This window comes from Dermacentor andersoni, chromosome 2, assembly GCF_023375885.2.
Source record: "Dermacentor andersoni chromosome 2, qqDerAnde1_hic_scaffold, whole genome shotgun sequence".
NCBI lineage: Eukaryota > Metazoa > Arthropoda > Arachnida > Ixodida > Ixodidae > Dermacentor > Dermacentor andersoni.
In genome coordinates, this window is record NC_092815.1 from 136,754,562 (window position 1) to 136,868,273 (window position 113,712).

At 47.0% G+C, this 113,712-nt stretch overlaps 6 protein-coding genes across 6 annotated transcripts; 2 read left to right on the forward strand and 4 right to left on the reverse strand.

The window, feature by feature from the left end:
* Positions 1 to 3,565: 3,565 nt before the first annotated feature.
* On the reverse strand, positions 3,566 to 7,416 carry LOC126540040 (sulfotransferase 1C2-like). The gene is made up of 3 exons (XM_050186843.3): positions 7,060 to 7,416; positions 6,073 to 6,164; positions 3,566 to 4,533 (listed from the first exon to the last, which is right to left on the reverse strand). The coding sequence occupies exons 2-3, from the start codon at positions 6,085 to 6,087 to the stop codon at positions 3,577 to 3,579; spliced, it is 972 nt and encodes a 323-aa protein (XP_050042800.1). The 5' UTR covers positions 6,088 to 6,164; positions 7,060 to 7,416; the 3' UTR covers positions 3,566 to 3,576.
* Positions 7,417 to 19,897: 12,481 nt separating this feature from the next.
* On the reverse strand, positions 19,898 to 24,813 carry LOC126540039 (sulfotransferase ssu-1-like). Its single transcript, XM_050186842.3, has 2 exons — positions 23,910 to 24,813; positions 19,898 to 21,005 (listed from the first exon to the last, which is right to left on the reverse strand). Exons 1-2 carry the CDS (start codon positions 23,964 to 23,966, stop codon positions 20,046 to 20,048), a joined length of 1,017 nt encoding a protein of 338 aa, XP_050042799.1. The 5' UTR covers positions 23,967 to 24,813; the 3' UTR covers positions 19,898 to 20,045.
* Positions 24,814 to 38,193: 13,380 nt separating this feature from the next.
* Positions 38,194 to 46,533, reverse strand: LOC126540037 (sulfotransferase 1C2-like). The gene is made up of 3 exons (XM_050186841.2): positions 46,168 to 46,533; positions 42,267 to 42,354; positions 38,194 to 39,281 (listed from the first exon to the last, which is right to left on the reverse strand). The coding sequence occupies exons 2-3, from the start codon at positions 42,321 to 42,323 to the stop codon at positions 38,322 to 38,324; spliced, it is 1,017 nt and encodes a 338-aa protein (XP_050042798.1). The 5' UTR covers positions 42,324 to 42,354; positions 46,168 to 46,533; the 3' UTR covers positions 38,194 to 38,321.
* A 7,286-nt stretch (positions 46,534 to 53,819) lies between these two features.
* On the reverse strand, positions 53,820 to 73,998 carry LOC126540036 (sulfotransferase 1C2-like). Its single transcript, XM_050186840.3, has 3 exons — positions 73,800 to 73,998; positions 58,963 to 59,052; positions 53,820 to 55,270 (listed from the first exon to the last, which is right to left on the reverse strand). The coding sequence occupies exons 2-3, from the start codon at positions 59,017 to 59,019 to the stop codon at positions 54,311 to 54,313; spliced, it is 1,017 nt and encodes a 338-aa protein (XP_050042797.1). The 5' UTR covers positions 59,020 to 59,052; positions 73,800 to 73,998; the 3' UTR covers positions 53,820 to 54,310.
* Positions 73,999 to 88,374: 14,376 nt separating this feature from the next.
* LOC126540990 (solute carrier family 22 member 7-like) lies at positions 88,375 to 90,113 on the forward strand. The gene is made up of 2 exons (XM_050187802.1): positions 88,375 to 89,787; positions 89,829 to 90,113. The coding sequence occupies exons 1-2, from the start codon at positions 88,375 to 88,377 to the stop codon at positions 90,111 to 90,113; spliced, it is 1,698 nt and encodes a 565-aa protein (XP_050043759.1).
* Positions 90,114 to 109,791: 19,678 nt separating this feature from the next.
* On the forward strand, positions 109,792 to 111,534 carry LOC126540989 (solute carrier family 22 member 7-like). The gene has a single exon (XM_050187801.1). It carries the CDS (start codon positions 109,792 to 109,794, stop codon positions 111,532 to 111,534), a length of 1,743 nt encoding a protein of 580 aa, XP_050043758.1.
* The last annotated feature ends 2,178 nt before the right edge of the window (positions 111,535 to 113,712 follow it).

Genomic DNA, 113,712 nt, shown 5'->3' on the forward strand with positions numbered 1-113,712 from the left:
ACGCGGATGCATAAGGCGCTACAGGGCGATAACGGCTCATAGTGATCGGAAACTCAATGAGTGCACCTGGCCCCGCCACATGCAGTATAGTTTGCTTGCGTCATCGATTGACCTTGCGCCGCCGTCCGCAGCAGTGTGCGTCGTCGCAGCGCTGTCGTTTATGCTGGCTGGACCAATGTTAGTAACATTGATAACGACACCGGGATGCGTGAAGATGAGCAAGTAACACAGTGCTTGCGCACACTTAGACAACTCCCAGAGGAGTTTCTGCGTGACTTCTTTAAGAGTGCCCCCAAAGCACCGAGTTTCTGCAGCACGCTTTTACCAGTGCTTGCTTTATTATTTTTTCTACCAAGTTTTATTTCTGTATACGCGAGTGTTTTGAAACAACGCATTGTTGAAATCGCCAGAAAGCTTGAGCACCAACAAAATCGTTATCGGTAATAGCGTAAGGAAGTATATGTAGAGAATAACGATTTTTGGGGGGTTACAAGAAAGTTAATGCACGAACGTCGCACTCGAAGTAAAAAAAATCTTGGCGATGAAAAGGTAAATCGACGCAGAATATATATTGGCTAACCGTCTGACAATTTGCCGCATTCTTTTTACACTAAAAAGCGGTACATACACATTACAAACAGGATATCTTTGTGAAAAAAGTTCTCGTTTGTGGGAAAAAAAGAGCCACCTTGAGCAAACTCTGCTGCCACTTTGTTTAGTAGTGAACTTACGTTTCGATAAATTTACGCACTTTATTCGATCACCATATGGCAAAGACCAGCAACCAGTACCTGCCATTTTGTGAAATAGCTGCCGAGAAAATTAAAAAAAAGAAAAGAAGAAGAAAACTGTCATAAGGGAATGTCATAAGAAGAAACTGTCATAAGGCAACACAGCTGGCCAGGCAAGGGTGGCTGCAGTTCTGCAGCTCACTGAACGGCACGCTCAGCACAGCCAAGACGTGGCGCATACTAAAAGCCCTCATGAACCCAACCAAAACGAAAACAGAAAGCGGCAAAGCAATCCAGAAACTGGTTCACCAGCACGAAGGCTCCGACGAGGAACTATTGGAGGCAGTGCGTGTAAAATGTTACGGCAAAGACAATCCCAAAGGCTACGACGGGGAGTATCTGGGGACAGAGAACCCCCACATGGACAGACCGATTACAAGAGAGGAAGTTTACGCGGCAATTAGAGCGACAACCAAAAACACAGCCGCGGGCGCCGACAAGATCAGAAACTCCCTAATACGCAACCTCAGCGATGAGGCGATAGATCAGCTCACAGCATACCTCAACACACTGTGGGCAGAGGGCACGATACCGAAGGAATGGAAGCACGCTGTCGTGGTGATGATACCTAAACCCGGCAAAAAGCTTCAGATTGAAAACCTGAGGCCCATCTCCCTCACCTCGTGCCTCGGTAAACTCTACGAAAGGATAGTCACCAGAAGAATCCAACACCACCTGGAGGACAAGGAGCTATACCCGCACAGCATGTTTGGCTTCCGGGCGAACCTGTCAACACAGGACGTCCTGCTACAGATAAAAGAAGAAATCATAAACACGTCACCCAGAGCAGGCGAAAACGTTATCATGGCCCTAGATATCAAAGGGGCCTTCGACAACGTTAGCCACGAAGCCATCATGGAAGGACTGAACAACGCCAACTGCGGCAAGAGAATCCACGACTACGTGAGGGCCTTTCTGACCAAACGCACGGCAACGGTGGGATTGGGGGATCTGCGAAGTGACGTCTTTACCACCCCACGCAGAGGCACGCCGCAGGGCCCCGTGATCTCACCAATACTCTTCAACATCGCAATGATCGGACTGGCTCGAAGACTCAGCAAGATTGATGGCATCCAGCATGCAATATATGCTGACGACATCACGGTCTGGGTCAATCGAGGCTCCCTGGGACAGAAGCAAGAAAAATTGCAGGAAGCTGCCGAGTGCGTGGAAGAATACGTCAGAGAAAGGGGCCTGGCGTGCTCCACCGAAAAATCAGGAATCCTGAGAGTGGGAAGAAACCCCACCAAGGAAGAACTAATAGTAAAACTAGAGGGACAAAACATACCTGAAAGGAGCATGATACGCGTCCTAGGCATGTGGATTCAAGGAAGCAAGAAATGCAGCCACACAATCAGCTTACTAAAAAAATCGACAGAACAAGTAAGCCGAATGATAACGAGGGTATCTCAAAGAAGAAGCGGAATGAGAGAAGAAGACACAATCAAGTTGGTCAGAAGCCTAGTGGTCAGCAGAGTCACGTACTCGCTCCCGTACCACAACATGACCAAGCACGAAAAAGAACAGACGGAAACGCTACTAAGGAAAGCGTATAAGACGGCGCTACATCTGCCTAGAAACACGCCCAACGATAAACTGTTACAGATGGGCCTAAGCAACACCTTCGAAGAACTCGCGGAAGCGCAGCTCATTGCACAGATCGCCAGGCTCCAGCAGACTGCCACCGGCCGCAAGCTCCTAAAAAGAATAGGGCATAACACAGACGGAATAGAGAATCGGGCTGCTAGCATCCCAGACAGCGTTCGCCAGACACTGGAGGTTAGCCCCCTACCGAGAAACATGGACCCGAATCTCCACGCCGCCAGAAGGCAGGCACGAGCAGATTTCGTGGAACGAAACCTAGCCGCACTAGAAAACACAGTATACACAGACGCGGCCGTATACCCATGGGACCGCAACACTAGAATGTTTAGAGTCGCGGCAGCAGTGGTAAACCACACGGGAGAACCAATTAGCTGCGCGACCCTGAGAAACTGCACGGTAACGGAGGGGGAGGAAGTCGCCGTAGCTCTAGCGGCGGCTGAAGGTTACCGCAGGAACAAATCTCTGATAATTCTAACGGACTCCAAAGCAACATGCAGGAACTACACACAAGGCAGAGTTAGTAAGGAAGCACTGAGAATCCTCCTCAAAACAGAGCCTCCTAACAAAAAGATAAAACATAGGATCTTCTGGATACCGGCACACACCGGGATAGAGGGCAACTCAAGGGTGGACCGCCTGGTTCGCGAACTCACGCACCGAGCAGGGCAGTCGGAAACCCTAGAGGCCCCCTTAACGGTGGAGCCGACGTATGCAGAAATACTTAACCACTACAGAGGAAGGAGACTTAAATACCCCCCACCCCACACATCGCTCACACAACATGAGGCAGTAAGCTGGCGAAGACTGCAAGCAGGTACGTTCTTCAACCTGCACACATTACACAAAATGTTCCCTACCCAGTAAAGGGATACATGTCCGTGGTGCGGAACAACCCCCACGTTATAGCACATCACGTGGGAATGCAAGCGTAATTTCGCATTCCATAAAGTAAATAACCCAAGTGCGGAACAATGGGAGGGTCTGCTCACCAACAGCGAGCTCACAGCCCGACGGGCAATTGTGCAGCACGCCTGCGAGGCAGCAAGACTCAGCGGTGCCCTGGAATAGGGGCGCCGACCTTGTGAAGCGGCCAGGACTCAAAACATGAAGACACCGGCCCACCGCCAATCTCTCTGAGATATAGAGAAATAAAGTTTTTCCATTCCATTCCATTCCTTCTTCATCGGGGTAGGTCCGTGTCCTTCCAGAGATCCATGACGTCGCTACCGGCTGTCTTTGCAGCGATCAGCTCTTTCATTCTTGTGACCTGCTCCGACGAAAAGTGGTTTTTCCAGTCTCCCACAATGCCTTTCCTCACGAACTCTCCTTTGATCGGCTTCGAGAACATTTGTTTCATAGTTTCGACTGCCGACCTCATCGATTCGGGCAGTGCTTCTAACGGCGTGTTGATCATTTGTTTGGCCCATTCTCCCAATTGGGAATAAAGCTTTCTCATGGACTCGAGGCTAATCGTGTCGAGAACCTTGTCCAAAACTTCCGGGTGCTGTCTCAGCCTGTCACCGTACTGTTGCTTGTCGACGAAGTCGGCGATCTTCAGCACGCAGCCACGAGAGTCCTTCTTGAGCTCCTCGTACGTCAGGAACAGCACGTTGTCGTCGCCGCGGTGTTCGTACCAGGACAGAAGGTGGGCGAAGTAGTCACCGTAGTCGACTTTTCCTTCAACGAACATGTCAAAGTACTCGTCGAACGTGCCGCCGAAAAGCATCGCGTGGAAGCTCTTCACGTGGTAATAGGCCGACACGCAGCAGTCGTAAGGGTTACGGGTTATGTAGATGTACTTGGCCTGAGACGAGTAAGGGACCTTGTTGAACGGCAAGTGGGTCTTGATGGCCCCGGGCCGAGGCATAACGCGCGCAACGTCGGCTCCCATGAAGTCCAAGAACGGACTGCTGCTCAAGAATTCCATGATGTTCGCTGGGGCCGCGCCGTCGCGCAGTATGCTGTACACGATGTGCTGCATCCAAGTGGTGCCGCATTTCGGGTAACTCGCAACGAAGAGGTCGCCGTCTAGCGGTGTGTAGGATAACGCGGAGCGCACGTTTTCCTCCGGATACCCCACGTTGAGGTACACTCCCTCCACATCTCGGTAAAGGTCTTGAGAGCCGGGTTCGAATGCCTGCAACGAGAAATAAAATTGACCGACATCAGAGACCAATTGTGGCAGGTCGACCCCGCTAAGCGGAAGTGCGTTCGCTCAGTTTTCCGAAGACGAGTGTTGATGGGTGTTGATGAATAGCCGAGCTGCCTGCTTTGAGCATGGCCTCCGAGACCTGGCGGCGCGCACTGCACAGCTTTAACACTCATCGGTCCTCGTGAAAGTAGACAGTGCTTTGCATAATTCGCTCCCGCATACCACGTTGAAAAGAGCGCTGCGCTCCATGGCAGAATAATTTAATACTTGAATAGAATTAAATGAGGACTGCTTCCAATAATTATGACTGCAGATCTCTTCTCTACAGGTCTTGGAAGTGGTTCGTACAGTGCGCCGGTAACGGACACCGCCGGTATAAGACGGCCTTCATATTGAAAGCACGCGCTAAGCCAAATGGGCGGCCGTCTCCCTCTGTGTACGTGCCATTTCTCATCGACTCATCTTTATGCTTCCAAAAGGCTGTCACGCACAGGCCTATTGTCGATCACACATGGTGAACCATGGAGGCCCGAAAAATAATTTGAATTTGCATTTATTTACTTCAACTATATAAAATCTCATGATGATGCAAGGACAAAAGGCAATGCGAGCCTGACAGAGGTCCTTGATTCCGCCTAGTAGCGGCAGTACAGCGCACGTAAGAAATGCACATTTGCTACAAACAATTTTAGCGATTAAACAAAGAATCGCGCTTGATGTGTACAGCATGTCCATAGTTTAGGCAATAGTAATGTCGAGCTTACACGCAAGACAGCATATGTGGGCGACCGTGGAGAATCACAACCCAATTTCCAGCGAAGCTGTTTCTTTCGAACAGTTGCAATAAAAGTTTCAGATTCCTGTTATTATATCGCACACTTTAAAAAGTTGCCTGTATATGATTGTGCCGTTTGAAACCTTGCCCTCATGTAATGCTTTGGAGCATTTATTGTTGGGAACTTAGAAAAAACTAAACCAAGTAATTCGTCAGCACGCATGTTACTTCGCCATAACAGTTACCATGATGTCCTCCCTCCCTCCCTCCCTTTCTCCCTTTTTTTCCTGGATATGCAGCGATTTCGCGATACATGGGAAAGGGGCGTCGCTGCGCGCTTTAGGTCCAACAGAGTAATATGAATACGGCAAAAAGTTTTATATGTATACAAGCACAATATGAAACCGAATTAAAATAATTAAACATAAAACACATAAGAAACCAATTAGCACAACGTCAAACAGAAAGGGAAAGCAAATATTTTTTCATAGCACTTTTAAAGCAGTTTAATGATCTGAAGTTAAATAAACTGAACTAATTGGTTACCTATTGGCATTTAAAAAATAAATATGGTAGCTCATTCGAGGACTGCGAATTGTATGCCGTTCGTCTGCCGTTTGCTTTTAACTTGGTTCACGTTACGTGAAACATACGGTATAACTTGAAGTTACGGATGTCGTCTTCATTTATATCGCTCTTTACGCATACGAAAGAATAACATGCAACAAAATACAAAGACGCTTTTGAACCTGCGTAGTAGCCATTTTCTTGCCGCTTTTCTCCTCGCGTAAGTTTGGTGGAGACGCCACGGCAAGCCGATGTCAAGGGCTGTTCCTTCTACCTGTGACAGATGATAAGCGTACAAGAAGGCAAACATTTGAACAACGACCTGGTACAGACATCGACAGTACATACAGGGTGCCCCAGCCACCATGCACCAAGATTTAAGGATATGCAAATGTCACGTAGCTGTACATAACCAAGGCAACGTTATTTGCTGTCGCTTGGAGTACTCAGATTATTTTTGGATTACGTCCAATTCCATAATTATAGTCTTCTATAATTAATCAACTTCTCAAGTATCAAAATTAGCTGAAAAGTGACAATGGCAAATTGCAGAGCAACATGAAAAGCTCCCGATACAGCTTTCTGTTGGTCATTACGCGCTACATAAAAGTGCTTTTTCCGAGCGTGAAAGAAGCCCGAGAACACACGCAAAGTCCCTCGAGCGGTCCGTCGCACGGGTATTCGGGCGCAGCCGAAGGTGCCATCTCGTTCCTCTAGAGAAAACTGCTAATCGAAAAGGGTCAATAGGTTGCCGCAGATAATGAGATGACAGAAGAGAACGTGTCGAAAACTTATTAAGGCCAGTTACAATAGAAAAATCGGCGGAGTTGCTCTTTAAGTGCTGACGCATTTCTCTCGCATTTACCGCTAAATCGTCGCTGATTCTTTTTTCTCCGTTGAGCGTTTCATTGCGTAATATTTCATAATGATACCCCAAGGGACGGCGAACGGAGAAATGTATATTTGGTGGAGCGCTTTTTTAAGGGACCAATAGGTACACATCTCGCTCGGAACTGACCAAAAGAGAAAATGCGCATACCCAACGCAGTCGCCGGAAGAAACGCATAGTTTTTAAGAACAGTGAGTGAAAAAAAAAAAACAGAAAAAGAAAAAGAAAAACAAAAGAAACATGCTGTGGTGCCGATGCCGGAGAATGAGGCGAAACAAACCTTGCGGGAAGATGAGCCGAGCTGCCGCGTCAGCGCGCGTCCGGGTTCTGTTGGCCGGCAACGGGAGGGTACCAGAGCGCCGCAAGAGCTGCTGCTGGAGAGAGCCCGAGTGGACGTCACGCCCACAAGCCACCAAGCACTCCGCCAGATAGTTTAGCCAGTGTGCGTGTGCCTGATTGTGAAGAGGAAGAGGCGCTCGAAAGAGAGCAGCACTCAAAATGGGGGAGAGCGTAGTCTCCATGGTCGGGGCCTTCGAGATGGCACCACCGGTTCGCCGTGTAATCTCGGAGGCCACGTTCATTGCATTCTCTTTCCCGTGGCAACCGCTATAACTGCGTCACAAGCTTAGCGTCACTTCCTGCGCGTTCGCGGCCTGAGCGACGACGGCTCGCGTGCGATTCTGCGTTGCGGGGGGGGGGGGGGGGGGGGGGGGGTGGAAAAATAACTTCCTCCACGTTCGGAGTCAAGGACGCCGCGATTACCGCGTTTTCTCGAATACACTGACCACGTTCGGGCCGATGGTCGTGTTGTATATTAGAAAGCGAAGGTATTTAGATAACGTAATTCGAATTTCAGGATAAACTGGCCGATGCTTTGAATTTTAGGTAGCTGCAGATCGAAGGACGTGGCACGAAGGCGCCCGCGGGAACTCATGCCTTATACAAGTTATGCAGCACTCATGACGTGTGACTTCCCGGTGCATAGCGAGCTGCCGTTTAGACTATAGCAGCGAAGGAGTCCCTTCTTGTGCTTGATAAAGCTTTGAGCATATTCAACAAAGCATTCTTCAGAACGATACATATGTCGATATATTTACCAGCTTCTGGTGGATTCACCCGGCGGCATTTCGGCCGTCACTGGGGTGGAAAGGGGCGGGTGGCCGTGACTACAGAGTCGGCAGGAAGCGGCAGTGTGCCACGGCGTCATTTAATATGCCTTCTCCATTCAAAGAGGCAGCTGCACCTACACGGGCAATGGTTTGTACGGAAAACAAGATGAAGGAAAAAGAAGTGCCAGCAGGCCAGTTTCAAGTCGCTTGTGTGCTTATGGGGTCGCTCGTGCGCCGCATTAACGTGCGTGCAGCATGTCGCAAAAGCGTAGAAACAACCGCTCGATTTTGACGCCGGAGCGTGCAGTCATCTCCTGTAAGTGAATTTGCGCACGGCCGCTCGATGCAAACGCACGTGGCGCGTTTTCATCGAGTGGCCCTGACCGACGTGATGAAGCTTATATATATATATATATATATATATATATATATGTATATATATATATGAGCGGTAACACTTTCAATATTTGGTGACAGAGTGCCCAATAAGTCGCCTAATTTCTTCATTTCCTGGGTTGATTTTTCTTATTGTTGTGGTTTGTTTGTCAAACATTTAAATTAATTTCTGGGGTTTAACGTGCCGAGACAACGATAACATTATAAGGTAGGGGGGTACTCCGGATTAATTTTCACGACCTGGAGCTCCGATAACGTGCGACCAACGTAAAATGTGCAATGGACAATTCCGCCCCCATCATAATGCGACCGCCATATATAGACGGGGATCGAACTTCCGACCTCGTGCTTAGCAGCGCAACGCCAGCCACTGAGCCACCACGGCGGATTGTTTGTCTGTTTGTTTGTTTGTTTGTTTGTCTGTTAGCTGTTACAGTACGAGAAGCTTGGCTATTTGAAGTGCTCACTATAGCAAATCGTAGTTAAAGAAAGAAGACAAAAAACTAGATGGTAGACAAAGATATATAGAAATAATGAGCACTTTTCAACATCGCTCAGAGTAACGCAAACTCACACTATGCATACTAAGAACCTAACTTAAAGTTGTGTATATAGTATATATATCGTACGTAACGCATAGTCCAGGCATGACCTGTGAAGCATCTGATAAACACGAGGATAGACTCTATATAGTATCTCTACAGACTATATAGTCTCTAAACCGTCGGACATAGTCAAGCTGCTCATGCAACTTTTTCCCAGAAAACCCTCCAGTTGAACCTGGAAAATAAATTCATATCATATCATATCATCATACTAACGCTGAAGTAGTTCAGTTCACCACAACGCGCGTAAAAGGCCTATAACGTGGAAAAGCTGTTACGCGTGTTTTTGTTTATGGCGCCTGCGGTTGAGCGGTTCACGTGAGTTTCACACGACCGCGTCAATGCCCGTTCAGTGTGACATGGCCTTTGGAGGCCATGGCACACGCAAGTTCCGGCTGGAACTTGCAATGATTTCGAACTGTTGCTATTATACACGGATGCATTGAGGTAGCGTGCTGAAATATCGCACAGATACACTATATAGAGCGAGAGAAGGCTGAAGATGGGCTGAAAATGAAAAAGCAACTTGCCGCAGGTGGGGAACCCACCTGCGGCAAGTTGGTTTTTCATCCACTTTAATTTCCATTAATTTATCTTTTCTTTATTTCATTTATTAAGCACAAGTAATTTCCCCTATGTTGACCTTGGTGTCAGTGTTTGTTGGCTTCTTCTGATATGACTCACCTAAGATGTCATTCTTTCTGCATAGACGTCTACTTTCCATGGGCGGAGATCCAGGTCAAATAGTGCTCGCAGTTGTGCTCTTGGTGGCGATTCTCATCACTTTCGAACCGTGGAGGCGACAGATAGTCACCCAGCCTGCTCGAGCTAATCAGGTATCATCAGGTGGGCGGCCCCCGTGCAGACGCGCCCACCGTCGTCGTGAACGGCGCCTGTAGAGTTACCGGATCGCCTCTCTTTATATAGAGAGCCCTAAAGGGAGGCCATGCAGTAACTGTAGCCGCCTGTGCCAAGATAAATATACCTGGTAGCGAAGCTTCCACAGAAATCGATGAGGTATAGCTACGTGGTCGTGTTGGCATATGGCATCTTCTGCTTTGTTGTAGAGCAAGCCGAACGACAGGGACAGAGAAAAGCACATTCGACAAACACACAACGCTAACTTTCGACAACGCATTTATTTCCAGTTCTCCTTGCTACTTTATACGCTCAAGACGACATAAGACATATGTGCACATAGCTCGGTGAACATGAACAAAAACGGGGAACCAGCGCACACGCAGACATGTTTTTTAGCCGCACTCGTTGATACCGATCACCGCGAACACCGCGTTAACGATCACCGCGAACAAATATAATCGAGCTCTTCTGCAGACAAAAAAAATTGATGGCTTACTAACGCATGCGTCATCAAATGTTGATATGTTAAAATCTTGGTTGGCAGTTGCATCTTTGGCAATGGGGTCAAGAAAACCATCGGCAGCCACATTCTTTGCTTTGTCACTGTGCTCTCGTAGCCTATCACTTATACCTGTATATATATCAGTTCCACCGATGCAGGATTTTCCACACGAGAGAAGACTGCGGTACACAACACGCGCGATACATTGGTACAATCAACGAATTTGTTTTATGCTTCTTTTAGCATGCAGTACCGGTCATTCTTTCTGGCCTTATTGTGTTCCTGCACAGGCATACCAATTCATTAGGTGCCGAAAAAATAGCGTTTGTGTCCCTCCTTCCTGCAATTCTTTTTTTGAACTGTGGGAGAAACCGTGCGTGTAGGGGATGACAGCGAATTTTCTTTTGTTTGTGGTGGTTTTTGTGCCATCCACCTGCTCGGAACCTCTGTGCTGCAGGCTCAAACAATCCCGCGACTGACACGGCTAGGCTATCCAGCACCACTCAAACGTACTAATTGTCATCCGAAGCTATCGTGCATTAGGTGCTGGCGTGACTTCTTCAGCGGTTCACTAAGCCCATCTTCGCGATTCCTCTGCTCACAAGTTTAGCACTACACGCGAAATGAAGTGGTAAGAGTGGCTTACTTGCCCTAGGTTCCCAAGTTGCCCAATGTTGTTGAAGTTTAGCGCTGTCTGCTTGTCAAATGTGCCTTTTTGTGTCCCTTTCAACCACCACCACCACCACCACCACCACCAACACCACCACCACCATCATCATCAACATCATCATCGTCATCATCATCATCAACAACCTATTCTAAGTCCACTGCAAGACGAAGACCCCTCCCTCCGATCTCCAATTACCCGTGCTGCACCAACCGATTCTATCTTGTGCCTGCGAATTTCTTAATTTCACCGCCCCACCTAGTCTTTTGCCCTTCTCGACTGCGTTTCCCTTCTCTTGGCACCCATTATGTAACCCTAACGGTCTACCGGTTATCTAACCTACGCATTACATGACCTACCCAGCTCCATTTCTTTCTCTTTATGTCGATTCGAATATTGGCTATCTGTGTTTGCTCTCTGATCCACACCGCTCTCTTCCTGTCTCTTAACGTTACGCCAATCATTCTTCGTTCGATTGCTTTTTATGCGGTCCTTAAGTTGTTCTCGAGCTTCTTTGTCAGTCTCTAAGTTTCTGCCCCCCCCCCCCCCCCCCCCATGTTAGTACTGGTAAAATGCATTGATTGTACTCCTTTCTTTTTAGTGATAATGATAAGCTTTTGTAAGGATCTGAGTATTTCTGCCATATGCGCTCCAATCCAATTTTATACTGTAAATTTCCTTGTCATGATCAGGGTCCCCTGTGAGTAATTGTCCTAGGTAACCGAATTCCTTTGCATACTCTTGAGGCTGACTGGCGATCCCGAACTCTTGTTCCCTTACCAGGATATTGATAATTATCTTTGTTTTCGGCTTATTAATCTTCAACCACACTCTTACACTCTCTCTGTTAAGGTCTTCAATCATTTGTTGTAACTCGTCCCCAGTGTTGTTGAATAGGACAATGTCATCTGCAAACCGAAGGTTGCTGAGATATTCGCCGCTGATCCTTTCCCCTAAGGTGTCCCAATTTAATAGCTTGAATACTTCTTCCAAGCATGCAGGGAATAGCATTGGAGAGATTGTGTCTCCCTGTCTGACTCCTTTCTTTATAGGTATTTTCCTACTTTTCTTGTGGAGAATTAGGGTAGCTGTGGAATCTTTGTCGATATTTTCCAAGATATTTACCTAAGCCTCCTCTACTCCTTGATTACGTAGTGCCTCTATGACTGCTGGTATCTCTATTGAATCAATTTCCTTTTCGTAATTTATGAAAGCCATGTAGAGAGGTTGATTGTACTCTGCAGATTTCTCGATGACTTGATTAATTACATGGATGTGACACATTGTAAAGTATCCCTTCCTGAAGCCAGCCTGTTCCCTTGGTTGACTGAAGTCCACTGTCGCCCTTATTCTATTAGAAATTATCTTCGTGCATATCTTATACAATACTGGAAGTAAGGTAATGTGCCTATAATTTTTCAATTCTTTAACGTCTCCCTGTTTGAGGATTAGTATAATGTTGGCATTCTTCCAGTTCTCTGGCACCCTTGAAGTCGTGAGACATTTCGTTAAAGGGTCGCAAACTTTTCAAGCGTGATGTCTCGTCTATTTTTGATTAAATGGACTGTTATTCCACCTTCAACTGCCGCCTTTCCTCTTTTCATGTCTTCTTAGGCCCTTCTAACTTAATCGCAAGTTATAACCTGTTCATTACTACTTACAAAGGAGGTGTCCTGGCTGCTCTGGGTATTGTACAGGTCAGTATAGAATTCTTCCGCGGCTTTTGCTATATCTTCGAAATCGCTGATGATATTGCCCTGCTTATGTTTCAGTGCATACATGTTGGCTTGCCCAATGCCAAGTTTTATTCTCACTGATTTCATGCTGCGTCCATTTATTGCTACTTCATCAGTCTTCCATACGTTATAATTTAGAATATCCTTTATTTTCTGCTTGTTGATCAGTTTTGACAATTCCGCGAATTCTATCTGATCTCTCGAGTTGGACTGTTTCATTCTTTGTCGTTTCTTTATTAGGTCCTTCGTTGCTTGGGAGAGCTTATCTACTGGTTGCCTTGGTGCATTGCCTCCCACTTCAAGTGCTGCTTCTGAAGCCAGCCTAGTTACGGTTTCATCCACTGCCTCTACGTCATCTACATCTCGCGATGCCAAACTACTTTGTTGTAGCTTGCGCTACAACAAAGTAGAAGCTTCTATAGAAGCTTATAGGTCCAAAACATGGCGGTTCGTCGATGACTGCTGCGATGACGGTGATAGGGTGCCTCACAAAGCCCATTGACTTTAGTAAAGGCTCATGACGCTAAACGCCATCTGTGTGACGAGTAAAACCTTTGGCGGAACGAAAATTAACCTGTCGACATATCCGTCAAAACCAGGGGTGACGTCATTTTTGTCGTCAAAGTCGCGAAACTTGTCTTGTTGACCTGCCATCAGAGCTGGACTTTCAATTGCCGCGCAGTTCGAATCGATGGGCGTTTACAGCTTTTAGCCTGGAAAGCGATTAAGCAAAACGACAGCCGCATGGATGTTGAAATCGCACCCATGCACAGAACGTCGTTTCTTGGCAGGCCAAAAGAAGCTTTGGGCGTCCAGGCGTTGTCGCACCGTCAGACGCCAAACGCAAGGTAAATGTAACTGGTAGCGAAGCTTCCATAGAAGCCCACACATTCTAAACTGGCGGTTTATCGGCGGCTCACAGGGCTTAGCGTCATCTGTTTGACGAGGGAACACTGTCGGCGGAAGAAAAAAATAATGCGACGCCATATCCGTTAAAAAAAGAAGGGACGTCATTGTGTTCTAAAGGCGCGAAAATTGTTTTGGTGGCCTGCCATTAGAGCTGTACTTTCAAATGTTCCGCCATTACACTTGGTGGGCATGTCGAGCTTCCAGTGCGGAAAGCGATGCAGCAACAGCTCTGTCGTACTGGCGTCCAGACCACACTCCCTGCACAGAACATGCAATTTTTGGAGGACGCGTCGAAAGCTTTGGGTGTACAGTGATGGTCCCATCATCGGATGCCAAGCCCGTCGGCAAGCGTAGCCGCAAGAAAATAGCTGAACCAAACAATTATCTGGCGGTCGTAAGTACCTACTTTTGACTGAACAGGTTAAGAAACGATGAAAGTGCCCGCGCCACCAAATTCAGACAAACATCGACAAGCAAAACAACACAACTTGTGCGGGGGCGTATTGCAAAAGGTGAACTTTACGAGCACGCCTTTCTGCAGAATTCAAGAGCTGCATTGTAGACGTAGTGGCATTGCATTGCAATTAAGTGATAGCGGCGTCTTATAGTGGGCGCTGAAAAGAAGTATTTATTGATAATGATAAAGTAAAATAATATGGTAGGCGACCTAAATATTTGGCTCAGGTGTCTCTTAGTGGCACTCGCACCTCGGCGTTGGTGTTATTTAGCTTAAGCGAGCGAACGTCTTTCCCCTGGCATGATATGCAGGCGAGGAGGAAGCGCAGCGCGCGACACCTGGTGGGGCGTAGCCCCCTAGCGGGCGGCGCACGAAGAGCACCTTACGCGCCCTCTCCGGTGCTGACGTCGGAGCATGTAACCAGCGCGCGCGTGCAGCGAGCGAGCGAGGGAGCAGGCGAGCGCCGGGAGAGAAGTGAGAAAGGAGGGAGTGACGTCACGTCCACTCTGCCAGAAAGATGTTGTCTATGTCAGGCAACTGTTTGCCATTAATTAGGCGGTTAGATATTATGCCACTTTCTTGTGTGCATCGATCGCTGCTCACATATCCAACGTTACTAGATTGCACATAACCACCCTTGCTGATGTTGGTGACAATTGGTAATAGACCGCTTTACGCCGGGAGCTTCGCGACCCATTTGGATTGTCCTTATCTGTGCCACTCAGCGGCGAACGCGTCCAAGCGGCGGGTTCGGCTTTCGGCGACGTCGTTCTTTCTTTTCGTTTTTTTTTTTTTTTTGTGCGGCAACAGTCCGTCTCAGCGCGTGCACTTAAGCTTGTCGCCTTTTACGTTGTGGTGAGCACCGCACACACACGGGGCTTTCTACCGCAGAAGCCAGTTTTTCTCGAGGTCTCCCACAAACTTCTGTTTCACGGAAACTACGTCATCGTCCGGTACACGGCCAAATCAACTAGAATGGTTCTGAGGTGTTAGCTCAGCACAGGACAGCACACATACATCGAGTTGGCATCTACGTATAGCCACCTGTGCCCCTGCCAGTGTGCCGTTTGCCGGCTCTGTTCTCATACGGAGATAAAATAAAAATTAAATTCTGGGGTTTTATGCGCCAAAAGCGCGATCTGATTATTAGGCATGCAGTCCGTAGTGGGGGACTCATTCAGACCGCCCGGGGTTCTTGAACCTGCAGCCAGTGCGCGGTATACCCCCACGGGCGTTTTTGCATTTCGCCTCTATCGAAATGCGGCCGCCATGACTGGGTTTTTAGCAGCGACGACAAAGCCACTACCCCACCATGGCGGGTATACCGGGTGTTTCAGCGAACACTTTCAAATTTTTTTTTTTTAAAGGTGGCCAGTGGCAGATAGCACAACTCTATAGAGGTGCTATCTAGAGATGGTCTACTTGAAGAGACGGACATGAGTTGCACCAAAAAACTGAAATGCATAATCGACTAATTAACAAACATTCCAAAATTAAGTTTTGCAAATGATCAACTTCTATACCGTGGTGCGACTTACAAAATCTAGCGGTGAAGTTCGCGAGGCGGATCCACTTGGAACGAATTCTCAGGTTGACACCAGTTTCGAGACATCAATTTCCTAAATTTGCTACGAAATGCATTGGCGTTCCACTTACTTTCTCAAAGAAAACAATCGTTTTATGCATTCAAGCGCAGGAGAAATTACGCGCGAGAAGGCCGCGTCCTCGTTGCTGTTCCGCGTCTATCGGTGCAGTCCCAGTATGATGAAACACGAGAAGGCACGTCAAGAATACACACACGCAGCGCTTCTAGTGCTCGTCCGTGCTACACCTCGCTCGTTTCAAGGTGAACAGCCAACAAGTCCACAGCCGCCATGCTCTTAAAACACAAAGTGAGATAGTATGCGGCGTCGACTGCAGCTGGAACACTAGTGCCACTTTCCACAGGTAAAAAAAAGAAAGAAAAAAGCACGCTCAGCCCCAAAGAGCTGCCGACCATGCCCAAGAAGGTTGCCGCGTTCATCTTTTCGCAACGACAGCTGTCGCGGGCTTGCCAAGAACGACTGACGACAGGACTCTCGCGGTGCGAGGACGTGTCACACGGTACGGGCCCGTTGTTTGTGCCAGGTTTGCGCACTCAGACTGCGACGCACGTTGACAGGCACGATATGACGTCATTGACGGGCTCGCGCGTTCCCGGCTCTGGTGAACCGGACGCGGATTGTGGGGGAACCTCTTACCCCTTCTCAAAATGCATCCTTCTACAGGGGCTCCGGAAGCGCGCTTTGAGTGTCGGGGTACGAGCCACGGCTCAATTCACCTACGTTTTCTTGTTATTATGAAACTAATAAAGCCTAATTGATTATTTGATTAATAATTAGTTATATAATTTAATAATTTAAGTACCTCAAATACCACTATTCTTGGGTTTTGCATGAAGAATGGTCAAGCGTATACGCAGAAACAAATCAACAATGGGGATGAAATGGGAAGTACAGGAAGTGCAAGAATTGCAACAATTGCAACAGGAAGTGCAACAATGAATGCAAATGCGCAGCAAATGCAAGAAGAATATAGAAAAGAAAAAGATAAACTTGAACACCTTTAAGAATTAGCGCGACAAAAGAAAAGTACGTAAAAATGCGAGAATTCGACACGGCAAGTATAGGCGGTGTCGGCGAAAACATACGAGAAGTACAAGTTGTGTAGTACATACTAAAGGAAGTCAGTTCACTTGACAAAGTTCTATCATATAGGTATAATGATATCAAAATACCGAGTTACAACCTGAAAAAAAAAAAAAAAAGACGAGCGAAGCATAAACTATGCGATTAAAATGTCCACCAAAACCGCTTTAAATGTATCAGGTGCGGTGATGTTCACAGCATTGGCTGCCAAGTTTTTCCACTTTTTTGCCGTCTGATTGAAAAAGAAATGATGCTAGATGCGCAGAAGTACGGTCGTGTGGAAGATGGGCTTTTGGTGACTTATACGAAGCGATAGTAGATGAGCGAGGGTGATCACGGGGTGATTAATGGATAAGTGATAAAAAGTTGTGAAAAACGGCAAGTGTGAAGTTTTCGCGGGGGCGTTCAGGACAGGGAAGGTCGGCCCGGAATTTCAGTGCCGCGACGCTTGTTACACATGTAGTAACTGGAATAAATTTACATCGAAACGCGATTTTGCACTGATCCAATTCGTTCGAAAGGTTAAACTGGTGGGGACCACAAATCGGTGCAAGTGCACATACTCGAGCTTCTGCCGCACGAGCGTTTGATAAGCCAGCATTCTTTCTTTTCTGAGGACGAGGCGTGACACAAGTATATGACGTGAATAAGCAAGGACGCGGTTAGAATCATTGACGATGCTAATGTTGTGGGATGACCGTGCTAGATCATGAGATATGCAGGCGCTCAGCTATTTATATGAGGGCGAAAAGAAAGATATATTCGGGAACCGTAAAAGGTGTAACGTGGTGTGGAACACGCGGACCCACGGTGGAAGGAAATGAGCAGAGTTTCCGTTATTTTGAGGGACGTGAACCACGTGTCGCACTGTTCTTCTATGCGACGCAGATCCCTCTGAAGTTTATCAGTGATGGTTGCTATTGATGCAGCAGTAAATAACATAATTAATAAGAAGAATAACAATTATATATATATATATATATATATATATATATATATATATATACGCAAGCGCACCCTGTGTGCTTCGTATTTCTACGGTGTTTTCATACACAGGCAACCGTTCAAACCTCGAAACTGGATTTGCTGCGTTCGTCCTTTCCGTGATACCATATTGTGCCTCACTTCATGTCTCGGAAAGCTACTCACTCACCACCACGGATGGAGCTATACCGTCACTGGGCGGTTAGGAGCTGGCCACGCTAACCAGTGAGCTGTCGCGCGCATCTTCGCCCTCTTCGTTAACTAGAACCAGAGTCCTCCATTCCAAGGACTCTGCTAGAACGCAACAAGGGATCACAGAAGCGCGCGCATATGCGCTCATTGGTTCGTGGCTTCAGCAGAAATAGCGCGAAAGAACAGATATAGGACGTGAGAAAGCGGACGTACAAGGATGATGAAATGTCAGCGCCGTTACCTGTCGCTGTCTCACGGCATGGTTCTTGGGCCATGTAGCTCTGTTCCTGCTCAAGAAACGGTCACACGCCGCCTCGAAAGCGACACGACCTTTGCACCATTGCGCAAGGGCTTGTGCTTTGGAGATTCTGAAGGGGATTCTTTCAGCAAGCGATGAGCAACACCGCAAACTTCGCAACACCACATAAACTAACGCCGAACGCAAAACAATGAGTGCTTTCTCGTACCTCTCCATAGATGTAAAAGCAGGGGGCCCGGTGCCGCTTGTTGGCAGGTTTAACATTTTTTTTTTCTTTTTCGATAACGAATCGAAGGATCATTCGCAGACAGCGCGATTGCAGGGCAAATAGGCTGTAAAGAAAGCAGTGAATTTGGGCGCCTCCTTTTCTTTGCATTTCTTGCCCTCTTTGTTCCGCCTTCGCGCTGCGTGACTAGCCTAAGTGAACACAATCCTGAACCAAAATATGTTTTTCATTTTGTAGGCAGCAGCGCTCGGCTGCCATTGCAAACTTACCATTGCATATACTGGGTGCGTTGGACGTGACCATTAAAGACTGGTGAGGAATAAGATTCAGGGTCTCGTCAAAGCCACCTTTATACTTTCATCATACACAGGTCAGGTTTCGTGAACTCCCTCTTTGATCTTTGTATACTGAGTAAGAAACAATATTTCCATCTTGTCGCCGCCTCGCTGTTGCAAAAAAAAAAAAAAGGATATTTGAGCTGTCTTTGAAAAGACTTGCTCTGGCCTTGACAGATGATGTTATTCCTTCCTTTGGGGCCTCGACCTTTGGATTAAGCGTGCACAGGGATGTTCGCTCCGCCGCACAGGAATTCGACCTTACTTAGCCCAGCGGACCAATCGCCTAGATATATTTGTATTTCTTTTCTTATTTAGCACTTTTAAAGTAATGATTATTCATTCCTAATGTTATTAATATAAGTTTAACATTTATTTTCGCATCTTCACATATTTTACCCTATATCAGTACTGAAAATTTATTTACGATTGTCGTTGGAATAATCCATCCATTTCTTGGCCAATATCCCATTATGGCTATAAGTAACATTTTCCTTTTCTGGATAACAACAAGGCTATCAGTCCTTTCATAGCTTGTTATGACATAAGGTCTCCTTAACTGCTTCAGCAACAGGCGCTATAATGGCGCATGCTCGTGTCGTTAGAACGCCATACTTTTCAGGCAGCTATGCATCCTTTGTACGAGATTGACAATGATAAAAATAAAAATGAGGAGTTAATAAAATAGAAAATACAGTGACCTTATTCAGTAAAAAAATAAGGTGAGAGCACAAGTTGGCAGAAAATCGAGTCGATTGGTTTGCGGAACGAAACATCCGGGACAATGAGCATAGGCAAATCATATAGCGCTACTTGCCAGCGCTTTCTAGCGAATAGCCTTATTTCTTCAAGGACGTTAAAAGAAAATGCGACCACACGGCGATGAACTTTGCGTATGCAGGTATGCATACATATAAACACAGTAAAACGAGCTTAACAGAATAAAGTTAGCCGTGTGCTTTTAACTTGGTTCCCAAAAAGATGTCAATCATAAAATCTGACGAGGCCGCAATCGTGTTCACTGTACCTGCTTCGCTGTGGTTGCAAATACTCCCATCCGTCACCACAGGAGTAATTTGCTCTCTTGCGCACTATATCGCTGACAGCATAAGCAACCGTGATATAGTACGTGGAATGTGGGCACAAAGTCTACACAACTACTTCGCGTTGTGCCAGTAACCTTATAACTTAGATTAAGAACTCGCAAATGCGGAAGATTAGGTTTCTTTAATAGCCAGCTACTGCATGCTCTATCGAGGAAAGAAGGCATAGATGACCAATCTCGTCGTGCTGCAGAGGTTTCGTCCCCCAGAAGGCAAAATCGCCAACTTGTACTTATATTTAGGGCAGGCCCACGTCTTTCCACAGCTCCATGACATCACTGCCGGCGGTCTTGAGTGCGATTCGTTCTTTCATTCTCGCGACCTGCCCCGGGGAAAGGTGGTTCTGCCAGTCCCCCACGATGCCTTTCCTCACGAACTCTCCCTTGAATGGCTTCTCCAGCATATTCCCCATGGCTTCCACAAAAGACTTCACCCCTTCAGGCAGCGTCTCCAGGGGAACGCTGGCCAAATCCTTGCTCCAGTCGTTCATCTCGGCGTTAATCTTCTTCATGGAGTCGACGCTAGTCGAAGCCATAATCCTCTCGAAGATATCTGGGCTCTGCCTCAACTTGTCTCCGTACTCCTTACCAAGGAAGTCGGCTATCTTGAGCACCCAACCGCGAGTGTCCTTCTTGAGGTCTTCGTAAGTGACAAAAAGCACGTTGCTGTCCCCTCGATGTTCGTACCAGGACAAGAGGTGGTCGAAGTAGTCGCCGAACTCCACTTTCCCTTCGACGAACATGTCGAAGAACTGGTCGAACGTGCCGTCCTCGAAGCGGTACATTGGAATGTCCCTCGTGTGATAGTAGTACGACACGCAGCAGTCGTAAGGGTTGCGGGTAATGTAGACGTACTTGGCCTTGGCCGAGTAAGGCTGCTTGTTGAACGGCAGGTGAGTCTTGATGGCATTTGGTCGTGGCATAGCCTGTGCGCTCTCGGCTCCCACAAGCTCCAAGAACGGAGACATGCTCATGAACTCCGTGAGGTTCGCAGGGGGCACACCGTCGCGGAATATGCCGTAAACAATGTATTGCATCCATGTTGTACCACACTTCGGGTAGCTCACTACAAAGACGTCCCCATCGAGTGGTTTGTAGGACAGAGCAGAGCGCATGTTTCGATCCGTGAAACTATAGCAGAGGTACAGACCTTCGAAATCTCTGTAGACATTCGTGTACGCAGGTCCGGGCTTGCACGTCTGCAGTGAAAGCACATGAACGCATAACGTAAGAAAGTGCTATAGAGTACAAGGTGGGTGCTTTTTAGCTGTAGCAAAGTAAAAAAATATATATAATGCCTATGGCAGATAGCACAATTCTTACCCTTGATCTGAATTATTACCTCTACGAGAAATCAAAACACCTACTTCAATAAGTAACACAATTACGCTAATGAACTTCTTAATTATTTACGTTACGGTACATATTTCAATCTACCAATTGTAACTTGTGAGTACGCAAGTCACATCGACTTAGAACAAACTATCACGACTGCGCCAGTTTTGAGCTATTATATTTCAACAAAGTGTCCGACGAAATGCATTGGCGTTCCAGTTACTTCTGTGCTTCAAGGCGCAAAGCAGCGTTTTCTTAGAAAAGTGGAAGAACTGAAGCGGCGCGACTGTCGCCTCAAAAGTAGACGAAGAAGAAGACGGGCTCCCACGCAGGTAGCGCGAGAATGGAACTCGTTAGCGCGCTCGACCTGAGCGGCCGCAGCCGCTCCCGAGATCCTGCTGCACCATGGCTGGCCGGCCTAAGTAGACCGTGGTTATAAGGCGGCTACCGCTTTGCGCCGCCTCCCACAAATTGGTGGAGCGGAAGACCGAGCCAAGCCATGCCAGCGTCAACCCAAACAACATTGCATTTTTCCCGCAAGTTTGACGGCGAATATTCCGAAACCTGTGCCATCCTCAGAATTCATTCGAAGTCGATATGCCTTGCATACCTATTAGGTACAATTCGTTGACTGCTAATATGTGCTGTCAAGTAATTAATTAAAACGGTAATTTGTGTGATTACGTTTATTGTTCAACTAACCATTTCTGATCCCTCGTAGGAGTAATCGCCGCCTCACCAAGTAGTTTAGATCAAGGGTTAGAACTGTGGTAGCAGCCACATTTTTGTGGAGCTAGAAAACACCCTGCATGTGGTTAGAAGTATTGGGGGCTTAATGAATGCGCATGAAGTGAAGTATACCATGAAATGCGCTAATATATTAACTTTACCTCTGCATACGCGTTTGATCAGAACGAGCTTGAAGTGTTAAAAAATAACAATAAGCGCGTGTGATTAGTACGTGATGCCAGCGGTGTACAGCCACATAATCGTGGTATCCACTCTACTGCAAGTTGAATACACTATTGCACCATTCACAGTCTCTTCAGACCCTGTGTCCATTCCCGTGGACAATAGCTTTGATCAAAGTTAAACCAAAACTGATAACCTAAAATCTTCTGTTGCAACTTTAAGCAATATATGCGGGCGATAATATACGTCAAGCGCGCAATAATTATTTTGCCCCTCGTTCTCGAGAAAATTGATGACTTGTGTGAGACGTAGTGTTGCATTGCAACCGACGACTCAAAATGTTTTTGCACACTTCAAGTGCCACCAGATGACGCGGCAATTCCGGATGAAAGGGGAAGGTGAGGAACTGCCATGCATGAGACGTTAAACCTGTATACCTGTACGTTTGCACTAAAACGAAAGACGCTTTTATCTGAACGAACCAGAGAAACGAACTCTCTATCCACACGTATATGCATCATATACTGATGCAAGCAGCTGCACGTGTAATATTATTAAGCAGGTACTTTTTCCGAATCGTATAAGACCGGTTTACGAGAAGAACTAACTTTAAGATGTGTTTGACTAGGAGTTTGTTTTGGTTTTAATTAAATTATGGGGTTTTACGTGCCAAAACGACTATCTGAATATGAGGCGCACCGTAATGGGGAACTCCGGAAATCTGGACCGCCTGGGTCCCTTAACGTGCACCTAAATCTAAGTACACGGGTGTATTCTCATTTCGCCCCCATCTTAATGCGGCCGCCGTGGCCCGGATTCGATCTCGCGACCTCGTGCTTAGCAGCTCAACACCATAACCACTAAGCAACCAGGGCGGGTTGTTTTCATTTCTGAGAAAGGTAGCAGCCGTACTACATTTACCACTTCATCCAATTATTCTGACATAACTCTGTTTCTATGATCTTATATAATACTTTCCCGGAGGAGCTGAGGTAGGAAACATCACCAAAATTTGTAGTTTTGCCCTACAGAACCACTGCACGCAAATTATCACGCAAAATTAAAATAACTGAGGGCGACTGCTGTTCGCGAATCCATAGCAGTGAAGTGATGTTTATCGAACAAGAATAATGCGAATGTGTCGTATGTCGAAGTGACAGATCAGTAGCGCTACCATGACTGGTTCAAGAAGTTCATGAAGCTATATGCAGTGCAGCGAAGACAACTGCTATCGTACCACAGAATGCCCACCTCTGTTTTACAATATTATTAACGCGTGATTTTGTCACCATTCAATAATTTGGAGATGAAACATTCATATGTCCGAGATTCATAAGCTAGAGGGCAACCAAACCCAATACATAAGTTAACGGCGGGTTCTGCATCTTTATGCAAGCAACTGCAATTGTTCTCACTATATTTGTTGACTGATGCCCGTTTTGTTTGTGATAATATACACGCGCAAACTACCTCCTAATTCTGTTTTTATTCCACATTCTACTCTCACCATTCTTGCCGCTGGGTCGGGTCAATTGACACCGGTATCGTTGAAATAAAGCAGGCAGAAAAACAAGAAAAAAAAAAAAAAACGTCCAGAGTGTTTGATCTCGAGTGTGACCAGATTTTCATAGACGTGCCTTTTTCAGAGCGAAATAAGTCCAACGTATGCTTGCATATTACACTATTTTGGAGGCTATTGTGCGATATACTCGGAAGCACTTGGATATATCTACCAAGCAAATTGTGCATAATGGCGTTCACATCAGAGGGAATGACTGCTGTCTTAAGGCGGATTGTGCTTTTGTGCCTCCTTCTAATTTTGATCTGCGAGACACATTAGAACGTGTGAAACATACCTCTTCTAGGTCTTTGTTGCCCGTTTCTTCTTCTGTGGGCTTCTTCGATGAAGGCATGGCAGACTGATTTCGATTTCGTCACCGATAGCTGCGTGAAACACCGACAGGAAGAGATCATGCATGCTATCGTCTGAAGTAATGTATTTGTGAGAACAGCACTCGAGCCACGAAGGAATGTCCGGTCCAGTAAAAACAGTCTTAAAGAAAGAAATCGCGGGCTTCATGAATTTCTCGATCACTGAACTCGATTACTGCGACAACAGCGGGCATTCACCGCGCACGCCGACTTATTCTCAAGTTCTTTGAGGCGCAAGCATCGTGAAGGCATTGTTGCAAAAATAAAAGCTAAAAAAAAGAAAAACTATCGGACACGGTGGATGCTGATTTCTTGTTTTAATGTGCTGGAATTCTTAGGGTACTTCACGCACTTTCCGAGAGCTATGTATCTAGCTATGCATGTTTGTATCAATGTATCTAACCGTTTTCCCACCTATGTGCGTCACTGGCTAGTTCGTGGTCGAATGGCTAACGCATCGGGCTTCTGTGCCGAGCTGACAGGGTTCGAAACCAAGCACCGGACCAACTTCGGTCACTGAGTATACGCCATTGCGTACATACGTGCCGCACTTCAACGAATATATTTCATGCCGACATGGGTGACTGTAGATGCGGGACTGGTTGGCACCGCTGTACTACGGTAGCTGTTCGAATAAACACTTTAACGCCACTTGGCGCAATGGGTATGTGCCGCTCAGTCTGTTCTAGTCTCCAATGTACCTCTTTGACGATAACTTGGCTAACTATGGGAACGTACCACTTTACAGTAAGAAAAATGTACCTTAGCCGATGCTGAACGGAATCGAACCCACGTCACAAGTGTTCTTCAAGGACAGCAACATGAGGTTGCGTCATGAGCGCACTGGGAATGTGCCGCTCTTCAATTAACTTCTCGCCAGCTTGGGTCACTGAGTACGTGCCGCTGAGTGTGCGGCAAGCGAGGGAACAATTCTCAGCGTCCGCAGGAACCGGCGAGCCACGCTTCTCGGCGGTGCCTCTAGATGGCGCGGCGTGTCCAGAAAGAAGCGCGAGAGAGAATCCCAGTTGCAGCATAACGCGTTTCTCAGCGGTCGAACGCAATGGCGCACCATTCATTTCGGAGGCCAAGCGCAGGCTTCGCGGCGGCGGCGCTAGATGGCGACGGGTGTTCTCAGGGAAGCACGAATAAGGAATCCCGCTGCAGTAGACACCTCATACATAACTCGTTTCGGCGGTGGCAATACGTTGTGTCACTGTATAGTTCAATGCCATTACCATCGACAGTCATCGTCAGATGTGTTCCGCCGCATTTTTGTGTTTTTGCACTATTAGCGTTTTAAGAGCTACAATTATAAACAAATTACTTAAGAAAAAGTTTGTTGCTGTTGTTGCTGCTGCTGCTTGTTGTTCTGTGGAACAAGCTATTCTGAGTGCACATACTATTGCACTCCACATACCTTGCACTGGAACATATTATTGCATATACTATTTGTGACCGCCTCAAGTCTAATTACTTCCTTCTTTTAATCAACATGCGTTCTCATCATCTTTGTTATCTGATACGCAGTTACGGGAATTTACCACTAACTTTCACTGGATTATATCCTTCAAGGTGACCGCCTTTTTCCTTGACTACTCCAATGCATTGGATCGTGTCGTTAACTGCTGTATCTACTCTTTGACCAGGCCCACTAGTGCCATCTTGCCTTGACAACCTTTTAGCTTTCCGCACAATTCACAGTCATAAATGATATTGCTTCTTTTAATGGGATCAACTGTTTTTGGGAACTTCACGCACCTTGTAATGGTTGGGGTCGGGCATGAAATAGATGGTAGCTGCCCATGCCGTCGTCCAACTTATCCACGCTGAGGACGTTGTTGAAGGGAGAGACTTGTTCTCATTGAGAACGAGGAATATTGGATTTATTTACAGTATCTACATGAGAACGTTGCAGCCCATCAGTCTAACATGACAAAGAGGAAGCCACACTGAGGAGCCGCCAACGGCTCCTTAAATACACTATGTCCTCCCTAGATCCCTAAGTCAGGGAAAACGGCCGTTCAACCTGCTACCATTTCTCAGCGTTCGAAGTCTGCGCCATTGAGTTATAGGCGCCGTTAGCCTAACCCATGACGCGTTTCGCCGGTGGCAGCAGGGTGTGTCGCTAGTTTGCTTCAATGCTAATCGCATTAACGTCGACATTCATTGTGAGAGGAGTTACACCGAAGTTGTTTTAAAGGGTGCGTAACCGAATGCCATCCCGATAGCAACTCGAGAACCATTGCATACGTCCGGGCGCATTCATAATCGCCTCAGCATCAAACGTATATTGTTAGGATTGGAGGCTCAATCCCATCGCTCGTAACCCGTTGTCAAGATTGGAGTCCGGCATGAATTAGAAGGTAGCTGGCCCGTGCCGTCGTCCAACTTATCCACGCTGAGGACGTTGATGAAGGGAAGGACTGCTTTTCATCGAGAACGAAGAATACGGGTTTATTTACAGTATCTACATCAGTCTAGCATGACTGCGAGAGAAAGTACATCAGTCTAACATGATTGCTTGAGAAAGTACATCAGTCTAACATGACTGCTTGAGAGAGTACATCAGTCTAACATGACTGCTTCAGAGAGTGTCCTGAGCAGCCGCACAACTGCTGTTTATAAACACTCGGTCCTCAATCGATCCCAAGGTGACGGAAACGTTCGACCAGGCACCGTAGACAAGTTGACCAGGCACCGTAGGCGAGACGACCAGGCACCGTAGGTGAGACGACCAGGCACCGTAGGGGCATTTTATTCCCCGAGCTGACCCCCGCAGCGCGCGCGCCGGCTGCCCATTGTCTTGCGTTTTGGTCGGCGCGTGGGAAGGGGTCTCCGTAGACGTTCCCGCGGCAACTCCCCCACTCATGGTAGATCAGATCCGCGGTGGCGGGTTCAGGCACAAAGCCTGATTCGTAAAAACTCGGCTCCAGCGACGGGGAGACCAGGACGCGCGTATTGTTGTCCGCACACAGTCGACCTAGGGACGCCGTGGCTAGAGGTTTGCGGCGGCGCTCCAGGAAAAATTGACGCCCGCTGTCGCAACTGGCAGGCAAAACTTGCACGTCATCGGGCCGTTCTTAACAATATTCGGTAGAAATGACGGCTTATTCACTTGTTCAGCTTTGTTACGAGCTACCGCACTTCGGAATTATCTTTCAGATAATTTAGTACATTTCTTGTACTAAATATGAATATGATGCAATTTTTCGCTAGTAGTAGTTACTTGTGTTAGTTCTTATTCATGCTGGTTATGTTGTTGTTTTATGCCACTATCACTCAATGTTCCGATAAATAAATAAATAAATAAATAAATAAATAAATAAATAAATAAATAAATAAATGTTTACAAGAAGACGCTGGTGGCGAACGCTATGCACGAAGGCAACCTTTCTAATAGAAACGCGGCCTCTTGCGTGGACTGATCCCGGAGGTAGCGCAAAGCCGCGCCGAAAAAATTGCATCATTTTAAGGTTGCTGTTATCGCTTCGCACTTTTAGTATTTCAGTCTGAGAAGATTTAACGTAAAGGGAATGCACTGTCGGTGTTTTCTTTCATGACATTTGTTTGTGGGCTGTGCTTCTCAATATTTCCGAAGAATAACTTTGTCAAGGATGTAAGACGAGGTATGAGCCACTTTAGCGATTTAATGTGTGGCAATATAACCCGCATATATCGCATATGTCATATAGCAATGCGTGGCATACACATATACCTAAATATACTCGACAGTTTTCGCTCACGAACAACCCCGCCGACACCGGATTTTCTGCGACACGGCCGGGGCCCTTAACGCTATCGCAGAAACAAATAAACATCGTTGTCGACTGCTACAGTGGTGCCTGCTGTGACCTCTGAAATACACGCACGATTGCCACCACTCTCAGAGTCTGCGTCGTCACACACACACACACACACACACACACACACACACACACACACACGCACACGCACACGCACACGCACACACACACACACACACACACACACACACACACACACAAATTTACAAGCGCGAATCTTGTATGATATACCTTAGTGGTTAGGAACCTCTGGTTCTAAAGTGCACGTTCCCACATAGTGGAATGAGTTATAAGTCACTGGTGGCAATGGGTTAGCAGGTTTCGTTTTTATTTGCCACATGGCGAGGGCCAAGTTGATTGCGATGAGGTGATTTCACACACCACGACGGCATGGCGGATAATTCCAACGGACAGAGTACCGAGCTCCTTAACAAATAACGCGCAATAAGATATAACCAGGGGGGTCGCCACAAGGAATATCTTTCAATTCTAAGAAAAGGGCAATCACAACAGAGATATAGATATTAGTGCGTATACCTGAAGCGTTGGGGAGGCGGCAATCTCCATTGCAGGCCCTTTGCGTGCTTTCGTGCTCTTTTTTGTACGCCAGACGGTTTGCGTCCCCCAACGCTGGGCACACTCATCTAAAACTCTCGGATATTTCCTAGGTCGTGCAAACCAAGAAAAACTTTGTGCCAAAATGACAAAGGAACAAACCTTAGTCGAAGACGATGAACCACGGCCGTGTCAATAGGCTACCGTGTTCTTTTGGCCGGCGAAACCTGCAGCACCGTACTTCAATACATATAGAAGCTACGGACAAGATGGACAGCTCGAGTGAACGTCACGCCCCCAGAAGCTGGCCGAGATAAAGATACCTGAAAGCAAAGTGTACGAAGAAAAAAAAAAGGAAAAGGCTATAGGCGGAGTGCATTATCTTCCGTGAATCGAAATCAAGGGCCCCGCAATGCGGCATGCGGCGCAAGAACACCCGCATTGTCTCGAATGTAACCACGGCGCAACCTAAGCACCCATTAACCTCACTACAATCACCACCACTAATGCAATGCAAGACGTGAAAGTCCCCAAGAAAGAAATAAAAGTTTGTGCTTGCATCCATGTATGCGCAAGCTCACACTGTGGGTCTCTTTTGTGCAGCGCTTTGACGTGAAACGTCTTTCAGTTCGGTCAGCATAAGGGCTCGCTTGCGAAAACCACATGTGACGAAAACATGTATGCTATTATCGTTCGCATCTTTGCAACTGCACTAGGTCGCACGAGGTCGGGGGACTGCCGCGGCCGGATTTCGATGGGGGCGAAATGCGAAGGCGCCCGCGTCCCATGTATTGTACCATTACTGTACCAACGGGACCGCTACAAATAGGAAGCGAGCACGATTAAAAAATTACAGTAATACCCCCACTAGCTTTAACGTAAGCCTGTAAGCTTTCTAATGTGTGTAACTGATGCATTTGGTTACGTTATTTCTGTACACGATAGGCCTACAGCACCCTCTGCAGCACGCACAAGGCGTATCACGCTCACCACATGCGGCTGCATTCCTTGTACAACCTACCGTTACTACTACACCATTACTATTACAGCGAAGCTGCTGATGCGACTATATAAGCGCTCACAAAAGTTATGTGTTTCACGGTTTTCTAAAAAAACTGAAATTTACCAAATTGATATTTTAAGGAACTATAGGACTATTAGGGGGCAATAAGCAGGTAACTTTCTAAGTGTGTGCGTGTCAATTAGTGATTAAATGAAAATTGCTAAACCCGCTTTTTTGGCCAATTTAGAGGCGTTATAAGAAACTGAAAGAGTTACTCCATATTCATGAGAATATCATGAACGGCAGAAATATTATATTTGCAAGAAATTGGAGTGGATATATGTGTGACGTGTACCGAAAGTGTGTACCTTAATTACGGAGCTTTAAATATAATTACTGAACAGTGGTCCTGATTCAATTTTTATGCCCTACATGAGGCATGTAGTTGCTTTTCCTCGGGTTTCTCAGAGAAATGTGCGAGGCACAGTGTTTATATTTTGTTGAAAGAGGAAACACGTTGCTAGCGACGAACGAGAAATGTTTAAAAAGAGTAGGGTAATTTCATACTTTGCAAAAAAGTTACTTATTCAAGCGTTTCACAGTGTCCTACCACTGGTATCCGCAATGTTTCCCAAATTCGTAAAACAACTGTGCAAGACACCAACTTCAGTGAAAATAAAGCAAATATTAAGTTTAGTATGTGGCCAAAGTGTAATTAGAACTAGAACTTGGCACAATTAGGAGCGTTGCAAATACTTAACGAAGACTCATTTTCCCCATATATTCATGCGTCATGAAGGGTTCGTAGTTGGTTTCTCCAATGTCCTTGGCGAACTAAACTACATTACTTGTTTATATTTAACGAAAGTAAGGAACACGTTATGGTTCATTCGTAGGAATATTGACTTGTTTGGGTTCATTACGGCCTTCCAAAGAAATCACGTCTGCAAGTGCTCTGGGGCCGCTATCAACGTATTTTGCGAACGGCGCAAAATTGAGCTCGCGCTGCCCTGTTGCACGAAGATTGCGTTCATCGAACGTGGAGAGAACACTACGTAAAATTTGTGTGCAACGTTAAATGCATGTTAACTGAATATAGCCTTCGTAAAAAAAAATCGTTTAGGAAGTGATCAAAAGGATGTAATTATTATTTTACGCCACGTTTCTCGGTGTCACGAAAGGACTATGTTACACAAGCTTCACATTTGGCAAAAATAAGAGGCACGTTTTGGGTAGTGCGTAGGCGAAATTCAAAGCCTTGGGGTTAATTGCAGCACGCACATTAAATCACGTATTTAGGTGCTCCTAAGCGTATACATATATATGTAATCGTGTTTTACGAGCGCGCGGAATATTGCACGCAACCCTGGCAAAGCTACAAATGCCTCCAAGATCACATGTGGCGAAAACTGGGGGAGGGGGAGGGGGGGGGGGGGAGACATCTATGGCAAATTTCAGTGCGCAGTTAAATGTGGTTAGACCAAACACGGCGTTTTTTTTTTATACAAGAAATCTGAATAAATTGCTTCAAGGTGTCATACTGCCGTAACGCGCAATATCTTGCGGAGTCCTTACATAACTATACGAGGTACGAACTTCAAATTCAAGGAACGTATGAAGAATGTCATGTTCAACGTGTTCCATAACTTTCATGTTCCTGGCTTAATTTCGTATGTTGCAAATAATTACTGAAATCTCGTTTCTTCCTTATTTTTATGCGTCATAAGGGTTTCGCAATTGGTTTTCCCTGTGTCCTCGGTGAAATAAACAACAAACTTCATTTAAATACATAAAGATAATAAGGGGCATAGCTTGAAAAACATGCAGGCAAAGTTCTATGTGTGTGGATTAATTGAGGGTTTTTCAATAAAATGCGCATGCAGTGGTATATACGGAGTGCTAGGAGTATATATTTTACGATCGGCGCCATATTGAGCCCGCTGCTCTGGTATAGTTACAAACACTACAAAGCTCAAACGAAGGAAAATGGGAAATCTATGTTTTATGTTAGATGCCATTTGATCAAATACAGCGTTCGCGAAACATTTCTTAAGCAAGTTTTAGAATGTGCCACGCAGCTGTTATAAGCTACATTTCCCAACGCCCACAGAAAACTGTTACAGGAAATTTATATTCAGTTGAAATTGGGGCCATATTAGGTACAATGTGTAGCGAAGTGTTAACGTTTCTGGCTAAATTTGGAGTGTGGCAAATATTTATTGAGCGCTTGTTTTTTTTTTCGGTTTTTCTATGTTACATGAGCTTCTTCCGGCACCCTCGGTGAAATAAACGAGGCTTCTTGTTCACGTTCGGCGAATGCAAGGCTAAGGTAATGGTCAATCTATAGGCAAAATTTGAAGCGTGTGGTTTGATTGAGCCATTTGTAATAAATTACATTGAAAGCGCTCCGAAGTTTTATGAGTGTGTCTTACGAGCGGCACAGAATTTACCTCGTTGCCCTGGCAGAACGGCGAATGCCACGGAGTTGAAATTTAGCGGAAATCTCGGTGGGGGGGGCGGGGGGGGGGGAGGGAGGAGGATGTTAGTGCAAATAAATGTCTGTACGAAGTGAAGTGCGTGTACATCAACTGCAGATCTGGAAAAAAAAAGAAAAGAAATATGCATCATGTGTTCGAAGGTGTCCGCCGTTTTCAGCTATGCTTGGCGATGTCCCGAGAAAACTATGTGGTACACCAACTCTATATTTTGTCGAAATGGAGTTCACGTTACATAGATTGTGTGGCAAAACTTCAGTGTTCTTTGCCTATATAATTAGGAGCGTTGCAAGTAATTACTGAGCCCTCGTTTCTTTTCCTTTCTTTATCCGTGGTATATTAGGCTTCTTGGTGTCCTCGGTGAACTAACCAAGGTACCTTGCCTACATATATGTTTAATTACAGGCACGTTATGGGTAACGCGTAGACGATTAGGTCCGACATGTGTGGTATATTTACGGCATTAGCAGTCAATTACGTGTGCAAGCGATCCAGAGCTTTGCAGTTGTGTCTTACGAACAAGAAGTACTTGTGCCGCTGCCCTGGTAGAACTGTGAACGCAACTGAGATCAAATTTAGCGAGGAAAAAAAGAAAAAGGAAAGGGAGAAGACGTGGACCCTATAGCCGATGCTCTGGCGAAGCAAATGTGTATAGATTAATTACTACCTTTGTGAAAATTCCTCAAGTGCTCGAAAGCGTTATATCCGGCCAAGCTTCCCAACAGGCCCGTCATATAAGGGCAACATATTAAAGTACGGGATTTACTTACAGGCAACTGAAATTTCATTACGATCCACAAGGAAAACGAGGCTCGTGCAAAAAATCGAAGCTCCGTTATACTAGTGCTGTTCGTCGAAGCTGACAAAGATTCATGCACGCAATTGATGAGCACTGTAGTTTCTCCGTTAGCGCTGGATTTTCGCATCGATCGTGTGAGCCGAAATTGCGCGAATCAGGTCGCACATACACGTCCCGTGAGGGCGGAGGACAAACGTGATCTTCAAGTTCAGGGTCAGGTGTTAATCTGTTCTGTGCGCTGCTTTCCGCCGTTCGCGGCCGCAAGGCAAGTATCGAGTCTCCGCAAGGCAGGGCGTTGCTCGCGTTCTCTCTCACTCGCGTTCCCCGCACCGCTTAATTCTCCCACTGCTTTTACTGTACTGCAATCGCTCGTAAGCATTGAGGGCGCGCTGTTTACAGCTCCTCCGGCTTCAAGCGCAGCGTAATAACATGAGCAACCCTGCGAACGCCGTGGTTGGGCGTCACTACTAGACCCGAAAACGAAGAAACGCACCGTAATCAAATGCCAAACGGCACGGAAAACGAACGCGCGCGCGACTTAACAGCACGCTGCGTGCTGGAGCCGTGGCAGCTTGCGGATAGATCGCGCGGGTCTCGTCTATCTCTTATGTCGTTGGTGAACTGCTGCGAATATGCGTAGTGCAATGTGCACTGCCATCGCACCCGCTCTAGCATTTTTTTTCTCTTATCTGAGCTGTCTAGACTTATCAGTGAATGAATGAATGAATGAATGAATGAATGAATGAATGAATGAATGAATGAATGAATGTTCTTTAGTGGCGCAAGGGCCAGGTATGGCCAAAGAGCACCATATCAGTGAATGAATAAATACTTATCTGTACGCTTGTTCCAACGCGTCACATCATTTCTATGATCCCCGCGCTGTGTACTTTGAAGTTTCCGCAATCTTTCTTTTTTGTCTGCAAAATATTTAGAGCAAAATGTATGCCGCAACCACCCGTGAGATGTTTTCATTCCGGTCGCGAAAGTATTTGTAGTTTACTATATCTTTCGAGTCCACTAGCGCGCTGGAAGCTACGCGTACAGGAAGGATGGCAAGGGGCCCGGGCACTGCCCCGGCCAGAAAGTGGACATTTTCGTAACGTAACTTTTTTTTTACGACGATACATCCGGTTCAGGCATGTGTGGCGCTCTCTCGATGCGGGATGGGAGAGCTCGGGCGCCTGGAGCTACGTTGCTTACACATGCCAGTCGACGCACGTGGTTTGATCATCTCGAAGACGAGAGGGCTGGTCGCGGCACCTCGTGGCGCGACCATGGAATGCAATGCAACTAGCATCGTATTCCATGCCACCAAGTTTTGAGCATGGCTCTGTACGCGCTAGAGATTGTGGTTTGGCTCACTCACACTGAAGTTTGAAGCAGCAGGAAAAAAAAAAGGAAACGTTATATTCTTGTGAACACGAATATGTGAAGCATGCCCCGAGGTCAGAAATAATTTTAAAAAAAGACGTGTTATATTGTGCAAATGTAGTAGCTAGCGCACCGTTGAACAAAGGACGAACAATGAGCGCCTTTTCCGAAGTGATGTGGCTTAGAAACAAAAACGCCATTAACTTCTAAATGCGACCCAATGATGTGTTCTACGCAGTATCTACGACGATGCGATCTCGGAGGTCACACTCAGCCGACGCAGCTACGCGCACATGGCGTGTGTGTAGACCAGAAGGGCAAAGATGAAATACGTTTTTTTAAAGATTGCAGACTTGCATAGTAAATTATTTAACAGAGAATTAGCAAATCTAGTATTAATGACGCTGTTCTCGATATCACGAACTCAGCCAAAATCCGTTGGTTGGCTTGGTAGCTTGCGACGTAGGTGCATGACGACATTGCGAAGGAGAGAGCGAGCGCTTGCTGGCGGTTTTTGACACGAGGTTGTAAATTTCTGTAAGGAAATTAAATTATGGGGTTTTACGTGAAAAAAACACTTTCTGATTATGAGGCACGCCGTAGTGGAGGGCTCCGGAAATTTCGACCATCTGGGGTTCTTTATCGTGCGCCTAAATCTAAGTACACGGGTGTTTTCGCATTTCGCCCCTATCGAAATGCGGCCGCAGTGGCCGGGATTCGATCCCGCGACCGCGTGCTCAGCAACCCAACATCATAGCCACTAAGAGAGAGAGAGAGAGAAAAAACATTTATTCGAACCATCGAGGTAGTTGAGCTTGAGGTCGAGTGGGTGGTGTCCTCATTCCAGGACTCCAGTGGCCATGGCTGCTCGACGTACTTGCTGGACGAGAGCTTCTTGTCCCGCCAGGGTATCGCCGGTCAGCTGTACCTCCCACCGCTCAAATGACGTGCTAGGCGTCTTTAAGTGTTGAGGTTTGCCCCCGCACCCCCCCGAGATGTGAAAGAGTGTAGGGCGTGTGTCGCCGCACCAGGGGCAGATGCCGCGATATGTATGTGGGAACATTTTACTGTATCTGTGTAGGTTTGGAAATGTGTTTGTCTGAATAAGTCGGAGAGCTACGGCATCTTCAGTGCTGAGCTTTCTGTGAGGCGGAGGATAAATCCTGCGGTTGAGTCGCTGGATCTCGAGTCGGTCGCAGTAATTGGACGGCAGGGGCATGAAGGTAAAGGGTGGGGATTGATGAGACGATTCGTCTTGCCCCGCTCGGTTGATTAGCGCTCGAGCTAGGGCGTTCGCCCTTTCGTTCCCCTCCAGACCCGCGTGGCCCGGCGTCCACGTGATTTGATGGTATTCTTGCAGCCTCGGGCCTAGAATCTGAGCCGCCAGCAGCTGTGTTCGTCCGTTGGTAAAGTTACAGCAGGCCTGTTGCGAGTCGGTAACGACATGGACTTCTCTGCCTACCCTGTCTTCTTGCTTTATTACCAGCGCCGCGGCTATGGTCTCAGCCGCAGCTGGGGTCTCTGCCCTTACGGAGGCCGCGAGGGTCAAGGAGTTGTCTCTCCCGTTCACGGCGGCTACCGTGAAGAGGCCCCCTACAAGGTACGCCGCCACGTCCACGTACGTTACGTACGGGTCACCCTTGAATTGTCGGCGCTGTCTGTCGACGCGAGCCTTGCGTCGTCCTTCATGGAGTTCATGACTCATGTGCTTCGGTATCGGGTTCGCCTTGATCTTGCCTCTGACCTCAGGCGGGAGTGATCGTTGCCCATCGAGGGCACGGAGCTCCGTTGCCGTTCCGGTCCGGTGGAGGATGGCTCTGCCCGCCGCCGTCTTCTGTAGTCTGGTCTTTTGCGAAGCCATAACCACGTCCGACAGCTCAGCGAAGGTGTTGTGGATCCCAAGGGCCGCTAACTTCTCGTTTGAGGTGGTGACAGGGAGACCCAGGGCCGTTTTGTACGCGCCTCTGATGATGGCATCGAGTTGTTCTTGGTCGCGTTTGTTTAGCGAGTGATAGTGATACGGCATGCTATACGTTATTCTGCTGATCACCAGAGCCTGGACGAGGCGAAGCGTGTCCTCTCCTCGCATGCCCTTGCGGCTTCTTGTGATTCGTTTTATAATCCGCGAGATCTGGTTGGTGGCAGACCTTAGGGTTTGGATAGTTCTCAGTGTCAGTTTATTTCTTTAATAAGGAGGAGACATACATGTTTACATAAGTATACAGAAGGAGGTCCCAGAGCATGTGGCTGAAAGGGGACCTCCTGTCAGAAAATATATACATTAAAGGAAATACAAGGCATAAAACAGCAATACAGTAGTCACTATGAGGAAGATTATTCAAAGTATATGTACCAACTGTAAAGTAATATAAAGTCAATAGCTAATCGTACAATTAAAACTGTAGTTTAAGGCATTCGCAACAGAACAAACCAAAATACTTATAAAGGCTATAAATGAGAGGAAAAAAAACTAAAGAAAAAAAGAGAAAAAAACGGCAAGGAAATGAGCAGGAGTGAAGTGAATAGCTTAGATATGTGGATTATTTTGGCTGTCTAGTAGAAAAGTGAATAATGTTTTCTTGAAGAAACTCAAAGACGAAGAGTGCTTGACATTTAATGGGAGGCTGTTCCAAGTGGATAATGCTGCGAAATATCCAGATTGTTTTCCATAATTAGTATGTATTAGTGGCAATAAGAAATTGTTGTTAGCTGCAAACCTTGTGCGGTTCAAGTTAACCAATGTAGCCGCAGAAAATATATTTACTGGAGAAGGATTACGTATTACCTTAAATAACGTTATGGCTAATTTATATTTAACAATATTTTTTACTGAAAGTATTCTGTGGGAGGCTTTCAGGTTGCTCTGGATCCAAAAACCCAGAATCCTAGTCTTATTGCCTTCCGTGATCTCCTGGCCCTCAAGATAGAGGTCGATAGGGCCGGGGGACTTGTAGATTCCTCCTCCGTAGAGCCGGATCACCTCGGACTTTTCGGGCGCACAACGCATCCCGCTCGCTGCCGCAAATCTCTCCACGGCCGTCGCGGCCTCTTGAAGGGTCGCCTCTTTTCGCGCTAGGGAGCCCTTGGTGGCCCAGAGCGTGATGTCTGCGTACAGGGCGTAACCTAGGTCGGGGATCTTCCGCAGCTCTTTGGTCTGCGCGAGCATCGCGACGTTGAATAGAATCGGGGAGATTATCGCCCCTTGCGGTGTTCCTTTGTTCGGCACGTCGATCGTATCCGATCGAGTCTGGCCTATTCCGATGGTTGCCGTCCGGCCCGTCAAGAACGATTTAACGTAATTAAAGCCACTAAACAACCACGGCGGGTTGTAAATTTCTTGCTGCATGCAGTGTAGTAATATTTGGCTCACATGTTCAAAGCAGCCTCGTCTACAAATGGGCAACGTTTTGCTATTATGCTCAAAAAGTGTTTCAGGGACCGGAGGAACCTTTCACTGCTTCAGTAATTCGTGAATACTGGACCAGCGTACTTCTCATGTAGCTATGTCTCCTTTGTAAAGAGTGACAATACGGAAAACTGAGATAATTGGAAACTAAAGAAGACAGTGGCATTATTCAGGAAAGAAAAAGGTGAGAACGCACGTTGGCGGAAGACTGAGTCAGCCGGTTTGCGCAACGAAACATCCGCGACAGTAAGCATAGACAAATCTTGTAGTGCTACTACTGCTGCTGGGAGGCTGCTCAAAAGTTCGGAGCTGGAAGACCAGCTCTGGGCCGTCCGGCAAGCCGAAGATGCCGCCCGAGTTGAAGGACTTCGAGACGCCACCTTATGCCACCACAATCAAAACTGCCAGACCATTCTTTTAATAAAGTTTATTTTCTTCTTCAAAGACGTTAACTAACTTTGCGCACGAATACACAGACACACTGTAAAGATAGCTTAACAGAAGAAACTTAAGTTAGCCGTGTGGTGCGAACTTAGTTACCGCACAGATGCCACTCACAAAATCTGATGAAGCCGCAATCATGTTGACTGTACTTGCTTCACTGGATTGCAAATGCTCCCATGCGCGTCACCTCAGAAGTAATTTGCCCTCTAGCTTACTATATCCGTGATCGTATAAGCAGTCGTGATATAGTACGTGGAATGCGAGCACAAAGTCCACACAACGGCTTCGCGTTGCACCAGTAACCTTAGCCTATGTTAAAAATTCGTGAGTGCTGAAGCATCCATTTCTTTATTCACTAGCTACGGCTCATCGAAGAAAGAACGCATAAATGACCCGTCCACTCGTGCTGCATAGGTTTCGTCAGCCAGAACGCAAAATCACCAATTTGCGCTCATACTCAGGGCAAGCCCGCGTCTTTCCACAGCTCCATGACATCGCTGCCGGCGGTCTTGAGTGCAATTCGTTCTTTCATCCTGGAGACCTGCTCCGGTGAGAAGTGGTTCCGCCAGTCCCCCACGATGCCTTTCCTCACGAAGTCTCCCTTGATTGGCTTGTCCAGCAGGTTCCCCATGGCTTCTACTAAAGACTTCATCCCTTCAGGCAGCGTCTCCAGGGGAACGCTGGCCAAATCTTTGATCCAGTTGTTCATCTCGGCGTTAATCTTCTTCATGGAGTCGACGCTAGTCGTAGCCATAATCCTCTCGAAGATATCTGGGCTCTGCCTTAACTTGTCTCCGTACTCTTTACCCAGGAAGTCGGCGATCTTGAGCACCCAACCACGAGTGTCCTTCTTGAGGTCTTCGTAAGTGATGAAAAGCACGTTGCTGTCCCCTCGATGTTCGTACCAGGACAAGAGGTGGTCGAAGTAGTCGCCGTAGTCCACTTTTCCTTCGACGAACATGTCAAAGAACTGGTCGAACGTGCCGTCCTCGAAGAGGTACATTGGAATGTTCCTCGTGTGGTAGTAGAACGACACGCAGCAGTCGTAAGGGTTGCGGGTGATGTAGACGTACTTGGCGTTCGCCGAGTAAGGCTGCTTGTTGAACGGCAGGTGAGTCTTGACGGCATTTGGTCGTGGCATAGTCTGTGCGACCTCGGCTCCTACAAGCTCCAAGAACGGAGCCATGTTCATGAACTCCATGAGGTTCGCAGGGGGCACACCATTGCGGAATATGCCATACACAATGTATTGCATCCATGTTGTGCCACACTTCGGGTAGCTCACGACAAAGACGTCTCCATCGAGCGGTTTGTAGGACAGAGCAGAGCGCATGTTTCTATCCGTGAAAGTATTGCTGAGGTACAGACCTTCGAAATCTCTGTAGGCATTCATGTATGCAGGTCCGGGCTTGCACGCCTGTAGGGAAAGCACATGATCGCATAATGTAAGAAAAGGCTATAGAATAGAAGGTGTGTGTTTTAGCTGCAGCGAAGTAAAAAAACATATAATGCCTATGGCAGATAGCGCCAATTCTTACCCTTGATCTAAATTATTACTACAACGAGAAATCAAAACACCTACTTGAATAATTAACATAAGTACGCTAATGAACGTCTTAATTATTTACGTTACGGTACATATTTCAATCTACCAATTGTAACTTGTGAGTACGCAAGTGACATCGACTTAGAACAAACAATCACGACTGCGCCAGTTTTGAGCTATTATATTTCAACAAAGTGTCCGACGAAATGCATTGGCGTTCCAGTTACTTCTGTGCTTCAATGCGCAAAGCAGCGTTTTCTTAGAAAAGTGGAAGAACTGAAGCGGTGCGACTGTCGCCTCAAAAGTAGGCGAAGAAGATGGGCTCCCACGCGCAGGTTGGGCGAGAATAGAACTCGTTAGCGCCCTCGACCTGAGCGGCCACAGCCGCTCCCGAGATCCTGCTGCGCCATGGCTCGCCGGCCTACCGTGGTTATAAGGCGGCTACCGCTTTGCGCCGCCTCCCACAAATTGGTGGCGCGGAAGACCGAGCCCAGCCATGCCAGCGTCAAACCACACAACATTGCATTTTTACCGCAAGTTTGACGGCGAATATTCCGAAACCTGTGCCATCCTCAGAATTCATTCGAAGTCGATATGCCTTGCACACTCATTAGGTGCAATTCGTTGGTTGAAATATGTCCCGTAAAGTAAATAACTGAAGCGGTAAGTAACATGATTACGTTTAATATTCAAGTAACCATTGTTATTCCTCGTAGGAGTGATCGCCGCCTCATCGAGTAAGTTAGATCAAGGGTTAGAATTGTGCTCGCAGCCACAGGCAGTTCTTTAAAATTCTGTGCAGCTAAACACCCTGCATGAGATTACAACTATTGGGAGCTTCATTAATGCGCATAAAGTGAAGTAAGTATCTCATAAAATGCACTGATATTTGAACTTTGCCTCCGCATACGCGTTAGACCAGAACGATCTGGAAGTGTTCAAAAAATAAGTAAACGCGTGTGATTACTGATGTAAGCGATGTACAGCCACACAACCGTGGTACCCGATCTACTGCAAGCTGAAAACACTGTTGTATACCATTCAGTCTCTTCAGGCCCTGTGTCCATTCCCGTGAACAATAGCTTTGATCAAAGTTAACTCAAAACTTTTGATCAAAACTGATAAGCTAAAATATTTTGTTGCAACATTAAGAAATAGATGCGGGCGATACCAAACGTCAAGCGTTTAATGATTATTTTGCCAATCGTTCTCGAGAAAAACGACGATTTGTGTGAGAAGTGTAGGGCTACATTGCAAACGACGACTCAAAAATCAATGTTTTGTGCATTTCAACTGCCACCAGATGACGCGGCAATCCCAGATGAAAAGGGAAGGTGAAGAACTGCCATGAGGCGCTAAACCTGTATACTTGTGAGATTGCAGTAAAACAAAAGACGCTTTTATCTGAACGAACCGGAGAAATGGACTCTCTATCCACACGTATGCAAGATATACCGATGCGAGCAGGTGCCCGTGCAATGTGATTAAGAAGGTACTTTTTTCGGAATCGTATAAGACCGGTTTACTATAAGAAATGATTTTAAAATGTGTTTGACTAGGAGTTTGTTTTGGTTTTAATTAAATTATGGGGTATTACGCGCCAAAACGACGATATGATTATGAGGCACACCGTAGTGGGCGACTCAGGGAACTTGTATCATCTGAGGTGCTTTAACGTGCACCTAAATCTAAGTACACGGGTGTTCTCGCATTTTACGCCCATCGAAATGCGGCCGCCGTGGCCCGGATTCGATCTCGCGACCTCGTGCTTAGCAGCTCAACACCATAACCACTAAGCAACCATGGCGGGTTGTTTTGGTTTCTGAGAAGGGTAGCAGCCGTACTACATTTATCACTTCATCCAATTATTCTGACATAACTCTGTTTCGATGGTCTTATGTAATACTTCCCCGGAGGAGCCGCGGTAGGAAACATCACCAAAATTTGCAGTGTTGCGGAAACGAAAAAAAAAAAAAAAGCTATGACATAAAAAGAGGTTTAATTAGTGCTTTTTTTTTTTTTGCTCTACAGAACCGCAGCACGCAAATTCTCACCCGAAATTAAAATCAGTGAGGGCGACTGCTGTTCGCGTATGCATAGCAGTGAAGTGATGTTCATCGAACAAGAATAACGGGAATGTGTCGTGAGTCGAATTGACAGATCAGTAGCGCTACCCCGACTGGTTCACGAAGTTCATGAAGCTACTTCCAGTGCAGGCGAAGCAACTGCTATCGTACCACAGAATGCCCACCTCTGTTTTACAAAATTATTAACGCGTGATTTTGTCGCCCTTCAATAATTTGGAAATTAAACATTCATATGGCCGAGATTCATAAGGTAGAGGGCAACCAAACCAAATACATACTTTAACGGCGGGTTCCACATCTTTATGCGAATAACTGCAGTTCTCACTGTATTTGTTGACTGATGCCCGTTTTGTTTGTGACAATACACACGTTTAATTTACGTTCTAATGATGTATTTATTTCACATTCTTCTCTCGTCATTCTCCCCGTTGGGCCGGGTCAATTTACACCAGTATCGTTGAAATGAAGCTGGCAGAAAAAAAAAAAAAAGAAAGGAAAAAAAAGTCTAGAGGGCTTGATTTCAAGTGTGAACAGATTGTCATAGACATGCCTTTTTCAAAGCGAAATAAGTCCAACGTATGCTTGTATATCGTACTGTTTTGGAGGCTATTGTGCGATATACTCGGAAGAACTTGGAAATATCTACCAAACAAATTGTGCGTAATGGCGTTCACATCAGAGGGAACGACTGCTGTTTTAAGGCAGATTGTGCCTTTGTGCCTCCTTCTAATTTTGATCTGCGAGACACATTAGAACGTGTGAAACATACCTCTTCTAGGTCTTTATTCTTCGTTTCATCTTCTGTGGGCTTCTTCGATGACGGCATGGCAGGCTGATTTCGATTTCGTCACCGATAACTGCGTGAAACAGCGACAGGAAGCGATCGTGCATGCTATCGTCTGAAGTAGGGTATTTGTGAGAACAGCACTCGCGCCACGAAGGAATGTCCGGTCCAGTAAAAACAGCCTTAAAGAAAGAAATCGCGGACTTCATAAATTTCTCGATCACTGAACTCGATTACTGTGACAACAGCGGGCATATTCACAGCGCACGCCGAAATCTTCTCCATTTCACGCAAACATTGTGAAGGTATTATTGCGAAAATAAAAGCTAAAAAAAGGGGGAAAAATCAGACACGATGGATGCTGATTTCCTGTTTTAATGCGCTGGCATTCTTAGGGTACTTCACGCACTTTCCGAGAGCTATGTATCTATCTATGCATGTTTGTATCAATGTATCCAACCGTTTTCCGACCTATGTGCGTCACTGAGTAGTTCGTGGTCGAATCGCTAGCGCATCGGGCTTCTGTGCCGAGCTGACAGGGTTCGAAACCAAGCACCGGACCAACTTCGGTCGCTGAGTATACGCCATTGCGTACATACGTGCCGCACTTCAACGAATATATTTCATGCCGAAATGGGTGACTGTAGATGCGGGACTGGTTGGCACCGCTGTACTACGGTAGGTGTTCGAATAAACACTTTAACGCCACTTGGCGCAATGGCTATGTGCCGCTCAGTCTGTGCTAGTCTTCAATGAACCTCTCTGACGATAACTTGGCTAACCGTGGGAACCTACCACTTTACAGTAACAAAAAATATACCTTAGTCGATGCTGAACGGAATCGAGCCCACGTCACAAGGGTTCTTCAAGGACAGCAACCTGACGCAATAGCAAGTTGCGCCATGAATGCACTGGGTATGTGCCACTCTTCAATTAACTTCTCGCCAACTTGGGTCACTGAGAATGTGCCACTGAGGAACAATTCTCAGCGTCCGCAGGAACCGGCGAGCCACGCCTCTCGTCTCGGGGGTCGCACGCGGACTTCTCGGCGGTGCCTCTAGATGGCGCAGCGTGTCCAGAAAGAAGCGCGAGAGAGAAGCCCAGTTGCAGCATAACGCGTTTCTCAGCGTTCGCACGCACGGGCGCACCATTGGTTTCGGAGGCCAAGCGCAGGCTTCGCGGCGGCGGCGCTAGATGGCGCCGAGTGTTGTCAGGAAAACGCGAAAGCGCAATCCCGCTGCAGTAGACGCCTCATACATAACTCGTTTCGGCGGTGGCAGTACGTTGTGTCGCTGTGTAATTAAATGCAATTACCATCGACAGTCATCGTTAGATGTGTTCCGCCGCAATTTTATGTTTCTGCTTTTTAGCGTTTCAAGGGCTACAATTATAAACCAAATTGCCTAAGGAAAAAGTTTACTGCTGCTGCTGCTGCTGCTGCTGCTGCTGCTGCTGCCGCTGCCGCCGCCGCGTGTTATTGTTCTGTGGAACAAGCTAGTCTGAGTGCACATATTATTGCACTCCATATAACTTGCAATGGAACATATAATTGCATATACTATTTATGACCACCTCAAGTCTAACTATACTTCCTTCTTTTTAATCAACATGCGTTCCGCTCATCTTTCTTATCTGATACGCAGTTACGAGAATTTACCACTAACTTGCACTGGATCATAACCTTCAAAGTGACTGCATTTTTTCTTGACTACTCCAGTGCATTGGATCGCGTCGCTAACTGCTTTATCTGCTCTTCGACTAGGCCTACTAGCGCCATCTTGTCTGGACAACTCTCTAGCTTTTCGCATAATTCACAGTCAAATGATATTGGTTTTTTTAATGCGATCAACATTTTCGGGAACTTCACGTACATTTAGGGGATTGTCTATCCCACGTGCGGACTTTGTCTGCCATGGCTCCATCTTTAACCATTTTCTGTCAACTGGTCCCTGGGTATGTGCTACTCTTCAATGAACTTCCCTGACGACAACTGGATATGTGCCGCACTGCGGCTCTTTAATGGCATAAAAAAACAACACAAAAGAACAGATTTTTTTTAGTTCTGGATGGAATCGAAACCGCATCACATATGTTCACATAATCTTGTGTGAATATATGTTCACACAACCCATGCGCGGACATGGCGGCGGCGTCGTTAGGTTATAGGCGCCGTTAGCCATACGCATGACATGTTTGGCCGGTGGCAATTCATGACAGTAGTTAGCTTCAGTGCTGATCGCATTAACGTCGACATCCATTGTGAGAGGAGTTACGCCTAATTTGGTTTAAATGGTGTGTAATCTCATGCCGTCCCGATAGCAACTCGAGAACCATTGCATACGTCCAGGCGCATTCATATTCATCTCAGTATCAAACGTGTATGGCTTATTCACTTCTTCAGTTTTGCTACAAGCTATCGCACTTTGGAACTATCTTCCAGATACCACTGTTTCAATTTACTAAGCGATAATTTTTCCGCGAACATATTGTATGCACATTTATTGTACTAAATATGAATAATGGTGAAATTTTTTTGCTGGTAGTAGTTACTTGTGTTAGTTCTTTTTCATGCTGATTATGTATTCTGTTGTTTTATGCCCCTATCACTCAATGCTCCGAGCAGAGCCTGCGATAAAAAATAAATAAATAAATACTTTGAGAGCGCTTAAGCTTCGCCTTTAAGAGTGGAACGCGATAGCATACAAAGATGCCCGACTGCTTCTCACGCTTCCTTGCAATCGCATCTTACATAACCGTAATGTTTACCAGAAGACGCTGGCGGTGAACGTATGCACGAAAGCGACCTTTCTGGTAGAAACGCGGCCTCTTGCGTAGGCCGATCCCAGAGGTAGCGCACAGCCGCGCCAAAAAATTGCATAATTTTCAGGTTACCGTTATTGTTTCGCACTTTTAGTATTTAAGTCTGAGAAGATTTAACGTCAAAGGAATGCACTGTCGCTGTGTTGTTTCATGACATTTGTTTGTGGGCTGTGCTTCTCAAAATTCCGAAGAATAACATTGTCAAGAATGTAAGACACAGTATGAGCAACTTTAATGATAAAATGGTGTGGCAATATAACCCGCATATGCCGCATATGTCATATAGCAACGCGTAGCATATACATATAGCTAAATATACGCGGCAATTTTCGCTCACCGACAACCGCGCGCCGCCGCCGGCACCAGATTTTCTGCGACGCGGCCGCGGTTCTTAACGCTATCGCGTTAATAAATAAACAGCGTTGTCGGCTGCTACAGTGATGCCTGCTGTGGTCTCAAATACACGCACGGTTGCCACCACTCTCAGAGTCTGCGTGGTTGCACACACACATAAAAAAACGCACAAATTTACAAGCGCGAATTTTGTACGATATACCTTAGTGGTAAGGCACCTCTGGTTCTCATATCTGCTTTCCCACATAGTGGAATGAGTTATAAATAAGTCACCGGTGGCAATGAGTTAGCAGGTTTCGTTTTTATTTGCCACATGGCGACGGCCAAGTTGATTGCGAGGAGGTGGTTTCACACACCACGACGGCATGGCGGGAAGGTCCACAGGTCAGAGTCCCGAGCTCTTTAACAACTGCCGCGCAGCAAAATGGAACCAGTGAGGTGGCCACAAAAAAACCCTTTGAGTTCAAAGAAAAGGGCAACCACAATAGAGAGACAGATATTAGTACGTATACCTGAAGCGTTGGGGAGGCGGCAATCTCCATTGTAGGCCCTTTGCGTGCTTTCGTGCTCTTTTTTGTACGCCAGACGGTTTGCGTCCCCCAACGCTGGGCACACTCATCTAAATCTCTCGCATACTTCCTAGGTCGTGCAAACCAAGAAAACCTTAGCTCTTAGAAATTAAAGGACCACGCAGAACGACAAAAGAACATACCTTAGGCGAAGACGACGAACCACTGCGGTGTCAGTAAGCGACCGTGTTCTATCGGCCGGCGAAACCTGCAGCCCCGTACTTCAATACATATAGAAGCTACGGATAAGACGGACAGCTCGAGTGAACGTCACGCCCCCAGAGGCTGGCAGAGATAAAGATACCTGAAAGCAAAATCTACGAAGAAAAAAAAATAAAAAGGACTATAGGCGGCGTGCATTATCTTCCGTGAATCGTAGTCAAGGACCGCGCGATGCGGCATGCGGCGCAAGAACGCCCGAATTTTCTCGAATGTAACCACGGCGCAACATAAGCACCCATTAACCTCGCTGCAATCACTACCGCTAATGCAACGCAAGACGTCAAAGTCCCCAAAACAGAAATAAAAGTTTGTGCTTGTATCTATGTATATGCAAGCTCACCCTGTGTGTCTCTGTCGCGCAGTTTTTTGACGCGAAAGTTATTTCAGTTCGGTCAGCATAGGGTATCGCTTGCTAAAAACCAGATGTGACGAAAACATGTACGCTGCATATCGCTTGCATCTTTGCAACCGCACTACCAGCGCGCCAGCCCGCCGCAGTGGCTTAGCGGCTATCGGTGTCGCGCTGCTAAGCTCGAAGTCGCGGGACCGCCGCGACCGGGTTTCGATGGGGGCGAAATGCGAAGACGCCCGCGACCCATGCACTGTACCAGTAGTGCCAACGGGACCGCTACAAATAGGAAGCGAGCACGATTAAAAAATTAGACCGTAGGACCCCCACTGGCTTTAACGTAATCCTGTAAGCTTTCTAATGTGTGTAACTAATGTATTTGGTTACGTCATTTCTGTATACGATAGGCCTGTACGGTACCCTCTGCAGCACACACAAGGCGTTTCACGCTCACAACTGCGGCTGCACTCCTTATACAGCATGCCCGAAAGTACAGCGAAGCTGTTGATGCGACTATAGAAGCGTTCACCGAAGTTATGTGCTTCACGGTTTTCTCACAAAACTATGAAATTTACCAATTTCATATTTTAAGGAATTACAGCACTATCAGAGGGCAGTAAGCAGGTAAATTTCGAAGTGTGTGTCGGTTATTCATTAAATGAAAATTGCTAAACCGTCTTTTTTGGCCAAGTGCGTTGTAAGAAACTCTGAAAGAGTTACTCCATATTCATGAGAATATCATAAACGACAGAAACATATTTGCAAGAAATGATGGTTGATCTATGTGTTACGTGTACCGAAAGTGTGTACCTTAATTACGGGGCTTTCAATATAGTTACTGAACAGTGGTCTCCATCCAACTTTTATGCCTTATATGAGGCGTGTAGTTGCTTTTCCTCGGGTTTTTCAGTGAAATGTGTGAGGCACAGTGCTTATATTTCGTTGAAAGAGGAAACACGTTGCTAGCGACGAACGAGAAATGTTTACGAAGAGTAGCTTAATTTCATACTCTGTAAAAAAGTTACTTATTCAAGCGTTTCAAAGTGTCGCACCGCTGGTATCCGCAATGTTTTCCAGATTCGTAAAACAAATGTGCAAGACATCAACTTCAGTGAAAATAAAACAAATATTAAGTTTAATATGTGGCGAAAGTGTAATTAGAACTAGAACTTTGCACTATTAGGAGCGTTGCACATAATTAACGAAGACTCGCTTTCCCCACATATTCATGCGTTATGAAGGGTTCGTAGATTGCTTATCCAATGTCCTCGGCGAATTAAACTAGATTACTTGTTTATGTTTAACGAAAGTAAGGGACACGTTATGGTTCATTCGTAGGAATACTGACTTGTTTGGGTTCATTACGGCCTTCCAAAGAAATCACGTCTGCAAGGGCTGTGGAGTCGCTATCAATGTATATTGCGAACGGCACAACATTGAGCACGCTGCCCTGGCGTAACCATAAGTTGTATTAAGATCACATCCATCGCACACGGAGGGAACGCTATGGAAAATTTGTGAGCAACATTAAATGCGTGTTAACTGAATACAGCCTTCGCATACAATTCGTTTAGGATGTGCTCAAAAGGATTTAATTATTAACTTACGATATGTTTCTCGGTGTCACAAAAGAACTCTATGTTACGCAAACTTCATATTTGGCAAAAATAAGAGGCACGTCATAGGTAGTGCGTAGGCGAAATTCAAAGTTTTCGGGGTAATTGCAGCCTGTACAAAATATTACATATTTAGGTGCTCCTAAGCGTATATAATTCAGTTTTACGAGGTTCTCAGTATCTTGCACGCAGCCCTGGCATAACTACAATTACCTGCAAGATCACATATGGCGAAAACGGGGGAATATCTAAGTCATATCTCAGTGCTCAGTGACATGTGCCTACATTAAACACGGCTTTCTTTTTTTAATTTTTAATCAATTGCTTCAAGGTGTCATGCTGCCGTTACGCGCAATATTTTGTGGAGTCCTTACATAACTACAAGATACGAACTTCAAATTCAAGAGAGAGATAAAACTTTATTATGTCCTTGATGGGGTCCAGGGGTGCCGGGGGTAGAGAGACTAACCATCAGTCCCCACCTTCCTCAGACGGCGGCCAGTCCTTGCTTTCTACCGGCGTCTTCGGCCATCCGGACGGCCCAGAGCTGCTTCTCTGGATCCAAGCTGAGCAGCAAAGTCTCTCACTGCTCGGCCGTAGTTATGATGCGTGTAGTGTTAGTGCGGTAGGTGTAGGTGGGTGAGGTTTTGGGGCATTGCCAGATAATGTGATCGAGGTCAGCGCGGGCCTCGCACGCTTTGCAAAGTGGGGAGTATTCACCGGGGTAAATGCGGTTGTATAGCGCAGGGTTCGGGAAAGTTCGCGTCTGAAGTAGCCGCCAAGTGGCGGATTGAGATTTATTCAGTGTTATGTGTGCTAGGGGGTAGCGTAACCGCTCTCTGCGGTAGTGGAGGAGAATTTCTCTGAACGTGACCATTCGGTCCCGCGCGCGACCGCGATACAGAACAGAGGGCTGGTCAGGATCGGAAGAGGCAGGAGACGGATGATGCGCCCGGTGTGCGAGAGCTCGGGCGGCATCGTGGGCGGCCTCGTTTACAGCCAGGCCCGAGTGACCAGGCACCCAGATGATCTGGACGCGGCGTTGCCTTGAGGGAGGAATGCCAGAGAGTATCTTCTGCGCTTGGGGGCGCTATCAGTCCTCTTGTATAGTTGCGAATGCACACCCATCATCAGCGATTCAAAAGCTTCAAATTCAAGGAACATATGAAGAATGTCAAGTTTAACGCGTTGCAAATAATAACTGAACCCTCGTTTTGTTCCTATTTTTATGCGTCATAAGGATTTCGCAGTTGGTTTTTCCTGTGTCCTCGGTGAACTAAACAACAAACTTCATTTAAACATTTAAACACTGAAAGGAAATAAGTACTATGGCTTTAAAAACATGCAGGCAAAGTTCAAAGTGTGTGGATTAATTGAGGGTTTCGCAATAAAATGCGCATGCAAGTGGTATATACGGAGTGCTAGGAGTGCATTTTACGAGCGGCGCGAAATTGAGTTCGCTGCCTTGGTATCAATACAAACATCAAAAAGATCAAACGAAGAAAAATTTGAAATCTGTCAAAATGTCAGATGTCATCTGATCAAATACAACGTTCACGAAACATTTCTTAAGCAAGTGTTAGCATGTGTCTCGCATCTGTTATAAGCTACATTTCCCAACATCCCCAGAAAACTGCGCTGCAGAAAATTTATGTACAGTTGAAAGTGACGCCATCTTACGTGCAATGTGCAATGTGCAAAATTTTAACGTTTCTGGCTCGATTAGGAATGTTACAAACATATAATAAACCCTTGTTCTTTCATTCTTTTTCTATGTGTTATATGAGCTCCGTCCAGTACCCTCGGTGAAATAAACGAGGCTTCTTGTTTACGTTCGGTGAATGTAACGATAAGGTGATGGGTAATCTATAGGCAAAATTTGAAGCGTGCGGTTTAAATAATTCATTTGTAATAAATTACATTGCAAGCTCTCCGAAGTGTTCTGAGTATGTCTTACCAGCGGCGCAGAATTTATCTCGTTGCCCTGGCAGAACGGCGAATGCCACCGAGATCAAATTTAGCAGAAATCGCGCGAGGAGAATGTTATTGCAAATATCTGTACGAAATGAAGTGCGTGAAGATCAACTACGTACAGGTTCTCGAAAAAAAAGAAAGATATATGCATCAAGTATTCGAAAGTGTCATACCGCTGCTTTCAGCTAAGCTTGGTGATGTCCCGAGATAATTCTACGTTACATGAAGTTTGTTTCGTCAAAATGGGGGTCACGTTACGTACATTGCGTGGCACAACTTCAGTGTTCTTGGTCTAATTAGGAGCGTTGCAAGTAATTACTGGACCCTCGTTTCTTTTCCTTTCTTATACATAGTATATTAGATTTCTCCTCGGTGAACTAAACAAGGTACTTTGTCTACATATATTATAAATTGCAGGCAAGTTATGGGTAATGTGTTGACGATAAGGTTCAATATGTGTAGTATATTTACGGCATTACCAGCCACCTACGTGTGCAAGCGATCTAGAGCTTTGCAGTTGTGTTTTACGGACAAGCAGTATGCTTGTCCCTCTGCTCTCGTAGAACTGTGAACGCAACCGAGATCAAATTTAGCGAGAAAGAAAAAGAGAGAGAGAGAGAGAGAGAGAAGACGTGGACCCTACAGCCGATATGCTGGCGAAGTAAAATGTGTACAGATTAATTACTATCTTTGTAAAAATTTCTCAAGTGCTCGAAAGCGTTATATCTGGCCAAGCTCACCAACAGGCCAGTCATATGCGGGCAACATATTAAAGTACGTGACTTAATTACAGGCAACTGAAATTTCATTACAATCCCCCAGATTCGTTTGGTCGATACGCAAGAAAAACGCGGCTTGTGCGAAAAATCGAAGCTCCGTTATACTAGTGCTGTTCGTCGAAGCTGACAAAGATTCATGCACGCAACTGATGAGCACTGCGGTTTCTCCGTTCGCGTTAGATTTTCGCTTCTGGCGTGTGAACCGAAATTGTGCGAATCAGGTCGCACGTACACGTCCCGTGAGAACGGATGAAAAACATATGAAAGTTGAAGGTCAGGTGCTAATCGGTTCTGTGCGCTGTTTTCTGCCGCTCGCGGCCGCAAAGCAAGCATGAAGCTTCCGCAAGGTAGCGCGTTGCGCGTGTTCTCTTTCACTCGCGTTGCCCGCGCCGCTTAATTCTAGCACCGCTTTTACTGTACTGCAGGCGCTCGTAAGTATTGAGTGTGCGCTGTTTACAGCTGCTCCGGCTTCAAGCACAGCGTAATAACAAGAGCTACCCTGCGAACGCCGTGGTTAGGCGTCACTACTAGGGCCGAAAACGAAGAAACGTACCGTAATCAAATGCCAAACGGCACGGAAAACGAACGCGCGCGCGATTTAACAGCACGCTGCGTGGTGGAGCAGTGACAGCTTGCGGACAGATCGCGCGGGTCTCGTCTATCTCCTATGTCGTTAGTGAACAGCTGCGAATATGCATAGTGCGATGTGCACTGCCATCGTATACCCGCTCTACGATTTTTTTCTCTTACCTGAGCTGTCTAGATTTATCAGTGAATGAGTGAATGAACGTGTGTTGTTTAGTGGCGCAAGGGCCAGGCATGGCCAAAGAGAGCCATATCAGTGTATAAATAAACACTCCATCTGTACGCTTGTGCGAACGTGTCACGTCATTTCAGTGATCACCGCGCTGTTTTCTTTGAAGTTTTCTTTTTTTTTTGTCTGGAAAATACTTAGAGCAAAACGTATACCGCAACCACCCGTGAGGTGTTTTCATTCCGGTCGCGAAATTATTTTTAGTTGATTATCTTTTTCGAGTCCACTAGCACGCTGGAAGCTACACGTACAGGGAGGATGGAAAGATGGCAATGCCCCGGCCAGAAATCAAACATTTTCGTAAGTTTTCTTTTTTTTCGATGATACATCCGGTTCAGGCCTGTGCGGCACTCTCTCGATGCGGGATGGACGCGCTCGGGCGCCTGGAGCTACGTCACTTACACATGCCAGTGAGCGCACGTGGTTGTTTGATCGTCTCGAAGACGAGAGGGCTGGTCGCGGCACTTCGTGACGCGACTATGGAATGGAATACAACTAGCGTCGTATTTCATGCCACCAAGTTTTCAGCATGGCTCTGTACGCGGCAGCGATTGTGGTTAAGCTCGCTCTCACTGTAGTTTGAAGCAGCAGAAAAAAGAACGTTACGTTTTTGTCGTGAGCACAAATATAATGTGAGGTATGTTCTGAGGTCGGAAATTTTGGGGATAAAAAAGACGTGTTATATTGTGCAAATGTGTTATTCACCGATTTTCACAAGAGAACCGGTTTCAGAAGCCATGGCAGTGTAGCGCACCGTTGACGAGCAATGAGCGCTTTTTCTGAAGTGATGTTGCTTAGAAAGGAAAAGGCCGTTAACTTCTGAATGCGATGCGATGATGTGTTCTACTCGGTATCTACGACGGTGCGATCTCGAAGGTCACACTCAGACGACGCAGCTACGCGCAAATGGAGTGTGTAGAACGGAAGGGCAAAGATGAAATACCTTTTTTTAAAGATTGCAGACTTGTATTATATATTTATAGAGACTTTATTATTTCTTCAAACACGTATATACTATTAACAGCAAAGGGAAAGCGAGGAGCAAGCAAGTACTTCCGAAGTACATATACTAAAATTGGAACGATACAGAGAAAATTAGAATAGAGAATTAAGCAAATGTAGCATTACTGATAGTGTTGTCGTGATCACGAACTCGGCCAACTGTTGGTTGGCTCGGCTACTTGCGACGTAGCTACATGGGATTGCGATGGAGAGCGAGCGTTTCGCGACGGATTTTGACAAGCTTGTCAGTTCCTTGCTGCATGCAGTGCAGTAAAATTTGGCTCACATGTTCAAAGCAGCCTGGTCTACGAATGGGCAACATTTTCCTATTATGCTCAAAAAGTGTATCAGGGGCCAAAGGACCCTTTCGCTGCTTCAAAAAAAAATCAAATTATTGGGTTTTACGTGCCAAAACCACTTTCTGATTATGAGGCACGCCGTAGTGGAGGACTCCGGAAATTTTGACCACCTGGGGTTCTTTAACGTGCACCTAAATCTAAGTACACGGGTGTTTTCGCATTTCGCCCCCATCGAAATGCGGCCGCCGTGGCCGGGATTCGATCCCGCGACCTCGTGCTCAGCAGCCTAACACCATAGCCACTGAGCAACCACGGCGGGTTTCGCTGCTTCAGCAACGTGCGTTATCATAGCGAGCGTTCTTCAATGCTGGACCAGCGTATACTTCTCATGTAACTATGTCTCCTTTGTACCGAGTGACAATTCAGAAAAAGGAGATAATTGGAAAATAGAGAAGACAGCGCTCTTAATTAGGAAAGAAAAAGGTGAGAACACACGTTGGCGGAAGATTGAGTCATCCGGTTTGCGGAACGAAACATCTGCGACAGTAAGCATAGACAAATCATTTAGTGCTACTTGCCGCCGGGAACCTTCTCCGCCGGCGTCGCAGCCGCTGGTAGGCGGATCTCAAAAGTTCCGAGCTGGAAGACCAACTCTGGGCCGTCCGGCAAGCCGAAGATGCCGCCCGAAATCAAGGACTTCGAGCCGCCACCTGATGCCACCACAATCAAAACTGCCGGACCATTCTTTTAATAAAGTTTACTTTCTTCTTCAAGGACGTTGACTAACTTTGCGCATGAATACACAGAAACGCTGTAAAGATAGCTTAACAGAAGAAACTTAAGTTAGCCGTGTGTTGCGAACTTAGTTACCGCAAAGGTGCCACTCACAAAATCTGATGAAGCCGCAATCATGTTGACTGTACTTACTTCACTGGATTGCAAATACTCCCATGCGCGTCACCTCAGAAGTAATTTGCCCTCTAGCTTACTATATCCGTGTTCGTATAAGCAGTCGTGATATAGTACGTGGAATGTGAGCACAAAGTCCACACAACTGCTTCGCGTTGCATCAGTATCCTTAGCCTATGTTAAAGATTCGTGAGTGCTGAAGCATCCGTTTCTTTATTCACTACCTACGGCTCATCGGAGAAAGAACGCATAAATGACCCGTCCACTCGTGCTGCATAGGTTTCGTCAGCCAGAACGCAAAATCACCAATTTGCGCTCATACTCAGGGCAAGCCCTCGTCTTTCCACAGCTCCATGACATCGCTGCCGGCGGTCTTGAGTGCAATTCGTTCTTTCATCCTGGCGACCTGCTCCGGTGAGAAGTGGTTCCGCCAGTCCCCCACGATGCCTTTCCTCACGAAGTCTCCCTTGATGGGCTTGTCCAGCAGGTTCCCCATGGCTTCCACTAAAGACTTCATCCCTTCAGGCAGCGTCTCCAAGGGAGCGCTGGCCAAATCCTTGGTCCAGTTGTTCATCTCGGCGTTAATCTTCTTCATGGAGTCGACGCTAATCATAGCCATAATCCTCTCGAAGATATGTGAGCTCTGCCTCAACTTGTCTCCGTACTCTTTACCCAGGAAGTCGGCGATCTTGAGCACCCAACCGCGAGTGTCCTTCTTGAGGTCTTCGTAAGTGATGAAAAGCACGTTGCTGTCCCCTCGATGTTCGTACCAGGACAAGAGGTGGTCGAAGTAGTCGCCGAAGTCCACTTTTCCTTCGACGAACATGTCAAAGAACTGGTCGAACGTGCCGTCCTCGAAGAGGTACATCGGCATGTTCCTCGTGTGGTAGTAGAACGACACGCAGCAGTCGTAAGGGTTGCGGGTGATGTAGACGTACTTGGCGTTCGCCGAGTAAGGCTGCTTGTTGAACGGCAGGTGAGTCTTGATGGCATTTGGTCGTGGCATAGCCTGTGCGACCTCGGCTCCTACAAGCTCCAAGAACGGAGCCATGTTCATGAACTCCATAAGGTTCGCAGGGGGCACACCGTTGCGGAATATGCCATACACAATGTATTGCATCCATGTTGTGCCACACTTCGGGTAGCTCACGACAAAGACGTCTCCATCGAGCGGTTTGTAGGACAGAGCAGAGCGCATGTTTCTATCCGTGAAAGTATTGCTGAGGTACAGACCTTCGAAATCTCTGTAGGCATTCTTGTACGCAGGTCCGGGCTTGCACGCCTGCAGCGAAAGCACATGAACGCATAACGTAAGAAATAAGAATACAAGGTGCGCTTTTTAGCTGCAGCAAAGTAAAAAAATATATATAATGCCTATGGCAGATAGCACGATTTTTACTTTTGATGTAAATTACTCGATGAGGCATCCATTACTACTACGAGGAATCAGAATACCTACTTGAATGCTCAGAATACAATAATTCCTCATCTGTTTATATGCGCATCGCAATCTACATCCCATCCGTTTATGCGGGTTTGTGACTTTGTTTACAAACTCATTGTGGTGCAACTTGCATTGACTTCTATATTGTTAAGATCATAGGTGTATAGAACTCTGCTGTGGATTTGTGACCGCATGATGTGATGTCTTCTCATTTTCGTAGATATTTTTTTTATTTATAGTGTTGTTTCCGCTATGAGAAAAGGAGTAGCCATCGCCATTATAAGGTGACCACGTCTCTTTCTTTTATATTTCATTTCAATAAAAAAAGAATGCGAGGGCGAATCAGAAAGTCTTTGACCCTATTTTTTGTTAGCCGAATTAGGTTTATACAGGTAACTACAAATGTACGTACTATTTTACGTACCTTACACTATTCTTAAATATAGTCCCCAAACCAGTTCAGACATTTGCCCCGTCGCAGCACTAAAATTGACATGACCCTGTGGTAGAATTCTTCCGGCTGACTGTGGAACCAAGCTCATTGCCATGCAAGTCTTCACGGCCTTTTGCGAACTCATAACACCACCACCCCCACCTCACACTTCTCAAAGCTACAGCTTTCCCCACACGTGGGCTGCATTTCCCTGTGGAATTTCTATGGGCGTTCGTTCCTTGTTCCATAGAAAACCATTCACCCTTCGTTACTTGTACGCCCTGAAAGTGTGAAGCACAACTGCCATCTTCAGCAACTGACAGCAGTGCCGTACCGCGGAGCTACCGGCAGATAAGGCCGGGCCAATCCAATAAAGGTCCACCACTGGGGATGGACATGTTGACTTCGCATTTACAGCCGTAATTAGGCTAAATAAAAAAAAGTAGGGGCAAAGACTTACTGATTCGCCCTCGTAATCACGCCAATGAACATGAACTTTTTAATGATTTACTTTAATGATTTACTAATAATATTTCAATCTTCAAATTGTAACTTGCGAGTATGCAAGTAAAATATCGACTTAGAACCAATTATCAAAACTCTGCCAATTCTGAGCGGCTATATTTCAAAGTATCCGAAGAAATGTATTGGCGTTCCAGTTACTTTTGTATTTCAATGCATGAAGCAGCGTTTTCTTTAAAATGTGGAACAGTGAATTTTTACCGCAAGTTTGACGGCGCATATCTCAAAACCTGCGCCATCCTCAGAATTGATTCTAAGCCGATATTACTTGCATACTCACTAGGTAAAATTCGTTTATCGAAATATGTGCCGTAATGTAATTAGTTGAAATGTTACTTAGCATGATAACGTTTGTTGTTCAACGAACCATTTTTGATTCGTCGTAGGAGTGATCGCCGTCCCACTGAGTAATTTAGATCAAGGGTTAGAATTGTGCTAGCAGCCACTGGCATTTTCTTTAAATTTCGTGCAGCTAAAAAACACCCTGCATGTGATTGTATTACAAGTACTGGGAGCTTCCCCCCCCCCCCCCTCCCATGAATGTGCATGGAGTAAAGAAAGTATCTCATGAAATGCGTTATTATTTATACTTTGCCTATGCATACGCGTTAGACAAGAACGAGCTCGAAGTTTTAAAATACACGCGTGTAATTAGTGATGTCAGCTGCGTGCAGCCACACAACCGCTCTATTGGAAAATGATAACACTATTGTACCATTCACAGTCTCTTCGGGCCCTGTGTCTGTTCCCCTGGACAATAGCTTTAATCACTTAGAAAGTTAAACCAAACTGATAAGCTAAAATATTTTGTTGTAACATTAAGCAATAAATGCAGGCGATACCATATGTCAAGCGTGTAATAATTATGATGCCACTCGTTTTTGTGAAAATTATGCTTTGTGTGAGACGAGTTGCTGCATTGCAACCAACGACTCAAAATAAATGTGTTGTACATTTCGACTTCCACCAGAGGTCGTGGCGATCCCGGATGGAAAAGGGAAGGTGAAGAACTGCCATGTTAAAGCTGTGTGGTTGTGTTTAGGAAAACAGAAGACGTTTTTAGCTGAACAAACTGGTGGAATCGACTTTTTATCCACACATATGCATGAGATCCTGATGCGAGGAGGTGCGCGAGCAATGTGATCAGGCAAGGACCTTCACAGAATCATAACAAACAGGTTGACAACAAGAACAGGCTTTAAGAGGTGTTTCACTGGGATTTTTCTAGTTCTGAGGAGGATACTAGCCTTACTGCTTCTCGCACTTCGTCCAGTTATGCCAATATTAATTACTCTGTTTCAATCGTCTTGTTTATGCTTTCCCGGAAGATCCACGGTCGGAAACGTCACTGAAAATTGCCGTTTTACGCAAGGGAATAAGTGATAACATGAATAAACAATTGAACGTGGGTTTCTTGACTCTAAACTGTCACACGCCGACTATCACGCAAAATTGCAATCATTGACAGCGACTGCCTTTAGCGTATCCACAATAATGAAATGATATTCACCATGCAAACATATACTATAATGCAGATATGTCGTTTATCGAAACGGCAGATCACCAGCGCTTCCACAACTGGTTTAATAAGTTCATGAAGCTACACGTAGAGCAGCCAAAACAACTGCTATCTTACCGCAAAATACCAACTTACGTTTTAGTAATCTAGAATGCGTGACTATGTCGCACTTCAGTATTTAGGAGAACAAAATGGGAGGTGGCAGAGACTTTTAAACTAGAAGAAAAAGAAACCGAATATGCAAGTTAATCGCGGGTTTTGCATGCTTAATCGAATAACTACAGGTTTTTGCATGTTTACTAATGCCAATTTTGTTCGTAACAATATACACGCACAAATTACTCCCTAATCCTGTTTTCATTTCACGTTCTTCTCTCGTAATTCTTCCTATTTGGTCTGGGCATTTCTCTGCGCTATTTCCTGCGGGAACAAATTTTCACAGACATTCCTAGCTCAGATACAAATAACTCCAGTCTATGTGTGCGTATCGTACAATTTTGGAGGCTGTTGTGAGATAATACAGGAAGCGCTTGGCAAACGTACCTCACAAATTGTGATTGATTGATCGATCGATCGATCGATTGATTGCGAGATTTTATTGGCGCCAAGACATGTGCCATGATTCTGCAGAATTGTTAGTTTAAAACAATGATTTAAAATGAAAGCTGTGTAGAGGCATACGCGTGAAGTAGATCGATATATTTTAGTGCACCGATAATAAAAGAAGAATAAACAGGACCTTAAATGCGTTCGCTACAATCACATATGGTAAATCATTGCGGAAAGTTCGAATCAACCTCCTCACAAAGTGTGCATAATGGCAGTAAAGCTCTTGTTTGGGCTAGTTGGTGCATTCTTGAACACATAACAGGGCAGCGCTAAAAAGAAGGACAACAACAACAAAAAAAAAAAACGTACACAGGACGGGCGCTTGCGCCCGTCCTGTCTTACGTTAACATTATGGTGTTCACCTCAGAGGTGCGCGACTGCTTTCTTAGGCGGATTGCTCCGCCTTCGAAGTTTGTTCTGTGAGACATGATAAGGTGTGAAACGAACCTCTTCGAGGGCTTTTTTGCTGGTTTCCTCTTCTGCCGGGTTCCACGACGACGGCATGGCAGGACGATTTCACTTGAGTCACCTGTGTACCTGCGTCGAGAACCAAGACGAAGAGATCGTTGATGTCATAGTCTGATAAACCGGGCAATCGCGAGAAAAACACCACCACCACAAGAATGTCCCAACGCTCACTAAAATTCAATTCATCTAGATCTGAATTCGTCTACTGTTGACAACAGCAGGTATTCACAGCCGGACACCGCCATCTTTCCAAGAAGATCTTTGCGACGTGCACATATTTGAACCCATGGTAGTGCAAATAAATAGGAATGAAATGTGCACTGGTCGGCCGGAGAGGCTAGTCTCTGACTTGCTACCCCTCAACTGAGCTAAAGGATCAGATAAAGACAGGGAAGGAAGAGGGGCAACTTAATAAGGTGGTCATGCAATACTACGGTGAATGTACGCGATCATTTCCATGAACGGTATTATACGCACTGCGTACAGTACTTACAAATGCTCGACACACACCGTCTTCAGCAAATTGCAAGTTAACAGCAAGTTATACGCTGTTTGTATGGCCGTATGCGAATGTACCTTGTTCAGATTATACATATACTCGGTAGCCCGACAAAATACCCAAGCGCTTTGCATATAGGAACGTGTCACACGAGTTATCGAGAGCAAAAAAAAAAGAAAGAAACGCATTTGCTCGCTTTTATATAAAGAAACTGAAAAAATTGGCAAGTGCGATTGTTGCCCGATATATCGCCCCAGGTTCCCAAGTGAGCATTCCCATACAGAAGCATGAGGTAAGTCTCCTGTGGAAGGGGCATACAAAGTTTTGTATTCATTTGCCCTATGTGGCGAGGATCAAGTTCAGCAAGTGGCATGATGACGACGGCGTAATGAAAAGGACGCCACCCCGAGATGTTTTAACTGCTGTCGGACGCAGTAAAATGTGGCCAGTGAGGTCGACACACACACAAAAAAAAAAAATATTCGGTGCCAAAAAAAATGGCGATCACAATATATCTTAGGTCATGCGGACTGAGAACACCCGGAGCACTCTCGAAGTCAGGTTGCGGTGATTTGTATATTCTTCGGAGGTCCGCGCTTTGTCAGTAATTTCTTGTGGTTAAGGAGGATTCAGTGTAACTAGCAGAAATACAATAATGTGACCTGCATTGCGTTTAATAAGAAGCACATTTACTATGGCAATCTTTCCACAAAAGAAACATGTATTATGGCAGCATATTCGGCGCGTCCTTCTTGTGCATCCAACTGGGGGAAAAATCAGCATAAGAAACTGCCATTCATCGTGGCGCTATATATGCTTTATGGCAGCACATTCGGCGTGTCATTCTCATTTATTTCATTGGAAAAGCGATATTGAGAAACTGCTCTTACCCATCGTGCGAAACATGACTGCATATTCTGCATGTCATTCTCGTGTACTTCACTGGAAAAATGGTTATCACTGACTCCTTTCGTTGTGGCGAAAAAACATGTTTTATGACAGCACATTCAGCGTGTCATTCTCATTTATTACAGTGAAGCTGTCTATGACTGGGATCCCAGGGTTTCCTTGTGGTGAAACATCGACCGAAAGAAACGGTAGGCCGATCCCGGCGGCTGTACATGGCAGAGCAATGGCTCAAACCCCCGTAATGCAGAGGCTACTCCCGTCACGTCAGTATGTACAACGGCGCCGTGCTCAGGCTAGGCAGAACGTAGTATTGGTTCCTGTGATGATTGACGAAGAACGACATCGTTCAGATAAGTGCGGTGACCGAGCACAAGTCACAGGAGGGCAACGTACTCGGAGGTGATCTACGATTACGAAAAGACACACCCACGAAAGTTGGTGTACGTAGCTGTGAGTCGGTGCACGGATCTCGACCTACTACATCTTACCAACGTAAAGGACGACTTCATGTTCTGCCATGGCAAAGAAAACACTGATCGGGCAATGAAAGACTAGTTTAGAGGGTTGGAAAAGCACCATACCTCACAACCATTACCAAGACGTGCAGGGCAATGCTCAAACGACCACACACAATTGCACTTGCCACCTTGAGTGTTTGATCCCTCAGACTGCACTCGAGAGATCTGTCTCACGACTAGGTTCTCAACGAGATAGCCGTGCTATGTCTTTCCGAGACATGGTTCGACACGTTTCAAGTGTTCAAAGGATGGACCTGTATAGTGCGTGAAAATCGAACGAAGATTCGCGCCGCAGGCGTTGCCATCTGCGCAAAGGTCGAAACACGTGTTCATGCACACGCGCTTCAATCGGAAATACCTCAGCCGGAAAACAACAACTGTGGACATGTGTGTGGCGTGAAGACTGAAGACGAAATCCTCATCTTCACGGTATACATACCACCCAGCAGATTGAAAGCAGACATTAAGCGTTTCATCTGTACACATTCATCTTGGGTCACATAACAGAATGCCGATGGTCTTCGTCAGAGATTTCAACGTAGACATCTATAAACGGGAAACAAAGCAGTGGTTCGTCCACATTGTGGAAGTTTTTTGCCTCGGTTACTCCAACGATGCCATTCAAACAACTACCGTACAAGGGTTAAGCATCGATCTAACTTTGGACAAAGACATTTCTCAAATAGGAACGTAAACCACTAGTGTGTATCATAGCGATCACGAAGAAGTTATAGCAGTCACTTCAAAGTAAAATAAAGGTGGTTGTAAACCCCATTCAAACGTGTGTATCACATATCAGTCTTGGATGACGTTTGAAGAGCAATGTGAGTTAATGGGCCCACACCATGGCATAGTTGTTTGACAAGGTTGCCCTTAATTACCCGCAACATATCTGCAGCTTCGCTGACCACCTTCACATGAGTAGATTGGCAGTGTTCTTTTTTTACTGCAAAAGTGGTAATGACAAACTGCTGTTGACCGTTGTGCTAAACATGTTTAAATGACTGCATATTCTGCATGTAATTCTCGCGTATTTCACTTATAAAATTGATTATGAAAAACTGCTTTCATTGTGGTGCAAAACATGTTTTATGGTTGCATAGTCAGCATGGCATTCTTGTGTATTTCACCGGAAAAAATGATCATGAGAAACTGCTGTTCTGTGCGGCATAAAATATGTTTTATGGCAGCATATTCGGCTTGTAATTCTCCTGTAATTAAATGGAAAAATGATCATGAAAAACTACTGTTCACTGGTGCTAAATAGGTTTTATGGCAGTATATTCGTCGCGTCATTCTCGTGTATTTAACTGGAAAATGATAAGAAACTCCTTTTTATTGTGCCGCTAAACATATGTTCTATAGGAGCATATTAGACGTGTCATAAACAAGGCGCTGAAAAACTTCGACCCCAGATCTGTGACAGCAATCAGATTTTATGAAGACGTGCTGGAAGAAACGACGAACACCCCCGGAGTGGAAACCCGTGAGCGTTACCTTCAACCCCAAACCCAATAAAACTCTCCATATGGAGAACCTATGCCAGATATCACTTACATCCTGCCTCAGAAAACTCATGGAGTACGTGGTAATAAAGAAGCTGCGAAATTTTGCAGAGGACCAAACCTTCTACCAGACACCATGCTAGGGTTCCGAGCACACTTCTAAACACGATATGTCCTAATACAAATGTATAATACCCTACAACACCCGGAAAGTGGCACGCACACAAAAGCCGTACTTAGCCTTAACAACAACAAGGCCTTTGATAACGTGGTACGCACGACTATCCTTGAGAATCTAGCCAAACCTAAACCTAGGCAAGCTCATCTACAACTGCATCAAGTGCATTCTTTCCGAAAGAACAGTAGAACTCACCGTTCGTGAACTCAAACCCAACCCCTTCAAGATGGGTGACAGAGGTATTCCACAAGGAACTGTACTATCACACTTCTTATGTATCCTTGCGCTCATCACATTACCACCCAAACTAGCCAACATCACATGGGTAGAGCCCACCCTATATTCGGATGATATTGCGCTGCGGGCGTGCGAAGGATCGGAAGCAGAGATTGAAGAAATACTCCAATAAGCCACCGAGTTAACAGAAAAACACGTAAGCCCTGCTGGTCTGGAATGCTCACAGAGCAAATCAAAACTTCTGATACTCACAAACACGGGAAGGGTCAAAAGTGACCCCCCCCCAAACAATCGAAGTCATCAAGGGGCAGTGAGTCATGGAAGTGGATGCGACGAGCATATTAGGCATGCTGATACAAAACAACCGAATAAATGGACACGCCATTGAAAAACTGCTACACACCGTGGTCAGCCAAACCACACGGCTCCTGCGGAGAATAAGCGCACGCGCACAAGGCATGACAGAAAAAGATATGGGTCGACTCATCTATGTGTTAATCATTATAGCCTCCTCGCATACACTCTGCCACACCTACATCTACAAACGAGCGAAAAAGTAAAACTGGACTGCCTAATCTATCAAGCATACAAAATAGCGCTCGGGCTACCACGCAACACAGCCACCAAGAAACTCACGCTACTCGGACTCCACAGCACCATTGACGAAGTAACTGAAGTACATACAAAGGCACAAGTCCACCGACTAAACATAGCGAAATAGGACGGTGGATATTGGAAAAAATGGGATGCCACGTCAGCTGGGACGTGGACAGATCCACAATAATACCGCATGAAATAAGGAAAATGATCATCATGAAACCAACTGCCCAAGAACATAATTTCGGGCCACCACGGAGGCAGAAAAAGTGCAAGAGCAAAAGCGCTTCCGAAAACCTACGGGTAAAACCCGTCGGCCATCGACACAAAAGCAGCACAATAACCAACACACGGGAAGGATGTGCCATCCGCGCCACAACAGGCCCAACCTTGGTCAACGATGCCAAAATCGTCGCGGCAGGGAAGATACGAACCAAAAGGGCAGGAGTGGCAGAGGCAGCTAAAGCCCTAGCTATTTTCTCAACAAGCTCTCGGATCATCTTCAGTGACTCCAAAGCGGCTATAAGCAACTTCGCAAAAGGCCGAATAGCGACACAAGTCATGCGAGTCCTCCAAGGAAAACACTCCCACACGGAAGGAAGAACAATAGGGTTGGTATGTGCCCCGGCACACGCGGAGAAACCCGGGAACTAAGCGAAACATCAACACGCTCGAGGATCCGTCAGCCGAGCGATGAGCCCGTCAGACATGCGTCATACAACCCATGACAACCCAGTGAAGGCCTATACCACGACATCACACTATATTATCGCCGAAATAGACCGCCTCCACTCTCATGTATTTCAATTGGAAAACGATAATGAGAAACTGCTGTTCAGTGTGGATAAAAGATTATGGCAGCACATCCGGCGTATCATTCTCGCGTATTTCAATTGAAAAATGATAATGAGGAACTGCTGTTCACGGTGGTGGTAAACATAGCTTTATTACTGAATATTCTGCATGTCATTCTCGTGTACTTCACTGGAAAAAATATGACGAACTGCTATTTACTGTGATGCTGAACATGATATATGGCAGTATATTCGGCATGTAATTCTCATGTATTTCACAGGAAAAAATGATAATCAGAAACTGCTTTCATTTAGGTGCTAAATATGTTTTTATGGCAGCATATTTGGTGTGCAGTTCTCGTGTATTTCACTGAAGAAATGATCACGAGAAACAGCTGTTCATTTTGGCACTAAACATGTCTTATGACAGCATATTTGGCGTGCCACTCTCGTGTGTTTCTTTGGGAGAATTATAATGAGAAACTGCTGTTCCGTGTGGCACAACAGATATTTTATGGCAGCATATTCGGCGTGCCACTCTCGGGTGCTTGAATGCGAAAATGATAATGAGAAACTGCTTTTCATTGTTGCGTTAAAAATGTTTTATAGCGACATATTCGGCGTGTAATTCTCGTGTATTTACTGGAAAATGATCATGAGAAACTACTGTTCACTGTGGTGCCAAATATGTTTCTATGACTGCATATTCCGCATGCCATTCTCGCATATCACACTGGAAAAAATGACCATGAGAAACCGCTTTTCACTCTTACGCTAGCACTGTTGTGTAATACGAGTCCCGTTCAAGGGGGCCATTTTGCTCTGTTTCGGGCCCCGAAATTTAGCTGACGGTTCCACCGGGCGAGGCTTTTATATCGCTGGGGAGATTTGTTGAGAAGCAGAGATGTTCGTGCGAATTCTACGTCACAAGTACGTCAATGATGTTTGTATGAAAAAGTTAAATAGGTATAAAAGGCGTGCGCTTCCGAAGACGGTGCCCAGTGAAAAACAATGGCGCGAGGTATACATATAAGTACTCTGTTAGATCAGTCACAAGGACCTATGCTCACGTAACTTGGAGTGCCTTTCGTTGGAGTCATGCGTGTCGGCGCATATGGTCATATCACATCATGTATCGTGCGAACGTTATCAATGCGTTTTTCGCGACTAGAGTTCATAGACAATTGCGTGTTTTACCCTGTCGCTCAGTTTGACATGGCACCGCTCTAAATCCGTTGAGCTAAGCCTGCCAACATTCCTGCAAGGCAAGAAATGCCGGTAGCATAACCTGGCTGAAAACCTCTCAGATGGCACGTGCGCATTCGGAAGGCCCGCAGCGAGACAGCATTGTTGTCATCGTCATTAGCTACAGCATTGATTACGCTAATCTAGAACAGCATGAAGCAGTCGGTCTGTATACATGTAGCCTTTAGCGCACACAGTGTTGCGCCGTAATATGGAAACAAAGTGCGAAAGAAAGCGTTTTGCAGAAGGGTTGAAATCCGGGCCAGTTGGTGCATAGTTGAAGGAAAAAAAAAACAGTCAAAAGACGCAATGGACAAGAGGAGAGCTTAACACCACAACGACTGTCGTTGTCGTTGTGGTGCGAACCTCTCCTCTTGTCCATTGTGTTTTTTGACTGGTTTTCTTCCTCCGTCAAAGAAAGTGCGTGTTTAAATTAGTTTAACGGCTACAGTATTACGATGGGCACTGCGGTGACTGAACTTGTATATTCAATGCGATTTCGTTATTGCATTAGTCAAGTATCTTTGACGGCGTCTATAATAATGGAGTGCAGCGTCACAGCAGCAGCATTCAGGTCTGGGTGAACCTTTTCACTACCGAGCACACTCTGCAAACACGGCCGAAACAGACCCCCCCCCCCCCCCCCCCACCCCACCTTCCCCGATTGCTTTTGTTGGTTTAAACTAACACATTCGCAAAGAAAGAGCCAGAAATTACATTCAAAATATTTATTTCAGAAGAACGCGTTTAAAAAAACTATTCTGAAAGAAAAACAAAGTTTGCTTAACCGCAGTAGTAGTAAATGTTTCACTTCAGAGCTTCCGAATTCCAAGGTTAGCTGAGAGTGTGTGTATCACGTTTGCCACCGCCCGTTTAACCCGGCCCCTCTAAAGCTTAGCCACTGAGTATTACACTTTAAAACAAGGAATATTGCACAGCGCCAAGCCGCAGCCTTCGCGCCAGGTCCTGGTTTCCTTCGGCTGCTTCTCTTTCGATCACCTGAGGATCGTTTCGAGCACACGAAGCATCTCCTTAGTAGCTTGATTTCAGCAGTTGGCAGAACGTACTTGGGGAAGTGGCGAGCGACAAGCCGTGACATTTGAATAGCTGAGGATTTGCATCCTTTGTTGTGAGGTTGAAGTCGGGAATCCTCGTCAATCAGAGCCTCTACGAGACCTCGGTACAACTCTAGATGAGTGTCGTGCTTACCAGTCGCCTTCTTATAGACAACAAAGGCAGTGAAAACAGCCATACTTAATATGTGCCTGCCATTTTGTTAAAAAAATTGCTGGCTCTCCGAATCGAGAGTAGATGTAGGCATGAAACGGCAACCGGCAAAGCAGATTGGTTGGAGATGATTCTGCATGTACAGATGTTGCCGCATATACAGTGCTAAGGCACACGCGTCTTTTATATTGCCATCGTTGTGTCTGAAACTTCTATGCAGTGGCCTTTGCTTTTTAGAGTTTTGGCTACATCAGAAGTGGCATTACTCTTCTTGTGTGAAATGTACCAAAAATATCAATTTCTCTAATGAACAAATCACCCACTGATTCTGGTGAGCAGTAGAAATTGTGCAGTGTCAGGCAGTAGCCACGATCCAGGTGCTTGCTTGTAATTTCTAACTTTAGAATGGCGCCCATGCACATTTAATTTTCGATGCCAACAGTTTCATTTGTAGTGTAAATAACCATGTTTTAAACATAGCCGCTTTCGGACTCGCAAAGCAGAAATAAGTTTACCTCAAACCATGCTCTCTTCACAGGGTTATGATGCTTCCAGCTTAACCGTCCCTTGTACAGGAGCATGCTTTCATCTACGCTTTCATCCCGTTCTGCGCACAGAAAGAAAACGCTCTTTAATTTCTTTGATCACAGGCCAGCCTTTCCACAGCCTAGGTTGAGGATGATAGTTTATGTCGACGCCAGCTTCATTGTCCACAAAACGGAGGAAACTCATTATTTGAGAACGGTTACTGCCCCGGATCTTTCCGGGGATCGGTGTCTAGAGGACAGCTTACCTGGACCAGCACATGGAAATTTTGAATTCTGGGTAACTCCATGCCAAATAATTATTACGAGAAATACACGAAGCTCTTTCACATCCAGCTCCTTCCACGGGGCACGGTTCTGATTTCTGTGCCGGAAATACTGCGCTGCGTAACGACTCGTCTCTCGAAGAACCATGCCACAAATTTCCTGCGTCAAAAAGGCGCTGTCACCTGTTGCATCGATACTGAGGCCTGCCTTGAACGGAAATCGTACACGTACAAGGGGCGTGTTCGCCAACTTGATACTCGCCCATTGCCGTCATGCATGCTCTCCCACGGTAACCTTCGGAATCCGAGGTGTCTGAACACAGGGAGACAGATCGGTGAGCTTGCTGTCACTTCGTGCAGTCAAGTGCACTTGTTCTTCTGAATCCTAATATAGCTCCTATGAAGCACTGCATCGTTTAAACCCCTCACTGCAACTCCGACCTCCACTCGAACTTTTTCAACGTGAAGGTACGCTTCTCTATCGTCTTTGGTTAGGAGTTGCCTTCGCCAAGGCATACTCTACATTAATTGGAGTGACCGACAGTGCAGCATGCGAGGTCTGCAGCACCGAAGAAAATATCGACCACCTGCTGTGCCACTGTCCACGATATGCCCGAGAAAGACAAGACCTTGCTAACGCTCTCCAAAAACTGGACAATCGGCCGCTTTCTGTGCAGGTGCTGCTGGAACACCGCCCCCATCGCTCGTCGGCCCATAAAGCGGTGAAGCCGATTTTGTGCTTCTTGAGGACGACAGGCTTGTGTGAACGTCTGCGACTATTAATGCAAGTTCGATTAGACCACACGCGTCAGCGAACTCCATTGCTAATTTCCTTCTTTCCTTCCCTCCTCTCTCTCCATATCGTCTTTGTTTTCCCGTTTCCCATTCCCTGGTGTAGATAGCCAACCGGACGTTATTCTGGTTAACCTCCCTGTCTTCTGCTTTTCTCTTGCCTCCTCCTCCTCCTCCTAATATAACTTTCAAGAAAATTACGTTTCTGGCTTCTTTCACGACTAGAATTATCAATAGAAAAACGACCGCAAGACTACGACGTCATTTTGCAAAGCTGGTTTCGAGTACAAGAACATGCTGCTCTCAGAATTAGGTGTACTCGTCGACGTATAATTTTTCTGTGGCTTCACCTGTCGCACATAGAAAAAAAAATTGTATGGAATGAAGCCGAACTATCTTATGCGCCGTGAATCCGAACTTGTGTTTACATATCGAGCTATACGAGCCTAGCTTGTACTCACCAGAGTTGTACAAATTTCAACGATTGGCTTGGCTCGTCCTCGGTAGGAAAAGGGTTAATGGCAAGAGCTGTGACGGCGGCTCACGCACACAAAAAAAAGCCCTATATGTTGACGGAGTGAGATGACCTCACTCATTCGGGCACTGCCAGCGAATTGATTATTCGTGAATCAACTCGACGCCAGAGCCAGTGTTCGGGGCGCTGCGCAGTATAGCAGCATTAGTGATACCTGATTGAAGTTCGTCGCCCGTTTCTGGCAAAACCTTTATTCCTTGCTTCCGCTCAGACTATACCAAACTGGAAGAGAACGTCGAGTAAGGCCAAGGTTCCTATCTTTGCCGAGTGTATTCTTTGGTTTTCGTATCATTTTAACAAAAGTAAACAAACAGGCTCTATTGATGGTGCCTCGTCGTCGTCTGTCATGATGTGCTGGGTGGCTTTCGCGAGTCTCTCCCTCTAACAGCCACACACACACACGCATATATATATATATATATATATATATATATATATATATATATATATAATGGGCGCGTGTCTGTCTGTGTGCGTGTGCGTTACAAGGATTTCTTCAGCCGGAGCGCATCAAACCGGTTTCGTGGCGCGCTAGCGCACTTCGGAGGCAATTTTTCCCTCCTCCAAACTGCACCGTGATTTGTCGTGCCAGTGACATCATTTTGCCTCAGCACGCGGCGAACGCGAGTGCACCGGCGGCCTTCCCTGAAGACGTTTCCCCCGGCAATTCTGCCTATCACCGCGTTTTTCCTGCACGGCAAGCCTATGCTCGGTACGTCGAGGTCGTCGCGATTTCAGGGCGTTGCGGGAGCTGCGGCATTCCGCCTCCAACCTGAAGCAATGTTAAACGCGAACCCCGCAAGTGCAACGCGGGGACGAAAACGACACGGGACCTGTTGTATATATATATTGCCGCTTGCGCTGTACATGTTTGAGGTGGCCGACCAGTTGGTAATCCATACGATGCATCCGCAACGGTCGATGATACGTCTAACGCACCGTCGTGCATCTGCTTTCACTAAATTTATTAACGCGAATTGAACAAGAATGGAACGCGGACCGACGGACATGTTTCATTAGCGCTAAAGATACCTTAAATTATGAATACCTAACTACACTCTTAAGCAAAATTACACCCTTGGGGTCGTATCTTGCCACACAACGATAATCGTCATCTGTCTTGCCCGCATTTCCTTCCTTTAACGCTGTGAGTCCGGTACTTCCAAGTCACGAACGGCATGCGCGTTATCAACGCGACAGAGTATTCTCGACAGGAAAGTAGCGAGCGCAGCGTTTTCACGAAAGGAAACGCAAGCAAGACGGATGACGATTATCGTTGTGTGGCAGGATACGACCCAAAGGGTTGTACATTTGTTTAAGAGTCTAGCTGGAAGGAACACGTGCTTGGCAGTCGTGCCGCAGCTCCCGCTTCGCGTGACTGTAAACATGACGTAGAAGAATAGAGCAGATTTAAGATAGATTACAAGACCGGCGCATAAACGAAAATACACGAAATGTGCGCACGACACACAACGCTGATCCGTAGTCCACTTGCAATTGAAGAAGTCGATGCGCCCGCTGTCTTCAGGCGAGTGTAAGTATGGCTGTGTCAAAATTTGAAAACATATCATGAGGATCAGACTGCGGCGTACGGTTACCTAACGCAAGCTTCTTTAGCAGCAAAAAATAAACTAGACAGCTGTAGAGTCAATACAAAAATATGCAAAAGTAGTTTAGCACATACAAAATACAGGCAGGAAGGGCAAATGTTTAAGCCTGGTGTAAATCAGCCTCGGAATCGCCCTTAACACACACGCACATGCGAGTGAATTACATATTCACGCAAAGCACATTGCAGTTGCAGTGCAGATTATACTTGCGGATGTGGTGCGCTACATGATGTTGCATTGTTTGTAGCCACCTATAGGCGGGTCTCAAACACAAAATTGGAAATGATGAGGTAAGCTCTTCACGCGCTTAATTGGGCTTCATTGAACTGCTTCTCCAAGTTTAGACTTGGGGCTTCCTCAGTGCACAAGTAGTCCTAGCGCATGTATTGCTGTTTTGCACTCACGAATAAAGCGATTAACTACTACACAGTGTACAATGACTACGTGTCTACGAGAAACGCCGCATTTAAGAGTTCCGGATGAATTCCAGCTTGAGGTCTCGCGTCCTGCACCACCCCTTAAGATGAAGCTTTGCTCGGGTATATGGGAAAGGAGAAATCGCTTTTCGCGGCAATTACTACACCGAATTTAATCAGCTTTGCCATTAAAAAGTTAAAGTATATAGTGACTGTAGCAAGCAGATTTTTGATTTAGGCCGTTGATTATTATTTTGCAAATATTCTTTAAATATGATAATATTAAAAAACAAGGCTATAAAGTTTACAACTCTGACTCAGCCACGAAACGTGATATCGTAATTCTGTAAACTGCACCTAATAGTACATCCGATCCGGAAGAAAGATGCAGTTAAACCTCGATATAACGAACTTCAGTATAACGAAATTCTCGATATAACGAAGTATTTAACTTTTCATAACGTCTTGTCCATAGAGCACCATGTATTTAGAACCTAATTATAACGCATTGTGTTTCTATGTGATTTCATGATAACAATATTTCACTGCCACCGCAAATGAATTTCGAGACACTAATTGGGAACTTCCGCGGGCGCCCCAGATGGAGAAATGACTTAATTACAAGCGGCTGCTTGCAAAAACACCTCATATCGCGCGCCGCGCGACAAGGGCGACTGCCGAAGTGGAGCCGCACCACGCACCGAATAAAGTCCAAGTGCGATAAGATCCTATCGCGCCCCGCACTCTGTGTGCTTTAGGTGCGGGTGAAAGTGTGCAAGGGTGAGACATCGAAGATGGTGGCTTCACGAGTGCCACCTTCCTGCGCGAGCAAAGGGAAAGACGGGGAGGGGGACCAGCAAGCGATAACGCGATCAAGCGCGCGCGACGGGGCCCCGGGGGTAAGTTGCCGCGAGTCTCGATACCCGGCATGTGTCTCAGCCGTATACCTGCGCATGGCTGTAAGCGCGGCTGAGCGCATATGCAGCCGCGCACCCTGATTTAGAGGTAACCTGACGCGTGGCACGCCGGCGTGGTACCTCGTAATCTGTCTTCCCGCGCGTTTAGTATTGGAGGTTGCGTAATGTCGAGTTTCGGTGGCCCGTTGTAGCGAGAGGCAGACGAAGCATTCGCTCCCCCCTGCCGGCGCTTTTTCCCGATAGCGTCGTCCCAGTGCGGGCGACGCTGTCAGCCGCGAGGGCGGAGTGCACGCGAAAGTGTGGCTGGCTTCGCTTAGTGCCACCGAGAGGATATCGTCGATGTGCGTGGCATGAAACCGTATTATTCGTCACCGACTCCCGAATTTGTCAAAATGAAATGTTTTCTTATTCAAATTTGGTGTTTCCGATTGCCCGATAATTCGGAAAATTAGGCGGCTTTTTTCTCTGTAAGAAAAATCGATCGGCGACTGTACTTATTTGCATAAAAGGTCAAATTTCAATGGAACGAAATTAGGGACATAAGGAAGCAAATTGCTGATTTTACCGACTTTGTTATATCGAGGTTTAACTGTATTATATGTGGCTCTCAAGTACTGCCGTTAGCAATATGAGCGGAAACGCGCGAGCGTGTGCCAAATAACCTCGAAACCGAGTTAGAGAGATACGCGGATGGCGCTGTCGAAAACAGGGGGCAAAGGGGGACGCTCTTCCGCTAACTGTTGGCACTCCCACCGCGCCTGTCGATCGAAAACGGCAGCTTACGGCGCTTCACTGTCCGCCGATAGCCGATAAGATGGTTATGTGCGCGGTAACTTACAGCGAGTCATTTTCTTTTTCAGTCATGCTTTTTTTTTTTTGAGAGCGCAGCTCTTAGGCGCCGGTCCCTGCGTTTAGCGTAAGGTATTTTCAGATATACCCCCATAGGACCTGACGTATGTCTTATGGAGCACATCATGTCACGCGTTCCAGACGGACGGACAGATTTCCAAGACAAGTATCTCTCGAATGTTTACGCTTCAAAACAGTGCTTCCATTGACCAAGCTTCGCTGCACAAAGTTATCAGTAACCGCAATATCAAACAGCTTTATCGACGTGCGCTGGTGATGCGAAGTTCCGCACTTTATACAAAGAGACGCATGGTGGCAGCGCAAACAGTTCTTAGACCAGCGTCCTCCTTTCCACTTTTCTTTCGACAGCGACCGCCACGTATCGCCCATGGCAGGGTTCGAGGCTATCTGGTACGCGCTCCTGTGTTCCCGCCCATATTGCTCACGATAGTACACCACTAATATGCAAGTACGACTTTCCTAAACCCTCGTAAATCTTGTAACAAACTCACGCGAAATAAAAATGAACAGATTTCAAATTTGCCCGATTTAATGTTCTAACACAGGAAACTTAAAGAACTGTCATATCTGTCCTTGGTGCAGAGTCACGGATTTGCAAATTTCGTATTTCTAATCTTTACAGCTTGTCAACTTTCGTCAATCTAATAAAATATTCTAGGCATAAACCAAATTCAGCTTCCAACAGTCACTAGAATGTAACTTTCTAAAACGCAACGAACTTCGATCATTAAAAATCAGTCCAAAGTTTATATCCGAAAATCATCATTCCGTTTCACATGCATTAGAATAGGTGGAATCGGAGTTAGGCACGAGATAAAGCTTCCTCCTAGGGTTAATATAAACAGGCTAACGCAGACGAGACCGTCGAGGTTACTGCTTGTTCTTGGAACTGCGGATCGGCGATTGCGCGGACACCCGACTCTGGTGGTGTCCCTCAGTTTTCCGAGCGTACAGTCGGCGTCGAAAGTTTACGGGGTGCGGGACCCCGGAAGTGTATGAAAATTTTCGTAGCTTCACCTAGCATACGATACCAACGCAATGTTGTGCTGCATACTTTACTGGGCCGCAGGCAAAACACTGAGCGGGAACACATACTTTCCTGTAAAGCGCGCCGTCTGATATACACCAAGCGGGAGAAATGTAAAATGCAACAAACCTTGGTCGGAGGCAGGCAAGCAAACAGCGCGGTTTGAGCGCTGTCACGCGGGCTTTGTCGGCTGGCGCGTGTTGCACGCTGGCGGAGCGAGGTACGTACACGTTACGGATCCAAAACACTCGAGGTGGAGCTCGCGTTCTCTACGCTCTTCACGGCTGCACGCGTCACTGCTTACTGACACGCCCCTTGGGACAACTTTCTGGCGATTGGGAGTCAAGGCCACCGAGCTGGCGGCCGACGCGTGCACTTGTCGCTTTGTTGACTCAGCGGCTGGAGAGAGCGAGAGCAAGGGGAGCAGAGAGAAGGAAAGAAGAGAGGAGGAACGTGAAGGAAGAGCGACTGCCCCCCTTACCGTTTCAGCAGCGGAATTTGCTCAAAGTGGCTGGGGAACCTTTTGGAAAAGCTGCACTTAGCTCCCTCGGTAGTTGTTAGTTCAAGGCATTGTCGTTACGCTTCAGAGCCCGAGGTGACTGATCATCGCTTCTCAGCCTCGGCGGCAGTATTCCGACTTAAAGGAGGCCGCTACAACGGATTCCACTAAGAGTCCAATTATGGCTTTGTCAACTGAAGCTACACCGTGCATTAGCTGGCGCGCGAGGCCACGGCCTCGTGGTCTAGCTGGAGGCGACCACAAGGCGGAAGGCAGAATCAGAAACTTTCTTTTTTCCTCCGAGGTTTGAAATCTACAGGGGGAAATGGGCGCAATCAACGTTCATTGTACTATATGGGACAGACTGGCGATTTCTGAGCGAAACGACGAGACTGAGTTCAAGGAGAATCAGGATCGGCGCCAAGATAACGGCGGTGACGAGAGAAGCAAAAATTGGGTGTACAATTGCGGCGCACTGTTGCCAGTGTGCATGTGCATACGCCTTCATTAGAACAGACCGATGTTGCACATCGCGGCCTCAACAAGACAACGCACGGAATCTTTGAATTCCGCATGAAGAAAGATAAAGGAATGTCCGTCTACTTTAGCCAACCGTTTCGGGCTCTTATTGAAAAAGAAATTTGTTTTTTTTTTTTTTTGCACACCAAACATGTTCTCTATAATGCAGTGCACTATAACCTTTCGCACTATTATATTTTTAATACGATTGACATTCCTTGGGAACTTACCCAGTTTTCGATTTGTATGTCCGCGCCTAACCTATTCGACGCCTACTTGGGTCACCGGGTGCATGCGCTGGCTATGCGTTAATGTGTCGCTTTTAATAATAATCATTCAACTGACCGCGAAATCGAGCCGAGCCGCCACCTGGCGGGTACTGACTGAACCACGGATTGTGTGGATTGCGTCGCAGGGTAAATAGCGAAGTTTCTGTAGAAGCATGGCGGTTCATCGGCAGTTCATGGGGCTTTTCGCCATCTGTGTGACGAAGGAACACTTCCGGCGAAAAAAAAAAAATAATGTGACGCCATATCCGTTAAGAACAGAAGCGACATCATTTTTTTCTCAAAGGCGCGAAATTTGCCTTCGTGGCCTGCCATTGGAGCTGTATATTAAAGTGCCCGGCCATTCGACTTGATGGGCGTTTCGAGCTTTCAGCGCGGAAAGCGATGCAGGAAAAGGCCAGCCATGCGGGTGTCGAAATCGCACTCCTGCACAGAACATACTTTCTTTGGAGGCCGACGAAAGTTTTAGGTGTAGAGTGCTGGTCGTATCGTCGGACGCCAAGCCCGTCGGCCAGTGCAAATCACGAAAACAACTAAAGTAAACAAATCCATGATCCGACAAATGTGCGGATTAATAAAAAGAATCGCATCAAGGCACGCAGACATGGAGGAGGCAGACCTATATCGGCTGATTCAGGCCTTTCTGATCAGTCGCATAGTGTACTCCCTCCCTTATGCCACCTACGGCAAGCGGATAGGGACAAAATTAACGCCTTAATCCGTCTAGCATACAGAACAGCGTTGGGCCTATCCAAGTACACCAATTCGGACAAACTGTTGAGATTAGGAATACATAACACTATAGAATAACTGATCAAGACGCACAAAACAGCGCAGATTTTTCGTCTATCCGGTACACTGGCCGGCAGGTACATTCTGGAGAAGCTGGGCCTAAGTCCCACAATCTCCTCGGTGGGACAAACCCCCATTGCCACAAGTAGCAAGGCGACAAGTAATCATTAAACTTATTCCTAAAAACATGGTCCCAGGAAGGCACGACAGTCGTCGTACGGCCAGGACAAAGCAGTTGTGGGATAAGTATAAGGACGACCACTCTGTTGCCTATTGTTAGGAATGGCCGTACGGGGTGGCAACGTGCCAGCTATTTCAGCCCGCTGCACGTGTTCCAATCCAGCCAGACTGGGCGCACTTCAGAGAACTGCGGATAACCGGCAGCCACGTGGCGCGGGGTCAGCTCAGGAATGTGGTACCCGGCCGCGCCACCCGGGACGGAGCAGAGTTCTACGAAGCCCCTCTGACGTCGGCTCCGGACCTTTACACCTGTGTGTGTGTGCAAAACGAGTATGTGATCCCGCCTCCTCCAAAAGGGCGGGTCACCTTTGGTGACGTCGAACGGTGACGTCGAACGATGACTGGACGAACGTTTCCGTTCGCTTGGAATCAAGGGGGGGACAAGTGCTTATAAGCAGCGTTTGCCGGCTGCAAGGGTGTGCTTGTCGTCGGAGCTGTGTGCTCGTGTCGTGCTCGTCGTCGTGAGCTGAGTGCTCGTTGTCATGCTGGAAATGTACTAGTGAGCTGTGTGCTCGTAAGCTGTTTGCTGTATGCGTCGTCTTGCGGGCTCCATTTGGGAGTCACGCTGGACTGTCGATGTATGTCCTGTTTTAGATGTAAATATTGTAAATAAATCCTGTTCACCGAGTTCCTCTCTACGACCTTCAACTCCTTCAAATGGTGGCAGCGGCGAGATCGTCCGACGACTCCTATGTCTGGTTGACAGCGGTGGGATCGTCCGACAACTCTAATACTATGTGGATACGGCGGCGCAGGTTAAACGAAAATACGTGGTGAGCGTATTGACTGAGAGCGGCCGCATTTTAAACGCGGCCACAGTCGAGGCCTTCTCCGCCCTTGAGGCGGAGGTGACTGCGATCGCTCAAGCCATCACGAATGACTTCGTTCATACAATCATGAGCGATTCAAAAAGCGCGATCTTAAATTACAGCAAAGGCACTGTTAACAAAACTACGCAGCAAATCTTAAAGAATTATTACCACACTTTCTATCAAGCGGACAGACTTATCAATCTAGTATGAGTCCCCGCCCACTCCGGAAATCCTGGGAACGAGGAAGCGCACCGCATCGTCCGAGGGTTAACAAGCCGGGAGGCGCGCCACTCCGACTCGGATTCTCCGGGTGCGGCGGTGACCACTTGTGCAAAGAAATAAGGCGCACTTATCCGGCGCCTCATCGGGACCTTACCGGAGCGGAGGCCACCGTCCTTTGCCAGCTTCAGACAAACTCTTTTCTCAGCCCGCATAGACTGGCGATTATCACCGATGGGGAATTTAACCCCATATGTCAAAATTGTAACCTGAACGAATTGGCAACACAAGACCACATTCTCTGGGGATGTAGAGATTCAGCTCGCCCAAAAAGCCTCTGGCCAGCCCCCTCTAAATTTACCTGGGAGGCCTTAGCTAGGACTGCCACCGAGCTCGGGGAACAACTGAAAATTATCACATGGGCCGAAGGAGTCGCTCCCAACAGGGGCCACCCTGGGATCCCGCCATGATTTTTTAAATAAAGACATTGTAACCACCACCACTATCTGGCAGTCGTAACTTGCTACTTTTGACTTGACAGGTTAAGCGACGATGAAGCTACCCGCGTCACCAAATTCAGAAAAACGTCGACAAGGAAAACAGCACATGCAACGTGTTAGGGAGGGGGGGGGGGGGGGCGTATTGTAACAAGTGTAAGTGCGCGCCTTTCAGCACACTGCAAGAGCTGCATTACATTCCAAGTGATAGCGGCGTCAACGGATCGTTCTTACAATGGGCGCAGGGGGAAAATGCATTTATTGATAATAATGAAATAAAATAAACTTGTCTTTTCTTTACTCGCCACGCATATATAAAATTGACCAGGAATGTTATTTTCGCTGAATGATTCTAACTGTGTCTCGCTTTAATTAAAAAACGCCTTTTTCTTTCCCACTGTTTGTTCCCTCCAAACGTAATCGCTCTTCAGTCGCTGCTCCCATAACCACCCTTGCTGATGTCGGTGAGAATTTGTTCTGAACCGCTTTTCGCCCGAAGCTTCGCGACCTATTTGGACCAACCTTGTGCGCCGCGCGCCGTCCACTACACGCTACGCGTTTACGTGTGAAGCGTATGTATATGCATATGCACACGCAAGTGTATGCAATCTTCAAAGACCATTTCTTCTGTGGCTGTAGCACGGCCGTAAATTGTCAAATTGAACTGTCTCCCACTATGAGGGCTCGTAAATACTCCTATAAGGCCGTCAATTCAGTGAACAATTCTTCAAGATCCCACGAAGTTTCTTCATGTGCAACTGGTATGAAAGATAATATATGTGACGTTCGCGGAGCTGGTCGGGCCCTAGCACCCTCCACCTCCCGAAAAAGCAAAACTTTCGTTCGAAAAGCGGACGTTTGGTTTCGCCTCACGCGAGTGTCTACGCCGCACATATTGGGGGCGAGCTCCACCACTGGTGGAGCTCTCCACCGGTGGCGAGCTCCACCACTGGGTGAGCTCCACCACCATCGGCGTGACGTGACATGAGGGATCACGTGGACACAGCGGCCGCGTCGGCAGCTTCGGAAGCGCCGAAGCAAGCTGAAAACGAAAGTTTGAAGTCCCACCTGCGCTGCGGTTCTGATTAAGTGGTGAGGCTCTCCCGCCTTGGGTGTCTGCTTGACAACATTTGAAAGCACTGTAATAGGTAGTGGCTGCCCTTGGAGGCGTGGAGCACGGTAGGCTACTGCTCGGTGCCGCAGTGCCGGACGTACACAACGGAGCCCTGTGTCAGCCTTATTCACACGTAGCCGCAGGACAAGAAGCTGCGTGAAGCTTGGCCCGCGAAACTTAGAACCGGCATGCAGTCATCGGCTACAACTCGGGTATGCAGCAAGCACAGCCGCGAGGAAGATTTCTGCTGCGGCGTCGGCACTGCCATGTTCGGCGAGTAGCAGAAAACGCGCACTGAGACGCTCGCCCGCGCTCGCTGCACGGCTAATGCCGCGATGGTTTGGCCTATGAACTTGTTGATGCTTTATGGTATATAAGGTATATGGTATATACCATATACTGGTATTGTTGGGCGAGTTGGCCCACATTAGCAAACATCTTTATAACTGCGCGAATAAACGATCACAGAGAGAGCACACAAGGTCAGGCGCAGACTTGCAACCAATCTTCATTCCACAAACACCATATACATATACATCCCTTAAATACACCACTGCGCGTGCGCGGCAAAAATATAATCACCAAAAAAACTTTCTCTTCATGCAATACGCAACCTAACTACGCTCATCAATAAACCTCATCTCACTGTTGTGCAGATAAACCGAGGTGTCGCTGATACAATCATGTCCCTTCTTTCTTGCACGATACGCCTGGCATAGCTCGGCAGAGCTCGCATGCTTGGCTATCTCGTCACGGACACAAAATCTTCACTTCTTTCGAGACCAGCTTACACGGGCAGGCCAAGCAGTGGGTAGGAAGGTGCCCACTCGCTGTGTTCCCAACTGACAGTTCATGCACACGCAAGCGTACATTCACGCACCTTCTTGTTTGGCCTACGCAAACTTTGACACATGGTAGAGGAATCTGATAGACAACCCCAACGCTGCAATCTACGTAAGGATCGATGTGCCTTATTCCGCATCCTTGGGATCCGTTCGTGCTTCTTCCTATGTGCGAGCATATTTCGGCAAGCTTGCCGGGAGCCGGAAACGCCCCCTCAACTCCATATCGTTTCACAACATTTCTTAAATTGTGGGAAGTCTTGTGAACATAAGGCACAACTTTACGTTTTTTTATCGTTGCATGCCCTTGCAGTTTCACTAATATTGTTTTCCGTTTTTTATCTTCTTAAGCACTGCCTCCGCTACTGCCGAAATGACTGATTGCGGGAAACCAGCTTCTTCTAGCCTTGCAATCTGCTTGTCAAATAATTCCTGCATTTTATGTGTACATGACTTCTTTATGGCTGACTTGATACACTGGGTGGCTATTGCCCGCTTCACCGTTTTCGAACGAGCCGACTCGTAGGGCAACGATTTCTTTTGGGAACTTGGGTTATATTCCCAGCACACATGGTTGTCACAGAAGGTTGTCTAAAACTGGATATTATTATCCTTTGTTAGTTCAGGAGTAAAGGTCAACCCTTCCCCAAGGCGCTGAAAGATGTGTAGTACATCTGCGATGGCGTCGTCATACGTGGAACTGGTTAGCTTCTATAAAATTACTAGAAAAGAGTCAACATAACGAAAAACAGTAACAACCTGGTTACGGTCGATACCTTCGTTCACCGCTCTGCCAAATTCCGATAAGAATATATTTCACAAGATAGGAGCAACACAAGAACCTATGCATATGCTCTGTTTCTGTACGTAAAACTCTTCAAATTAGACGAAGGTAGAGTTGAGGTAAAACTCAGCAACGCTAAAAACCTACCAAAAGTAAACTCGGCAGAATTCTGAAAAGACGCTTTGCCATTAACTTCAATACATTTTCGAACAGCCTGAAACAATGAAACGGGAAGTATAGAATAAACAAATCTTCTATGTCAATGGAAATAGCATGACCAATGTCCTCGTTCGACTGTATGAACTTAGTAACAGCGTCCGAGTTTTTTGTTTCAAACGAGTCGTTCACTCCTGGGTGCGACAAACACTTGTGCAAAAACCTGGTTGCGTCATTCTGCCAAGTTCCTTTTTCACTCAGGATAGACCGGACGCGAATATCCTCTTTGTGCGCCTTGGCAGTAAAAGGCGAACAAGATATGACAGGATACTGAACCCGGTATGTGGCTTCATGGATAAGATTTCTGAATGTTTGTCATCAGAATTTTGAACTTAGTTTCACCGTTGTGCATCCCTCTTTCTGTGTCATCATCATCCCTCATCACACCTTTATGTCCCCGTTCCCCCTCCCCCCGTGCAGATTAGCAGGCTAGAACGCGTTAGCTCAGGCCGACCTCTCTGTCTTATTTCAAATAAATTCTCTCTCTCTTGGCAGTAAAAACCACGATGAATCCATAACCTTTGCTTTTGTTGACTGAGTAGCCAGTTTCTGCAGTTACATCTCCCTGAACGTGGAAACAGACTTTCCCTTTATCTTTGCGGCTTTCACTGGCATAGGTTTGAAGTTCTCTTTGACAGCGGCTATCGCCTTGTCAACGTCGAAGGTGAACTGCCGGCCACGATCACTTATCACCACAGGAGGAGTTCCATGAGAGGAAATAATCGAATGCAGAAGAAGCCACGAAACATCGATGCTGTGGCGGATGGATGGATGGATGGATGGATGTATGCAAAACTTTAATGAAGGTCCTGAGGTACGCGACTCAGCGCGCTGCGGGCCGCTCCCACGTTGGGACAGTCAGGCCATGCCCGACCGCCGCATCGTGGGCCCTCTGGACAGCCCATAGTTGCGCCCCGGCATCGCGGCTCTTGATAGCGGAGAGCCACTTGTCCTCATCGATTTGTTCTGTGCCTCGTAACGAGGGGCAACGCCAGAGCATATGGTCTAGGCTAGCGATGTCATTGCAGTGCCTGCAAGAACCAGTGGCATAGGTGTCGGGATAAAGGTTGTGGAATAAAGCTGGGCTGGGATACGAGCCTGTTTGCAATAATCTGAGGGTCAATGCCTGCGCTCTATTTAACTTCTTGTGTGGAAAGGGAAAGTCTCTCCTGCCGAGATAAAAGTGCGGCGCAATTTCATTGTATGTGGTCGGTTGATCTCTGTTCTCCACCGCTGCGGGCCGGCGTTGGAGTTCTCCATGGTCGCGGAAAGCGAGACCTCGCGCCTTGGAGTGGGTCACCTCGTTGGGGTTTGTGGGGCCTCCCATGATGGATCCCATGTGAGCGGGGAACCACGTGAGGGTGTGGGTGGCGATGCTTTTGCCGTCGAGGATGCGACAGGCTTCCTTACACACAGCGCCAACGCTGAAGGCGCGGATGGCTGCCCTGGAGTCGCTGAAGATATGGGCATGTTTGTCGTCCAGGAGGGCCAAGGCAATGGCCACTTGCTCGGCCGCACGCGACGACGTGCTTCGTACCGAAGCGGCGTTAACGGTCGAACCCCTGTGGTTAATCGACACTACCGTGAAATTGTTGATGTTGCCATACTGGGCCGCGTCAACGAAGCAGCTGCTGCCAGGGAGTTCTGTCGCGCGGTGTAGGAGCGCCACCGCCCTGGCCTTCCTTCTTTCTACGTTGCGCTGGGGATGCATATTGCGCGGGGCAGGCTGCTCTTTCTGCTCTTTCGGAAGGCCATGATAGGCGTTTTCGACAGTGGCCGGGGGGACGCGCATCTCTGTTAGGAGTCGTCTGCCTGCCCTGGTGCCGGAGAGCATGAGAATCTGTGCCCTTTCTTGTGTTTCTGCAATTTCTTCCAGGGTATTATGAATACCCAACTGCAGGAGTCGGTCGGTGCGTGTGTAGTTTGGTAGTCCGAGCGCGCTCTTGATTCCCCTCCTTATCACGGCATTTAGCTTGTCTCGCTCGGCCCTCTTCCAGACGTGCATGGCCGCCACGTACGCGAAATGGCATAACAAGAAAGCGTGGACTAGCCTTATTAGATTCTCTTCGCTCAGGCCTCTCCTTCTGTTAGCTACCCGCCTGATTAGACCGATGACGCTATCCGTCTTCTTTGCTGGTTTGTGAATGGTGATGCTATTCGAGCCCGCCCCTTCGAGTGTCATTCCCAAGATTCGAATGGACGCGACTTTGGGAATGGGATCTCCGCAATTGGTGTAGAGATTTATGTAAATTTCAGTGGGGGGTTTCCAGTTATGTGGCTTGCGGCCCTTTCTAGTTGGGCTGTAGAGAAGGAGCTCCGATTTCTTTGGGGAGCACCGGAGTCCCGTGTCGGTTAGAAAGCGCTCTGTAGTGTCGACAGCTTCCTGAAGAGCGGCTTCGACTTGTCCGTCACTGCCACCCGCGCACCAGACAGTGATGTCGTCTGCGCAGATCGTGTGACCGATGCCCTGGACCTTGCCTAGGTACCTTGAGGGGTCGACCATTGCGATGTTAAGGAGGAGCGGTGAGATGACTGACCCCTGAGGGGTGCCTCTTCTGCTTAGATCCATTTTCTCCGATTCCAAATCTCTAGCCTTGAGGATGGCGCATCGTTTGCTCAAGAAAGATCTGACGAAGGCATGGAAGGACGAGCCTAGGTCGAGTTTGGAGATGGCGTCGAGAACGAACTCGTGACGGATGTTATCAAAGGCCTTCTTCAGGTCCAAACAAAGGATGGCTCTCTTGTCCCGAGTGCAGCGTTCCAGGATTTGTATCTTGATAAGCTTCATGGTGTCCTGGGTGTAGAGGCCTGACCTGAAGCCTATCATGTTGTGAGGGAAAAGGTCGTTGGTCTCGATATAATCGGCAATTCCGTTATGGATGGCGTGCTCGGCCACCTTCCCTACACATGACGTCAGTGAGATGGTGCGGAGGATGTCCAAGCTCGGCGGTTTACCGGGCTTTGGGATTAGTATGACCCCTGCCAACTTCCATTCTTCCGGTACAATTCCCTCCTCCCAAATCCGATTTATCTCATCTGTGAGAAACTCGATCGATGCGTCCTCTAGGTTTCTGAGAGCCTTGTTGTTAATGTGATCCGGGCCGGGCGCTGACCTGCCATTGAGGTCGTGTAGGGCACGACGGATTTCACTGGCTTTGAAAGGCTCGTCCAGCGCGGAGTTCGGCTTCCCTTTGTATACTGGGTATGCCGCATCATCGGCCACAGTTTTGAGCGGCAGGTACTTCTTAGCTAGCATCTCCAGTACGTCCTTTTCCGAAGACGACTTCTTGGCTTCATGGAGCGCTTTAGCGAGAACACTTCTCTGGTTTGACTTGGTGCCGGAGTCGTCGAGCAAGTGTTTGAGAAGATTCCGCTTGCCTCCCGTGCGCATCTGCCCGTCGACGAGACTCTCCGGCTGTGGCGGAGACAAGTGTCATTGTTTCAGTATAACATGTTAAATAATTCACGCATACGATTATCCATCGGCAGCCGGTAGAAGACTTGGGGGGAGGGACCAAGTAAATCTATACCCACTTTCTCAAAAGATGAAGCCGGCGGATCTAACTGGTTGCAGAGTTCTTGCAGGAGCCGAAGTTGGTTGTTTGCGGCGTTGGCAGGCATCACAGCTGGCGACGTACTCCTTGGCTGTCTTCCACGATTGAGGGCAATGGAAACGTGGTCGGAGGTGGTGGAGCGTTCGAGCGAATCCAAGGCGTCCGGATCTAAAGTCGTCGTGCGTGGCCCGGAGAACTCCAAGGCGCAGTCATTGTACGCCGACGAGCACAAGTGGAGCGCCATTGTTAGAATAATTCTCGCAGAACGGATTTATTTACAGTGAAAACGATAGAGAAGACGTGGGACGGTTCGAAAGAGCCGATCACCAAAACATCGCACGACTTCTTTCTCTTCTACGCTCCTCCGGTGTGGCGTCAGAATATAGCAAACATAGATCATGTTTCGTCAAATAGCTCCGTGTGTAAGTTAAAAAAAAGAGCGGCGGTATTAGAAGCTGATGAGTCCAATCATTATCCCGTACTGCTCGCTATGTCAAATTGTCTAAAACCTAGGCAAAAGGGCATAGAAGGTGATCTGTTTGACTCATCCTTATATATCACTAATTTGCGGGATATCGATTGATCTCCTCTTTATGCACTGGTTTCTCCAAGCGAATGTTATGACTTGCTTGTGAAACTTATTTCCGGGGTGGCTGCGGCCGCGGCAGCTAGAGTTACTGCTACTGGGTGGCTAAAACATTTTCAGTAGAACCATGGCTAACATGCTCAATATTGAGTTGCATTAACAATAAATATAACATATATAAGGAACTTAAACGGCAACCTTTCGATCTTATATTGCGAAAGATGTACTCCCAGTGTTATTCCATGTTGAAAAATGTGTTCTTTATGGAAAAAAAAGACAGAAGCTTTCTTTAACTATTGTATTCACAAGTCTCAATAGGGACGACTCTAGAAAGAACTGGGATATTTAAAATAAGTACCTATGAATACAAGTAAAACAATATACAACAATATCTACAGTGATGTTTGTTGTGCCACCCCTCACAATGTAAGTAATGGTTTTAGTGTTTAGTTCTCTTCCTCTGAAAGTCATTCGCGAGTTGTGCGTGATGTGACTCACATACCCCGTTCACAGTTTTCATTTTTACCCGACAGACGAACCTGAAGTGTCACCTGTAATATCTGGCGTAGATATGGCTGCTTGTGGTATTGGCAATACATCGGCTTACATGCTAAAGTTAGTTAAAGATATCACTTTACCGGTACTTTTTTCCTTTTTGTTACACGATTTTTGTGACGGGTATATTTCCTAACTCTAATGAATATAGCAAGAGTATTACCAATATGTAAGTGTAGAGATAAGGAAAATGTAGAAAATTATAGTACAATTTCCACACCCCCCTTCCTTAGTGCGGTTGCTAGCTATTCGGTTAAACTCATTCCGAGAAAAACTCAACATTCCCTCACCTCACAAATTTGGCTTTAGGAAAGCCCTTTCTACTACCACTGCAATATCAGCGGTCATGGACTCTCTTCGGAAATCTATTGAGGCTGAAATATTGGTAGCAGGCATTCTCATAGATTTTGCAAAAGCGTTCGACTCATTACATCACGGTATACTAAAAGCTAAATTGTCATAATATAGCATCAAGGGAACACCCTTAGCACTTTTTGAGAGTTACCTAAAAGACCGTTGACAACGTGTCTACATTGGTGAAGCGCCAATCTGATATTAAAGCTATTAACCTAAGTGTTGGCAAGGCTCAATTATCTGACGTATGATCTTCTTACTATATATTAACGACCTGCCCTCGGAGTCACATCACGCTCGTCATGTCGTTTATGCAGGTGACACTAACCTGCTCATTACAAGCCGTGAAGAAATAACTCTGGTTACTAAAGTTAACAAAGACGAAGAGGTTCTTCATCACTGGTGCAAAGCAAACGCTATGTAAGACTGAACCCAAGTAAAACTGTTTTACTGTGTTCCGCTCAACAAATAAGAAAATCGCAGGTTTATAGGTAGTGCTGCATGATAGCCACCCTACCCTATCTGTCCTGCTGACCAGACGATGTTTTTGGGTGTGTTAGTTGAGTGTAATTTGAAATTCTCATGTCATGGACGCTGCGTAATAGAAAAGGCTTCTTATAGTCTACACGCTCTCGCACTCGATGCAGTCATTTCATTTGCTCAAGACATTCTAGTTAACCTGTATTTGTTTTTCTTCATTCACACATCAATTATTGCATGCCTGTTGGGGCTTGACCTATAAAACACGCTTATTACCCATGTTGAATTTACAGAAAAGGGCTTTTCGTGTGTTAACACACTCCGCTCCACTACAAACCCAGCAGACGTAATTAAAACACTCGGTGTATTAAACATCTATGATCTAATCACATATAACGCTGCCAGCCTCCTAGATGTTTGAACATATACGCTGAAAAATTGAATTAAATACTAATTGAATTCTGTCTGAATACTGCTTGAATACTGTTTCAATTGAATCAAATATTGCGTTAGCCTACATTAAATAATGAACGCACTAGAAATCATTTCGTATTACCAAAAAAAGTACGCCTGAATAGCGGTTGATCATCCTTGGAGTTTTCCGGAACATTGCACTGTAGTACCCTAATTCTATTATGAGATGCCTTTATTCCTAGCACTTGTTTAAAGAAGAATATTGGCAGAACCCATCTCGCGATGACGATCAACAGTATTGCGTTTAGCATTGCATCAACATAGCGACACCACGCATTACCACCTTCGGAACGAGTTATGTATAATGCGTGTACTGCGGCGGGATTCCCCTTTCGGGCTCCCTCACGAACACTCGGCGCCGTCTAGGGCCGCCGCCGCGAAGCCTGCGCGTGGCCTTTCGAAATGCATGGCGTGCCGTTGCGGGCGAATGGCGAGAAGCGCGTCATGCGGCAAACCTGGGCTTCTCTCTCGCGCTTCTTTCTTAGGGAGCCTACATGTACCGCGTAAAAACGCGGTACATGGAGGCTCCCTATTCTTTCTGAACCCGCTGCGCCATCTAGTGGCGCCGCTGAGAAGTTTCCGTGCGGCCTCCGAGACGAGAAGCGTGACGCGCCGTTGCCTGCGAACGCAGAGAATTGTTCCCTCTCTTGCCGCACGCTCAGTGGCGTATATTCGGTCGGCCAATTAAGTTAGCGAGAGGTTCATTGAACAGCTGCACATACCTAGCGCACTCATGGCGCCGTTCGCTAAATCGTTTTATAGAAAAGCGGCAATACCCAGTGCATTTGTGGCGCAGCCTCCTAATGCGCCGAGTTGCTGTCCTCGAGGAACTATTGAGACGCGGTTTGGACTCCGCTCAACATCGGGAAAATTTAAGGGAACTTTTTCTTCATTGCACAGTGTCACATTCCCAATGGCACATACCCAGAGCTCCAAGTCGGCGTCAAAGAGTTTTGACCCGCCACGGTTGCTTAGTGGCTATGGTGTTGGGCTGGCAAGCACGAGGTCGCAGGATCGAATCCCGGCCACGGCAGCCGCATTTCGATGGGGGTTAAATGCGAAAGGATCCGTGTACTTACATTTAGACGCACGTTGAAGAGTCCGAGGTGGTCCAGATTTTTGGAGTTCCCCACTACGGCGTGCCTCATAATCAGGTCGTGGTCTTGGCACGCAAAACACCATAATTTTTTTGAAGGAGTTTCTTGAAGTCCCGCATAGACCTAGTGGCGCATATCTAGTGCTCTAAGTCGGACACAAAGAGCTTCGAACAGCGGTACCCACCCAGTCCCGCGTCTAGTGACTCACGTCGGCTTTAGAGAAGTTCGTTGAAGATCGGCACGTATGTACACGCCCCATACCCGATGGTTGAATTCAAACCCTGCTCCCTCAGCACTGCAGCCCGATGCGCTGCCCATTGGACCATAGACTACGCAGTGACTCAGGTAGACGGGGAGACGGTTAGATACAAACCTACATGGCTACAAACCTATAGCCCCCGGAAAGTGCGTGATGTACCCTAAGGATGCTAAAATATTACAATCTAAAAAAGTCACTAATTAAACCTAAACTGCAATAAAAGTGCTCGCCTTCCTGGTTGCTGTCAATCCTACTCACATATTTTTGTATAATTTTTAGTTATATTGGTTAGGAACCATTAAACAATATTGTTGGGTCGCGGAAGATGTTTATGTCAATGAATGTAAATTGAAATGAAATAGATTGGTTGAAATTGAAACAAAAAAAGAATGCGACAGAGCGAGAAAAGTTTTAACCTACGCCGGAACTAAACACCCTTTTTTTCCAATGCCATCCGACGCTCGGCAAATACTGCGTAGTGGGTATGCGCGCCATGAACAGAGGGGGAACCAAACCGAACCGCCATGACATTGCAGAAGAGAGGCGCTGCGCCTCCGGCGTCGTACTCACTCGGGGAGAACGTTTCGGGCCCGAATCCCGTCCACCTTCTGCGAGACGCGGATCGGGACGAAGAAGTGCCGTTGGGCGACGGCCGTTTCCAGAAGCAAGTGCTGATGGCCTCGATGCTCGCCGGAACTACGTTCCTGTTGCACCTGGTGAGCTTTCGACTCACGACGCGCATCCTGGACCACTGGTGTCGGCACCCGGAAGCGTTCACCAATTTGAGCATCCAGGAGTGGCGCAACCTGGCCACGCCCATCGAAAAGGACGGTAGCCGGAGTCACTGCGCGCGTCGCGAGCCCCCCGACGGAGGCAGTAAGGCGTACATAGTGAGCTGTGAAGCCTGGGACTTCGACTTCGCGCCTTACGGCAACAACATCGTAAGCGAGTGGCGCCTGGTGTGCGACCGGCGGTGGCTCATCGAAATGGCCGTGTTGACCTACATGGTGGCCTGCGTCATCGCCCTCCCCATGGCAGGAGTCACCGCCGACCGCATTGGCCGAAAGGCCGTCATTAACGTCTCGCTCGCTGCGCTGCTCGTGGCCGGATTCACCACCACTCTCGCGAACTCGTACCTGCTTTTCGTGGCGCTGCGCATCGTCGAGTCTGTGACGAGCAACACCCTTTGGCTCGTCCAGTACTCGGTCCTCTACGAGGTCTCGACGCCAGCGAAGAGAGATTACTATTGGTTCCTTTCTATGGCGGCAGCCTCTGTCACCATGCCCCTCTGTGCGGTCGGCATCTCGCGGATGCGACTGGCCTGGGACGCGACCCACCTCGTCCTCATGGTGCCCACGACCATGCTGGTAGCCGTGCTTTCTACGGTGCGCGACGAGTCACCTGCCTGGCTCCTAACCACGATGGACACCCGGGAAGCCGAGCGTGTCGCCCTGAAAGCCACCCGCATGAACAACGCCGACACCGATTTCTGCCGTACCTGGTTTGCCTCCGAGGCGCGCAGGGCTGAGCGTCGGAACAGTGAGCAGCCCTCCGAGCGCAATGTCCTCTCTACGATCCTTAGGCAGCTGAAAAGGCGCTTCCTGCTGTTGTGCTACATGTGGTCTGCGCTGTCGTTCGCCTTCAACCAAGTGAATCTGAACGACATCTTCCCCGTCAAGAAGGCGACCGCCGCGGCCGGTATACTGGGAATGCTGCCAATGTACGCCGTGGCATACTTTTTCATGTTGCGGTACGGCGCAAAGCGCTCTTGCATGGTGGCGATGCTTCTCTTCAGCATTCTCGCCGTGGCCCTCACTGCTGTGTACGGCGGCGAACAGTCATTGCTCAGCAGCGTGCTCGTCGTGCTTCTCCGCATGCTGGCCCATCTCTTTGTAGTGCTTGCCTTTGTTGTGACCGTGCGATACTACCCGGTCAAAGTGCGCTGTACGGGCATTTGTGTGGGTTTCGCACTCGGCAGGCTGACCGGTTCTTTGGGTGCAGTCGTGTTCCGGCTGGCTCCCAAACAACGCCGAGATACCATGATCGCTGTCGTTGCTATCGTAATGGCGCTGGCCTCCATGGCAACGGAGTACCTGCCGTCGAGAGTCCCCAGCGTCGTCTTGGCGCCCGCATCAATATCGACTCGCTCCAGAAGAAGCAGTCAGGTCGCAGGCGACGAGTTGAGGCGCTCGCTTCAAGCCTCGTTGCCCCGACTACCCAGGGGCCCCGTGAAGGCGTCCAAGTGACGCCGTTCCAGGGATGAGAGGTTGCCCGAGCAATTTTTGCGGAGGGCTTCGAACATCTCCTAGCCATCTACTAATACGCAGCACTGAACTCTGTTCGCGAACGCCCGTGCTTATCATAATTTCGCCATATAAATTTACTCTTGCAACAACGCTGCTATACGTGTAACGCTTGCCGAGATATGCTCGAGAGGGCAGGCATAATTATGCATACAAGAGTGTACGCTTGTATTGCGTGTTATTGGCACGTCCGTAACGACTGTTCCACGCTGTACCTCAAGTAAGTGCACTCGGCCCACTGCTTTTTAATTTGTATATGTCTGATTTTGGTTTATTGCAGATGAAGTAAAAGATCTTTCACTACGCTGACGATACAACCACTGGATATTGTACAGGCGTTGAAATGTTTCAGACAGATATAGCTAAAGCAGTGGACTGGTTCTCGCAACATTTTTTTTTTTAGGCCTTCACAAAACTGACATGTTTAAAAAGAAACGCAAATGCAAAAACAACAAGCAAAATGCGAAGGTTGTGGATTCACTTCCCACCTGCGGCAAGTTGTTTTTTCATCCACTTTAATTTCCAATAATTTATCGCTTTATTTCATTTATTAAGCACAAATAATTTCCCCTATGTTGTCGTTGGTGTCAGTGTTTGCTGACGCCATCTGGAACCCGCATCAAGCATATCTCACCGAAGCATTAGAATCGGCTCAAAATCGTGCTGTTAGATTCATTCATACCTCATACCCATACGACGTCAGCGCTTCATCTCTGAAATCAGAATCCTGCTTGTCAATGCTTTCATGTCGACGTCGCATTTCCAGTCTTTCCCTGTATCACAAGTTCTTCTTTTCTTCCCTTAAGAGCCTTACATCACAGCAGCAGCACGCATATCTCATCGCACCAGCCATCCACTTCAAGTAGCGCGCATACGTGCACGGACCACCTTCACAGCCTCTTTCTTCCGTACCACCACAGACTGGAACGGCCTTTCTACCAACATCGCTACAACCACTTGTCTATCTTCGTTCACAGAAATTGTAACCGACGATTTCGTTAAATAATTATTTATCACGATGTTTTCGCTATTTTATAACCCTTATGTAATGCCCCTACGGGGGCTTTTAAGGTATATAAACTGAACTGAACTTAGTATATATTAATGACCTGCCCTCGCAGTTACACAGTGCTCGTCATGTCCTTCATGGAGATGACACTAACCATGCTCATTACAAGCCGTGAAGAAATAACTCTGGTTACTAAAGAAGAAGAAGAAGAAGAAGAAGAAGAAGAAGAAGAAGAAGAAGAAGAAGAATTGTATTTATTCATTGACAAAATAAGATCACAGTAACACGATATACAGAAGGAGGTCCCAAAGCTCAAGGCTGTAGGGGGGCCTACTGTTCTAATTAGAAAGATCAGAACAAGTTATGTTACAGCAAACGCAGCAAAGGAACCGAAACATTATATGATAGTACACAGAATTGCGTTTTGAACAAAAAGGTAGAATTGTTAACATGTAATAATGCAAGAAAACAAGTAAACTAAAAACATGGCATAACACTGTACAGAATACGTTAACAAAGTTAACGTATTCGTAATAACGTAATAAGTTAACAAAGACGAAGAGGTTCTGCATCACTGGTGCAAAGCAAACGCTATTTAAGACTGAACCCAAGTAAAACAGTTTTATTGTGTTCCAGTCGCAAATAAGAAAGTCGCAGATTTATCGGTAGTGCTGCATGATAGCTACCCTATCTGTCCTGCTGACCAGACAGGCAAGTACCCAGGGGGGGAGGGGGGCGACCGCGAAATTAAGCGGCATATCCCCCCCTCCCCGCCCCCACGCCACTACTCCTCACACACATTCCTAAAGCGCCGACAAATCATCTATTCGGCGGTCGACATTTTGCTCCCTTTTACAGCGAACGCTGTGTATGACTAACCTTCCGCAGTTTTTTCGGAGTCCGTCAACATAAAAATCATCATGTGGGCCGATCCTCGTGATAGGGTACAAAGGTTCCAAGCTCAATGGCACATACCCCTGTGGGTTCGGTAACCTGTAACGCGCCCTTCGAAAACTTCGGCATGGGTCCGCGTATGGGGAGTGCCTGCTTCACCTCCGCCGCGGGTCGGCCCGGCATTGCACTACCGTTGGGATCGGCCCACGTATGGGGACTGCTTAACGCCTACTTCACCTTTGCCGCGGGTCGGCCCGGCATTGCACTACCTTCGTGCAGACCCACGCCGGAGGTGAAGCATTTTGCTTTTCGTTTGAGAGCTTGGACTGTCGTCAGCTCCCGCTGCCATTCCATCTTCACAAAGTGGAATGGTTGTCAATTTTTTCACTCTTTTTTGGATGGCGTTAGTTATCGGCATCTCCTGGGGTGTCAAGGCTAGTTTTCTCATCGATTCGGTAACGGCGCGATTAACCGGAGATGAGTTCAGTAGTCACCATCTATTGAACGATCACGCGTATCGCTGTTGCTTCGTTAGTTCAGCCTTGTTTGTTTAGACTGATCCAGCGATCAGGAAAGGGATTTGGTTCGTAGTCAGCTGGTCTGTATGCTCGTGGAACGAGTTTCGGCCAGAGAAAACGCCATTGCGTTGAACTTTTCATTTTGGGTCATTATTACCTCGAGTGATGGCTCGCCGCGACGCTGGCAGATCCTCGTAACTATATACCCGCGATATGGGTTAGATAAGGTGGAAAACAAGATAATGCGAAACAGCGTCTATCACGAGACCCGGCAATAACCGTTAAAACCATAAGCAATATGACTGTTACCCGTTACCTCGTGTGGCTTTTCGCTAATTGTACAGCAGTTTTCGTGCAAAATTGGCAACTGGGAACAAGAGTCGCAAGGAGTTGACAAATTAAGCGATCTACTAAAGGAAAGAGCCAAGGCAATAGCCAAACAAGAAGGAAAAGCGAAACTTGATAAATTTAACCGTTCATGAAAATATTTATGGATCAACATCTTTTTATTTAAAGAGTAAGTAGAGAAAAAGCGGTCGAAAATGGAGAATGATTCCTTGTGTCTTGAATGACGCTTCTACAGTTATCAGACGAGCGGCCTGGCGTAGCCACTTCTCTGCTGGGCTGATATGGATGTTTTTCTAACCTTCCGGCGGTGGGCGCAGTACGTCTAGAACCGCAGCGTCCTGCGCTCTACGCGGTTGTACGGGGCTGGTGACCAGGCATCGTTACGCAACTTCCCAAATAACAACACGAGTCGGTTTTGGCACATAACATGGCAGAGCAGCAGGATCCAAAAGAACTGTGATTGTCCCGCAAATATATATATATATATATATATATATATATATATATATATATATATATATATATATATATATATATATATATATATGAGGTAGGTGATTGGGTAAGGGAACAAACGCGAGTTAATGATATCTTAGTTGAAATCAAGAAAAAGAAATGGGGCATGGGCAGGACACGTAATGCGGAGGGTAGATAACCGATGGTCATTGAGAGTTACGGAATGGATTCCAAGGGAAGGGAAGCGTAGCAGAGGGCGGCAGAAAGTTAAGTGGGCGGATGAGATTAAGAAGTTTGCAGGGACAACTTGGCCACAATTAGTACATGACCGGGGTAGTTGGAGAAGTATGGGAGAGGCCTTTGCCCTGCAGTGGGCTTAACCAGGCTGATGATGATGATATATATATATATATATATATATATATATATATATATATATATATATATATATATATATATATATATATATAGTTTGCAGGGACAACTTGGCCACAATTAGTACATGACCGGGGTAGTTGGAGTAGTATGGGAGAGGCCTTTGCCCTGCAGTGGGCTTAACCAGGCTGATGATGATATATATATATATATATATATATATATATATATTTCTGTATAATTCTTCCAGAGCTAATTCAAAAAACGCTACTAGAAATTTTTATTTTACACTTTCGCTTGTTTACTTGTTTTGGGCAGAGTTCTTTCTGCGCTTCTGTCATGCGCGAGTCCATTTGATGTGGTTCCGTCTTTGCCAAGTAAAGGAGAGGTGTATCTCACAGGCGTACTTGTGAGCTACACCTTATTTCAATTCTCTTTTGCAGGATTACGCGTCGTCATGGCGAATGGAGGCCTTATTCACATTTGTTCTAGTAAAGGTAGACCCCCCCCTCATTTGCATAGAAAAGTTAGCTTGGGTTGCCCCCTCCCGCCCCAAATTCTGAGTACGTGCCTGTGACAAGACGATGTGTTTGGTGGCCTAGTTGAGTGTAATTTGAAATTCACATGTCACGGGCGCTCTGTAATAGAAAAAGCTTCCTATGGACCACACGCTCTCACTCGGTGCAGTAATTTCCTTTGCTCAAGGCATTCTAGTTAACCTGTATTTGTTTTTGTTCATTCAAGCATCAATCATTGCATTCCTTTTGGGGGTTTCCCCTATAAAACACGCTTACTACCCATCTTGAATTTACAGAAAAGGGCTTATCGTATATTAACACATCCCGCGGCCCCAACAAACTCAGCAAACCTAATTAAAACACTCGGTTTATTAAACGTGTCTGATCTAATCACATATAACGCTGCTAGCCTCCTAGATGTTTGAGTTTATACGCTGGAAAATTCAATTAACTACTGTTACCCTGCGTCAGTCTACATTAAATAACGAGTGCACTAGACACCATTTCGTATTACAAAAAAAAAAAGTACGCGCTAATAACGGTTCACTTACCTTGGAGTTTTCCGGAACTTCGAATTGCAATAACCTTAATTCAATTATGAGATCCCTTCATTCCTTGCACTTGTTTAAAAAAGAATATCGGCAGAACCCATTTCGCGATAGCTGACGACAGTATTGCGTTCAGCATTGCATCAGTATAGCGACACCACGCATTACCACCTTCGGAACGAGTTATGTATGACGCTTTCGCGCTCCCTTACTAGTGTTCCTGTATATGCTCCCTCAGGGAGCAGAGTAACGCCTAACTTTTCCGGCGCCGCTCGCACCGCTATTCGCCGAGCGCTATCACGTGGTACAAAAATGGCGTCAAATGTTCAACTGTGGCGCTGCGAAGCCAACTTTACGGGCGCGGCGCCGACTTGTTTCTGTCAGTGCCATCGAAATTGCTATCAGCGGACCGTCGAGCGTGCGTTGCACTGATCGGCTCCAGGCCCCGCACACTCTCAAGTTCAACAAATGGCCACAGAGGGCGAAAAATCAATTGAGGCGCGTTTCAGCGTAAGCGCGCAAGTGGAGCTACTGTAATTTGGTCGAATAGCTTAATTTGTGCTTTCTCTGCTAGGGGCGCTGCACATGCTGAATTTTTTAATTTACACAAACCATTGAGATGAACAATCGAGGTGTCTAAGGATGCTTTTTTACCTCAGGCAAATAGGCAGTTGATTTTCTTTTAATTTGATTGTTGAAGCTGCTTTTTAGTCATAGCGTCAAGGTTTTTGTGCTCGATTAACCACCGACAGCCGACAGCCTATTGGTATCGATGTGTTTCCTGGCCGTTGGCGTTCGAATACTACGGCGGTAAAACATTTTCGAAAGCATGCTGGTTTCGTCTGCGAGTCATTACATAGACTTGCTGTAAGAAGGTCTACTCTTGGCAAAGAATAGTGCCTCATTTTGTTTAGGCGTTGACTATCATAATGAATGCGGCGGAGGTTGAGGGAGTACGCTTGAAGGTACGTTTTTATGCCGTTGATCTCCATAACACCGTAAGTACGCAAACCGATGTCGCAGAACACCCGATGCATCATTGTGTGTTCTCCGTCATCGCTTGTTTGCTGTATGCCTACTAATTCTTCATTTCTTCAAGTGTTGTATCCTCCTTTTGTCCTTGTTCTCTTGTGCTTCACTTACAGTATGTCGTTCCGTCAGCTGTAATGCGCATTTGCAAAACCAATACGTTTGATAAGACGCAGTGGTTATCATAATTTCACTACACGTGTATTAAGCTGGCACATATGGTTCAGATATGTATGCGAACTTGCACGACGTTGATGCGGAGATTAGGATAAATATGACACCCGTAAGGAAGAGGCAGCTGACGGCCGTATAAGCTGTTGCGTTCTTTCCGCCAAACTACCCGGCCTGGTAGTGCTGTAAAGATGCTGTATAAAAGTGACACGCGGTGACAGGGAAATTATTATACTTAGCAGCCGACCGTACGTCTTGTAGCTTAGGTCTTCTTTCTTGTGCGTTTGTGCTACCCTTATTAATGAGCCATCTCTTGACTATGTTCTTGACTATGTAACCGCGTTTGTGTGGATGCGTAGACGTGTGCTTTTTGTTGTACTTGTAAAATGCAAATAAAATATTTTCAGGCTTACTCAATCTTTGGTGTCGTGTGCGTTTATTCCAGTCGAGGCCATCGTGCCATCTGGAAACCGCATTCTGTCAGTAGCCCTACACGAAATGCAACAGCTGGAGCGCGGCGGCACTACTCGGAATGCCCTTAAAAGTCAGTTCAGAGTGTGCCTTAACTCGATATGACTCAGCGCTACATGTATAGACCTCAGACTCTGCCCAGGCGGCGCTGCGGAAAAACCCGTCATCAGCGCCCCCATCGCAGCCTTGGCGCTAACTGAGTAGTGCAAGGAGAGCTGTCCGCAAGCGAAGGTGCATAGGCCACAATAGACCCTTCTCTTTGGTTTGTGTTGAGGCACGGTTTCCTAAAAATCAAGGACCTGGAAAGCTGCTTCTGCCCATCCACGCTTCGGAAAGGAAGCTCAGCAGGACGAAGTACGTGTACAATATAAAATAAAGTCTCAAGTGTTATTTCGGCGTGCTGCAACTCGTAAGTACAGAGAGCACCAGGTTTGTCTACAGGCATATCAGCATAAAAAACTAAGCATTTCAAATTGGTTCATATTAAATATGTCCTCAACGCAAGACTTAAGGATCTCCTATATTTTTATGTATTTTATCGTAATGTTTTGTCTCGCAATTATTTATAGAGGGTAAATCCTTTCATAGCCTTTTTCCAGGGCAGCAAACAGAAAACGTTTTCCAAGGCAGCAAACAGCGTGCGATCATAACGAAAGTAAGCTTCCTACAGTGCCTACACGCTGCATATTTCTTTCTCGCAGGAGCTACAGCATCGCTCGATCAGTACTTTAATTTGAACTTTTCGCAGACGCTTCGAGCACATCGCGAAGCGTGCTTGTTGTATCGGCGCAGGACATACAATATACCGAAAGTAGAAATGAGCTCGCGATACAACGATGCTCTAGAACAGGATTTTGAATTCATAAACGAACCAAAACGTTTTGATAAGCTGACCTACCAAATCTCTCCGTTCCACTTGTTGAGTCAAGCGGAGGCGGACGTTTGTTAAAAGGTGGAGATATCGATGGCGCATAAGCAGGATAGTTCGCAACGTTGTTTTTTTTTTTTTTTGTTACCAACGAATTCGCGGCTGCAGATTCTTGAGTTTTCGTTTGGTTACCACGGTCCTCCGTCAGGGCTACGCAACACAATTACAGAAGAACAAAATCGTCGTGCTTTCTCATGCGAGACGCTGTTTTGTGGGGAATGTAAGTAATCCGATTACCCAACAGGTTGAACAGCCCGTATCCAGCGCTCTCTCCTTTCCCCTTCATACGATCGCGATGGAAATCGGTAAAACTGAACGTTGTTGTTCCGTCCTTCACGTTCATGGCAATTTACAACACAACAGTAGCGTCGATTGCGGCGTTTCTTCGTAGCGCGACGAGATATCGCCGTTGCAGTCGTTTCCGCCGTCAGACTGAAGAGTGAGCCAGCAAGCGCTTTATGGCAGTTCAGCGGCGCGTCCGACTAGCGTAGAAATCCATAGCTCTCTGTCTGGGTGTTAAATGCGCAAAACACTCGCAATATGTACCAAAATCTAGTTAAATCGTCGTTTCGCAGTCGCTAGCTGCATGGGCAACTTAGCAAGGGAGTCGGGCTTCGCACTACTCAATTACTGCCTCTTCGCAACGGCAGGTGGCGCCACGCGTCTTGCAAAACTGCAGAGTCTGACGTCCATTCTGCTGCGCCTCGATCGTGCTCCCGCCAGTTTGGTTGCTGTATGGCAAACGTAGCGCCTACATAAATATGTAGGCGCTACGTTTGCTACACAGCAACTAAACTGGCGGGAGCACGATCGAGGCGCAGCAGCCAGAAACCCAGTAAAGCCACAGAACACCTGGTAAAGCATGTGCAAACCTGGTGAAGCGTGTGCAAAACCCCGTTTCCGTTTCCTGTTGTACAGCGCTACCTGTGGTGACATACTTTAGTTCACGACGCCACCGCTACGCTTATTTCCGTAGCACTGTGGAAGGTACAGTTTCCCTTCTCTAAGTTTGTATAGGTGTTCTGTGTCGGCTCCGTGTTGCAGGTACGGTGTTCGATGATATTAAGTTAATAACTTTAGTAAATTGCTACGAAAGACATCATTTTGAAACTTGTATTCCAGTATGACGGGGTGCAGCGCATCAAACTGCACGGATCGCACGGAAGTTGGCAAAGCTTTTTACACGGTGCCGGGCGGACGGACGAGACCGGATAGCTCGGAAAGGGACCAGGATATGCGAGGTGCGTTCGCCCTGTTTAAACTAAAGCGGCACTTATATAGAGTAACACTCCTGTACACTCTGTGTCGCGCTGCACATATGCTCCGAAAATTGCACAAGGGAGCAACTTCTCATGCCAGACGCGGGACAAAGAACGGACGACACGTCTGTGTCGCGCTGCACTATAGGCCAAGAATGTTAACTTGCGAAGTCCCCAATTCGCTGTGTTGCTTGTACGATTTCACTGACTATGCGGATCTAGAACAGTGTGTTCAAAATAAAGTAAATACTAGCAGATACAATTTGCCCGTTGCACCCTGGCTTTTCTCTACTCTGTCTTTTTTTAATTTTTTTTGTCGGCGTTCTGCTTTTTCATACGAGGTCGTTTGATGTAATGGTGTTCATTGTTTTGTAGTAAGCGAAAGCATCGTGCACTGCCGCTGACGAGACAGCTGTGATAGCTTCAGCATTTACCGCCCGCAATATGCTGCTTGTTCGAACAGCCTTAGTCGACGTGAGGAATGTGAAATTATTTTTGTACGTCTAATAATCGCTTTGTTATAGTAAATTAACCTGAGTAGTATGACGAGATAAAGCAAAAATTGTTGTCATATTACAGTCTGCAATACGTGAATAATTACTTTGCAAGTTTCCCATCTTAACTGATTAGTGCAATAAAAATAACCTGTTGTTACTCTTAATAACTTGTTGCCTTTGCGGTGGCTTTGAATTCTGCCCCAAAGGCTCCAAGAACCAGCACTCCTCCCTGCCATCAGCCATTGCTCATCCATTCCCTTGTACGAAATAAATTTGATGTAGAAGCTCGTGCATCTTGAATCTTTTTCCACTCGCCGATTTGCTGCTACGAAGCAGCTGTTACGTTTGCGATATTAATAGTAAGAATAAGCTTTGCATAGAATGTGCGCATGTGAACATTTGAAATGTGTTGAAATCTACGTGTCTGTGCCGCATATATCGGAAACGTGCAGCAGCGGTGAATGACAGTTGGTGATGGATGACGGTCATGGTTAACGGTCACTGACATAACTGCAGGCACGATAGTTCTCTTGCCACGACCATTATTGCTCTGCTTTCGGCAGCCAGAATGTGCTCACATAATTGACCACCACGTGTGCGAAGTCTTCTTTAAACACCCTTCAAAACATTTCTTGCTTTCCGGCCTCCGCGAGAAAACTTCATACGCACGCTGAAAAACATTGCACGGCTTTTTGTTGCAAGATAATGTGCGTTTGCACGCGAACTTCTGAGCTGCTCGAGCCACGGGTGTAGTCAGGCTTTCATTTCGAGGGATCGAGGCGTCGTCCTACTCCTTATATGTACGTTCGTGGGTGTGTTTGTGTTTGTATATGTGCGTGTATACATGTACATACAAACTAAAAAATTCGGGGGGTTGGCAACCTCCGGCTTCGCCAATCGTTCGAGCGTAGCCTGCATTAAAAAATGGCATCTTGCTCAGCGCTTGCGAATAATTGCGGCGTGTTGCTCGCGACGAGCAGACAATAAAGCAATTGGAACACCGCGCGGCATTTGCCTCCTGCGCGCTCGAGGAGTGGCTGCACTGCAGCGCTGAATATGCTCCCTGCGCGAGCAGAGACACTTAAAGCCCCTCAATTTTTGGAGATTGAGGGGCTTTAGGGACACTATCCCTTACTTCCCTCCCTCCACTTCCTTCCTCCTCCGCTCGGCGCGGCCGGGCTTTAGCGCGGCCTCGATGGTGGCGCCGCCGGTGCTGGCCCTGCCGTACCAGGCGACGGCTAACACGCTACGGGAGGAAACTCGCGCAAAAGTTTGTTCAAGCCCTGCGTAGCAGTTCTTTCAATAGAGATCTTGCTTCGGCAGTCGGTAACTGGCCTTAAGAATGTCGTGTTGGAATGCCATGTTATTTAAGGCGTATTTAAGGCGTAAAGCACGCGCAGGTTGAGAGTTCATGTTGCCGAAACACGACGCAAGCGCGCGGTGTGCTCAAACACGCGCGTAATTACCAGAGTTTCAGGTTTTGACAGCGTGAAAGTATGTGTACGTGGTTCCGTAGGTTCACATACAGTGCATATGACGCATGCTATACCCATTTACTTAATCGGACGCATAAAAATGTTGACGTTAAACAGTAAAAATGTTAATCCTTATGAGCGGGTTTAAGGTCCTTTGCGGTCTTTCTCGGCCATTATAATCCTGCACACGAAACGTACGAGTAGCCGCTGCTCACGCCTCCAATATTGAGGACGCGTCTGGCAGCAGCCGGGATGAAGGCGAAATGCAAGATGCCCGTGAACAGATTCCTAGTTGGTGTTCCGTAATTCTCCTCGCACGGGCGCTGTATGTGTCGAAGCTAAGCGACTGCATCCGTAAGCCATAGTGAGCCTTGCAAAAGCGTCTAGAATGTGGTAACTTCTGGTGGAGCGCCAAACATAGCGCGAATAAAGTCGCTTTTATGTCACAGGCCGTCTGCAGATGCGTACACTTTCGCCGCAAGACGAAATTACGTGAAACAGAGAGCACAATCGAAAGTAAGTCAACTTGAACGCGCTAAAAGCAAGCACAGCATGAAGACATACACTTTTTCGAAGCGGCAGGCGTGAACTAGGCTCAAAAGAAGATGTGAGGAACCATGGCACATGACAAAGCCGCGCTTTTCATGCCACTTTCTCGAAGTCAGCCCGCCCGATCATGTGCATCCACACTTTTCTTCTTTGTTCGCTGCGCTCGCCGGATTGTAAAGAAAGAAGCCTTTTGCCGTCGCTGTGTCGGTTGCGGCAACCGAAGGCGCAGCAGCACGATATCACAATTAAGTTCTCGTCCCTAACACATTCTATTCCGCTAACGCACTCGATCATTCCGTCTGCCGTACTTTCGCCGCGCAGGGCCAATAATGGAGGTCTGAGCGCGCTGGAAAGAAAAAAATATACAAAAGCGCGGCGCCTGCTTCCACGTGACACAGATTAGCCAATGGGGGAGCGGAGGAGGCTGGGGCGACAGGAAGGGTGGAGGACGAAATGCCAGGGTGAGCGGGGTGGCGGAAAGCTCTAAGAATGGCGCTACTTTTCGAAAATTGAGGGGCTTTATCCATTATGAACACTCGGCGCCATCTAGGGCCGCCGCCGCGAAGCCTGCAGGTGGGCTTCGAAACGCATAGCGTGCCGTTGCGGGCGAATGGCGAGAAACTCGTCATGCGTAAAACTGGGCTTCTCTATCGCGCTTCTGGATGGATGGATGGATGGATGGATGGATGGATGTTATGAACGTCCCCTTTGGAACGGGGCGGTGGGTTGCGCCACCATGCTATTGCTCCCTAATGTCCTACCTAGGTTAAACTATAGAAAAAGAAAAAAAAACACTATGAACTACCACGCCCAAATTTTCTGATCCCCTAGGGCGAACTGTGCTTTTGTACGTCTCCGTCTTTTGTCGTTTCCCTACTTGTCTTCCACCAATCCTCCAATCACCTCTTACTAATGCCTATTGCGGACATGTTTACTTTACCACTGCTCCCGCTGAACCCAAGGGCTTCAAGGAGGCCAGTGGTGCCTAAATCGACCGCTGGGTAGACGTCTTGACATTCTAATAAAACATGCTCCGTCGTTTCCCTAGCTTTACCGCAGGAAGCACATGCTTCTTCTTCCTTCTTATATCTCGCTTTATAGGTGCGTTTTCTAAGGCACCCCGATATCGCTTCGAAAAGTAATGAGCTTCCCTTTGAGTTGTTATAAATTGCTTCTTTCCTGATTTCTTTTTTTGCTCTTATGTAGTTACTCATTGTAGGTTTTTTTTCCATTGCCGCCACCCATGAGATTAATTCAGCCTCTCTGACTTTCCGCTTGACCTTCTTTGTTGCTGTGTTGCCCAACCTACAGGCCGCATATTTGCTGGTAAGCTTCCTAGTTCTTTTCCTCGGCTGTGAATCAATGTTTTTTCCTGTACAGATACCTGAGCACTCTCCCAGCCCGTTAACTTTCTTCCATATTCCTCAGCCGTTCTTCATACTCAATTTTACTGCGAGCTTCCCTCACCTCAAAACTAGTGCAGCCCATATCACCCTGCCCAGCTTCATTTGTAGTCTTCCCTTGAGTGCCCAATGCGAGGCGACCCACTGACCTTTGGTGCCCGTCGAGTCCTGATTGTACCCCTGATTTAAAGCAAACAACCGCATTTCCAAAAGTAAGTCTTGGAACCATTACACCTTTCCACATACCTCGGAGGACCTCGCACCTATTGTATCCCCATAGCGCTATGTGCTTCATTATGGCTGAATTTTTCTTCCCCTTCAGTGTTATGGTTTTTTCCTGTGTTTCCATATATCCATTGCCTTCGTTTATTCATATACCAAGGTATTTATACTCTGTTACCCGAGGTATTTCTTGGCCCTGTATTTCCACTGTCTGCTCATTGTTTTCATTGAATACCATAACACCTGATTTTCTAACACTCAATTTCAAACCGAAATTGTTGCCTTCCTGTCCACAGATGTCGGCCAGACGTTGCACATCACTTTGCTTCTTAGCTAGCAACACAATGTCGTCCGCATAAAATAAACCTGGGAGCTGCTGCTCTACTACTGTTCCTGCCTATTTGTATGAGAGATTAAACCCGATATTACTTCCTTCTAACGCCCTCTCCATCCTCACCATGTACAGCATAAACAGCAGCGGGGATAAAGGGCACCCCTTCCTCAGTCCCTTGTTGATATGGACTTTCTCCTCGCTCCTCGTCCCTTCCCATTTTCTAGGTAAATCTCTCTCAAAAGCTGCAGACAATCGTCACCTAAGCCTTCCTCTTCCAGAATATCTCACAAAATGTTGCGGTCTACGTTGTCATAGGCTCCTGTAATGTCTAAAAAGGCCACATACAACGGTCTGTTTTCTACTTTTGATATTTCAATACCCTGAGTAAGAACAAACAAGTTATCCAAACGCCTACCTATTCTGAAGCCATTGTGAAGCTCTCCCAAAATGCCATTATTCTCTGTCCATGCTTGAAGCTTTAATTTGATTCCCTGCATTGCTAGCCTGTATATTACCCAAGTAATTGTCAACGGTCTATACGAGTGAATTCTATGTTTCTCGACCTTACCTTTATAAATTAAATTCATTCTACTTAGTCACCAACTGTCTGGTATTCGTCTACCTTTTAAAGTTTTTTCCACTGCTTTCACCAGAGCTTCCTTACTCTTTGGTCCTAGTTCATTAATTAGCGTAACGGGATCCTGGTCTAGCCCTGTGGCTGTGCGCTTAGGAATTTTCTCTTCCGCTTTCTTCCAGTTGAAATTTGTCAGCCCCAGCTCCTTTTCCACTTGGGTCTCTTTCATGTTCTTTTTTTCTTCAAATACAACCTCGTCATTGCCTTGGAAAGATTCGGCTGTTACTTTTCGGATGTAATTTATTGAAGCTTCTCCTTCCAGTCTGTTTTCATCTTCGTCTAGGATATGTTGTATTGTTGTTGACTTCCTGCCTAACAATTTTATGTGGTTCCAAAATATTCTAATTGCGGCCTTCTTTTTCTCACGTATTTCTGACAACCAACGCTCATTTTCACCTTTTAATTTTACTTGCACCAGTATTTGAACCATAGACTTTTTCTCCCGGTATATTTCCCATTTGCTGGTTACTTCATCCTGCGGCAACTGCGCCTTCTTTGCCTGCCTGTGGTCTCGAGATGCTTCCTGTCGTTCGGCGATCGCTTCTCGTATCTCCCGGTTCCACCAGCTTTTCAGTTTCTTTTTTTCCTTTCCGCCGAATATGTTGTTTCTCTTTCCGTATTTATGTCGTTATTACACTTAGAAGCTCACCATATTCCCACTATTGGCCATTCGCCAAGTTCTTCCTCGACTCTAGTGACTATATTTGCTATTTGTTCAGCGTTCAAATTCGGCCTGGCCATTTTGCGCTGCTTGCTCTCTCTCCCAACTACATATACCATTTTCAACATGATGCGTTTGTGGTCACTCCCTATGCTGCTAAACCCTTCCTCATCGATGACCATTTCTCTCAACTTATCATGAATTCCTTCTGTCATCAGACAGTAATCAATGGTCGATTGCCGGTTTCCCACTTCCCAGGCGATCCGCCCTTCCCACTTAGGCCCTGTATTCACGATAACGAGGTTATGTTGCTCACAAAGGTCTAGCATAGACTTTCCGTTGTTGTCGGTATAGCCATCTAAATCCTGTATGTGGGCATTCATGTTACCTAATAGGACAATTTCAGCACCATTCCCGAAACCCTTAAAATCAGCGTTTCTGCATTACACTAACTCTTTATTCTTCTCTGTGCAATTATTTCCCGTCCACAAATACGTAACGCCCAGCCAAGTTTTTTTCCCACTCATTGTACCCGATAACCAAAGATGCTCTTGACTTTGTGAATTTACTCTATTCCATTTGGCTTCCTGATGGATGAGCATTCCGACTCCCCCTCCCTTTCTTTCCGACTTAGTTCTGTTGCACCCTTCCCAAACATGATTCTCAATAACTGGCGGCTTTTCTGAGTATCTAAGGTGCGTTTCTGTAACAGCATACACCCCTATTTGTTCGCTATTTAACTGCTCCTCAATCTCTGCCCACTTTTCCTTTCCTCTGCCGCCCTGCATGTTTATGTAGCCTATTGCATGGCGAGCTCTCTTTCTTGCTTTCCTCCTTTTTCTGTTATGGACGGTGGTGCTCTTCTGAGGTTCCCCTAGGGGACCTTCTGCATTACTACCTACTCTGGCCACTTAAGCGCCCGTTGGTCCCCTAAAAAAGCCACAGCGCGACCACCAAATCGCGAGCCCACTTCTCGTGCCAGCCTGTAATTGAAGTGGATCCCGTCTCGTTTAAAACCACCACAACCTCTCACTTCCATGTTTACTTCGACAAACTCGAAGCCTTTCTCTCGGCTCATTTTCAATATCGCCTCATTAGCAGCCACTACGGCTCTTTGTACGTGACTGTCACGCACAGGACCTTCCGGTACCGTGCGTGCACGCGACGATCTGATCCTGAGGGGATAGCTCGCGCAAGTCATCCACCCCCTTCACCAAACGCTGGCCTAGTCCTGTCCCTTTCCTGTTTAGGACGTCATTTAACCCACCTGCTACTATGACAAGGTTGCGCACGTGGGCATTTTCCGCGAGCTTTTCTTTTGCTCGCTCCATGACAGAACCCAGTGTCCGCCCTGGAAATGTCCCTATACCGCATTCTTTTATCGCCTTTAAACCTCTCCCCAGTTGTTTCTGAGCTTCCCTTGTCCTTTTCCGCGTGATTCGGACTCGACAAGGGGCATTGCTTCCCTTTGTCCTTTTCCGCGTGATTCGGACTCGACAAGGGGCATTGTCCGCTGGGCTCCTGCCTTTTCCGCATGGCGGCCTGAAGGTAGGTGCCGCTCTTTCCAGCAAACTCTTCATCACTCTGCACGCATTCCGCGTACTTTGCTGACACTCCCTCTCCTGTCGCGTCGGGGGTCTGCGTTTCATTGTCACGCACATTCTCGTTCACAATGGCGTCCCTGCTCAGCTTTCTCTCGGCTGCTTCAAGTCTCTTTTCAACTACCTTTCGTGCATCACGCTCCATGTTTAGCTCATTTTTGCGCTCTTGCACCTGTTTGCCAAGCTCTTCCTGGAAAGCCTTCATTTTCTGCTGCCTAGTGTCGACATCACATTGTGTGCCTGTTGTTTCGAGGCCCTCTCCATTCTCATCCGTTTTCTCATCTGCCTTGAGGGACCCCCCGCGTACTGTCTGCTTTCCCGTCATTCTCGCCATCTACTATAATACTATAATACTATAATAATGCTACTACTGATACAAATACTATAATACTATAGCAATACAGAGCTCGTGCGTTTAGCAAAAACCGATACGCACGGGATCCAAATCCTCCAAATGCCTCAAAGCAACTCTCACCACTGTTTCAAAAGCAATCAATGCCGCGGAGACCGAAGGTATGACACTTTCCTACCAAATCACACACAGTAAAACCACTAATAGCTATTAGTTTTGCCACTTCCAAGCTACCATGTAAAGGGACACTAAAGGTTAATGTTAAGTCAACGTGGACTCTTGAAATACTATCCCACAAACCTGGAAACGCTTGTTTCATGCGAAGAAGAGACTTATTTTAAGAGAAAATGCATTCTGAAGCGGCGGCATACCTCTAGCGCAGTTCAAATCGTCCGCCCTTCGAATCGTCCGCCCTCCGATGGCCTCATAGTGACGTTGCGCCGTCGGTGAGTAAAACGGCGCCCGCAGACGGCGCGACGGCTTTTCTGCGCAAAACGCAAAAGCGCGGCCAGAAACAGAGTTGGCTAGCGGTGGCTAGCGGAAGGGAAAGCGCGCGACGATAAGCTGGTTCTTTATTTTATGACGCCAACTTTGGCGGTCGTTGCAATAGACGATCTTGACAACGACACATTGGCTCGCGATGCTGGGCTCAACTTCAGCGATTTAAGCACTGATGAACATGACCTGCTGCTGAGGGCTCGCGCTGCCGGCGTCGTTGCGTACTACTACGACGGCAACTGTATGTCATGGCTGTACATATTCGCACATTTGTAGCTTTTCCTTCGTGAAAACCAAATGCCGCACTCACCTTCGACCTGCAGTTGTTATTGCGCTTCGGAGAATGCAGGCAAGACCGACGGAACAGCGCTACGGGAAAGCATGGCTTTGAAAGGCACTCCACACGACTTCAGTAGGTTGGTGTTGAACTCATAATTCTCTGGACGAAAGTGCAGCGAGCACACTTTTTGGCTCTTTGCCAACGCGCTGTGGCAGAGGTACGACACTTAACCACTTCAAACGGAGAGGTTCACTCGTTGGCACACAGTGATAAGTAATGGATTCACCGCTGCAACTGCCCTTGGCCAAGTTCCGCGGACCGTTTGCGCATCCCACGACATCACATGTACATGGCATTCTCGCTGCTTGTTCCAAATGCAAGTTTCGCGAGCCAGCAGAACCAGCGCAGCACGACGTGATAATGAAACAAGTGGAACTCCAATGCGCCCGCGGCGCAGAGTCGAGCTAAAATGAAACCTTTCGACCACCCATGCTACTGAGGGATAACGACAAAATGCTATTTTTTCTTAGAATCGAACAGAAGTAGACAAGTAGCATTTTGTTCCGTCTTATAACCTAATGAAATTATCTTTTTAATACGAGTAGTTGAGTGCTAGTGACATAAATTATGATGAGCAGTGCCTTCGTCATCGGGCTAGTACCGGAATGTCGCTGGGGGGTCTCAAATCGTGTCATGCATTTACCTCAATTTCTCGGTTACTAAAGCTCTGTTCGCGATTATATTGACGCCTTAGACGTTCTAGACCATTGCTTTATCACGTTAACTTAACTTCATAGTAACCTTTAGTGTCTCTTTAAAGACTACAAACACTCAACGTCACACCCGGCTGCACGTGTACAAGCACGTGGCGCGAAAGGACGCTTTAACCATCCTGCAAAACCAAATGTACACGTAACACACCCGCTCTCCCGAAATACGAGAGACAAAAAAAAAAAAGGAAAGAAAAAGGAAACCACCCAATTACTATTTAAAGACAAAAAAGCAAATCAAGAACAGAAGCAAGCTCAAAGCATGCACAAAAACTTATGATTTCGTCGCCGCCACGGAGCCCCGATAAGCACGTCCATTCGCCACAAAATCCAAACCAACAAACCAACCAGCTGCGCCGTCTAGTGACGCTGCTGAGAAGTCTGCGCGTGGTCTCCGAGACGAGAAGCACGGCGCGCCGCTGCCTGCGAACGCCTCTCTTGCCGCACGCTCAGTGGCGCATACTCGGTCGCCCAAGTTAGCGAGAGGTTCATTGAACAGCGGAACATACTGGGTGCATTCATCGCTAAATCGTTGGTGTGAAAGGCGTTTATTGAAAAGTAGCAATACCCAGTGCATTTGTGGCGCAGCCTCCTAATGCGTCGAGTTGCTGTCCTTGAGGAACTTTTGCGACGTGGGTTGGACTCCGCTCAACATCGGGAAAATTTAAGGGAACATTTTTTTTTCTTTCCACAGCGTCACATTTCCAGTGGCACATACCCATAGCTCCAAGTCGGTGTCAAAGAGTTTCTTACCCGCCAGGGTTGCTTAGTGGCTACGGTGTTGGGCTGGCAAGCACGAGGTTGCGGGATCGAATCCCGGCAACGGCGGCCGCATTTCGATGAGGGTGAAATGCGAAAACATCCGTGTACTTAGATTTAGGTGCACGTTAAGGAGCCCCAGATGTTTCAGATTTTACGGCGTGCCTCATAATCAGATCGTGGTCTTGGCACGCAAAACCCCATAATTATTTAACAGAGTTTCTTGAAGACCAGCGCAGACCTAGTGGCACATACCCAGTGCTTTAAGTCGGCGTCAAAGAGCTTCGAACAGCGGCACCTACCCAGTCCCGCGTCTACAGTGACCCACGTCGGCGAGACAGACGTTCGTTGAAGATCGGCACGTATGTACACGCCACATTCCCGATGGTTGGGTTCAAACCTTGCTCCCTCAGCACAGCAGCGACACCACGCTTACCACCTTCAGAACGAGTTACGTATCATGCGTGTACTGCAGCGGGATTCCGCTTTCGCGCTCCCTTACGAGCACTCGGCGCCATCTAGGGCCGCCGCCGCGAAGCGTGCGCGTGGCAGCGCAGACTGTGGTCATATATTACCATATATTACGCCATATATATATGTATATATTACCATATATATACCATATATTACGCAGTGACCGAGGTAGGAGTAAAAACGGTTGGCTACAAACATACATGGGTACAAACCTATAGCCCCCGGAATGGGCTTAATGTACCCTACGTATGCTAAAACATTAAAATCTACAGAATTTCACTCATTAAATCTTATCTGCAATAAAATTGCTCGCCTTGCTAGTTGCTGTCAATCCTACTCATATATTTTATATAATTTTTAGTTATACTGGTTAGGAACCATTAGATAATATTGTTAGGTCGCGGAAGATGTTTATGTCAATGAATGCAAATTGAAATGAAAAAGACTGATTGGAATTGAAAAAAAAAAGAATGCAGCAGAGCGAGAAAGGTCCTAACCTACGCAGGAACTAAACATCCTTCTTTTCCAATGCCATCCGACGCTCGGCCAATACTGTGTAGTGGGTATGCGCGCCATGAATAGAGGGGGAACCGAACCAAACCGCCATGACATCGCAGAAGAGGGGTGCTGCGCCTTTGGCGTCGTACTCATTCGGAGAGAACGTTTCAGGCCCGAATCCTGTCCACCTTCTGCGAGGCGCGGATCGGGACGAAGAAGTGCCGTTGGGCGACGGCCGTTTCCAGAAGCAAGTGCTGATGGCCTCGATGCTCGCCGGAACTACGTTCCTGTTGCACATGGTGAGCTTTCGACTCACGACGCGCATCATGGACCACTGGTGTCGGCCGCCGGAAGCGTTCGCCAATTTGAGCGTCGAGGAGTGGCGCAACCTGGCCACGCCCATCGAAAAGGACGGTAGCCGGAGTCACTGCGCGCGTCGCGAGCCCCCCGACGGCGGCAGTAAGGCGTACATAGTGAGCTGTGAAGCCTGGGACTTCGACTACGCGCCTTACGGCAACAACATCGTAAGCGAGTGGCGCCTGGTGTGCGACCGGCGGTGGCTCATCGAGCTGGCCGTGCTGACCTACATGGTCGCTGGCGTCATCGCCCTCCCCGTAGCAGGAGTCATCGCCGACCGCATTGGCCGAAAGGCCGTCATTAACGTCTCGCTCGCTGCGCTGCTCGTGGCCGGATTCACCACCAGTCTCGCCAACTCGTACCTGCTTTTCGTGGCGCTGCGCATCGTCGTGTCTGTGACGAGCAACTCCCTTTGGCTCGCACAGTACTCGGTCCTCTACGAGGTCTCGACGCCAGCGAACAGAGATTACTATTGCTTCCTCTCCATGGCGGCAGCCTCTGTCGCCATGCCCCTCTGTGTGCTCGGCATCTCGCGGATACGACTGGCCTGGGACGCGACCCACCTCGTCCTCATGGTGCCCACGACCATGCTGGCAGCCGTGCTTTCCACGGTGCGCGACGAGTCACCTGCCTGGCTCCTAACCACGATGGACACCCGGGAAGCCGAGCGTGTCGCCCTGAAAGCCACCCGCATGAACAACGCCGACACCGATTTCTGCCGCACCTGGTTTGCCTCCGAGGCGCTCAGGGCTGAACGTCGGAACAACGAGCAGCCCTCCGAGCACAATGTCCTCTCTACGATCCTTAAGCAGCTGAAAAGGCGCTTCCTGCTGTTGTGCTACATGTGGTCTGCGGTGTCGTTCGCCTTCAACCAAGTGAATCTGAACGACATCTTCCCCGTGAAGAAGGCGACCGCCGCGGCCGGTATACTGGGAATGCTGCCAATGTACGCCGTGGCATACTTTTTCATGTTGCGGTACGGCGCAAAGCGCTCTTGCATGGTGGCCATGCTTCTCTTCAGCATTCTCGCCGTGGCCCTCACTGCTGTGTACGGCGGCGAACAGTCACTGCTCAGCAGCGTTCTCGTCGTGCTTCTCCGCATGCTGGCCAATCTGCTTGTAGTGCTTGCCTTCGTTGTGACCGTGCGACACTACCCGGTCAAAGTGCGCTGTACGGGCATTTGTGTGGGTTTTGCACTCGGCAGACTGACCGGTTCTTTGGGCGAAGTCGTGTTCCGGCTGGCTCCCAAACACCGCCGAGATATCATGATCGCCGTCGTTGCTATCGTAATGGCGCTGGCCTCCATGGCAACGGAGTACCTGCCGTCGAGAGCCCCCGCGTCGTCTTGGCGCCCGCATCAATATCGACTCGCTCCAGAAGAAGAGTCAGGTCGCAGGCGACGAGTTGAGGCACCCCCTTCAAGCCTCGTTGGCTCGACTGCCCAGGCGCCCCGTAAGGGCGCGTTCTTCCAAGTGACGCCGTCCCAGGGATGAGAGGTTGCCCGAGCAATTTTTGCTGAGGGCTTCGAACTTCTCCAGGTCATCATCTAATACGCAGCACTGAACTCTGTTCGCGAACGCCCGTGCTTGTCATAATTTCGCCATATAAATTTACTCTTGCAACAACGCTGCTATACGTGTAACGCTTGCCGAGATACGCTCGAGAGGGCAGGCATAATTATGCATACAAGAGTGTTCGCTTTTATTGCATGTTATTGGCACGTCCGTAACGACTGTTCCACGCTGTACTTCAAGGAAGTACACTCGGCCCACTGCTTTCTAATTTGTATATGTCTGATTTTGGTTTATTGCAGATGAAGTAAAAAATCTTTCACTACGGTGACGATACAGCCACTGAATATTGTACAGGCGTTGAAATGTTTCAGACAGATATAGCTAAAGCAGTGGACCGGTTCTCGCGACATATTTTTTTAGGCCTTCACAAAACTGACATGTTTAAAAAGAAACGCAAATGCAAAAACAACAAGCAAAATGCGAAAGTTGTGGGTTCGGTTGCCACTTGCGGCAAGTTGTATTTTCATCCACTTTAATTTCCATTAATTTATCGTTTTATTTCATTTATTAAGCACAAATAATTTCCCCTATGTTGTCCTTGGTGTCAGTGTTTGTTGGCTTCTTATGATATGACGAATAAAATCGGGCTCCTCGGTTAACCCCCTTTCTTCTCGTTTGTAAAAAAAGATGTGACATTTAGGAAAACAGAACGTTTTCTTTAGCTCGTGCCCAACTCCGACGCGGCCTATTCAAATACATGTAAACCGCAAAAACGGACGGACGGACGGAAAAAACTTTAAGGGAAAAAGGACCTGCGAGGTTGCCAGCCCGGGCTCAGGCCACCCGGGCATTGTGTGCGGTGAGGCATAGCCTTTCCACCGCTGCCCGGGCCCGCTGGATAGCTCATAATTGGTCGTGTAGTTCCTGGCTAGTCAGAGCGCTTAGCCATCGCTCCTCGAGAAGGTCCGGTACTATCTTGTCCTCTACGTATACTGAACTGATCTGTGTGCACTTCCACAAGATTTGTGCCATGTCTGCGTGTTCCTGTTTGCAGAGCTTGCAGCTTGCGTCTGGATATTGTGTTGAATTTATTCTGTTTAAGTGTACTGGGTTTCGGAACGTTCTGGTTTGCAATCTTCTCCAATCTGTTTCTTGATACCTGTCGAGTTGTTTGTGGGGTTGTGGGTATGCTTCTCTTTGTTTCGTGTAGTGTGTCAGTATGTCGTGGTACGTGACCAGTCTGTCCCTGTCGTCTTTTATCGCTTCTTCGTCGTCGTCGCCTCCTCCGTCTTCTCCATCGCCTCCATCGCCTCCGCCGCAGTCTTTCCCCCTTCCCCGGGGGTTGCGGGGTGTTGGGCCGTCACTGTCCGTGCCGCGGTGGGTTAGTTTTCGCGCGACTCGGTGGGCCTTCTCGTTGAGGTTGGGAGGGGCATTCATGGTAACTTCTCCCATATGTGCCGGGATCCATTTGAGGTATTTGGGTGTAATTGTGCCGTTCTTAAAGTCTTCTGCTCTGTGGTTCAGGATTTTGGCCGCCTCGGTGGAGACCCAGCCCTTTGTGAAATTCCTAATAGCCGTCTTGGCGTCGCTGATTATTGTTCTGTATTGCTGCCGACCGCTGATTAGAGCCAATGCGATTGCCGTTTCTTCCGCTGCCTCCGACGATCTAGTCCTTACGAAGCCCGCAGTCACGGTCTTTCCTTTCGTGCATACGACCGCCATTGCCAAGAGGGAGTTACCTTTGTCAGCGCCGACACCATCATTGTCGTCCCTGTTTCGGGGGTACCGCGCGTCGTCTACGAAGAGCACCCCCTCCCGCGCGCCGTGGTTTTTTGAGAATCGTTTTCGTGCGGCATTTTCTTCTCTCGACATTGTGCACGGGGTGCATGTTCTTTGGGATATTTTCCGTGCTAATTGCGGCTCGGACGTCTGGGTGAATCTGCATCTTGGGGCCGTTCATTCCGTGGTAGTTTATGCCGATCTTTTCCATGATTTCTCTGCCCGCCTTGGTTCCGGAGAGTCTTTCGAGTTGCACTATTCTCTGTGCTTCTGCGATCTCCTCCAGCGTGCTATGCACCCCGAGTGGTAGTAACCTTTCGTTTCTTGTTTATTGGGGGAGACCCAGTGCTGTTCTGTACGCTTTTCTAATGAGCGCGT

What these genes read in the sequence shown, in the direction of transcription:
- LOC126540039 (XM_050186842.3), bottom strand. Translation starts at nt 23,966, where the DNA reads ATGCCTTCATCGAAGAAGCCCACAGAAGAAGAAACGGGCAACAAAGAC. An exon ending in GCAACAAAGACCTAGAAGAG is followed by an intron (nt 21,006 to 23,909) that starts GTATGTTTCACA and finishes CTTTCACTGCAG; the next exon opens with ACGTGCAAGCCCGGACCTGC.
- LOC126540037 (XM_050186841.2), bottom strand. Translation starts at nt 42,323, where the DNA reads ATGCCGTCATCGAAGAAGCCCACAGAAGATGAAACGAAGAATAAAGAC. An exon ending in AGAATAAAGACCTAGAAGAG is followed by an intron (nt 39,282 to 42,266) that starts GTATGTTTCACA and finishes CTTTCCCTACAG; the next exon opens with GCGTGCAAGCCCGGACCTGC.
- LOC126540036 (XM_050186840.3), bottom strand. Translation starts at nt 59,019, where the DNA reads ATGCCGTCGTCGTGGAACCCGGCAGAAGAGGAAACCAGCAAAAAAGCC. An exon ending in GCAAAAAAGCCCTCGAAGAG is followed by an intron (nt 55,271 to 58,962) that starts GTTCGTTTCACA and finishes CTTTCGCTGCAG; the next exon opens with GCGTGCAAGCCCGGACCTGC.
- LOC126540990 (XM_050187802.1), top strand. Translation starts at nt 88,375, where the DNA reads ATGACATTGCAGAAGAGAGGCGCTGCGCCTCCGGCGTCGTACTCACTC. An exon ending in TGCGATACTACCCGGTCAAA is followed by an intron (nt 89,788 to 89,828) that starts GTGCGCTGTACG and finishes CGCACTCGGCAG; the next exon opens with GCTGACCGGTTCTTTGGGTG.
- LOC126540989 (XM_050187801.1), top strand. Translation starts at nt 109,792, where the DNA reads ATGACATCGCAGAAGAGGGGTGCTGCGCCTTTGGCGTCGTACTCATTC.